The 105777-nt window shown below is 40.6% G+C and overlaps 2 protein-coding genes across 5 annotated transcripts; one reads left to right on the plus strand and one right to left on the minus strand.

The window, feature by feature from the left end:
- Positions 1-6683: 6683 nt before the first annotated feature.
- tmx4 (thioredoxin-related transmembrane protein 4) lies at positions 6684-18105 on the minus strand. The gene is made up of 8 exons (XM_061220769.1): positions 17919-18105; positions 16030-16145; positions 14337-14382; positions 13965-14093; positions 13451-13496; positions 12615-12716; positions 11164-11227; positions 6684-10330 (listed from the first exon to the last, which is right to left on the minus strand). Exons 1-8 carry the CDS (start codon positions 18089-18091, stop codon positions 10065-10067), a joined length of 942 nt encoding a protein of 313 aa, XP_061076753.1. The 5' UTR covers positions 18092-18105; the 3' UTR covers positions 6684-10064.
- Positions 18106-22875: 4770 nt separating this feature from the next.
- plcb1 (phospholipase C beta 1) lies at positions 22876-102204 on the plus strand. Of its 4 annotated transcripts, XM_061254501.1 has the most exons (33): positions 22876-23193; positions 28786-28863; positions 42964-43032; positions 51712-51852; positions 57316-57395; positions 60628-60681; positions 61022-61097; positions 63747-63847; positions 65766-65932; positions 69733-69879; positions 70707-70864; positions 71542-71624; positions 72122-72206; positions 73005-73182; positions 77079-77146; positions 78357-78453; positions 78686-78770; positions 79293-79417; positions 80821-80975; positions 81469-81633; positions 81918-82017; positions 82376-82480; positions 82694-82806; positions 83025-83166; positions 84383-84436; positions 86415-86634; positions 88830-89010; positions 90310-90386; positions 91021-91110; positions 91266-91323; positions 91725-91811; positions 93770-93797; positions 99063-99285. In XM_061254501.1, the coding sequence occupies exons 1-33, from the start codon at positions 23095-23097 to the stop codon at positions 99146-99148; spliced, it is 3552 nt and encodes a 1183-aa protein (XP_061110485.1). In that variant the 5' UTR covers positions 22876-23094; the 3' UTR covers positions 99149-99285. The 4 variants fall into 4 exon arrangements, 3 of the variants coding, with proteins under 3 accessions (XP_061110485.1, XP_061110477.1, XP_061110494.1); XM_061254493.1 differs by lacking the exon at positions 93770-93797 and having other exon boundaries at positions 99063-102204; XM_061254510.1 differs by lacking the exons at positions 93770-93797; positions 99063-99285 and having other exon boundaries at positions 91021-91103; positions 91725-91801.
- The last annotated feature ends 3573 nt before the right edge of the window (positions 102205-105777 follow it).

Here is a 105777-nt window from a genome sequence, read left to right on the forward strand (position 1 = left end):
GCCCTGGAAGGCACCTCTGTACACGTCGCATGTGCAGAAGGACTAACGGGACAACCTGGACCATCACTGGCATAAGGCCCATGAGGCAGGCACCCAGCTTCCAGCTGATCCTTATAAATAGTGGGATGGAAGCCTTGACAGACCATCCCAGTCCTCAATTTCAAACTTATGTGCCCCAGGCACAGAACACCTCATGCACAGATCGCCTGTACCATACATACCCAGTGTAACTAACCCCACTGGCACCATTAATGCATGCACAGTGCCACTGGTCATGTGTGGATTTCTAGAACCATTATCCCGACCTGCCAACCATCCACAAAAACCAGTACCACACAAACTTACCCGGTGACAAACCCCTCTGGCACTGTGGATGTGTGGATTCTTAAATATCCACAAGCCTTACCTGCCAACCATCTCTAGAACAATACACCATTTAACTATCTGATGAACTAAAGAGATATGTTTTGAGTCCACATTTACAGAGAGTGTAGGCTACCTGAAGCCTGAACATGCTCTGAGATGAATATTATTTGTAAGCACCATGTAGCTAACACCAGCAAAGGTAGGTAACACACCATGTCTGCTTATGATGTTCCTGAGAGGGCATGTATAGAGAAAAGAGCAAAGGACTGCTACTCCAAAGTGACCCTGGAATACTCAGAATGTCATGATCTGTGTTTTCTGTCTCCATAAGTACCCAGCGTTTCGCCTTTTATTTTCCACTTTGCTTTCCATAGTGCTGTTTTCTGTTCATATATTAGTTTCACCTGTTCTCACTTTCTGATTATCGTGCACACCTGATTATCGTTTCCCCTTGTTATCTGTCTATTTACACCTGTCTGTTTCATTAGTTCTTTGCCAGACTGTAATGTGCTCCAGCCATTCTCTCCATTGGTTCCATCGGCTGAGCTGCCTGTGTTTCAACCTGTTTTGTGTGCCTCTACCACCGTTTTTTGGATTCTCCTTCTGTTTGTGTTTGACCCAACTTTGTTTGGATTCCTGGTTTGTGACTTTGGATTTTTTTTTTGGTTTATCTACCTGTTTGACTGTCTATTCTTCATTGAACCTTTGCCTGTGATGACTGCAACTATGTTTTGGATTTTTTTTGCTGTGTCTGTTAGCCCCGGTTACAAACCCCTGCCTGGACTATTGATTACGAACTGTGTTACCTTCTATATCCTCGTCTGCCAGAATCTGACCTTTGCCTGTTTCACCTGCCAGTTTTTCAATAAAGACTTCTATTGGAAATAATTAGAGTTTACAACTGGTTCCTTTGTTCTGAAGCCTGACACAGAAGACACAGAAGACTTTTGTTTTCTTGCCTGAGGATAATGTGGTGGTCTATAATATCAAAAGCAGCAATTGGCTCAAGTAGGGCAGAAGTGAGATACTGCCACAATCCTGGGAGAGAAACAGTCCCATGGTGCTTCCTAAACCCTGACTGAAACTTCTCATACACCTTGTTGGCCTGTAGGATAGGAGAAAGCTGTTGAGCTACACATTTCTCAAGAATCTTTGATAGAAATGGGAGGTTTGAAATAGGTCGATAATTAGCCAGGACAACCTTATGAAACCAATAGCCTGCTCCTGGAAAAACCCTTAGTTAATATGTAAATTTTACTTGGTATTGCATATAAAACATTAACTACCTAAACCAACTGGACTGTATTGAAGGGATGGAAATCATTCACTTGGTGATTGCCCTGTGGGTGTTCAACTTGATCTGCTATCTGCTTATATCTGCTCACACTGTCTGCTTCTTGACTGCTATGACTTGACGAGGTCAAGACAGTTATAGGTACTAATTATCTCTAGACTTGTCTGTATTATCTCTACACTTGTGTTCAGTAAGATGGTATTATTGCTTTTGTTTGGCTAAGAGATCACTTAAAAAACTAACATATTACACGTTTTATGAATTGGGAAATAAACCAAACTGTTCAGCTCATGAATTAAAGAAGAAGCAATTATTTAAAAGATTATTCAAGTGATTATTTTAATAGATAACAACATAATTTACAATACAAAGGAGAGTAATCATATAATTATCATTTAATGTTTCATAGTACAATATATAGTTCTCAGTGTAGCTATTCACAAGTTTTGACTCCTACTTGCAGTTAATTAATTTTAATTAATTAAACTGTCTGGAGCAAACCAACACAACCTCAACTCCTTGTACAAAAGCAGAAGTGCTGGCGGTAGCAAATTAAATGCCTGTAAATAAAACCCAAAGGGTTTGGACTGAGCTCCATCTGATTTTATAAGGTGGAATTATTTTCTGCAGTTATAGAATAACTCCACAGTTAATGAGCCTGGTAAAGACCCCCTAGCTGTTTTAAATTTATATTTAACTATTTCCTCCAATCTATGCAGTATGTAATCATTGCATATGTAGTCTGGCTAGGGACCCCCAACACTAACTTCATTGACCCCCAGGGTGAAAATGATTAGCAAGAAGAGTGGAATTCTGCCAAATTAGATGAATCCGGTTCAAACTGATTGTATAAAGGGAAAGAATTCTGATGACAGGTGGCACGGATGGTGCAGTGGGTAGCACTGCCGCCTCACAGCAAGGAGGTCCTGGGTTTGAATCCCCGTTGGCTGGGGCCTCTCTGTGCGGAGCTTGCATGTTCTCCCCGTGTTTGCGTGGGTTTCCTCTGGGTACTCCGGTTTCCTCCCACAGTCCAAAGACATGCAGGTTAGGTTGATTGGAGAGTCCAAATTGCCCATAGGTATGAGTGTGTTAGTGAATGGTGTGTGATGGACTGGCGACCTGTCCAGGGTGTATTCTTGCCTTTCGCCCAATGTATGCTGGGATAGGCTCCAGCCCCCCCTGCGACCCTCAGGATAAGCGGGTTAGGATAATGAATGAATTCTGATGACAATATGTGCATACTTCTCTGGAGAAAAAAATAAATAAAATAAAAATAAAAAACAGAGGGTGAAAACAATAATGATAGAAACCTACATATTTTGATTCTTTGAATTTATAAAACTAGCTTGATACCAGGTAAGCAAATTTGATAACTGAGAACTTTTGAAAGTATTGAACTTTCTGGCTGTTGGTGTTGGATAGAACTGATTTCTCCAACTAGATAGCAAGTCAGATTGAACATTCATTGTACTGAGCTCAAATGATTTATTTAGAAAATAGATACCTTCAATGTCACGAGAAAGGCAAGAAAACTATGCACCGATTAAATTTTACTGTGAAAGTTGAAGCCACAGCTGTTGAGAGGTGGCAGTAAGGTAATGCTCTGTGGCTCAGCATATAAGATAAATAATTGTAAACCAAACTGTCAATGTGTATTTTAGTCTATAGTTACATATTAAGACTGTGTCTGGTATACCTTGGTAGCTTGGTCAATGTAAATGGGAATCTGTAGGAAAAAGCTTGGCATCATGTTATGGTAAATGGTTGGAATGGTTATATAGCACCTTTATCCAAAGCACTGCACAACTGATGCTTCTCATTCACCCATTCATACACACACTCACACACCAACGGCGATTGGCTGCCATGCAAGGCACCAACCAGCTCGTCGGGAGCATTTAGGGGTTAGGTCTTGCTCAGGGACGCACCCGGGCGGGCGATCGAACCGACAACCCTCTGACTGCCAGACAACTGCCCGGTATTCAATAGCTTTGTCTCTTACCAGGTTAACTAAATATGGCGGTGTTATTAACAGGCCACTAGATGGTGCCTGGAGAGCATTCGTTAAAATAAAGGTGGCGGTGTTTGTGACAGTGTTGTGCTTCTCATTCCGCAAATTAGTTGTTGTACTTTGCGTTAATCTTGGATGAGAGTATACACAGAATATAAAATAATTAACAAATAAAATTTAAAAAAAAAAAAAAATAAAAGAATAAAGTGCACCTTTTTCTTCCTATTATTCAGTTCACTTCGCTTTCTTCTCAAGCATATCGCCATCGAAGCCAGTCACAAAAGCATCCTACGCGTTTTTCCCTCGGCCTCATAAATTGCAAAAATGTAACCTGCTCATTGTTTAGCCTCTTGTCACACCCACTCCTGCACATTATGGAATTGCCCAGTTGGGCTGCTGTCGGGCGTCTTCCGTGGATTTTAATGGATTATTGCTGCTCGTCTTCCTCTGCCTCTCCACCTCAGCAAGTTTATGTAACCACTGCATGCTGCTATGCAGAGTTTTCTGTCACCCACACACTTTTGGATTTGGAATAACAACAACAGGAAAGGAGCAGTTACTTAAGACACATCTATTATAGCATCTCTCTTCTCATTCTCTATGTGGTTCGGAAGATACTCCAAGCACATTTACGCACAAATTCTAAACTGAAAGTAGTAAATCTTTGCTACCATACTTGTTGCCATCTACTTTATCTAAGATACGTACGGGATAATACCAATGAACGAGTGATGATTCAGATATACGCTTGTAGGCAGTCAAAAGTTTAGTTAGAATGCAGACTGCCTAACTCGTCATTGCTCCAGTGCGGAAACCTGCTCATACGGATCTGACACAGTGGCTAAAAACACAGTGTATCGCACTCACACATCAAATTGTAAATTCAGAACTCTGTCATCGGTTCTCAAAACCTTACCGAGGCAAATTAACAGTGATAATGCATGCATGCACGCTCATTCTATGAACAAAATATATATACAATTAATAGTACTCAAGCAGGCTTTCATTTTCAAAAATGGAAAATATACAATATTATTTTTACCCTTTGATATGTGTCTGCAGCTGCCCTCTTCAATTAAAACCACATACAGTATATCCAGTTAAGTTCAAGTTGGATACTGAGAGGGCCATTGCAAAACAATAACTTTGTGGTCAGTTAACTATTTATTCTTTTCAACATGAGGCATTCTTCTGATTCCATATGCTGCTGGTTTATGTGGCCAGAAAGCTCAATTTGGGTCTCATCTGACCATAACATCCAGTTACAATTAAAGTTCTAGTGCTGCTTAGCTAATTTAAGATGCTTATTTTTGTCGATTTCCCTCAGTAGCAGCTTTTTTCTGGCAGTGTTTCCAAAAGAACAACTGGCACGGGGGTGGCTTCTGTTGATATATTTGGAGATTGTGAACCCAGGATGCAACCCAGATATGAAATTCTGTAACTGTAGCCCTTATATTTTTCTTTGCCTCCTGAGCCATCTGCCTCTGCAAGGGGGTAATATGTACTTCTCATCTACTAGTCAAGTTTACTGTAGGTCCAGTGGTTGTTAGTTTAATTATTGACCTAATGATGGAAAGTGATATCTAGTTTTTGTTTGACAACTGGTCAGGAGTGGCCAGTGACCCTTTGTATCAATTTTATTTTGCCATTCCCCATAGTGTAAAATGACATTTGGATTTTTAATGTTACCTCATAAATGAATCCCCAGTTAAACGAGCCAATGGAGGCCACAATTCAATTCCCTAAATTTGAAATGAACTTGAAATAATACAATTCCCCCTTCTCTGACCACACAATATAGCTCATTGTTTATTGATTTTACTTCTGGACTGGAGGGCATTGTATATGTGAGTGTGATCCTGAAAAATCTAGACAGCACCAGATGGTGGCCATGCTTGTTTTCATAAAAGTATAGCACATTATTTGAGCATGCCAGTGAGCAGGGCAAGTATATGAAATTGAGACAAGTAATATAATGCATTTCATTTCTTGAATAAATATGAAAGCTTTGGTTCTTGTATGGACACGTTAGGATCTTACACATTTATAACTTTCACAGCATTGTTGCCAATAACAAATTGAATCAGAAATTATGAAATTGCCCACTCATTTTCTTCATACTTTCTTGGTTGTCGGATTTTTTTATTAGCATGAAAAAGAAGGTGTTCAGGACACATGTTCTGAAATGAAGACACAAATGCAGTGCAAGATTTCACAACACATTTCTAAATGAAAGCAACATGGGGAACATACCAACAAAACAAAAATACGGAAGTTTTAAGATGAAAACCATTTTTAGTTGCATTTAAGAGAAAATTGTGAGTTGTGATATTGGAGCACATATTCAAATACACATTTATTTTAAAATGTGGAGAAAATATACATGTACATAATAAAGACACTCCAGAGGCATAAATCTCAACTGGTTTGTGTTTAGAAAGTATGTTTACATACCTTTTGGCAAATATTTCTACATGTCTTAGGATATTCATCTTGGAACAGTAATGACACACATTTCAGAGGACTTCTATAGACATTAAGAATATCACAACGTGTCTGCACAGAAGGTAACCTGTTTTTAATATGCGAGGAAAATGGCCACTTAAAACATTAAAGAGGAAACAAGAGAACGTAACAAACTCAGATACCGTGCAAGTACTTGGAGAGTGACACAACTTATGTTGTTTTGGCTCTGTACTCCAGCACGTAGGATTTGAAATGAAATAATCCAGTGGGCTGGAGTACAGAACCAAAACTACAGAAATTGTGTCACTGTCCAAATACTTATGGACTGCTCTGTATATTCTGTATAGATTTGACAGCTTTCATAAATTCAGACGATTGTACAGATTGTAGGATAATGAAAGTATTATTTTTGTTTGCTAATAGTCTCTCATTTTGGTTATCGCTGACTATGAGGACTATTGCCTGACTTTCCCAAATTTCCCAAATCTCATCTGTATGCTACCTGGCAGATGTTTTAAGTACTGGATAAAGTAGATGACTGTTGACTTAGATTTTTTAATCTTTTATTTTCACATTTGCACATACAGGGTGGTAATATCGCACCGTACAGTACAGGACAAATTATAATTCCCCCCCATACATAAAATGAAATAAAAAGCTATGCAAAGCTGTCTTTGAAATTGTATATATTCAAGATCCTATATCCAACATAAAAATAATTATTACACGTAAACACATCAGATTATGAAAATATAAATGATAGACTTTCATAAAAAAAGTTGCTCTGTAGAGGCACTGTAGACTTTTGTTGAATGACAGTTCAAAAGAAAACATCACAGAAAATTACATATTCTGTTCCATACCTTCACTATAGTATGTATTGACATTTAAAAGAAGAAAATAAGCCAGTTCTTGGTTTCGTAAGCTACTCCACACCATCCGATTCCTGTACAAATTGCAGAAAACACTGCTGTTCACCTCCATGTCTCTACTGGTGTTATGACTGTAAAACTTGCTTATACCTGACCAACATTGTGGTCAGCAATCTGTAATGATGTACAGCTTGAAACGCTGAACAACAGTAGTGAGGTAGCTAACATTAGCTGCTTTGCTAAATATCACTCGCTATCGAAGCTAAAATGGAAGACAGATTATCCTACATGCCAATGACATGCTGCCAGCTTGGAAACCCATAACCTGGCGTTTCAACTATTATCCCTTTATTTAGCATCACACCAGATTTTTCCAAATGACTGCAACCACTTTTGGCTGCTGTCATTCAATAAAATAACAGTCAGTTGAGGAAGTATAAACCAGCCTAATTATTTTGCCAACTCGGTACTTAGTTTGTTTCAAATACAGCTGAATGTTAATTTAGAGGAGATGTTTCAAAGGCAGTTATGGAAAACACAATGGGTTGGTATATGCATCTAGCACCCAAGCATTAGCTAGAGACATTTTTTGTCATACAGTCAATATGAGGCTGCAGCATTCGATAGATAAAATCTGTTGGTACTGCCGTTTCGCTAGTGCTACATTTAGCTGGCTGGCTACCATAAATGCGTGAAATAAAATCACTACTAGGGTGCAGGCAAAGATTATACCACTGAAGGAAATATCAGAAGCTGAATTACAATATGGTCCTTGGTGGTTATATAACAGTGCGTACAGAGGTGAAGTGGGAGATACAGTAATGTACTGCAATCTTATATAATCAAGTAACTTTAAATGAAATCATTTTACAAGACTGTTTGGGGACAGCTTATTGCACTTATTGTAGCTCACGGTGTGTGCTACTGTACATTAAGTGCTTTCACATGCATAATGTAATAACATTTGTTGACTAATTTTGCCCCTGAAGTTATTTTCTCATTTCTTTCTTTGTCACTGAAATGTACACATTTGTCCACAGTGAAACCGGCTCCTTAGCAAATGTCTGTACTCAATATGTACACCTGTAAGGTAGGGAACAGCATATTTGATTTTTAGTGAAGTTACCCTTTTGAAAAATGTAGAATTTCTGATTAGATTTACAAAAAATGATAGATAAATTGATATATCAAAATGCATTTTTCTCTGTTGGCTGGTTTCATAGTGCTACATATATCATTTCTGTCTGAAAAATAGTGAATTTATTTTCTGAGTTGAATAAATAAATCAGTAAAAATCATTCCATGTATAAATATGCCCATTGATGTGCTAAAACAGTAAAAAGTACACAGAAGAATGTGATTGTCAAATCAGGTTTTTTTCAGGCTTAATACTAAAATCTGGACCAGACACATGCAGGGAACATGGAAAAATACTAAATCCAAGGTTTAACATATTTTAAACAAATTATATCTGCTAAGACAAATATTAAAGCAATTTTTACACATTTGAAACTCACAGGATATCGGGGCATTAAAATTCATGGGTTTATGAATTTCTTTCCTGTTCATTGCATATCCTAACAACCTTATCCCAGAACACCAACACAACTAAAGAAGAAATAGGACATCAATACTGATGCTATTATTTGGCAACTGTAATTCATTTATTACACATTTTCTCTCAACACCTTGTTCCCCACTCTAAGCTGAGCATTTGATTATATATTTTAGCATGGACAGATAAATACAGAGTCAGTTCATGACTCTTTAAAAAGGCTTTGGAAGCAAATACATGTAAAACTTAAAACTCCATAAGCCTATAATCAGATTATCACATATAATCAGATTGTCAATGCAAGCTGGTTAAACACGTCACCAAAGATACTGTTCAGAGCATCTTGACTGCTAACTTCTGTGTTGGCCAGTAGAGGGCATTTAAGACAAACTGACCACTTTTACTTCTGCAGTCTTTCAGCACTACCAGACTGCAAAGTGCCCCGTATTCCCTTCGCAGAAAAGACTGATTACCTCGGTCTGTATGTCTCCTGGTTTTATGGACAAGCTTTCCTTTGTTTCATATTTTTTCTGCGTTGAGACTTGAGACTGTGCTGTATGAAATTACTCAACTTTTCTCATGGAGTAGCGTTCAAAAAGCAAGCAGAGAAATGACGTGCAATCATATAAAGAATCCAAGAAAATATTTCTGCAATGTCAGAAAGAATTGTACATCCAATTCATTCTTACGCTTCTTGGAGTGTGAACGATTCAATACTGTAATGCAGCCAAATTAGGTTTTCAATACTTAGTAACACAAGAACATACATCCTGCAAAATCACCCTGCATCCTAGTTCCTGTACAATCCACACATGTATTACACTAGGTTGAGTAAATAGGAAGCAGGAGGTGTATTTCTAACCACTCTGGAATGTGTTGTGCATTTATACTGTTATTGGATGTCAGGTTGCTTTAAGCACAATATACATTGTAATATCATAACACTTATGATTCTGTAAACTCATTGTTGGAAAGATTTTTGAAAGATTTTCTGTAGTGCCAGTCATTATTCAGCAGACACTGCAGAGTTAAATAAAATGCATCTTGCTTACCAAATGTTATCAACTGTACTGGGAGAATATTAAATGAAAACTGCTTTTGCTGGAAACATCCCATGCAGTTTTAGACCAGAATTATTTGATTAAATTATTATTTTACATTAGAAAAAATTGTGGAAGAAAAACAATGCAGAATTGTTTTCCAAATGAAGGAAACAAAAATTTCTGTAACTGAAGCAGATTTTGTTACTCCCCTGAGCCAAAGCCAGCACAGTGCGCTTATAAGCGCAGGAGTGTTTTTGCAGAAACGAGAGGGAAATTACATGCACAGTACAGCAAGCAAGCCAAGGAGCGAGAGGCAAAACTTACTTTCAACAACTAAAAGGTCATGTGAAGGTCATTCCGTATGGGCGTGCGCCGTGTAGACGGCAGCCCTAGCCCGCATGCACGGGGTCGACGCTCTTCTTTCACGATTCTGGTTGGCTGTGCTAGGAAACAAGGGTTAGGTCTCTTCCTCAACTATTTTTGAACCCTGGGGCTTCCGGTGTCGAACTTCACTCTCTGCCGCCCCCTCTGGCTGCTGGCTGTCACTGTCGTTAGCTGCTCCCAATGTGGTCACGTCCTCCTCTCCTGCAGACTCCTCTCCGGAGAACTTGACCTCCATCTCCATCTCCATCTCATTCTCATTCTCGGTGTCAAACGGCCGGTTCTCCTCGGACAGGGAGGCGTTTACTTCATCTTCGGAAAATTCATCCTTCACGCACACCTCTGAGGGAAGATAAGAGACAGACAAACAGGTCAGAAAGAAATCTCACCTCAAGGTCAAGTTTTTAAGATGGAGGAAAAAACAAATCTGGTCCAGGAGCTAAAATCTCATTAAATTAAAACTACTGGTTTGAAGATCCCAGAACAGCAAATTGCACTAAGCAGAAACTGCTGGTTGGACCACAACAAAGTTATTAGTAAGACTAATGCAGATCATTGGTTTTTTTTTTTTGTTGCCCATAGGTCATGTGTGATTTCTAAAAATGTAAGGAAACAGAGACTGATAATTAAGTAGTTAAATACAGTATAAGTAGTTAAATAAATTATACTACAACAATGAAGGATTCATATTGCCCACTCCATATAACCTCATATTGCAGAGAGCAGCGTCATTCAAGATGACAACAATTGCCCCATACTGTACATAGAACCAAAGTAGTTGCCCACTGACTCTACCCACATACAATGACCTTCTCAATGACCAGATGTGAACTAAAATGAGCATCTATGGAATATTCTAGAACAATGCCCATGACGGTGGTTTCCATTTCCAACTAAGCATGAGACAGGACTTTCTTGCTGATGTATGTTGCTATACTCATCCTTAGATTTGCTGATTATGGTAGAGTCTATACACACAATGCATATATTCCATACTGACTAAATGTGGTGGCTCAATACTGTATCAAGAGAATTATATTGGCGCTTCCATTTTTACACTACCAAGGCACTACTGTACTGTAGTTAAGTATGCATTTCATTTCATTTCAACTTACCAATAACTCTACATACGAATTCATGTAACTACCATCTGGTTTTATTTAATACTTTCTTACCTGTTTTTCCAGATTTGTGCCTTGGTCTCGATGGACACAGGCAGTCAGCGATCAAAACCAGCACCTAACAGAATGAAAAGATATTCCCACATGTTTTTTTAGCACACAGAAACACTGCGGAAACATATAGCGTAACTCTACATCTGAAAACCCTTTAGAAGAGTACACTCCACCCACTTCATCCTCCTAACTAGCACAGATTCCACAAGGATTACACAACCCTGAAGTTTTATGCAACACTAAAATGGGAGCTATAAAATAAGAGTTGGTCAAACTCAGAAAAGAACATTACCAAACTGCTGAAAAAAAATCAGTGAACACTAAAATAACCACAGGGGCTTTAAATGGATGGAAACACAGGTCTCCTTATGCAAGAACCACTTCATGACTACAGTTTAGTTTTTAGGTTGGCACAGTATAATGTAAGCTTTTAATCTGTGAGCACTGCCACACATTAAACCGGTCTTATCCAACAACAAGAACGAGAGCTTTGTGTAAAAGTCAACAACTTCAACTGCATTAGATTTTCTCTCCAAAACATTTTACCTAACACAATGAGCTTACAGCATAGTCAAGTAGAGGACAGCAAAAAACTTTTTGAGGAATCCCAAAGAACAGAAAGTGCAGTCTCTGTCCTGTTCTACCTTTAAATCGACACAAAAACAACTATATATAGTCACTGAGCCCTTTATTAGGAGCACTTGTACACCTACTTATCCATGTGATTATCAAATTGCCTATCGTGTGGCAGCAGTGCAATGCATAAAACCATGCAGATATGGGTCATGAGCTTCAAATAATGTTCAACAGAATGGGGAAAAAATGTGATCAATGTGATCAAAGTGACTTTGACCGTGGAATGATTGTTGGTATCAGACAGGGCGGTTTGAGTATCTCAGAAACTGCTGATCTCCTGGGATTTTCACACACAGCAGTCTCTAGAGTTTGCAGAGAATGGTGCGGAAAACAAAAACATCCAGTGAACAGCAGTTCTGCGGGCAAAAACATTTTGTTAATGAGAGAGGTCAGTGGAGAAGGGCCAGACTGGTCAAAGCTGACAGGAAGGTGACCGTAATGAAAATAACCACACATTACACAAGTCATATGCTGAAGAGCATATCTCAACACGTCTAAGTGGATAGGCTACAGCAGCAGAAGAGTCGACCAAGAAGTCAAAAAAAAAAAAAAAAAAAAGTCTAATAAATACCTAATAAAGTGCTCACTGAATGTATACAGGATATATACATTGAATAAAATGAATAATACATTGTTTCTTCAATGAGAGATGTAATGAGCCGCATTTCTGAAGCCTTCGGACATAGAGCAGGGATAATGAAATCTGACTTTCTTTTCTCCTGTAAGTAACTGAACAATTAGTGCTACTGAATGGCCAGACTATTCATAGCAGACTCCCAGGTAAAGGGAGGGTGGAAACCCAGCAGTTCTCTTACCAGGCCCAGGATGAGTCCAGTCAGCAGTGTTGCCACGGCGAATATCAAGTACGATGCCCACACTGGGAGCCCCTGCGTTTCAGTCAGGTAACTGTGGATTTGCTGTATGCAACAGGAAATAGTTTGAATCAGACCCACCGACTGCCCCAAACAACAATACCTTTCATTGTGCAGCACAAATAGGAATGAGCAACACAAATACTATTTCAATATTGTAATAAACATTAACTAATCCTTAAATTAATATAGTATTTCACCACTCTAATGTAGTACAGTATGGTATTTGCATGGATTTGTTTGTGTATGGTATATTACTGCCATTCATGCTTTTTAAATAGATTGATTCATATTTGTTCATATTAATTAATGCAGTCATTCATGGTTTTTCAGTCATGTTCATGTTGACACCTTATTGTGAAGTGTTACCACAAAAATGATCCACAAACTGCTTTGCTTAAACTACATTATATAAGTAGTGTACCATCCGTACAAGTTTTGCAAATCCAGCTGGGATTGTGAAATTATTAATGGTTTTTCACTGGCAGTGTGGCCCGAAAATTAATTTCAGCCCAGTTCACTGAGTGCGAAGAGGGGTGTAAATGGTATTTAGCACATTCAAGAGAAGAAGCGGATTGTCTCATTATCACCGACAAAGGATAGAGCAGAAATAACACTCATTCACATACCATAACCCATACACAACCAGAATGCGTACATAACTATAATGCATGCATATCCGTAGCACATATCAATAATGCTCACATAACCATGATAAATACATACAGTAGCCTAAGCTATGCAATGCCTCTCCCCTCGACAGTAAAGCTTATGCTTACTCTGATCCACACAGACAGCTGAAAGAGTCCAGCCATTCCTGTCATTCTGTAGAGAGAGTGAGGACTGGTGAGAGACAGGTACTGTATATCCTTAGAATATTTGAGTACAGAAATGAGCAAAAACCAACATAACACAACATCTCTGTTTTTCTCTGATTCACTTATCTGTGAATAAATGTCTGGTTATAATTCAGCTTAAATATAACTGCGCAGAATACATCAAAACTCAACTCCTAATAAGTTTTAGATTTCCACATAAAAAAAGAAAATGACAGCACTACGAAGAAATGCTTTGGCTTCCTTCTGTGGTTAGAGTTTGCCTGAGGAAGGTGCTGCTGTGTGTATATTAAAGCAAACTATTCATAGTCATCGAATCAATATTCACCTTTTCCCAAAGGCCAGAGAACCGACTGTTTACTGTCAGCTGTGTGAGGTTTAAAAAAGACATGCAGGCATATACAGTAGTCTATAAATAACTGTGAATGATTAATGGTAGGGGAATAAAGCCAATTACACAATCGAGGACGGTGACTTCCATCCTGGCACAGGTTCGACCACCTCCCACTTCTTCTCTATGATGTAGTTCTGGAAGTCCTCCACCGTCCGCGATGACAAGTACCTCCGGAAATTTCCATCCTTGGCGCTGCCGGAACAGCAAGGCATACCAGGGTGACAATTGCACACAGACTTCATGAGAAGTGAAAATGCTTCCTTTGAGGCATGAGATAGGAGGCAGCGGCAGTCTATAAAATAAGTGAATAATGAATAATAAATAATGAAGTGCACCCATTGTCTAGCAATGTGTGTAGCGTGGCGATAAGCAGTTTGTGGTGTGGTTTGTGGAGCCACTATACTGCAAGACGGTCAAAGTTACTCGAAAACTTACTGGAAAATAGTAGGCAGCGTCGTGACCAGAAAGCGACCACTCAAACCTGAGGTGAGAGAGAGGAGAAAAGTAAAGTGAAGGATGAGCTGTGCAGGGTAAGATCCTCCGTGGATGGGAGCTGCCTGTTTCTCAGTGATTGGGGGTGGGCGGGGATGTGAGCACGGCTGAGGGCTTGTTTAGGTAGTGATATGTCAGCATGCGGTTCTCTCCCGTTCTGCGCTGCTTGGCAGAGGATGTGTTTAAGTACCTCTGCTGCAGTTTAGCGGGCTATTTGTGGATTCGTAAGAGGCCCTTTGAAACTTCTCGACGTACTGCGGACACACCAACTCCAACTTCGCTTTTCACTGTCATTATTCACCTCTGACTTGCACACTTTTCCTAGAATGGGGAGAGCTTAAGGGCAGGGCTAGCTGAACATCCTAAAGTTAATATTGTAGCAAGTTTTTTTTTTTTGGTCGCTAAAAAAAAATCACATTATACACCGAGAAATGCTGTATGGAAAGTCTGAAGTGGTAATTCAGCTTAGGATTCAATGCAAGAGATAATAGAAGAAGTCAGAGGGTTCATTTAAAATCAAATTATTTATTACCTTAATGCGTTTCTCGGCACACCGGCAGACGTATTTATTCATTAACAGTGCTAGAAGCATCTGCCTGCCCACTCACAGACTGCTGTTCCCCAGTCAATGTACCATCACTGATGGCATTTCATTTTTTCTACAAGAATGATCCCTAAGCTAGCTTAACACCCAGTTGGCCCTGTGTGTTCTTGCGCTCTTTTTGGTTGACAGATTTCAATTTCTTGCTCATAGTATGCTGGATCTTAGTATTCTGGAAAAGACATTGTTAAAATTGGATCCATGTTACAGATTGTTTATAGGTTAGTAACTGAAAAAAAGACCACCATGATATGAGAGCCTGAACTAAAAATAGGGCTAGTATACTGTAATGCAAGTAAAATTTCCAATAAATGTTTTCATTAAGATGAGCTGAGTTTGCCTTCACTTTTACTTGTTATGAACAATTCAGACTTCCCTATTCCCAAATTGGTTCTTCCCCTTTCCAAAACTGTGACATGGACCGAACTAAAAACAGCCACTCAGTTTTACTTATCCAGCCAACTCAGTAATCCTGCTTAGTGATATCCCTATTTCTTTCTTTCCAATGTGGACCTCATCTACTTTAGACACAGATGAGTTGTATTGCGTGAACATACAGGTCAACAGTAAAAGGAACAGGACCAGACGTGATGGGATAATTACAAGGCAAACGTACACCATGGAAATTGTAGGCTCAGTTAACTGAACCATATGCAAGCAGGTATGTTAAATATAAGCCCCAGGCTACTTTTAAATACCCAGTGTATGTTCACCTAAACTAGGAATTTACATAATGTTTTGGCACAAAACTGTGAGTTTATTGGCTATTGAAATTTAGGAACAATGTTGCACAAGAAATAAAAATTAAACTTGCTTAATCGCATTGAAAGGGTGAAGGGCATTGGTGGTCCGGTTGAATGAAGAGCCTACTGCACAGTCAAAGGTCCAGTGTTAAATCAACACTTACAGAGAACACAAGGCCCTAGGACCATATTTACTCTGTTAGTATTGAATTAACACTGGACATTTTACTGTGTGCAAGTAATCTGAGAAGATACCGTCTCCAGGACAGATTCTGGAAGGTTCTGGGAGTACCTGGTTGCTGGGTAACGTCCACCTTCCCCACAGAGAGATCTAGCTGTGCGCTGTGCCGGGAGAACGTGTCCCATTCCTCCTTTATCTGCTGGCAGGCCGGACACCAGGGGGCATAGCTGCATCCGCACAAAACACACAAATCACACACTTGAGAATAACATTGAAGGACATATAGAAAACCTTCTAAATTAATAACTTTTGAAACCAATGCACGATTCATCTGTTGATCTGTTGTAGCACAACACATCTTATGATTTATCAACAAGAGGAATGGATGAATTTTTTTTTTTAATATATAGTGTATATACCATTTGTGTACAGTACATTTCCCTGCATTTTATCTTTTGTGAAGAACCAAACACTATTGATGTTTTTAAAATGTATTATGCAAAAAAAAAGTTTAAAAAAAGTAATATGCATCACATCTCTTTCTAACTGGTATTTCTCAAAGGTGATGCATATGTATAAATATTTTATAGGGCCTTTCCTATAAAATATTCCCAAAATCAAATTTCCAGTCAATTGGCCAATAAGTACTCTTTAAAGATTCTCTAAATTATGAATCATACATTGTACTGGCCATATCTTGGTACTGTTATACTCCTAAGACTTTCTAAACTACGACAATAACAATTATGCACATTATTTTTGTACAGTAATTTTTAAAAGCATAAATACTATACTCAGTTTTCAACAGTAGCATCTTTCCTTTTTCCCCAATGTTGGATACTATGTTTTATAAACAAGTTAACAACATAATATTTTTTTCATTTAATAGAAAATCTTTATTTATTTAGTTACATGTTTTCCCGAAGAATTATCGAGTAAGCAACCAGGGAACCATTTTAGTTTTCCTATTAAGCAAGGCAGCTCAGGCTTTCTGTTCTTATCATTGTTTGTCTTTTTTTAAATGGCATGATCTTCAATACTCTGGTCAAAATGTAGTCTTGAGATATTAGTCTACATGAATATCATGACTTGGTCCAGCTGACTGGATGATCACTAACTTCACTTAAGATATGTCACAAACAAGCCACTATTTCCTGTCATAGTCAGCAGTAATGGATCTCATGATGCACTCACATGCTGGCCTACAGTATCAGAGGCAATCTGACGTGAAACCTCTCACATGAAAGAAAGCATGGTATAGCTACGTGTGTCTCAAGTCCAAATTTTCAATATTTGATTATCCCTATCCTAGATGGGTTGAATGTTGTTGTCATTATATATTATTTTGAGGTAGCACTTTTGTAACATTTGTAGTAATATTTTACAATGGGGAAAGCCTTACATATTTCATTGTATGTTCTTTTTTGTTACATTTTAAGCATATTGTGTTGTTTTTATTATCTGATACACCCCGCCCCCAGCTAGTCGACTGACAGTAACGAAACATGCACGACGATACAATACCAGAAATGAAACTGGTCCCTTCTGGCCAATCGAATAAAAATACGTATTTCAAATTAGTTTGTGCAAGCACTGGAAAAGCATCCATGAGCATGTGTTGCATAACGAACAAACAATACAAACCAATAGTAGGCTCTACGATATAGGCTACATTAAAAGATATAAAAGCGACCCAGAAAAGCGAGATATGTGTATTTTACACAAAAAAGGGGGAGAAAGACTGTAACAATATTGTGCACGGGCATCACTCTGAGACAGATTATACCATACACTTCCGGCTTTCTATTTAGAAATAGGATCATGCACGAAAACAAAACAACATTTATCTCTTAAGGCAGATAATAAACGTGAAACGCCAAGCAGCGAAACAATCTGCAACAGTCCTTAATAGATAATGAAATAATATCTGCAAGGACCAGAGGATTAGTTCCTGTATGCACCCGCCTCCTTCTGATTCAAATATTGTTTCTAATACTCACAACATTAACATCCATTCTCCTTCGAGGATCAAAGTCCAGTTGGTGTCAGCGACTGACAGTACTTTGCTTTCGACTCCCTGGTCTGCAGAAACGTTTATTATAAATATAGCCAGGAGAATACCAAAGATATGCATTTTTTCAAAAGGTCCTGCAAGACATTTTCTCCCCGCCATGTTGACAGCGCACATGATCGCCAACAACCAGGAAATAGAATCGCTTTTTATTTTAAAGGTGGAGCGACTTGATTCTGAGCCCAGAACCAAACGCACGGACCGCCTTCTCGCGTAGATCTGCTCTGTCTTCACGATTAATAATACGAGTAAAAAAAACTTATCAATATAGCTATTATTAGGCGCTATGCATTTTGCTCTGGAGATTAAATATCTGTTTTGAAAACAATATGTATTTAGTATAGTCTGAATTATCTGCTATATAATCCAGTGTTCAGCATTGAGATTGCACTGTGGCTAGTTTAAGGGTATGCTTTCCTGTTTCAAATCGTTCTCTTTAATAGTTGAAAAGGAGGACTCCCGTTGCATCATTTATTACGAATCATAGCTGACTCGTTTCGGAGCAAAGATCCCTCATCAGAGCGTTATTTTGAATACTACGATTGTGTTTAATATAATGGCCTAGGCCTACTAGCCTAGATTTAATAATACAAACAGTGGTTTAATCATAAACAGAAAATGCACATGATTACAATTGTGGATGTGAATGGGATTGATGGGACCTAACCCCCAATTGCTCACAACGAGCTTGTCGGTGCCTTGCATGGCAGCCTATCGCTGTGTGTGTGTGTGTGTGTGTGTGTGCGCGTGGGTGGGTGAGTGAGTGAGTGAGTGAGTGAGTGAGTGGATGGATGGATGAATGAATGACAGGCCTTCTTTGATAAAAGCGCTATGTAATGCATTTACCGAATAAAATGTTAACGTGAATGCAAATGAATAGTCTAGAGGTTTCGGAATTTGTTTAACTTCAAACCTAAACTCCCAAGACTCCTCGTTATCAGAGACTTGAATTCCTTAAGGGTAGACTTGGTCCTGTTTCTTCTGAATAGTAAAGATAATGATGTTTGCACTGAAAAATTTTCATTTATTTTCACAAGTTAACGTCTACATTCTTTCCTGTCCTGGGCTAAAGTCCCCTGACTAATGCATCTTGCATTACCGCATGCCTCAAAAGCATACCAAACATTATGACATTATGGCCTTGCCAATCCGGTCTACTACCCGGCCAAGTCTAATGTTATCACCCTTCTTAGCATAGCAGTGTCTACATCCCAGGTTATCACACACTGACTATTTTTCCAATATGATTTTTTTCTCTCACTATCTGGTGTCACGCTAGTTCAGTTATAAAACTTTACCTTCTACACCCTGGTGCACCATGCTGTACATTTTAGGTGATATTGAAGGTGATATTGAAGTTAGGGGGTTAAGTGTCATGCTCAGGGACACTTTGACACACCCATGGTGGGATCGAACCAGCAACCAATATCACCCATATCTTTAATAAAGGAAACATTAGCAACATATTTTAACATCTTATCCAAACGACCACTGCAGCACAGTCTCATTTCTGTCCTGGTGTTTAATTAATTAATTCAAACACATTGAAATGCATTTATGAGTCTCCTTTCAAATGTTTATGCTTTCAGCCTCCTTTGTTTCACAGGTGCTCTTTGAGCTGCTATTGAAATCCTTTCAAATGTTGCATGAATGCCAAAGATAAACTGAGAACTAAGCTGCAACCTGCAAACCCATAGTTTCAATATTGACTCATTGTGAAGTATGAAAAAAATGAAAAGCATGTCGTGCTCTCTGCCATGAAGTTCTCGGCGCTCAATACAAATGTACTTCTTTGTATGGCTTTGTAGTCTCTGAATGCAATGCGGCAGAGATCGAGTTGACATCCACCAGTTTTAAGAATGATGTATAGTCTGCACCATGTCAGATGTCTATGGTAATTGCATGCATACTGCATAATTTTACAGATGTAAAGTCATTCAAGTCAGAGGTAAAATCACCATAGACAGGTATAATTGCAAATTTAACAGGAGTAGCAAAGGGCAACGCTACACAAAGCAACAAAGTACTGTAACATTAAAGGAAATTTGTCAGTCTGATGCAGTCTCAGAGATGTCACTTCATTAAGGTAGAGCTCTGTTTAAGCTCTTTTGACAGACTTCCCTAGGGGCCTATTAGCTGTACAAATACAATATTTTAAGGTATTATTGTATGCTTAAAAAAAAACACTAAAATATCATCCACTTTTGGTGTGTCAGTTTTGTGCAAATTTGACAGTTACACTTGTCGATGATGATTTTGTCCAATTTGATACGGTTCCCTAAAATGGAAAAACTATTAATTTATTAGGTTTATAGGTCCATGCAATATGGATGCACCTCAATTAAAGCTGCCAGTCTGCACTTTAACTTTTTAATTTCAAACATCCATATGTGTTGGATTCCCAGGCCAAAACAACAGAAATTGTGTCACTGTCCAAATACCTACTGGCAGCACAATATGTCATCAGCAAATGAAACACATATTCACTTGGATTCAGAATAGATGATTGACTTGAAACCTGACCAGAAACTCTTTGGTTGTTTTGCAGTATGTCTGGGGTCATTGTCCTGCTGCAAGGTGAAGTGTTGTCCAATACGTTTTGAGGAAGTTGGCTGGATCTGAGCAGATAACATGCTTCTGTGTACTTCAGAATTAATCTTGCTGCTGCTGTCAGCAGTGAGATCATCAATAAAGATAAGTGAGCTAGTTCCTGTGGCAGCTATATGCCCTGCGATAAGAAGTTATACACTACAGTGGTCTTCCATGGTCTACCAGGATGTTTGTTATTGTTGAGCTTACCAGTGTATTCGTGCTTCTTAACAGTGTACCAAACAGTTGACAATGTTTTAGCAATTTCTCTGATCAATTTATTCTGATTTATCAGCCTCCAAATGCAAATGCCACACCTAATCAACTCTGGACTTGTTTTTATCTTTATTCTGCATAAAATAATTTTGCAAAGGCACCCAGGTGGCCAAGCAGTCAATTGTCCTATAATCTTGCTCCCCTAAAATGGGGGGACTATGTACAAGATCAACTGTAATTCCTACACAGTTTGCTCAATATGGATATACATACCCTCAAATTAAAGCAGGCAATCTGCAGTTTTTGTGAAAGTCCAAAAGTGATGGTGAGTGTGCAATCATCGAGCAGTTTATTAGGAACATTTTTACTTTATTACACTTACTTATTCATGTGATTATCTAATCAGTCAAATATGTGGTAGCAGTGCAATGCATACAATCATGTAGACGGGGACAGGAGCTTCAGTTAATGTTCCCATCAACCATCAGAATAGGGAACAAATGTGATCTAAGTGACTTTGACCGTGGAATGATTGTTGGTGGCTTGAGTATTTCAGAAACTGCTGATCTCCTGGGATTTTCACGCACACTAGTCTCTAGAGTTTGCAAAGAATGGTGCAAAAACCAAAAAAGAAATCCAGCGAGCAGCAGTTCTGCAGGCAGAAATGCCTTGTTAATGAGAGATGTCAGAGGAGAATGGTCAAAGCTGACAGGAAGATGACAGTAATGCAAATAACCACACATTACAACAGTGGTATGCAGAAGAGCATCTCTGAACACACAACACATCACTGCAAGTGGATAGGCTACAGCAGTAGAAGTAAAAAATAAGTCTAATCAAGTGCTCACTGAGTGTATATACTGTATGCATGTATGTGTGTGGGCGGCACGGATGGCGCAGTGGGTAGCACTGCCGCCTCACAGCAAGGAGGTCCTGGGTTCGAATCCCCGTCGGCCGGGGCCTCTCTGTGCGGAGTTTGCATGTTCTCCCCGTGTCTGCGTGGGTTTCCTCCGGGTACTCCGGTTTCCTCCCACAGTCCAAAGACATGCACGTTAGGCTGATTGGAGAGTCTAAATTGCCCGTAGGTATGAGTGTGTGAGTGAATGGTGTGTGTGCCCTGCGATGGACTGGCGACCTGTCCAGGGTGTATTCCTGCCTTTCGCCCAATGTATGCTGGGATAGGCTCCAGCCCCCCTGCGACCCTGTTCAGGATAAGCGGGTTCAGATAATGGATGGATGGATGGATGTATGTGTGTGTGTGTGTGTGTGTGTGCATGTGTGTGTGCCTAAGATATAAAGATATAAAGTTAATGCTTATCCTTATATAACCTATTTTTGTATTCACATGAACTTGTAGGCCTACCCACCTGCAGTACCGCTGCTGTGCACCCACACAAGAGTCACACAAGGATTTAACTCTTCGGTGCATGATTCTAGTTTTTAGGACATGAGACATAATTAGTAGTGCATGACAACTACTTAAGTTGAAACTTAAGGGCAAAACAATTTTCTCGTTGAAAGTTGAGAGAACAAGGGACATGGTATTAAGCATCACTCAAGGGAAATTGAACATTTCCCATGTGGTACTCCAGATTAAATCAAGGGGAAACGTCTGCAGGCTTTAACAGGTGCACTTATGATTTATGTAAAATGTTTTTTATTTATGAATATATATACAGCCTTATTCGCTTAGGTTATATTTCTGTGTTATTTAAAAGCATGTGGCATTTACAACTTTCACAAATGCTAACATATTGGTAAAATTATTTTAAAATGCATGTTTTCCAATACAAGGATATGTTTTAGCCTAGTCTATATCTGTTAAGTTAAGAAACATTGAAGTTGATATCTGTTAAGTTATATTAACAGATATCAACTTCAATGTTTCGGACACGTCACTCAATACAGCAGGCTAAAACCGTATTATTGATATTGTATTGCCCGATTTGGCACTTACATAAACACTAGGAGGCGCTAGTTTCTAATAAGCTGGTTGCCCATGCATGCATCGATCGCTGTGGGAAGTCAGTGCGGAGAGCCCCCTCATTCTGCTCTACTCCATTCTATCCTGTCAGCCTTCATCCACCGCTCTGTCGCGAGCCGCATCGCTGCTTTCGTTCTGTCTTTACGTCTCTGTGTCCTTCGTCGGGGAAGGATGAGGCGATTGCAAAATTGATATCAATCGACCACCACTCTGTAGGCTACTCCATCCCCAAGAGCCTCCTCTTAGGGGTTTTAAAGCAAAGAAAATATTTACTATTTTACTCTTTTTAACCCCTGTCTTGGAAATAAATGTGTAAATGGCTGGAGCACAGCCCGGAGTTCACGCACTGCAGCTCGAACCCGTCTCCGTTCCGGAGAGTCTGAAGAAAGGCAGCAGGTTCATGAGATGGGATGATGTAAGTATACGCGGACACGCGGGTTCTCCGCCGCGCGTATTTCTTCTGTTTGGGGGAAGGTTCCCGTGACAAAGACTACAACTGGTGCGGGAAATAAGTACCGCCAAGGTGGACGGATGAAATAAATAATTGTTTCAATTAGGCCTACCCGGTTATTAAAAGTCAGTTTTGCAACGAGCGGAGCCGTACGCTACATCGTTTGGTGCCTATGCACAATGACAGAAAGGAAATCTATAGGAAATTGGTATACTACCCTATAGGCTATGTCAGGGAGCCTCATAAGAAATGGTATACAATTGGGTGATGCCACATTGAATATTTACGAAGGTTAAGTCCACGTGTTGCGTTGTTTTAACGAAATTAAGTAATCTCAGACTGGCTGTAAAATCTGTTACGGGCCTACGTATAGCATCCTAATGTTAAGTAGTAGCCTATTGTCGTATATGTCCGCTTTTAAATAATGTCGACGATGCTCAGTGTACTGTAGTTATAAATTATCCGTAGACAATAATCACTTAACGTCTGACCGTTGTCAACAACATCCACTACCTGGATGTCTCATAACGTTACTGCCTTAACTTTTCATCGCATCCAACTGAAAATACCATGGAATTCATCTTGCGCGCTGCATTTGCTCCATATTCCGTTCAATACTATTTGAAAGCAGATGTGCCCGTGACCAATGACTTCGTATGTAGCCGATAATACCATTCAATGGCGACTGACAACCGGAAACCTATTTCTGAAGATCAGTGACAGCCAGATACAACTAATTGATGGTTTGTCCATTGTGCATCAAAACGTGTTTGTGGACTGCTGCAGTGTCCACAAAGAAAACAAATAATCCAGAGAAACGAGGTGCCTTGTGCGAAGCTGTGATAAGTGGTTCGATTTAACATTCAAATTCAGATATGTCTAATGATCTGGGCTGCTGGTACACATGCAGTCTTGATATATGTGTTGTAGCCTGATTAGCCTAAAACAATGTGTCGACGTAAGTGGATTGAAAAAACATCTTCCTTTCGTCCACCTGTAGGGTCTCGTGTTAGTGAGTTTTTGGCCAAGTTTGCGCCGCTGAAAAATCGCAGCGTCTGGCCGTGGCTACTAGGAAAAATAGTTTTTCACATCGACACCATCACCTCTCAGTTTACTTAGCTAGATGAATACATAGCTCTCGACCTGCATGTAGTCTCCTTTTACGGTTATGCACTCGATACCATGCACGTGCCGGGCAGACTCGCTTAGGCTATTTTTTGATACAATATTCTGGCTGTCTTGCTTTCAGTCACCGGGGTAGATAAGTTCAGCTGCTGCGAAATCTGTACCGTTTACAAGCATTAAAGCTATCAACGTTTGTCCGAAAATTAAAACAGACCTGTGAGGGTACGTGTAGTTATTTTCTAGAGATGGGACACGTCTGAAATTTATGGAAATCCTGCTTGCATATAGAATAATTGCATCTAGCCCCCAGATTAATTATCTGCACGGACAAGAGCTGGGCTGTTTCAGAACAGAACCCATTCATCTGGTACCACATAAAACCTCGGATGCAATATGACATGGAAATTAAGAGGGAAAATGATTCAGGGTTGACATGTTGGACATGCGGTTAAAAATGTTGTGTGCATGTGAATTTTGGTCAAAATGTATTAGTATTAATTGCATGCATATCGATTTGTCATACATTTGTTTAATTTTGTTACAAAGTACTATTACACTGCATATTGCTATCCTGTTGTACTCCATTTCTGTGTGATTAGAATGCACCAGAGTACTGGAGATAAAGGGAGTTCAGGGAACCAGTGCAGTGTGGTCCCAATGCAGCAGAAGCATTAAAAAGTCACATATTACATGATAAATGATCACCATGGATTGGCGATAGACTGCACAGTATAATGCACAGCTACTGTAGCCAAAAAGGGTATGAAATATGCTTTGTGGCATGTATTTATATATGCGATAATTTAGAGCACATTGCATTTCACTTTCACAGAATTTGCTGACTTGCACTAGTGCTGGTTTGTAACCATACTGCAGTGATAGTTACAAAGATGAATGACAAGACTTCACATAGAAAATAAAAGTAATGTAATTTTATGTATGAGAGGAGAAAGTAGAATCCATTTTTTTATATTGATATTGAAAATGTTGATATTGAAAATGTCGTCTTCGACAAGGGGAAAAGAGGTAAATGGGTCATGTGTGTGCACTGAGATTTCTGACTGCTTCAGCATTTGACTCTCACTTAATCAGGTTATCGGATTGTCTTGATTAGGTTTTAAGTTAAGCTTTCTGATTAGATAAGTGATATGTTGAGGGACCTAAGCCATATCCTAACAATACCGTACCACTATGCATACAACAGGAAAGCTCATTACTGGCATATGCTGTCTGCTGGCACTTCTGTATGTCACGGATTGCTTTTGTTTCCTTTGTGCATTGCTAATGTGATGTCTCCATAAAGTGTGGTTGAGTTGAGCACAGAGGTAGGTTGTGGTTGTGGTCATGTTCATCTCAGAGTGAGGGAGGCAGTTGTCCTGCAGTCATACTCAGCTTTGAGAGGGAAGCTTGGGCGATGTGGTTGAGCTTAGCTCTGAGATGGATGTAGTAATTTTGTGGTTGTGTTAAGGTAAGAGAGGGCAATGGTGGAGCTGCGGTGGTGTTCAGCTGAGAGAGGGGCACTTCTTTTGGTGCTAGTTTTCAGTTCAGAGGGGGATGTGGTTTCTTCTGGTCGTGTTCAGCACAGAGAGGGCCGCAGTGCCGTTGCGGCCATGTTCTGCCAAGAGGCGGAGTTGTGTTCAACTCAGAGAGGGTAGCAAACAGCGCTGCGGTTGCTTTCTGTTCAGTGAGGGTAGGCGGTGGCATTGCATTTGTGCTTAGCTGCGAGAGGACAACAGTTATATTACGGTCGTGTTCAGCTTTCAAGACGGAGGCGGTCACATTGCGGTCATGTCCTGCTCAAGGTGGGGAGTGGGGGGGGGGGGGGGTCGTTTTCATACTCCCGGCCATAAAACTGCTCTAAAGAGATTGCATTTAGAAATTTCCACATCCATAAACCCGTAAACCCCCTTAGAGGTTCTCATCAAAGCATGTACACCCTGCTGACTCCCTAATAATCTGTGTTTAAAATGTTGACACTTTAGAGTGTGGCCATGAATAAAAATAAAAATGCTTGTCTGTTGCTACGGCAACTGCTACACTTTAAATTCCCTGTCTTTCCAGTCCAACCCTGGGCGGCAGCGGCTATGCTAAGTCGATTCCCTGCTGCCCCTCGTTAACTCGGTGCGTGGATGCGGGCAGCTCCTCGTTAGATCTAAAATAAAACACAGTCGATAGCAGATCCATGCGGAGAGAGAGAAGGTACAGCGTTTAGTTCCGGCTGCCGGAATATCGAGATCTTCACTGGGGAGAAGCCGGCCTTCCTCCGCATCGCATCGGATAAGATGCTTTCTGTCACCCAGCGTTAAATCACCCTGTACGTGGGCAGCTCCTTAAGCGAGATTTAAATAAACCGCAATCAATATCTGATTTGCGCGCGGGGGGAATGCTTTGTTCCAGCTGCCGGTGTGTTTTTTTGGGGGGATCTACGATCCGTTGGGGTGGAATTTTTTCCCTCTGCCTAAGCCGAATCGCGCGTATGTGGAACGCTTACGCAATCTCTGAGTCAAACTTCAAATCCCCTTTTGCCCACACAAATGAAGAGGCTGAAGAAGAAATTATATTTATAAATGTACAGTATGTTTAAGAGAGGATTGTCTATTGCTCTGTGTCTATTTAATCCGGGAGGTTTTATTTGCTTCAGCCAGATAGCTGCCAGCTGACACATCTAAGTCTGCCCGGCACTGTCACACACAGCATCTCCAGATTATCCGTGTAATCGGAGTACTGGCTGGTTCGGAAGCAGGGAAGGGAAAGAGAAGCAGCAGGATCTGGGAGCTGATGCGCAGCCAGGGTCGATGTGATGTAAGACATCTCTGAGAGTAAGGTGTTCTTAGAGTAGGGCTTCCCAGACATTTTTCTGATGTGACCCCAAATGAATGTTCACAAACTTACACGACCCCAACACCCGACCTACACACATCTTGTGCCAAACAACACCCGTTAGCCACGGCTATACTGGAAATATACCACAAATATACCACAACCTCAGTGTGGCCTAAATTCACATTTCACAGAGACAAAAGTGCCATTTTATCTTCTTAAAGATTTTCAGGCTTGAATCGAGCAACCCAACATGGGGTCCCGACCTACAGTTTGGGAACCTCTGCCTGAGAGGAAACCTCCTAATTTGAAACGGCCGGTTGTTTTTGCGGGCCTGCCTTGCTCCTCCATCCGTCTCTGTCGACTCGGCCGAGAGCGAAGCGGACCATGTGATCTGCTCCCAAGCGCGAGCCACTTCTGTCTTCTCCGCGGTCCATCAACAAACAGTTGTTTTCCCTGCGCCATGCGAGGCATAGCGCCATGACTGAAGCCCTCCGTCCTTGGGCAGCCCTACTGCTAGTCCCGAGAGGCTGCTGGGCTGATTTGGCGCTAGCACATTAATAATAGTAAAGAAATAATTTGTTATTTAGCTTAGACACTTTTATCCAATGCAACTAATAGTGATTAGTCTAAGCCGGGGACAATCCCCCTTCTGGAGCAATGCAGGGTTAAGGACCTTGATCAAGGTCCCAACAGCTGTGTGGATCTCGTGGCTACACTGGGGCTTGAACCACCAACTTTCCTGGTCCGATGAAGGTACCTTAGCCACATTCCGAATACAGCAGATGCCTGCTGGTTGCATCCATGCACCAGGACCTGGTGTCTTAGCAGGATTAGCTACCCGTCGTCCTCCAGGTTTGTTTATTTCGGAGAACCTGAAGCAACGTTCTGGTGTTTCAAGCCAAAACCTCTAGGTGGAACAGATGTTGGGGCAACGACTGGTCACCGCTACGTAATTGGCCAGCTGGAAATGAATGGGTAAATACAGGCCTAGTCTGCCAAGAACATAATTTGTAGTTATGAAGACTAGCTGAAAAGGCCTATCCCAATAGTACTCTTGACGTGTACGTGCGAGGTTGTGGCGGCATGTATATTGCAGGGGGTCTGGAATGAAACAGCGCATAAAACAGTGGTGTAGTTACATAGTCCCTTTATGTAGTGATTAGTGCTCCTCCATTTTCATTCAGCAAAAGAAAGGATGCATTTGAATGCAAGGTGAGGATAAGAAATTGGACCCGGCCCTGTGTTGTACTGCGGGATGCAAATTGCGGTATTCAAAGAGAGCTGCGAAGTCCAATGCTCGGCTGGAGATAATTAGTGGTAATCACATTTGTCTTTGTCTGCTATTCAAAAATAAAAGGATAACCTTGAACTAATTAACTTTGTCCTCCTTGCGCAGGCTCATTTAGGGAAGCCATCAAGATTGTGCTGGTGGATATAATCTCTCGATCCTGAATAATGCTAAAATTCGAATTCAGTCGAGTGGTGCTATTCAGTGTGAGTGCTGAGGCTGGTGTGACTGAGTGTGTGTGTGATAGGTTCAGTGTGGCTGATTGATGAGCTTGATGTTGTTGTGCTCTAAGCCCAGCTGTTCACTGTTTTTGTTGGCAGGATTCCTCCGCAGTGACCCCTGTGAACTTACGAGTGGATCCGCAGGGATACTACCTGTACTGGACGGATCAGAATAAGGTAAGACATTGTACACAACCGCACGTCAAAAATACCTTAACACACTCAAGCATATTTCTCTGCACAAACTCTCATTATACAACACTATTACACAACACTATCACATCGGCAATACTAATAATACAATTAAACAACAATGCGTCCACACACCCACATTCCACAACACATACAGACAGCCAAACGTTTAAAAATACTTCCAACACTTCCAAACCCAGACGTGCTTAGCCGCAGTTCCGCACAGCCTCACTCAGCAACACATTCACACAGAGACATTCATTTTATCTGTGCTGACACAGCTATAATCGAGTCTGTCGGCACTGACACAGCTACAAACGCACAGTCGCTCAGTACTGACATACACCCACTCCTGATATGTCAGTAGTGACAGCATGACAGTATTTTCTGACGTGCTGGGCACCAAGCTGTCCTGGCAGAAGAGTTGAACATACTCAGGTCTTCTCACAGTGGGATCAAATCCTCCTGCTGCTACGCCTCTAAGATATTTCAATTAAGTCTTCTGGACCTCTAATAATCAGTGAAATTTTTCTCACACCCAGAGATGCTCTTATGAAAAATCACCTGTGAAATTCAAATTTTCACGTGATATTTTGTAAGGGCATGTGAATTAAACATTTTTTCACATGTGAATTAAAATATCCACATGTGAAAAGAGAATCTCACTAGACATTTTCAAAACAAAACGTGTGATGACATGAAATCGCATTAAATTCCACATTTTCATGTGTGACTTTCAAATCTGAACTACAATTTTCACATAAAACATGTGACTTGTAAAACGTGAATTTTGTAACCGATACTATTACAAAATGTTTTGTTTTTTTGTTTTTATTCACATGTATTGTTCACATCATATTGGGTTTTCACATTTGGTTTTTAAACACATCTTTCAGAAGGGTGAGGACACATTACACAGTTTTGCAGGATTAGTTTCATTTTTAGATGATTTTTAAAATTAATGATACCACTGCCCAGTAAGGAAATTAAGGATTGCCTTTGCGAATATTGATGGGGACAGGTCGATAGGTCAATGAAATACACCAGAATTACACTGCATACGTATGGGTTGAGCTAGCAGAGTCAATAACAAAATAAATGACAAAGCACATGTGTGTATCTGTGTCGGCCTGTGTAGATCTCTTTCACGCAAACAGGCCAGGGGCCCTTCCTCAGCTTCCTTAGTCAGCTGGAACAGATGAGATTTTTTTGCGACTTTTAAAAAAGCATCTTTACTTGTATGGATCAATTCAACTCTCATTTGAAATGATGACCTTGGGAATCAATCAAAGCATGTGGGGAATGTAAGTGCTGAGCAGATGTAGCCTAGAAGGATGATTAAGTGTAGAGAGATGTTTTTATGGGAAATTACCTGCATACCAGGATTTTTTTGTACCATAGTACATTATAAAAGTCCCATTGGATTTTTAATGACTACAACGAGTCAAGGAGTTTAGCCTCAAGAATTTAGCAAGCTTGAGGAGACTACAGTGTGGTATGGCTGTGGCCACTTCAGGACTGCTTACTGACAATGGGACGGGCATGCAATTATGTGTGGTATATTTTTTAGAGAAGCCATTTTAGAAGTTGTAGGTTTGAATTGCTTATGCTTGAGTCAAACACTGTCATCAGGAGGTAGTAACAAATACTTGACAATTATAAGGAAAGTCTTAATACATTGGCAGCTTAATTGAGTGACTGGAAGACAATTCTTAGCACACTGGACTATCCTGTTTCGCAAAGCACTTTTCCTGTATAGAGCTGTACTTCTGGGGTATCAATAGCTCAGGAGGTAAGTGTCTGAGTGTCCCTAAGCAGGGCACCTAACCTCCGAATCTCTCCCGATGAGCTGGTTGGTGCCTTGTATGGCCTATTACTGTTGGTGTGTGAGTGTGTGTGAATTGAATGAGAGGCATCTTTAGATAAAAGCGCTATATAAATGCAGTCCATTTATCATCTGCACTGGACAGTGAAGATGGCAAAACACCAAGAAAGTCAGCAGGTTGCTTCATCAAACCTGTTCTAAAGGACACACATAAAGTTTCCAATATGCTTTGTGCAGCAAGAGATAAGATTAGCACACTGAGCTAAAGACCAAGGTCCCCAGCCAAGGTTCTAATTACACTCCAAGGGTAATCTAAGATTCTCTATTGGACGCTCACATATTTACTCATGCCTCTGAACTGCTAAATTCTCCTATGCTATACTCCAGCTGAGTGATAGGCATCAGTCATAAGACCAAATGTCAGAAGTAAGATCTAAGTAACTTTGACCATGGAATGATGTTGGTGCTAGACAGGGTGGTTTGAGTATCTCAGAAACTGCTGATCTCCTGTGATTTTCACACACAACAGTCTGAAAAGTTGGCAGAGAATGGTGCGAAAAAGAAAAAACAACCAGTGAGCAGCAGTTCTGCGGGCAAAAATATATTGTTAATGAGAGAGGTCAGAGTGGTCAATGCTGACAGGAAATTGACAGTAACCACACATTACAACAGTGGTATGCAGAAGAGTCTCTGAACACACAATGTGTCAAACCTCTAAGTGGATAGGCCAATAAGTCTACAAACTTAGACCTATACCTAATAGTGCTCACTGAGTGTATATATATATATATGTATAAAACATATTTACACGTCTGAGACAGGCTGTGAGTATTTGGAGTGGCACAAAGGCTACTGTTTTGGTTCTGGATTTTAATTGAAACAATGATAGTGCAAGCTTTAATTGAGGGTGATCTCTGTAGGAATTGAATCCCCTTTTTTTTTTTTCATAGTCCTTACATTTCATGGGACCAAAAGTAATTGGACAATTGACTGCTCAGTTATTTATTGGCTAGTTGGGTGTCCTTGGATCACTAGTTCATGCACAAGAAAGCTAACAATAGGTCAAGACTATGACATTTGCTGGAGTCTTGCTGTTATCTTTCAATATGAGGACCAAAGAAATGTCAAAACCTGTAAAGCAGACCATCATGAGTCTTCATCATCGGAATAAATTGATCAGCGACAGCCAAAAACAAAAACATTTGGTGTGTTAAAACTGTTTGGTACATTGTTAAAAAGCAAGAACACACTGGTGAGCTCTGCAATAGCAAACAACCTGGTAGACCATGGAAGACCACTGATGTGAATGACTAAAGAATACTTTCTATTGAGAAGAATATGTCTACTGTTCTACAGATCAAGAACACTCTCTAGGACCTGCGTGGTAATACACTCTTCACCCGTGTCATTATTACCCATTGCTGCCCACACGGTCCCAATCTAGTACCGCGGGAACGGTGAGAGACGCCGATAGCAGCGGCACTCTCATTGTGTCAAGTTTTCCATGAAATGACACGGAGGTTGACTCACGTTTTAGAACAATGCCACACAGAGGCTCACAAGCACAACCACTTAATGATCTCCTAATGAATAGGTATTTAGTGTTATTTTTAACATTTAGAAAAATAATAATTGTGGGCCTGGCAGATGTTCTCACTGGTCTGATGGCCCGCCAGCCCTGTACAGTGATAGGTGAAACACAGAGGTACACTGGTCCTGTGATAGATTTAGTTTATGTACAAAAAACAGACTGCAGTTAAACTGGTTTCCCTCCTGAGTCCAGCTATTTACATTTTTTTACGTTTTGACTTAATTCTAGTATGACAAAAACAGGTTGCAGTGAAAACATTTAAAACAATATTTCATTAATTTTACTGTATTAATACATATTCTTTTAAGTGGCCCTAGTAGTGTATGTTTCAGCATAGTAGAATATATGTTTCTTGAGATTAAGACTAGAGACACATGTCCCCTATAGGGGACGAAAAGGAATTTCCCAGTCTTAGGAGGTCAACTTAAGCTGGTTTTCAGTTAGACTCGTCTTTGCTTAATGGAAGCTGCCTCTCTGTTAGGTGTACAGGCTCTTTCCACCAGAGACAGTGCACTCTGTGCTTAATTTGCCCCTGACTGCTGGCTTACCCATCTGATGTCATGCCTGTAGCTGACAGTGACAGTTTTGCTTAGAATGAAGGGATCCGGCCAAGGCAGACAGAGAATTGGGCTGATCAAATCACTGTCTCCTTCTGGCCCACCCCAATGGACTGAAGGGGAATGATGAGGCCTGAATCTGACAGCACATCAGCAGACAGGGAGCTAAAGCTAATGCTGAATTGTTTTACCTGAACAAACAGGTCTCGTTCATTTTTACCCTAAATGACTATTCAGTTTCAAGTGTGTTTGTATCATGATGACGGTGATATCTATCAGTGTGTTTGTGTCATGCTATATAATTATACCCGTGCTGACATGCATTCAGTGGACATGCATGGGCTCTCTGCGGAAATATGTGTGTATGAATTTGTGCATCTGTGTGGATATGTGTGTGTGTAGGAGTGTGTGTGATAGTTTTTGAGACAGTGTACATGTTTGTGTGGACAGGTATTTTTGTGGGTACATGAGAGTCTGTAACCTTTTACCCGGAAGCAACAAGTCCTGCGTTAGCCGTTGGTGTGAAAGGGTCAACACACATTGTCTAACCCTGGTCTGCGGCCCTGCAGTTTGAAAGGGGGGACAGGGGTTACTCTACGCAGCATGGTCAGCTGATTGACCCTCAAAATTCATGTCAAATTTCAACGTCATGTTTGTTACTGCCACAAATTTCCTAAATTGGTGCTCCAAGTCTTAGAACTGCCCTTATGCTGAAATGATGTTCCGAAATGTTTATATAAATGATGGTATTCATGTAAATTTATCAGAACCGGACTCCTAAGGAATTACCTTCATTTTTTCGCTAGCATGATTCATTTTTGTATTGCATAGATTTACACAAAAAGATAGCTCAGTTGTCACAGGTATTGTAAATTTGTAACGGTGAAAAAATACAAATAATAGGACAACAAATAGTAGGCCACATTACTTCAAATGTGACATGGTTTTTACAAAGCATTAGCAAGATAACATACTGGATTGAGCAAGTGTAATTGAAAACTACAGTGTACTATGTATGTATCTGCTAGCCAGCTGGCTTCCAAGCTGTACTTATTAACAGGAAAAAAACTGAACATATACAGAAGTAAATCTGTGGGGCTGGGTCTGTGAATGGGGAGGATCTGGTACTTACCTGTGTGGTGTGAATGGGTCAAATGGGGGTTTAACCCATGTTTAATATCCTGTGTCAACCCCAGATTTTGTGTCTGAAAGGCATATCAATGTGTGTGTGCATGAAAAAGAGAAAGACAGAGATTGTCTGTGTGTGAATGGGCATCTCTTGTGGAAGTGTGTGCGTGTGTTTGTGTGTGTGAGTGTGCGTGTGCGTATGTGTGTGCATGCGTGTGTGTGTGTGTGTGCGCATGTGCAAGTGCCAGCGCTTGTCCATGGGCCCAGCTGGCACTGCCATTGGCCATGTGTCACCTAGTTAGGGTTTTGTATGAGCTGCTGGTGATTGCATGGAGTCATCAGAGACACTCTGATTTAAACTTGAGCCTGGGAGCAAGTGCAAGAGACACTCTCTATTCTGACAATCTCTATAATGTTCAATCTCTCAGTGATACTACAAAGTGAAAGTTTTCATACAAAATTAGCCCCTTGCCTATCTAGCTATGTAAGTGTGCATGGTGACTCCACATAATGCAGTCATTCAGAATACTCCCAGTGCTGAATTATCAACCAGTCATGAACATTTGCATTGTGCCTCACACACAAATCCACTGTGGAGATCCCCTGAAAGACCACTAGGGGCGCCATGTTGGTGTTGAGGCAGGAACTGACAGAACCTAAAGGTTGGGAATGACAAGCTGTGGCCTGCCAGCTGTGTGTCATTGATTAGGGCACCTGTCTTCACCTAGAAACATATGCAATGCAAACTGTCATAGTCATTATGCCTCAATGCAAAGTTCATTGAGATAAGATTGCTGCCATCTGTCCCCTCTGACAGCAGATCCAGCTGAACTAATGTCAGATCAGAGCTAGTGAGTGATGTCCCTCACTGCAGAATGTGGGGAAGAGAGAGAGATAGAGAGAGAGTGGAGGAGAGAGATAGAGAGAGAGGGAGAGAGAGAGAGAGAGAGAGAGCTGCCAGCAAAAAGCCAACAGGCAAATGTCGCAAATATTGATGTCTTCACAAAGGAATATTTGGCATATTTTGCAAGCGGACATGTCATTTTCCATCCTGTTTTCAGACCGATATATCAAACCGACTCTCCCTTTCTGTCAGATCCTGCCTTTAGGGCATGTCTCTAATGTTTTAGTCTGAATGACCTACAGAATAGAGGAGAGTGTTGCCGCAGAACAATTAACCACACTCACCAACTGAACGGATGCTGGCAAGAAATGTGCGTGCTGTTAAAGTACCTGTTATATTAACCTCTCCAAGCAGCTGGGAGATATTCCTTCGCAGCGCTTCTGAAAGGTGAAAGCTATACCCTTGGGCACCATTTCCTAAAGTGGAGTCATTCATGCCAAATCAATATGAAAAAAACAAAAATGTCAAAACTGAAGGTGATTTTTATCACAACATCTTGGGGAAAAGGGAACTAGTACATTTTCAGATTGGGGCAACAGTTTTTAGAGGATTAATACTTACAGCTAGCTCGCCAGGAACAAGTTATTTTTGAAAAGGTAAAATGTTAAAGTCGCTGGGTGTCTCTTGCTAGCTATCTAATGCAACTTCTATGTCTGTTTGGGTTGCTAAATCTTACATAGTTGGCATGATATATGCTAACATAGATCATAAGCATGTGGGAATACTTGTGGCCATTTTTTATGCTGATTACAGCTGGGGGAACAGTGCATTATCAGCTCATTTTGAGATTTCATTTTGCTTGTTCATACAAGGCAGTCGCACAACCTTTGATGGCAAACACCAAAACAGCCACTAAGCAGGGTTAAGAGTAATTTTGAATAAACAAGTCTTTCATATCTGTGGAATTATTGTTGCATAAGCTATGGAATGATGTATCCAATACAAATTGAACAAATGCGTGTCACAGCATGGGGGGAAAGCAATGAGAACAACTGAAAGGAAGAATTCAGACTTAATTGGGGTGCACATTTTTCTTGAACGCTTTACACCGGGTTTAGTAGAGGGCTGGGGAATAGGCAGGGGTAATGATGAACATATCAGTGCAGGCAAACAGAGAGTCATCCGGTCCTTCTTCCTTAATCACCCGGGACGTTTCACCCTGCAGTAAACGGGAGCGTCAACATTCTCTAATACAGCAAGTAATAAGATTGCTCTGGCTGCATCTCTGCACAGAGGGCTTAAGCACACAACACTATTCCACTGGAGAGTAGGATATTGAATATTAGTTATAATGATTGGATACCTGGAAAAAGGTATTGTGGGGTGCAGGTACTGTTATTTAATATGCGCAGGCAGGGACAACAGCAAGACCAACCATTGCACTGTCGTTTAAAGTGATTTACTATGTACAGCCAAGGATAATGGCAAGGGTAGCCTTGCTGTTTGGTCTAATTTAATAGAGTGGGAAGGCTGCATAAAATGTTAGCTTTGTGAAAGTATAACATCACTTGTCAGGTTCATAACTATGATACTATGATATGAACTGAGGACTAAGTGGACATTCTGAAATGGTGGGATCAGTCTGCCACATTTATGGATTTTTCTTGAGAGAAAACAATAGGGAACTACTTTTTTCGATCCTGTTCGCATGCTGCTGAAATTGTAGGCTGTCTATCTGTTTATCTATCTATCTATCTATCTATCTATCTATCTATCTATCTATCTATCGACACTCAGTGAGCACTTTATCAGGTAGACCTGTACACTAGCTTGTTAATGCAAAACAGCCAATCATGTGGCAGCAACTAAATGCATAAACTCATGCAGACATGGTCAAGAGGTTCAGCTGTTGTTCTGACCAAATGTCAGAATGGGGAAGAAATGACACGTGCAATGATTGTTGGTGCCAGACATGGTATTTTGAGTATCTCAGAAACTGCTGATCTCATGGGATTTTCATGCACAACAGTCTCTAGATTATGCATCTCTGAACACACAACACGTCAAACCTCTAAGCGGATAGGCTACAGGAACTGAAGACCAAATAAGTAAAAAAATGAAATACCTAATAAAGTGCTCAATGAGTGTATCTATTTACCTATCTATCTATCTATCTATCTATCTATCTATCTATCTATCTATCTATCTATCTATCTATCTATCTATCTGTCTGTCTGTCTGTCTGTCTGTCTGTCTATTTGTGTATCTATCTGTCGAGCTGTCTCTCTGCCAGTCTCTTTCACTGTTTGTTGTCATAACTGTAGAATGTCACATCAGGCCACCAGTCTATTCATGAATGCAGTGATGAAATAACGTGGGGGGCGGAGCTTTAATGCACAGTACACCGGGGTGCTGTTCATGGACTGACAGCTTGGCAGGAGGGCCTGACTCTCCTCTTTAGTCTCAGACGCACAGACTGCAGCGTCAGTGGGGCGAATGCGCACTTGCACAGGAAAAGTAATAGCTCCTGACAGCAAGGTAATTTGTCATCCTCCTACATGACTCCATTAATGCAGAGGGGATGCAGAGAAGGCTAGGAGGCCTTGCCTAACTGAGCTAATCTAATTTGGTGGGCTTGGCTTTGCTAAGTGACACCGTAAGTTGTGGAGATAAATTGCACTTATTGAGTGATAGGCTTTTCTCACTCGATTAGAGACTTTTCTGACAGCTGGTTACCCATGGAATCACAGGATAGACTGCAAGTCAGCGGAAAGACTTTGTCTTTGTCGTTGATTTGACCACAGAAATCTTTGGCAATCTATTATATTGTATGCTCTCTGAAATAAAGTCACGGTGGGATCAGATCTCCCAAATGTACCCTGAAAGTATCTACAGTAAGCATTGGTACTTTTTGTACCTTTATTTCAGAGAGTGTATGCATGCAAACAAACCGAACATTAATCCATCTTGCTTGCCATATTGAAACAAAAGTTAACGCAATTAATTTAGAATTAGATTGCTTCTTTGTTTTGATTACTAACCGCATTAACCTTTTTTTATTATTGTGGTCTGGGCAGCACCCATCGTCGGGCTATTGGGCTCTAGCCCTCCCGAACTAGTCTCAGAAAGTGACGTCATTGTGCGATGCTATTTTTCCATATAATACACACAGCCTATTTCACAAATAGTCTGTAAAACAGAGCGTCACATTACCGGTTTACTTCTGGCAGGCGAATGGTACCGTCTACCACTTATGTTTGACAAGATATTGATGCACTTGTATTGTCTTTAGTTTCACAGAGTATTGATAACACATTGGGAAATGAGCACAGAGCGGAGATAGCCCAACCATTGCTGTTACTAGGCAGTGGACCTCCGCATAACTTTCATTAGTTGATGTCGACTAGCCACCGGTCAATTTATTGTGATCATGGCCATGGTAACGGTGCACATGTGGAACTTGCAAAAGTGGTATTCGTTATCCAAAGAGTTTGGAAGAGGATTTCCCAGTTTCCAAAAGCATCAAACAACGAAAAGTGCGGGCTGTAGGCTAGCTAAAAAACTCATTTACAAACGAACGCCTCGAAGGATATGAAAGTAAGCTAACCTGAATCTATCTTGCTTAGCATAATCAAAGCAAGTATGTAGGTTGTAAGGTTCCATTGAGATACGTATCCCAGGTAAACTTGAGATTCCACTACACAACAAACACATTGTGGAGATATTTGGTTTAGCTAAGTGATAGCAGCGCTATTTTACCTGAGGTGACTGACGTTTGAGCTACGATCGGTAAGCTTTATTGTTTATTTATTATTTCAATGCCAAGTCAGAATGACATTAGGTATGCAGCCTTCAAAAGCAGATACCTTTCGGTCTCCTCTCTGGAATCAACCCATCTTTCCAAAAATGACTAAATATTTCCTTCTGTAGCTCCATGGGGTAGTTCACATGTTTTCATAGAGTTAATATGTGTTTAATTATGAGGTGCTATGAGGTACAGGGGGCTCCAGAATTATTGCCACCCTTGATAAATATGCACAAAAAATACTGTAAACTAAAAAATAATATTGTTATTGAAATAAACTTTATGTTCCAAAGTGTAAATTGCTGTGACTGGTACGGGTGGCGACAATTTTGATACCTATGGACACATGAAAATAAATGTATTGAAGTAAAAGTATATAGTATATGTTTGAGCATAACATATATATTATTACCGGTGTTGTTTGCTGAATACAGCCTTTTTTCTTCATTTTTTCAAGGGTCCCAATAATTCTGGCTCTGTATATGAGTCCACATTGAGTTAAGCAGACCAGGAAAAGGCTGGTTTTTTCGGGGGGAGATTGACAGCTCATTGTCTTCTACTATTTGCAATGGAACTCTCTCAGAAAGTTCTGATTCTCTTTAGCAGCTTCGTTCACAACCTGGTACATCTTTTCACAAATCAGTCAAATTTTCCTCAGCACCTGGCCCATCTCTCTAGGAACAGAGCTTCCCTCTAAGAGTTTTGTCAGTCCCTTTTTGCACATAAGTTACATAAGTGAACCAATTGCAATCAATTACAATCTATTCAGCCAACCCAACTGAATCATATTGCAAGTGACAGAGCCACAGAAATGAGCTTAGTCAGAGATAAATGTCAGAGGCTTTTAAAGGAAACTTCCAGAAAAGCAGAAAAAAAAAACCTTTTTAAATGAGGCTCTGCCGTGGCGTCACAAGAAGAAGCAAACGCAGCGGTAAAAGCAGCAGGCTCGGGATCACAGCACATTCCAGCTTGGTTGCAAGTTGCTTTTATGAGGAGATCATTCCCCTTATAACCCAGTTATTGTTTCCTGAATGTTCTCTCAAAGTCAGGGTCACAGAGTCAAGGCACATTTTTCTATTTAAATTCTATTTAACATTAATAACATGTTCTGGGATTAAGACTAATGACACCACAACTGTATGTGTGTATGCATGTGCTTGTGTCTTTGTGTCTTTGTGTGTGTGTGTCTGTGTCTGAATGCAAAATGATAAATTGGAACTACTGCAGGAGGAGTTTACAACAAAACAGTAAACAGTTCATCTATGTATACTTATGTTTATTGAATATGAAGTCCTTTTGGTTAATAGAGGAATAATTCTGACACCTGATATTTAAATGTGTCTGTGTTGATTACTATCCCTAACCAAAGAGCTGAGACCCAAGGCTAACACGTATGCATGGGAATAATTAATTAATAATTCTAGCTGCGCCTATGAAGTCCACAAAGTACCTCATTAAGTCTTTAATGAGTGATGGTGTCTGTGTCTAAGCATTTAAACTGCGGCAGAATTAAGTAATTCCTCCTTCATGTTAAAGGTGCTGATCACAGCCACTGATTTAGGTCAGACCTAGGTCAAATACATAATTGTTTTGACTGCAAAGACTTTTCTGCCCTTTACTGAGCTTGTCTGGTGCATTGGAACTTCGTTCCAACTTCCATGGTCAGAATTAGGTTGGTGAATGACTGTGCCTCCATGGTCAGAATTAGGTTGGTGAATGACTGTGCCTCCATGGTCAGAATTAGGTTGGTCAGTGACTGTGCCTCCATGGTCAGAATTAGGTTGGTCAGTGACTGCAACTTCCATGGTCAGAATTAGGTTGGTCAGTTACTCTATCTCCTTGGTCAGAATTAGGGTGGTCAGTGGCTGCACCTTCCATGGTCAGAATTAGGTTGGTCAGTAACTCTATCTCCATGGTCAGAATTAGGTTGGTCAGTGACTGCACCTTCCATGGTCAGAATTAGGTTGGTCAGTGACTGCCTTCCATGTTCTTGCTTACAGTGTGATAGGTTCAATACCATTGGTTATATACACATAACAGCAGGCTGCTTGAATTGTAATGTCTGATTAGTAAAGCTAAGTGATTGCTAACTGCAGTACTATAGGGAGTGTCTGAAGTTTAGACAGATGAATATGATTGTGACTGTGCATGTAAATGGACTGCATTTATATATCACTTTTATCCAAAGTTCTTTACAATGCTTCATGGTCCAAGGTACATACAGCCAAATGTAGATGACATTAAACTTTGAGGCCAGAACATGGACATGTGTGCAGTTATGCAAAAGTATGACCTTAAAAATGAAAACAAAATGATGAGCATAAACGGTTGGAAATTGGAGAGCAAAATGATGTTTCATTTAATTGTGTTTGTTTATTATACTCCTACTATTCTATTCTATGACATTAGCCAGATCATTACATTGCCAGTAAAACATCTCCCAACTATTAACTGCCAATGTTTTAGGCAACAGTTCAAGACCCTCTCATTCTTGTTAAAGCTATCCTGGATCCTGATACAGTACAGGGGATTGGGTGCTTGTAAGTAGGTAGCTGAGAATTAAACAAATATGACCTGCATGTATAAGCAGTAGTCATTATTATTTGAAGGACAATCAGTTTCTGCAGGTCTACACAACAGAGTACAACAGATTTTCATATGTGGTAGATGTTATGGTAGATATGAGGTCTAGGCAGTGTAGTCCAATGGTTAGGGAACTGGGTTTGTAACTAGAGTTTTTGGTTTGAGGTTTAGTTGGGCGAGTGCTGTTGTAGTCTTAAACAAACAACTTAAGCTGCATTGCTTCATTAATGTCCAGTTTGTTTTTATTGGACTGTATGTGAAAGAATATGAGCTGTTAATTTGCTCTGGATAAGAGTGTCTGCAAAATGGCTAAAATGTGGCTGTTATGGGGTGTTTGTGGAGATGTGATAATTGACGTTTGCTGGGTTGTAAGTGGCCTTTGCAGATTGTTGTAATTCCTTCTTGGTAAAGTTTTTTTGTGGCCCTGAGAAGCACTGAGATGAGTCATCAGACGTTGTGCGTCCATGGCACCCGGTCTGTCTCCTCCAATCAGTTTCTCTTTTGGCACGTCATAAGGACAGCGCTCCCTTGTTGCTACGGACCCCTGTGCCATAGCAACCAAATGCATGTTTTTATATTGGGCTTGAATCAAATTGGAATTGGCTTTTTATCTTGCAATATCTGCCACCACTACCCAAGCAGAGAGCATGCACACCGCATGCACAGAACGCACACGCACACGCACACACACACACACACACACACACACAAGACATGCATGCACAAGCACACAGACAGGCACACACACAGATGCATGTGCAGTTTGCCTATTACCGTAGAACATTGGATCAGGAAGACCAGAACAACACTGTATCCAGCACCATGGGTACAGAACACCAGAGTGAAAAATGCATCCTAACTGCATTGTTTATTTGTGTAGTGTTTTTGTTGGTTGATCTGCATATCCAAGGTAACATAATTCTGTACTGAAATAACATCTATTTTTAGAAATTTCAGAAAGATGGAGTTGACAGGGCAGTCAATTTATCGCTATTATGTTATTGTGCCAGAGCAACCAATTTATCGCTGTCACTTTATTACTATCATGTTTAAAGGCATACTATGTAGGATCTTTTAGCTGTGGTGCTGTGTTTACAATCAAAGAAGTCTCCTCCTCCTTCTTCAACCCCACCCACTCACCTCCGTTTTTATATTTCAAAATCGTTTAACCGTTTTTATTTTTATACCTCCATTTGTCAATAGCTGTTGCCAGTGAGGAAAACCAATTCCAAGGTTGAATGTTTTTGTCGTTTTGCTTCCCTGTAATTCTGCTTGTTCTCCTCCGCCATTGCTGTAGCTAGCTAGGTACATATACGCTCCACTGGAATTTGAAACACCCCACATCATTTTGTGAATTATAGTGCCAGTTGTTTAAGCGTTATGGAAGGAGGCATAAGCATGACGCAAAGCGGAGGGGTACCATAACGTGCCATAACGATTTTATACAATGGTTACCACATTTATCTTTCAACATTTCACAAAAGAATGACAAGGCAAACTTTAAATGAATGTATTTTTAATGGAATTATGTTTTATGGTAAATGTATTCTTCCGCTGAACAGTCGTTTATTGGTTGCTAAGCAATGGTATTGCTAATGTTAGCTAGCAATAATGTATTCCCACTGCACTAATGTTAGCTTACAATTCATTTGTCATTTTAAAGTGCACCCACCTGCAGTATGGCATTTTGGTGGTGATGGGTAAGTCTCCTGTCTGAATGCTGGCATCTCATAATCACATCTTTTGTTGCAGGAAACCGAGTTTTTGGACATCACTTACATTAAGGATGCAAGAACCGGAAAGTGCACCAAAACACCAAAGGTAAGTGAGGCTCTGTCCTGATCTCTGCTCTCGTCCTCTGTATAGAGGTTTTTGTGCTGTGAGGTGGCTTTGTGTGTATCAAGCAATTTGAAGGAGCAATGACTGAAATTAGAGAGGACAAGCTTCATTAGGGGAATATCAAGATTTGTTAATTACTATTGAAGGAGCCCGCTAGTACTGATAGCTAGCTTTCTAGCCATGCAGGTAGACTACACACATTATAGATTGTCATTGAGAAGTAGTATACATTTTTTTTTTAAAGTAAATAGCTTTCTGTATGTCCTCTGAGTTTGTGGTTAGAAAGCAAACCCTGTAAAATTGTTGCTTAGTGTGTGAGCATCCGGGATTTCGCGGATTTAAAAGGCCCCAACTCCACAGGAGGCACAGTCCGGAGGGAAGCCAATTCTCAAGCCCCATAAATCCCCTGTGAATCCTCTATCTGCTACCCTCTCTTCTTTCCCTGTCTGAATACAGTGAAAAATACAAAATGAAGGTGGACCGTCTGTTGTCCTTCAAAAAAGGGATAACTCCCTTGAGGCTTTACAATGTCACTGTTGGAAAAAAACACACAAGAAATATGTTCACATTCTTGGAATTTTTGAACAAGTAATTAAAATAGAATCATTTTAATACCATCATTTTTGGATTTTAGTGGTTGGTGCAGTTGTTCTTGATGCTGGGATAAGAGCCAAATGACTCCTAATCCAATAGCCTTTTCTACCAGTTTGCCATGCTGGTGTGAATCTGGAGAGTTTCTGGTCCAATTTATTTGTACCTTTTTGCCTTCCAATGTTGGAGGAAGAGTAGGTAGACTTGAGTGTTTGAGCCGTGAAAGTACATTGTGTGCTTCAAATCTGTGCTGATGCCTTTGACTGCAAAACTGTCGTCAAAATCTCCAATGAAATAGTCCATACAAAAATGTAGTAGGGAATAATGAACTGGACTGCTTACACAACAGAATGGCACAGTAGGTTTTTTTCTGAAAATGTGCAGTGCATAGCAAGCTCAGGTCACAGGTTTTTACATTGCTTTATATTGCCTTAACCTTGACATTACATTTTCAGACATGATATTGGATCTACAGTGATGTTCACAGCTAAAGGAAAAGTGCATTTAGTGTAGATGTGAAGAGGATTTTGCTATGTTGCATTATGGGAGAACATAGTTTTAATAAGGACAGGATACTGAGGTAGAAACCTATGAGCGCTGCTGATTCTCATGGAAGCGAATGAAAACAAATGTTGCCATGGAAACAGGCCTGTTGATGAAACGGCTGATTTCCTGTCTGCCTCTTGATCCCCCACTTTGGATTGTAATTAATTAAGCGCTTGACCGAACCCTTATCTGTCCTGCCCACCCATAACAATTGATCTAATATGCCTTAACAAAGGCACGCCTCTGGAAAAATGCCTTTGAATCTTATCTTGGAATGCATAGACTTAAGAAGCAGTCATGTGAGATTCTTTCACTTTCTACCCGCCAGTAAGCTGTGTGTGTCTGTCCATGCTTGGGTGTGTTTGTATTTTTGTCTGTGCATGTGTTCGGTGTTCATGTATGTTTATGTGTGCCTGTGGGGGTGTGTGCATGCGTGCGTGCATGTATTGGTGTGTGGGTGTGTGCGTGCATGTGTGGATGTGTGTGTGTGTGAGTGCGCTCATGCATGTGTGTGTGTGTGTGTGTGTGTGTGTGTGCGTGTATGAGCATGTGTGTCTGTCTGTGTATGCATCCGTGTGTGTGTATATGTGTGTGTTTGTGCGGGTGGGCACGTGCATGTGTGTGTTCTTACAGTCAGCCTCTGCACTGCCTTTAGAATCCATTAGGAGTCAGTCCCTTCAGTTTTGCAGCATTACTCCTGTATCAGACAGTAGTCCAGGGATTAAAGGCTTCCAATAATTTGCAATAGGTCCAAAGCATTAATTTTCACTATATTGAATAACAGCCACCAGATATCTGCTCTGCTTGCAGGATATAAGTTATTGCGTCCCCAAAAGACTGTACATTAATCCCAGCAAATCTTCAAGTTTCGAATCAGCAAATTGAAGGTCCGTCGACAAGCTCAAACTGGCAACAGGATCACATTCAGAATTTTGTCCACGTTGCTCTTAAAAATCGAAATCAAATCAAGAAGCGAAATCATCTTTTCAGTGATCTCAGACCATATATCCGCAAGGCCTCCTTGGGCATTGTCAGGTCCTTGGGCATTGTCGGTGAGAAGTACTACTTACAGGTCTGAAGTCAGTGCATTCGAGGTCATTAAGCGGGGAGGGAGTTCAGTGGATATACATACAGGTCCAGGGCACGGATTTCATACTGAAATAGATGCTTATACAGCTTAATCCCTCCACTAAAAGGTTTTATTTAGTTTTTTTTATTTTTATTAATTTTTTTCTTCCCAGCAGAATATTAATGATTAACATTTGCTATTTTTATCCAAAACCTTAAATTGACTCTGAATTCTAATTGTTAACATGGGTATTGGTTGATTTTTTGGTGCCAAAGCAACTTCCTGCCTCTGGCTATGATGGATATTGTTAGGAGTTCTGAAGCTGCAGCAAACTGTTGTAATGGATTACTGCCTCCGGCACTGTTCAGTAACACTGCCACTAGGGGGGCCTGCTGTTAATTACACAAGAGGATGGGAAACAGGAAAGGACGAAAAGAATACAACAATCTTGGTTTCTGAGCAATTGAATTAGTTTATAATCAAATACTTTTTCATTTTGAGCCTAAAGCATTACCCAAATAGTTTATTATAATGATACAGCCATCTTTGTCAAGGGCATGAATAATTTTGGTGGCCACTGGAGGAGAAACTATCTCTAATATTTTTACTGAATGTCACCGGTCTTGAGTCAGCGGGACACAACTCAAGCCATCCTTCAGTGACTACAGTGATGTTTGTATTATCCGGGGTGACATCCATAATGAATGTTTCATAAATAAAACATGCCATTTTAAATTGCGCTGAAATTCTTGTGGCGTGTAAAATAACTCAGATGCTCTGCAAAACCGTTTCCAACAAAGTGCGCGTAGCCCTTGCGCCTGCCCCAGATTCTCCGAGCCAGTGACTCAGCCGAACCAAATGAGTCACCCGCGCTGGTGAAATCGCTCCCAACGCCAGCGTGGACATCCTGCAGACACACAGCGATGCACACCTCCTTCATTTAGGGCCTTCTACTGGAGTGTGCCTCGCATGACTGACTGCACCTTGTGAATGTGCTGGGCGGAACTGACACACACCCAGAGACATTCTGACTGACCGACGTCAGTATAGTTGCGCTGTTTCAAAATGGCCTTGTTCACGGGTTATTATTTTATTCTTGATTCTTGTGAATAATAGAGGCTGCTAGCATAAAAGCTCTATGCAGTAGTTTAGGGCCATAATCACCCAATTCAGTTAAAAAAAATGTTTTTGTCTTTTTTTTTTTAAAGGCATTTTGATTGTGTAGTATTCACAGTATGTGAATTATTTTTTTCCCATCCTATCGCTCTTACACCTGTTCCCCGGTCTGCAATCGCTGACAAATCTTGCACACGTATACTTGCATTTATGAAATCTAAGAACATTACCATCACACACCACTGATGAACATAATTAAGCTTTTTGTCTGCCTGGTCATTATGTCATGCATTTTCAGAACCGGAGTTCAGTCTGCTGAAATGTATTGTTATTAAAACCAAAATGTGTACTAAACGACTGTTTCTACCTTTTCTTTTTACTGTTTTGTGCATTTGGGAGAGGCTAGCCACGTTGCCCGGCACGTTCCACATGGAGACCTCACCAGCGGACCGTCTGCCGCCCGCCTACTGAAAGTTGTAACACCGCATCACCTCCCGGACGGCTGCTTGTCATGTAGCTGGCTATAAATAGCGGGGCCGTTCTGCCTTAAACATTCAGTTCCATAAGGGGACGGCAAGGCAGATCAGGTTTGACAGGGCTGACAGTTGTCTGAGATGTTACTGGTGACAGTCAAAGTTTGAGTGAAAAGGTTGTCAGGTTTTTCCATGTTTTAACTGTGATTTGTGTTTAGTTGTGAAGTCGGGCTGCTCTCAGTAATATGTCGGCAAGGATTGGCAGCAGGGACAATATGCCTGAGATGGCTCGCCTGAGCCTAAGTGTGTCTGACACTTGAGAACATGTGCCCTCTTACTTTCAAAAACGATTCCCCATCATCGTCTTGAATGCCAAAGAAGACACTGGTTGTACTTTCAAAGTAGAAAGTGGCAGAAGCTGGCAATAGTGAATTGAAAAACAGGCTCCGGAAAGCAATGGCAGAAACAGACTAATATAAGTGAATGGAAAGCTGCAGTTATATAAAATGACCTTTAAATGTTAATTTACATCTTTCAAAATCTTGCAGATACTCACAGTAACATAACATTTACTATAAAAGATCAATAAAACCTTACATCACCTTGCAAATACACTCTGAAAATAGATGATGACTTATCTCCATGGCATGGTCAGGTTCTAAAAACTAAATGGATTGTACACTCCATATTTCTCTCTATCCTCCCTGCAGTTGAAATGTTACAATTTCATCCAGCCTTTGAATATGCATGAAGAGACATGGCTATAGAAAGTGCTGACGGTGTGGGTTTCATGTCTTTTGGCACTCCTCCTAAATTGTATATATAACACTAGGAACTCCTATTAATAACCAGAAGTCCTAACCAAAGCGTTGCTCATAACACATGTGACTTCTTTCATTTCCGACACATCCCCAGTGAACTCTAGTGTCTACATCCCCGAGAACGTGGTTTGGAAAACTGCATAGTTGATTCTCATATCCAAGTGAATAATTCACTGTTGCCGACTGGATTTTGGGGCATCAAATTGTGAACACTTGCCTGGTGGAAACAGCTTCCCCTGTTTGAATGAGCTGTTCTCCCCTCCCGGGTTTGCAAATATGAAGCCAGAGATCATTGGAAAAGATTTCCCAGCATCCTCCAGGAGCTTGAGGCTGACATGACTCTTAAATATTCATGCACAAGCTGTGGCCAGGCTAGCCAGTGTTCTTCCTCTAACACGGCTGTTCAAAGTGAGATAAACCCTTTCATTAAGGGCGCTGTGTTTGCATTGTATCATTCATCTCTTCAAGGATTTCTTGTGACTTTTTAAAATTAGACATAATAAGAATTCCGAGACAAGACAAGATGAGCATTTCAATAGCTGTATTATATCTAAAGTACTAATTAAATAAATTCTATGATATTAATTATATTTTCTTCAGTTGAGATTTAAAATGATTTTATTTTACCCTGAGAGGGGCAGTTCTCATACTTCCCAGATATTCCTATTGGTCTTTTGGAGACCTATTTCTTGGCTAAGAAACATGGCAACCTACATTGTATCCAATCAGTGATATGATTGTTTGACGGGCTGCAAATCGGAAGTAAACTTGAAGTGAATAGCCACACAGAACAGACAAGCAATGTTAGACCTCCAGCTCTGCTAATGAAGTACTTTACACAAATGTGTGTGATATTTTATGGAAATGTGTGTGATGTTTTATGATTTCTTATGGAAATGTGTGACATTTTATGTTATTTTACAGTAGAAACAAATATGAGTCTTCTGAAAGAACACAAAAAATATGTCCTTGCACATCAGACACGTAACAGGTTCAAGTACTCAACATTGTGTTATAAAACCAGGAAATGGTTTATGGTGGTGGTTCATCCTGCAGATAAGACTTTAGGAGTGTAGATGCACCGTATGGTCTGGGTACATCCAAGACTGTGGTCTTGGCAACCACGATTGGCCAGTAAGGTATGGTCTTAACTGATGGATCATGTAGTGACCCCCTCTGCAGTCTGCTTGCACCAGCAGCACATTAAGGTACACCTCAACCCTAATGAATGCACAGCTCAGCTGGCGGATTGTGGAATTAAAACAAGTGGCTATTTCTATTTTATCTATTTTCGTAACACTCAGCGGTGGTGTTAGACTCATTATATTAACACAAGCGCTGTAATACATCAACACTGGGTCGAGAGCATCACCTCCCGGTCCCTGTGAGAATATGGATATTTTAGAGTGACATTGTGCACGGGGACTCTTCCGCATACTTGGCGGCTTTTAGTAGACCTCGTTCAATCTGATTGGCTCTCCGCGACGTTATTGGACAGTTATTTCTGACTGCCACGTCCCAGAAAGGCTGAAGGAACATTTTACGGCGCGGATTCATCCTTGGGGAAGGGTTGCGGGGTATATATGCATTCCTGATTGAAGAGGGCTCGCTCTGTCTGACTGTGCTCGACACCTGTCGGCTAAAGGGAAGCAGCAGGTGACTCACACCTGTTAAGGAGCACTGGAGCCCCCACAGGTAAATCCGAGGGAGCGCAGATGCTCCGGAGGGAGGGACAGCGAGAGAGAGAGAATGTGTGTAAGGAGACTAGAGCGTGTGTGTGTGTGTGTGTGTAATGGGACTAGAGAGTGTGTGTGTCTAAAGAGACTAGAGCATGTGTGTGGATAGAGGTCACACATAAGAGGACAGGGAGAGCATGAGTGTAGACTGTGATTTTGTGTATTTGTGTGTAGACAGTAACTGTGTGTTTGGGGACAGTGAGACAGTGTGTGAGTGTGTGTGCTTGTTGTGGGGGAGGGATAAGAGTATGCATGTGTGTTTGTGCAGGCATGCGTGCGTGTTTGTGTGTGTGTGTGTGTGTGTGTGTGTGTGTATTGGGAGTAGATGAGAGTGCTTGTTTGTGTGTAGAGAGTGTGATCCTGTGCATGTGAACAGTGGGAGAGAGTGTGTTTGTTTGTGTGTGTGTATGTGTGCGTGTGTGTGTGTCTGTGTGTGTGCGCGGGCAGCAGTGTGCGTCTCCTTTGCTGGGTAAATGAGGTGATAAACGTTCAGGTGTTTGAGTTTCTGTGTGTTGCGGCCACGCTGTGCCCTGGGGGAGATTCCCTGCGGGGATGACACGGCTCCACATCAACCCGTTCTCCCGTCGCTGAGGCAACGTGGCCCTCGGGGGCCCTCCCTCCCCCGCTCAGACATGAGTCTAATTACATCCCGCCCCCCCTCAGAGCCTTACCTGGCCCTGATTCAACTGGAGCACGGAGCTGGAGCTTTGAGTACAGGGCCTCAGCACACCAGCTACTCAGAGTATAGGGGCAGGGTGCATAAGCCGTAGTAAAGGTGTATATGGGTGAGGTCTGGGGGGTGTATGTTGGAGAGTGTTGCCAGGTAAAGGCGTATGTGTCAGGTTTGCGGACGAACCAAGAGCAGGTTCAGGGATAAGTGAAAATGGCAGGCTTTAATCAAGACAGGCAGGTAAGGCAGGCAGTGGCAAATAGCAGGCAATGGGTATAACATAGGTGATCTGTTACGTAATCAATGAGGCAGGCAAAAGTCCAAAACCGGGAAGGCAGTCCAAACAAGTACGGAAAACGCAGTCCAAGAATCCAAACACAGGCAACGTCTGATAACAGGTGGTCCGGGGCAAAACAGAGGGCAGATCCAAAAACAGAACACAGGGTAAACAAAAGGAGTAGAGCCACAGAACAGGCAGGTCGAATGGTAATCCAAAAAGAAACAGAACAGAAACCAAATGGGTAAACGGACAGGGAAACAGTGACTAGAACAACAGATACAAGCAAGGAGCCAGAACTAAAACAAACAAATTAGCACAGAGAACTGATACAGACAGGCTTATAAACCATACTAACGAACGGACAACGAGAAACAGGTGAGACGATAGACTGGAAGGAAATCCATATTAGGTGTGGAGGGTGGCGACACGTAATGAGGAGAGAGGGAAAACAAGGACCGGAGTGAGAGCACAGAGAACACATAAGTGTACTGGGTGTATATGAACAAACATGTGGGCGTAAGTGCCTGTTTTCCTGTACATACATTTGAGTGTGGGAGCAAGAAATGAGTAGTCTGTGAGTAGGGAGTGAGTACCGGGTGTGCATGTGTGCTGTTCAGAGCAGTCTGTAAGCAGGACCAGTAAATACTCTTCCTCCTGTGATACATGCGGTTAATAGTAGAGAGTGACCTGGTACATTCTGAGCAGGAGCAGTTAGTGACTAGTGTAGTTTTTCTCTTGTGGTTAGACACATTGAGTCAGTCTGTAGAGTAGCAGGAAGTAGCCTCTCCCTGTGGTGTGCAAAATTATTAGTGAGTGAGTAGTCTGTCCCCTGTGTGTAATCTAGGGTTATCTGACCTGATTCTGGTCTTTTTATCGAACATCAGGAAATGTATCACATTCTAAATGACTTTGGCCCAGTTATCATAAGGAAGCCAGCTATCATTCTGTCCTAAAGAGTGTAAGACTTCAGGAAGCACTCAGAACTGACAGATTTTAATAAAACCATTTCAATTTAAGAAGGATTCCCCCGTAAGACCTTGGTTCACTTTTCAAAACATCCCTGACAGAGAATGAAAATACTATTACAGATAGTGGGAAAAAAACAGGATTACTTTTGCAAAATACAGGGAAAGCAGTTCTATCGTCTTTAGCAGTGAGGCTCAAAGTGTTTATTTCAGATAAGGTTTCTGCTGACTATAAATTTGGTAAATGTTATAGGTTGAAGCCTTGGCACAGCATATGAGGTACAATAAAGAAAAATGGCTTTGCTTATTAGATCAGTTTCTGCTTGTCAGCATAGCGGTGCACTGCATTCGGTGGCCATGGTTTTCTAGATGTTTCTTTCCTCCATTTCCCCAGGAAGCCAAGCTGCGTGAGCTGCTGGACGTGGGGAATCTGGTTGGGAGGATAGAGAACCGGTTGCTGACCGTGGTGAGCGGTCCAGACATGGTCAATATCACCTACTTGAACTTCATGGCCTTCCAGGAGGAAGTGGCAAAGGTAGGTAGTGTTTCCTTTTTACTGGGGCTATCTGTTGTGTAGTGGCTAAGGCCCTGGAAGCTTGGTGGTTCATGTCCAGGTTTAGTCATAATAACATCAGTACAGCTGTTGGGCCTTGAGCTAGGCCCTTAACTCCTCATTGCTCCCTGGGTGGTGGCTGCCTTAAGTAACCACGATGGGTCAAATACAGAGGACAAATTACCTCACAGAGTTCTATAAAGTATATCTTCTTCAGTTGGGCAAAAAGACCTACAGCTTAGTCAGTAGCATACAAAAACACACCTGCTTCAGCAATATTTATCTCATTTGAGACAAATGCTATTGAAATGCACCTCCAACCGAACCACAACCAAACAGTACTTTATTGACCCTGTGGGATATTGTTGTTACTTCGGGGCAGTGCGCAGGCACCGAGTAGCACCTGTGGACCAAATCCAGTTCTGAGGCAAGAGCCTTGGTCAAGGAGAATGATAGGAATGTACCTAACCTGACATGCATGCATTTTGGTGTTGGACAAAGCCGGAGTACCCAGAGTACACGGAACTGACCCACTTGGGGAGAAGGTGCAAACTCCACGCAGAGAGGATCCGTCCGGATCCGTAGAGAGAACGCAGAATTTCCTTCTAACCAATGTAACACCGTGTCGCAGCAACAAGGTGTAACATATCAGCGTGCACTATTGTCAAACCCAAGGCATGCTGTCAGCCGTACTTCTACTGCTCTGCAGAAGCCTTGCAAAGATTGCCCCCTCTGTTGATAATAAGGTATACTGTGCCACAGCGCTGGAGGTGATCAGAGTGTATGGGGTAACCGGACGAGACATGTCCATTCAGAGGAAAGACAGCAGCTTAGTGAGCTTACCACAGTTTATTTTACTCTTTGAGGAGCGCGAGTGCATGAAACTGCGAGAAGACCAAAAAATAACAAGCCCTACAATAGTGACATGACGTGTCGACACGGACGTTGTCGAGCGTTGAAATCACTGCCGCTGCCAAATCAAATGATGACAGAAGCTGCACCTGAAGCTTTGTCATGTCACAGTGACGCCTGTTGTTTTGGGTGGCGTCTCGTACCAATACTTGCCCTACCGATACCTGTTCATGGGTCAGCTTGGACAGATCTGGGATCAGAGCTCACTCACATGTGAACCTTTATTTGGGTGTAGTCTGGATTCCTGTGTATTTGGGCACAACCTGATTTCAGAGCAGTTCCTTCCTTCTCCATTCACAACTTCCAAAATGTTTCCAAAAGGTTCAATTTCATCTGTGGGGAGAGACTATTTTTAATGATAGAAGGTTCACGCAAGACGTCGTTTGTATGGGATCATTTCCCACAAGACCCCCCTCCACGATTTGTGCTGGCACCTGTCCTATTCAAATAACACTTCTTCAATGCTTCACCACTTGCGGTCAACGCATCCCAATATTACAGCAGCACCATTCAATTCTGCTGTAACTCAAGCAGCACCATTTAAGCTCCCCACATGCATTATTGCATAGAGTTATTTATTTATTAAATGTATTCCCTGCAAAAAGAAAAGTCGCAATTATTTCAGTCAGTATTTACATTGTATTTAAATTCATATTTCTATTATATTTTTTCCTCATTAAAACTAAAATATTGCGGTGAGAGTCTGGTTAATTTAAATATTTGCCAATGGGGTAAGAAAATCACTTGTCAAGTTAATGGTAACTTTAAACAAGCTTAAAAAATTTTTACTCATTGCAAAACTAAAACTCTTAAGACTTTTAAACTCTTTTCAGTGTTAAATCAAGGTAGTAGACCTTGAAATTATACTATAATTATACTCATATTAAGACTTATAATAATAGCAATGTGAATAAAAATATACCTACCAATCTGTGTGCTATCTTCTGCTGTAGCCTATCCACTACAGTTATTATGTGTTGTGTTATTGTGTATTAATGTGTGGTTATTTGTATTACTGTCACCTTCCTGTCAGCTTTGCCAGTTAATGCTGTTAATTGCTAATTAACAAGGCATTCATTTAAGGCATTTTTTAACCATTTTTTGCAAACTCAGGCATGAAAATCCCAGGAAATCAAGAAATCAAGTTTCTGAGATACCCAAACCACCCTGTCTGCCACAACAATCATTCCACGGTCAAAGATCACATTTTTTCCCCATTCTGATGGTTGATGTGAACATTAACTGAAGCTCCTGACCTACATCTACATGATTGTATGCATTGCACTGCTGCCACACAATTGGCTGATTAGACAATCACATGAATAAGTAGGTGTAAAAGTTAAAATGTTCCTAATAAAGTGCTTAGTGAGTATATATTTCCTTTCCACTATGATGTGGGGGAAAGCTGAATGATACTATGTTAATATGGCCCAATAAATACAGACATTTTCTCAAATAATTGGAATTTATTATTGCAACAGGAAATAGATGAGGTTCTTACGCATTGCATTTTGCTCATAGAACAGACAACATATTTTCATTTCACTATAAAACTGATTATCATCACTTTAATACCGATCATCTCATCATCATTATGATGCCGTTTAATTTGTACAACACTTTAATAATATTCTCAGAGAGTGCTTTGAAAATACATGGCAATAGGTTTAATATTCAAAAACTGTATTTTACAGTCAAGAGTCGAGCGGCAGCGTTTCACTGATTTCAATTTGTCGCCACTGTGAAGAGTAATAGGCATATTTACTGACCAGATGTTGTCACTAGAGAGGCGTGGTGTCAAATGCTTCATGACACCGATACTTCTACCAACACAATCGCTTCAACTGCATCATTGCTTCGGAAAACTTCTGCCCTTTAACACACCAAAAGCACAGCTCCAGTTCATATTAGTTAGGTTTTCAAAACTAGGTCTTTCTCCCCAAGCCCAAGAGCCAAGCCTTTATATAGGCCCTTAACGAGGCAATGGGCAGCAGCTGTGTGATCGCCAATGAGCCTCAGCTGCCTCACCGTGAGAGGGGCTGGCACTGTCCACGGTCTGCAGGCCTCCAGGGTAGCTCACTGGCAAACTTCATCGTAGCAAACACAGAAGCAGCCCCCACTCTCCTACCGCATCCTTCCTGGCATCACGGTGCTTATTGGAAAGTGCATAATTTGAGCGAATCCAGTCACTCCAGCGGAATGCTTATGCTCAAAATGCTTCTGTTAAATCACGTATAACAGTGGTTTCCAAACCGTGTTTCTGGAGAGCTACTGTCGTGTAGGTTTTCGCTCCAACCCTAACAAAGCACACCTCATTTAACAACCAGAGCTCTCGTTTGAGTTGCTAATCAGTAGAATGTGTGCATGAAAATTTTCAACCCTCATTTAGCACACCTGATTCTACTGATTAGCTGCTCAATGTTAGGTTTGGAGTGTTAGGGTTGGAGTGAAAATGTACAGGGTGGTATATCTCCAGGACGAGGGCTGGGATCATCTGGTGTGTGACGTCTACCTCCCATACAAATCTCTCTTGTCTCTGCGCGACAAGATGTGATTGTAAATGTCGATGTTGTTGTTTGGCGTACATTGTGCAAACTGTGCATAATATATTTCATCTGTCTGTGTGCAGCGTACCAGGAGGTTGCTCCTGACACACTCAGTGGATTTTTTTGTTTGAAATTCTGTCTGTATTTCCTTCCTCTCCATGTGTTAGGGAAATATATTGGTAGGTCATTATTAACCACTATTTCTATGATAGGTTGGGCTAACCCAGTGTGTATGGGATGCCACAAAGATATCGGTTGAAATGCAAGTTTAAGTGCCTGTGGGTCCCATGATTTAGAGGAAATATTAATCCTTGGTTAACATTTAATTGAGTTATAAAAACAAGAAGAAAAGGGCCCTAAAGAGCATTAAACTATATTAACTGAACAATAGCAAACTAAACATCACAGGCTGTGAAAACAAAGAAGTTATACCTAATCAGGTGTAAGGGCTATGTAATGGTACTAGAAAGGGTTGAGATGGAGGAGTTGAAGTGCAGTCTGAAGAGGTGGGAAAATGGCCGCCCTCTCTTCTGTTCTGACTGCTACGGTCGGCTCATTCCTCCACAGACGGGCCAGAACAAGCAGTAGACGCGACTGAGAAGAGCAGGCTCAAGGGGGAGAGGGGGTGGGGAACCAGACGTGCGGAACAGAGGGGTCTCGCTGGTGTGTGCGGTCTGATGATCTTCTGAAGGTCCCTTTGGTAGCGTGGTCGGCTAGCAACAAAGCTTTAATTTTGATGCATAGAAACCAGTGGGGGGAAGTGTTTTGGGAGATTATTGGCCAGGCAATCCGGAGCGTTCTGGATGAACTGCCATGGCCTGATGGCAGAAGTAGGGAGGCCAGTGAAGAGATGGGAAAGAAAGAGTCATTGGTATACAAACAATATGACATACTATGAATATTGATGAGAGGACAAAGGTTATTTGTGGAGGAGGGAGAAGAGGAGGGGGCCAAGGACAGTCTGGGTGGACGCCTTTAGAGAGGCTATGATGTGTTGATACCAAAACCTGCTTCATTGGTGCACAAAAACACCTAAACCTGCTTCAGTAACACACCAAACACTTAAAATATTCACAGTAACTCACAAACTCTGATTCACTAACAAAAAATGAACCAAAACACTGCACTTCCTTCAGCATGAAAACACTTACACAATCTTCAGTCGCATCACAAACCAAATGTGAAACCTTTAAATGATAGCAAAAGAGTTTTGACCGCATTTTCTGCCACGTGTCAGTCTTGCTTGCATCAGCATTGAAAGTTCATTCTCATCAATGTGCCAAAAAAAAAATCAACAAACAGATTTGCACTCTCAGAAGTTGTGGATTGCTCTGTTGCTGCTACACTGTTTGCGTGGTGACAGGAAATCTGGAATGTGTCAGTTAATCACTCCATTCAGCACAGTTCTATTTGCAGAAGACGACTACTTTCAAATTGATATTCTGAGCTGCAAAGGAGTGTTGACAGCTTATCACCTGTTTGACGCATCCTGTTATTGTGCCGTTGTAATGCTTTGCCAGGAATTGCCTTTCTTAATTCTGTCATTTTGTTCATCAGAGAAGATGCACTAAATTCACCTGTCACACGGTGACAAAGGATAACCAGCTGCTGATAGATTAGACTACTCTGAGTGTACGTATGTAGATATTTGGGGCAGTTACAGTAAACTGTGTCTATATGTACACTCAGAAATAACATCACAGTGGATGTACATTTTTGTTCTTCAACTATCAAATTTCCTGAATGTACCCTGAAAGTACTGGAATGTCCTCTCTGGGTACGTTTTCCAAGTAGAAAAAGGTACAAATCAATTCTATTGCTGACTTGGGGTACAATTTTATGTTCCTATAGCGTACTACCACAATGAAAACCATTTGTGCCTTTTTAAGCACTTTTCATTCCTTTATTTCTGAGAGTGTATATTTGTGGAGCATTGCTGTGAAATTGTGGTCTATTGTGTTTTTTCCTCTCTCTTGTATGTATCCAGGAGTGGGCAGAGTCTCTGTTCAGCCTGGCCTCTAACCTGCTGGCACATAACATGTCCAGAGAGTCTAGCCTGCAGAAAGCGTACGTACCCCTCAATATCTGCCTCACATGACAACAGCAACAGAAATGTACCTCGCCTAACAACAGACCTGGGGCAAATACTTAATTGTTTTGGATTCACATACTTTTCTGCGCTCGATTAATCTGAGCGCAATTGAGCCAACCAAGAGGACCAGAAGGCAGGGCTTGCAAGTTTTGAGAGTATTTACCAGCTCAGTAAAGCATAAAAAAGTATTTGAATCCATAACAGTTACATAATTTGACCCAGGTCTGCCTGACAACAGTTTTAAAAAAAGAATCTACTTCACATCGATTAACTGTACGTCACCTGACAGCGTTAACGTGAACTCACCTTGTTCCGAACATAACACAGGGAAGAGGCTGCTTCCACCTGAAGTTAACATCTGTTCAATGGTCATTTTTTGGTTTATGGCTTATTGACTATCTCAGACACTAAACACTTTGATTGATGAGAATTGGACCAATATTTATACAGAAAACAACAAATAACTGCACAACGTCTCTGTGTTCGGAAGACCGCGTTAGCTCACGATGGTCCGAGCACCTATTCACTCTGTTATGCAGGCTAAGCTGTATAAGCCTGCCCCGGTTCATAGCCTCTCGTTAGCAGCAGCTTCCCCACCACAATGCTACAGTGGAGCACTATTACCATGTCACTGTATGCTGAAATGGATGTGACTTGTACCAAGTTTTTATGACAACGGAAGGAATTATACTTTACACATACACAAAAACCAGCTGATCTGGAAATAATTTTGAGTTATTCGTCATGAAAGTTGCACTGAATGGTGAGCTAACTTGGTGTTCGGAACACCATCTGAGTTTACACCTCAGATGACAGTGTCATATCAGAAAACCTAACACATGAGAACCCTGTACCTCTTCTGGCAAAGCTACAATGGAGAATCTGCCTTGCCTAACAATACTGAAACTCACCAACCATTACATTACATTACATTACATGGCATTTAACAGACGCTCTTATCCAGAGCGACATACAACAAAGTGCAGATCAAACACCAACATTGTAACTGTCCTACCAGCAGTTATAACAGTAGATATGCCTAAACTGACAACCTTTCGTTCACTTTAATAGTGTTGAACAAGGCAACTCACGTAGAAATATAAAACTCAACTCACCTAGAAATATAAAACTTTTTTAGTACTCTAATACTTTAACCATACTTTGACGCAATAGTTCTCTCGTGGAAGAATCCTTATGTATTTAAACTCTGAATGAGCAGAAGAGAAACTAGTTGAAGTTAACATTACTCACATTGGACAATCTAATTCAAGAACACCTAATCACAAAATATTACAGCTTGCACATAATTAGATGTTAGGTTAAAGAAGGTGCGAAGAAATTGTTTTCACATTGATGAAATGCTGGACCTTTTGTGGCATTGAGATCCTTGCCTTATTTTCTCTGCTGTGCTCCTTTTACCAACCTCAATGTTCAGAACCTTGTCATTCATTTCATTTTTTAAACAAGCCAGCTGAAACCCAAAAAAGAGCAATCACAGCCAAATAATTTTGCGCAGAAGCACCCTTTTTCCCAGTCTAGTGTGATGAACAGGCCAGGGTGTTAGATTCAAGCCAGAACGTCACAGACTCCTCTTCCAGAACGCTGGTTCTCAATGTTCTCCAGCTCATTTCTTAAGAACGGTTTGTCTCTCCCAGGAGGAAGGAAGACCTCTCAGCTGTTACTATGGCCACAAACTCTGTTTAAATTACCGACGATGATAATAACAGTGGAAAAGAAAAAGTTAATATGGTGTCTCTGACTAAAAATAAAACCCTTGGTAACCAACTAGTGGTAACCAACCCTGTTCCTGGAGATGTACCAAAACTGTAGGTTTTTACTCTAACCTTAACAAAGCCCACCTCATTCAACAGCTACAGAACTTGTTGCGTTGCTCATTAGTAGAGGCAGGTGTGTGAATTTGAGTTGAAATGAAAGCCTACAGGATGGTAGATCTCCAGGAACAGGGTTGGTTATCACTGACTAATGTCTGTATTGTAATAATAATGAAAAAATACCTATGCTATCAGTAACTTTGGCTTTAGTGTGAGTTTAATCCTGATTTGCCAAAGTTGTAAACAAGGGAAATATTTGTTACTTTTTTGTTAAATAAGACAAAAATATTGCTGATAAGACAGTTTGACTAATTTCAAGATATGTCAATGGGGTAAGAATATTTCAGTTGTCAAGGAAACCGTAACTTAAAACAAGCTAATATTTTCGACTTTTAAGGTTAAGACAGTCATTTTTTGCAGTGAAGGAAGATGTTGCCCAGAAATAACCTCCCTACTTCTGGAATTTTCCATTTAAACTCCACTTACTTTCATTTGTATTGCAGCAGCACAAGGCTTTCATCCAAAAACAAAGAAAAAAAAACAAACAGAATTTCAATCCCCCAAATGAATTGTGTGGCAGAAGCATTCAGTCAGTCATACTGCAAAACATTTAAATCAGCAGTAATGTGTAGCTTCTGTTCCAGTATTATACACCCTGTGTTACCGCGCAGAGAACAATGTGCACCTACCACCTCTACAGACACTGTGTGTAAGGTGGGTTCTGTGTTGCTATGACAACACTGTGTCCAACCAGGCATCTGTAAGTAGCCCAGTAGATATAGTAACTGGCAAATTTTTTGAATGTTTTTCTTCTCTTAATTAGTCTGAGAAATTGGATTGTATTTTTCATTAAAAACTGTTTCTCGGGCTCGCTCAGGATACCAAAATGAAATGCGTTTGGTATAGGCAGTCAATGGCTACCCCGATGAGGACAACCATTCATTTTATTGGTCCGTTGGGGATTCTGAGAACCAGGGAGGGAAAAGTGCTTTTTGTATAGATGCAATCAATATGGTAATGCTATGAGACACCGCTAGAGCAAAGCTGTTTATTAGCAAAATTATTACATGTACCATAAACAAGCATTGCTGCATTAAATCTGGCAGATCTTGTTTGCGTATCTTCCAGATCATTAAAATGCTCACCTGCAGAGCTCTGATGTGTTTTATTCGACATCAAATAAAAATAGACGTTTTTCTCCGTTTTTAGCCGGTTAACCGACTTCCTGCCCAATTTGCTCATATCAAAGTCACAAAATACCAGAGATTTTAATGAGCTTGGGATGGGTTATGTGCTCTCTCTCTCTCTCTCTCTCTCTCTCTCCCTCTCCTTCACCCTCTCTCAAATACAATTGAGCTTTTTTTCTGTCTAACAGGTACACAAGACTTACACTACAGCTGAACCCGGAGGGAAGGATTCCCGTCAAGAAGTAAGCAGAATTTTAAGGCTTCTCTGCCCCGCATCCCACTTAAGCAGGTTCATATAGCACTGACATATTATAGTAATAAATGTCATGAAAACATGAAACTTCCTGCTGAAGTGCATTGGCCTCTATTCAGTCTTAACTTTCCCTATTAAATAAGAGCTTTACTTTTATCTTCAAGCACTGCCAAATCTGTGTTTTTGCAGAAAGGAATCGAGCTCTCTCATTTATTGTGAGTCACAGTTAAAGAGAAATGTTTATTGAGTCCGTGCCAGAGTCTGTTTTTGTAATTGCTTGGCTCTGAGATGTGTGTTGTTGTCTGAAGCGGTTTCCTCCCTCTTCACAGCATCTTGAGGATGTTTTCTGCTGACAGAAAGCGCGTGGAGACAGCGCTGGAGAGCTGTAGCCTCCCATCTGGACGGGTGAGGCTATTTTGGCTAAACGTGTCGTTTAAGTTTCAGCCAACTCGCTTTTTTCCTCAGAATATCGTGTAACTTTCCATTCCAGCAGGTGAACTCCTCCTCGACACAGCCTGCTTTTGTTTTCCTATCAGCAACAGTCAAGCTAAATATAGCGGCACTCGTGATAAAAAACAAAAACAAATTTGGCTCAATTTTGGCTTGAATTCATCCTATCTGTAGAAGCCATGTTGATTGACATAGATTGATTGTCTTGCCTTTAGGGTTCAATGAGTAGTGACCCCTGGAGGTGGTAATGGGAATGGCAGCTTTATGTTGCCTTGCAAGTGTAGCAGTGTAAAAATGTTTGGATATCTTATTTTGCTATGTTTAGGCAGGACAAATTAAGCAGTTAATCTACTTTGGTGATGTCTGTGTAAATGTAAACGTTGCAAAATGAACAGCGAATACAACATTTTACTTGTTATTTTACGAAAGCTGTTAGATGGCATCTAAATAAAGTTCAAAACTCCATCTGGAAAATCCATGTCCTGAGTTGGTAAACAATAAAAAATATGATCGTCTCTGTCCTGACATTTTATGTGACCTAATAATGTGCATTATTACTACATGTTACTATGGTGTGTAAAGTTATTTAACCGCTTATGATCAATAACTGGTATACCATCTGGAAGTAACTTGGCAAGATGCAGTAACTATAAACCCGCCATTTTTAGTCCCTACTGACACTCAACAATATTGCAAAATCACTGTGATTCCCTGTTTACGCTGGCAAAGCAGAAAAAACATTTTTGACCAGCTGCCGATAGTGTACTGCAATCATAAATTGGCCCCTGCTACATAGTTTTTCATTAAAATAGTCAGTATCTGCTGTATATTTGTGGTCATTATGTTTTTATTTTAACTATACTGTACGTACTATAACACTGTTAGGCAGTTTTGTTTATTATTATTCTTATTAGTTATCTCTTATAGTTCTGTGTCTCTGCTATGTAGCTTTGGTCTTTTAATGCGTTAGTCTCTGATACTTAGTTTTTGCCTTTTTTTGTTAGGGTCCTGTGTCTCTGCATGTCACCCTGTAGAGAGGTGTAATTATGTGTCTTACTGTTCTAACAATATATTTATGTGGGAGGAACAAGCTACCGTTTTTGTGTGGATTAATTGCCGGTGTATCTCAAACTCGGGCGTGACAGTAACTGCGGCATCCAAAAAACAATCCCACCACACTGTTTTTCTTCCCCCAACTGTTTTTAGCCTCAGGCACACTCACATTGTGTAAGGCATACTCTCAATAATGTTGATTAAATGGCCAATAAGATATGTGAATGAAGGGTGCTCATAAACCATTTGTTTCTTGTACATTTCATTGTAAATGGTCTGCATTTATATTATGTACCTGTACAATTGATGCTTCTCATTCTCCCATTCACACACACACACTCACAGCAATTGGCTGCCATGCAAGGCATCAACCAGCTCATCAGGTGAAATTGGGGGTTGGGTGTCCTGCTCAGGGACACTTGGAGACACCCAAAGCGGGATCAAACCGGCAACCCTCCGACTGCCGGACAACCGCACTTACCTCCTGAACCAATGCTGCTAAGGGAGCGATATCTGTTGACCAGGTAGTCCCTGTGATATAACAGACTATTTTTCCCATGATTCCAGAGCGGAATACTAGAAGTGTTATGAATTCAAGGTTAAATTCAATTGAACTTTCTTATGCAGTGTAGCCATTGCAGTTTTTCATCATATTTTCATTTCAATTGTGATTGAAGTCATCTAAAGTCGCTATGCTAAAATTGCTATTGCGAATGTGCCTTCATTAGCTCCCGGCGATACAAATGGGCTTTAAAACCGAACAGAAGCATTTAGAGGGGCTTGAAATCACCCAAGAAAATATAATGGAGAAAAAGCGTACAGTTCCAATCATAAGATTTTCATCGCGCCATGCTTGTACGATCTGTAAGGAATTGCAGTCAATTAGTATGCTTAATGGACCGAAAAGTCAGACGAGCAACCCCAGACAGCAGGTAATTAGCGGAGGTTTGCAGGGATTTTGTTGTACAATGTGCAATTAAAAATAAGTGTTGGTAATCCCACTGCGACCTGTCCTGCTGAAAGCCTGAGTCAGAAATTGGTCGCGTGTCTTTCATTAGCGCTGAACTTAGCAGTGCAAAGCATGCCCCCCTTCCCACAGCACACATAGATACACACAAATGCAAAACAAAAAAGCTTGTACAAAAGGCTCATTAGGAATGCTGTCCCCAAAAACTAGCCCCTAAACATTGAATGTTTTGGGGCGACATCAGCTCAGGATGTATGAGCGGTTGTCTGGCGGTCAGAGGGCTGCCGGATTGGTCCCCGCCTTGGGTGTGTCGAAGTGTCCCTGAGCAAGACGCCTAACCCCCAATTGTTCCCGACGTGCTGATTGCTACCTTGCTTGGCAACCTATCGCCGTTGGTGTGTGAGTGTGTGTGTGAATGGGGGACTGAGAGGCATCAATTGTACAGCGCTTTGGATAAATTTACCATACCATTTAAACCTTTATGCGCTTGAACTGTAAACCCCTACATCGACTGTAACCGTTTACTCCCGAATCCTCAACCCAGAATCCTAACCTGCACAACCCACTCTTTCCTCTTCTGGCAGAATGACTCTATCCCTTTGGAGAACTTCACCCCAGATGTCTACAAAGACTTCCTCAGTAACATCTGCCCACGACCAGAAATTGACCAGATCTTCTCAGAAAAGTGAGCGGTGCCCTTCTTCTCAGGCAGAGCAAAAACACATTGCAGCAAATGCCGGCAGTAAACATTGATTTGCAATGGGGAGCACTGCCTTGAGTTAACGCTACGGTTGTAATGCGGGCTAGGTGAATGGAGCGTGTGTAGATTGTGGGAAACCGTTTAGCATCCCATCCAGCAGATGTGCCAAACGCATTAGCGCTGTCATTAGCAGGTAATCAGTCAGAGTGCAAGGATTAGCGTGACGCTTCGCGCGCAGTGCAAACACGGCTCTATCGAGCTCAGAGCTGCTATGTGTTTGTGTTACCTTTGCGATGTCAGGGAGCAAATCGATGTTAATTACTGTAGAATGATTCAATTGTTGAAGGCTTTTTTATAAGGTGAGGCAGGGTGAGATGACATGTAGAAACAAGGCCAAAAATCTATTCTCTTTCATTAATATGTGAGAATAAATGTTTATATCCCATGTGCATACTGCTGTACCATTCAGTAAGCCTGGCCACAATAGTGATTCTTTTAATGTAGTGATTTTTTAATGTAGTGATTCTTTTAATGTAGTGATTTTTTAATGTAGTGATTTTTTCATGTAGTGATTATTTTCATGCAGCGATTCTTTTAATGTAGTGATTATTTTAATGCAGTGATTCTTTTAATGTAGTGATTCTTTTAATGTAGTGATTCTTTTAGTACAGTGATTCTTTTAAAGCAGTGATTCTTTTAATTTAGTGGTTCTTGTATGCAGTGATTATTTTAATGCAGTGATTATTTTAATGTAGTGGTTCTTTTAATGCAGTTATTATTTTAATGCACTGATTATTTTAATGTAGTGATTCTTTTTAACATTGTGATACTTTTTCATGTAGTGATTCTTTTAACGTAATGACTGTAGCAAATCCTTAGGCCACTTTATCTGCTGAACATTAGGCATTTCATCTTGATTATCATTGGGCCGCCTACGCCCCTGGCTGCAACATGTACGATATATTATGCATGATATTTTAATGTGATCATTTTAATAACGTGGACGCATTCAATTAGCTTCCATTTGTCTAAATGACTTAAGTAATGTGGGGGTGGCAACGTGGGTGCTTTGCCCATTAGTAAAAAAATACTGCCCTTACGAGCAGACACTGTCTGACAGGGGTAGTAATAAGAGTCCCCCATCAGCACAGACTATCACATTCAGTTGTAATTACAATCACGTACAATAGTACCACGGATGGGGGTGATGATCATTTAATATCAGTTTCATATTTTACACTATAACAATATGCCTTCTTCTGCTGCCCTCTCCATTGCTTCTGGTGCCCTCGTCTTGACCTCTACTGCCTCCATTGCGCTCTTCTGTGTCTCTAGCTCTGTAGTAATGAGCTGTTCTGTGACTCTAGTCTTAATGCCCCTCTTCTGTGTCTCTAGTTCTAAAACCCTTTTTTGTATCTCTAGTTCTAATGCCCCTCTGATGTGTCTCTAGTTCTAATGCCCCTCTGATGTGTCTCTAGTTCTAATGCCCCTCTGATGTGTCTCTAGTTCTAATGCCCCTTTTTTGTGTCTCTAGTTCTAATGCCCCTTTTTGTGTCTCTAGTTCTAATGCCCCTCTTCTGTCTCTAGTTCTAATGCCCTTTTTTGTGTCTCTAGTTCTCATGTTCTTTTCTGTGTCTCTAGTTCTAGTGTCCTGTTCTTTGTCTCTAGTTCTAATGCCCTGTTCTATGTCTAGTTCTAATGCCCTGTTCTTTGTCTCTAGTTCTAATGCGCTGTTCTGTGTCTCTAGTTCTAATGCCCTGTTCTGTGTGTGTAGTTCTAATGCCCTGTTCTGTGTCTCTACTTCTAATGCCCCTCTTCTGTGCCTCTCGTTGTCTTACCCTCTTCTGTGCTGATACCTCTGATGACCTCCTCCGTCTCTGCCTCTTCTCTCTGCTCTTTGCAGCGGTGCCAATAAGGGGCGTTACCTCAGCGTGGAGCAGATGACCGACTTCATCAACAACAAGCAGCGGGACCCCCGACTGAACGAGATCCTGTACCCACCACTAAAGCCGGATCAAACCCAGCTGCTCATTGACAAATATGAGCCCGACAGCAATGTGGCTCAGAGAGGTGTGTGTGTGTCTGTGGATGTATGTGCCTGTGTGTTTGTGTGCACATGTTTGTGTGTGTGTGTGTCTGTGGATGTATGTGCCTGTGTGTTTGTGTGCACATGTTTGTGTGTGTGTGTCTGTGGATGTATGTATCTTATCCAGAGCGACGTACAGTTGATTAGACTAAGCAGGAGACAATCCTCCCCTGGAGCAATGCAGGGTTAAGGGCCTTGCTCAAGGGCCCAACGGCTGTGCGGATCTTATTGTGGCTACACCGGGATTAGAACCACCGACCTTGCGTGTCCCAGTCAGTCAACCACTACGCTACAGGCCGCCCTACCTTGTGTGTGTGTGTGTGTGTGTGTGTGTGTGTGTGTGTGTGTGTGTGTATGTGTCTGTATGTGTCTGTGTCTGTGGATGTATGTGTGTGCTTGTGTTTGTGTGTGTGTGTGTGTCTGTGGATGTATGTGTCTGTGTCTGTGGATGTATGTGTGTGTGTGCTTGTGTTTGTGTGTGTGTGTGTCTGTGGATGTATGTGTCTGTGGATGTATGTGTGTGTGTGTGTGTTTGTGTGCACATGTTTGTGTGTGTGTGTGTGTGTGTGTGTCTGTGGATGTATGTGTGTGTGTGTGTGTGTGTTTGTGTTTGTGTGTGTGCACATGTTTGTGTGTGCTTGTGTGTGTGTGTGTGTGTGTGTGGACCAGCATTGTCCAGAGCCTGTGGGAGCTCTGGTTGGTCACCCCTCAGCACTGAGTTCAGGGAAAGACACTGAGTTTAAATGTAGCAGTACCTCTGTGGTCTGGTTTTCAATCCTGACCCTGCCAGTGCCAACTTTGGCCAGCAGCCACACAGGAGAGCACATAATTGGCTGTAGTATCATCCAGAAAGTTAAATGGTGAATCGCTTTTATCCAAAGCACTTTACAATGAATGCCTCTCATTCACCCATCCACACACACACACATACACACACACTCACACACTAACGGTGATGCCATGCAAGGCACCAACTAGCTTGTCAAGAGCAATTGGGGGTTAGGTGTCTTGCTCAAGTACACTTTGACATACCCAGGGCAAGGGATGGAATAGAACTGACAACTCTGACTACCGGAGGACCGCTCTTACCTCCTGAGCTAATGTTGCCACGGGAGAGGTTTCAGTTGACCAGGTAGCCCCTGTAAAGAGTGACTACTCTGTTCTATCAGAGAGCTGTTCCTGAATCATAGCCCTCCAATGCAATGTCTGTGCAGCTGGACTGACGGACCATAGAATAAAAATAAACAGCGGCTGACAGAAACTGGTCTGGAAGAGACTGCATGTCCCAGAATTCCCTGCATCAGCGGGATAGACAAAGGAGAACGGAGCCCTGAGAGACGGCAACAAATGTAATCGGACATTTCAATTTAGCTGAGAAAAAGGAAAGAAACAGAAAGTTAGGTCGTAGGTAAAAAAAAATTAAAATAATAAATCCGCTGGATTAGTCAAATTTGATATTCTCAAGGGAGACTGAAAAAAAGATTGTTTTGAGTCATTATCAACGAAGCGTTGATGAGGAAGGCTGGTGTGACTAACAGTAAATGAGTTTTTATCAGGCGGCCGTAACAATTTGTGTCAGCATTGTGAAACAAACGATTGCTTTTATTTGTTTTCAGCAGCTGGTAATGATAATAGAGCTGATTGATTGGCCATCATAATTACAGTGAGCCTAAGGACAGCACAGACAGAAAACAGCTTGAACACGCTGCTTCTCTGTAGGCACTGAAGTGGGGTCGGCGCACTTTTACTAACACCCACTGCCTTCTCGCATACCCAAGCCCTCATCAAATTAGTGAAACATCATATTTGCCTGTCTGCAGTATTTGGGTTTAAACGTGAAAAGGGATGCCATCTGCCCAACTGGGTACTTTCACATCAGTCCCTATAGCTCCGCAGGCTTGTGTTGGTACTGCATTTGACGAATTTAGGTGATGAACCTTGTTGGCTTGTAAGTTTTCTGAAATCTTTCTCCTCCCAAAAAGTCTTCGGTAGTGACTTCTATGTTTTCTTCTGTACTGTACTATACGCTCGCTTAGCACTTTATTAGGTAGAACTCTACACCAGCTTGTTAATGCAAATATTTAATCAGCCAATCATGTGGCAGCAAATAAATGCATAAAAGCATGCAGACATGGTCAAGAAGTTCAGTTGTTTTTCAGACCAAATCTCAGAATGCGAAACAAATGTGATCTAAGTGACTTTGACCATGGAATGATTTTTCGTGCCAGATAGGGTTGTTTGAATATCTCAGAAACTGAACAACAGTTGGTAGAGTTTGCAGAGAATGGTGCGAAATGCAAAAAACATCCAGGGAGAAGCTGTTTTGCGGGCAAAAATGCCTTGTTAATGAGAGAGGTCAGAGAATGCCCAGGCTGTTCAAAGCTGACAGGAAGGTGACAGTAATTCAAATAACCACACTTTATAACAGTGGTATGCAGAAGACCATCTCTGAAGACACAAAACGTGAAACCTCTTAAGTGGATAGGTTACAGCAGCAGAAGACCAATAAGTTGAAAAAATAAGTCACTAATAAAGTGCTCACTGAGTGTATTTCTGCTTACTTTGAAAATACAAATTTCAGGACAGTGTCCAATGGTCTACCAATCCCATTAGTCAGTGAAACATGTTAAACACCTCCAGGTTTAACATCAGTGTCTTACATGGTATTCAAACCTAAAATCTTCAAAACTTCCAAGCCCAACCCCAACGCCACACCGTTTCCAGGGAGTCAGTATTGTAGGATGCTACTCCATTGTGTAATGAAGGCCTTTGGTAATTAAATGGGGAATTCCTTAGAGGACAGGAGCACATTAATTAGTATAAACTGGTTTAGGGAATTGGTCTCAGGGGGGTTGTTGCTGAGCGCCTGGGTTTGTGGCGCTTTCGTTCCGGTACTTTCACTGCTTGGTGACACCAGCTGTCTGTCATCCCTGCTGAAATAAACAGCTCAAGCAATGTTTGGAAACAGCTGGTAGCTGGTTGACCTGTTCAGACCAGTTCCCTGCTGAACATGGTTTAGTTGGTTGACCAGTTCAGACCAGCTCCCAGCTTGACATGATTTACCTGCTTGGCCAGTTCACTCCAGCTACCAGCTTGACATGGTTTGACCAGCTCAAGATTTTGAAATAGTTGGTAGCTTTTTGATAAGCTACCAGCACAGACAAGCTACCAGCATGAGCTGGTTGACCAGCTCATACCCAGCTAGACCAGCTTTATGACCAGGTTGACCAGCTCAATTCTCAAGATGGTCAAGCTGGAATAGCTGGATTATACTGCAGGGATGCCAGTTCTTCCATTCAAGAACAGGCAGATGAGGGTTCTACCTTCCTCAAAAAGGAGGGGGAAGTTGTGTAGTCATCCATATGTGTATGAATCAAGGACGTCAACCTAAATTCCCAGGGGGCTACAGTGGTTTGTAGTTCCCTTTCCATCAGTTGCCAATTAAGGCCTTGCGAGCAAGGTTTATGGATTCTTTAGCCAATCAATGGCTTGAATAAACCACTGGTGCTGAAAACACATCGAAAACCAACAGACACTGCAGCTCTCCAGAGATGGAATTTGACACCCATGGTATAAGTTGTCTTTTAATGTTGAAATATGTCATGTTTCCTTGGGATTGGACTGTATATGTCAGCCAATTAAATCAGAACTAAATATCAGTATCTGTTATTACTTTGTGTTTGGTAACTTGGAAAATAGATTTTTGCCATACTTTTTTGTTAGGAGTTTTCTCTGGAAGGGTTTCCCCGGTATGTTACTGGTTATTTTACTGTTTATTTTACAGGCCAGATTTCTGTGGAGGGGTTTTCCCTGTATCTCATTGGTGAGGAGAATGTAGTTATCCCTCCTGAGAAACTGGATCAGAGTGAAGACATGACCTTTCCCCTCTCCCAGTACTTCATCAACTCCTCCCACAACACCTACCTCACAGGTAAGTCACATGACACACCAGTGTGTGTCTAGGGAGGGGAGAGCTTGTAATGTGCAGAAAACAAACTCTGAATGGGAAGTGCCCCAGCTAGCTAGCGCTTTGGAATGAAAACTAAACAGGAAGTGGGGGTGCAAAGTGACCACTGTACAGGAAATGTGACCCTTTGAAGAGTATGTTTTTGTGGATTTATTTTCTTCTAAATTCAATGTTCAATGATCAAGAGCTCCGTTGTTTACAGTTACTAGTAGTGATTGTTATATCCGCATCATCCGTTCAGTTACCATGAAGACATGCTGAAACGGAAGTTAGAGTGGCACTAGCTTCCACAATATGACATAGACACAAGAGAAACGGATCTTTCTGATAATTTTTGAAGGGTGAGGAGTCTATTTGACTGATGTCAAATGAGGAGGGGGACATTAGGATGTACGTCACCGTGTGAAAAGGATATTCATTGGAGGCGAACAGAAAATTGACACACATTTCATCGACATACTGATACACGATGACCTAAGATCTCTTTTTCCTGGAAGTGGATGGGAAAAAAAGGTAGGTACGGTGAACAAAAATGGCTGCTGACGGGGAAAACAAAAGTTGACAATTATTTGGCTGTTATAATACACGTTAATCAATGTAATATTTGTTCTTGCCTTTTAGGTAAGCAACAAATCAGCTAGCTGGCTTTGATTAAACTAAGTCGCTGGTGGTGAACTAAATGGAATGTTCATTTAAAATCATTCGACAGTAACCGTTTCCTGCAAACATAGTTCGCCGTGAACGTTCACTCTTGAACGCACGTCTGGACTAACGCGGCTTGTCTCTTGCAGCGGGCCAGCTGGCTGGGAACTCGTCAGTGGAGATGTACCGGCAAGTTCTGCTGTCAGGCTGCCGCTGCGTGGAGCTGGACTGCTGGAAAGGCCGAACTGCCGAGGAAGAGCCCGTCATCACGCACGGCTTCACCATGACCTCTGAGATCTCCTTCAAGGTAGGCCACTGCACTGGCTGGAGCAGCGGATGAGTCTCCCGGATGAGACGTTAAACCGAGGTAATGACTCACTGGTCCTTAAAGATCCCGTGACGCTCTTCGCAAAAGAGAGAGAATGCTGCTCCCTGACGTCCTGGCTAAATTCCCAATCTGGCTCTCTCAACCTCACACCTAATCATCCTCTGATTTAATTGGCTAAAAAATTGTTCTCTCCCTCTCCACCTCAGCTGATGTGTGGTGAGCGTTCTGGCACAAAATGGCTGCCATGCATCACCCTGGTGGGTGCTACGCATTGGTGGCGGTTGAGGAGAGCTTCCCCCTCATTGATGTAAAATCGCTGTGAGTGTGAGAAAAGCACTATATAAATGCAAGCAATACTAAAATGGCAATAAGTAATAATGACGTTTGATTGCAACTTTCCTCTTATGTGAATACATACTGTGCTGTATGGCTTGAGTTGGGCAAGAGAGTACTTTGCTATGAAGCTTGTATCAAATTACTGTATTAGAGAGCTTGTATTAAAGCAGAATTCTGAGCAGTGCATTATGAAGATTGAATCAGAGCACGTTTCAGAGTGCTGTATTATGAAGGTTGTGTCTCTGCACGACTCCCGAGTACAGTATCATGAGACTTGCATCAGGGCAGGGTCAACACTGACTTTCTTGTCTGTTTTACAGGAAGTCATTGAGGCCATTGCTGAATGTGCTTTCAAAACGTCACCCTACCCCGTAATTCTGTCCTTCGAAAACCACGTGGACTCGTGAGTTAACCCCCCCCCCCCCCCCCCCCCGCAGACACTCCTGTTCTTCTGTCCTTGCGCTGTCATGGTAACAAGAAAACAGAAAGAGCGTACGGGATTATATAATGCATAATTAGTTTTCCTCCATAATTCTCTTCCCTTTATAGAAGACGCTCACTGTAGCTGTCCACGCACTGTGGCTCTCTGTCCTCATTGCTTTGTGCAACGACTGACAGTAATGTTGTTTCTCCCATACACACTACAGAGGCACAAACACATCAGGACGGCCTCATTGTGAAAATGATTGCTCCGTTCCTCACCCTCAATAAAGAAGCACTCAACTTGAAATGACTCTGGAATTGCAGTCTATTATCATTTTTAATACAGCTTTAATTATTTATCAGTTTTAATAATGCAACACAGTGCGAGCCTTTGACAGCCTGTATATAATTATGCATTGTTGACGGTTTGTTTGCTTAGTACTTTTTTCCTCTTCTTCTTTTTGTCTCGTATCGCAGTCCAAAGCAACAAGCGAAGATGGCAGAATACTGCCAATCGATCTTTGGTGATGCGCTGTTGATTGAACCCCTGGAAAAGTACCCTGTGAGTAACTACTGCGCCAGGAATGTGAAATCTGGAGAAATACTCGGCGAGTTAATATTGTGAAAATAATGTGAGATTCACCTTTCGACTGACATTCACGACCACTGCACAGGTTGACACACACATAATTCTTTGCCAAAGTAATATGCTATCCCAGCTAACATGGACCATTGTCGCAATCACTGTCATGTCGTAACACTAGCAAAACCTTCCAGTGGCATTGTGAGACCATTTTGTGTTAGGTGGTATATTTGTTCACGTTTATGGAAAAGTGGAATGTTCCATGCATTCAAATGTTCATTTGTGGCTTTTCCACATAATTATCCTTTTTGCCGTTTTTATTATTACATTCAAATATTCAGAACTGGAGTTGGTAATGGCCAAAATGTTGCACACTGAAATGGTCATGTTTAGTATTTTAAGAGTTAGACATAATTATAAGAAAAATACATGTATTAGTATCACTAAATAAGCAATTATTGAATGCAGAGAGCAATTACTGCCAGAATGTGGAAACAGTTTTGGAAAATACATTTGTAACGGTGCCAATACAACCCCAACCATCTGTTTCTGAATCGAGTCTTGACTGTGGAATTGAGTTTTGAGTGTCAAATAAGGATTGGTTACTGGAATCGAGAAGTAACGACTGGAATAGACAATGGCTGAGTATGTCATAGAGTGTTAAGTGAGGAATAAGAGAGAGCTGAATCTGGAATGCAGAATAGTGACTATTGACTGTGAAATGTTGCGGAATGGTGAAAAGTGAAAGGTGAGTTTGGTGCCCCCTGGTGTTTGCAGCTGGAATCAGGTGTGCCACTGCCCAGCCCCCAGGAGCTGATGGGTAAGATCCTCATTAAAAACAAGAAGAAATCCCACAAGCCCTCTGACGACAGTGCCAAGAAGAAGCTGGCAGAGCAGACCTCCAGCACCACCAGCGATTCCTCCACTCCTTTTGAGCCTTCATCACCTGGCGCAGGTACGGTGGCCCAGGAGGCTCATTCATTAAAACATTTTGGAATTTATCCTGAGTGTGAGCGTAAAATGTTCCTATGAACGATTTACAGAATGCCCATACATAGGAATGAATGTTTCCTAAATCCTACGGACAATACATTTATAAATCACAAATCATCCTAATGTTGTGAATAAGCGTATCACCTCTCAAATCACTGCCCTCAAATAATCTTAAATGCTTTTTCTGGCATTTTCTGCTATATACTCCGCACATAATCATTCCTGTGATATCTAGCTTTTTTACAGCTTTCTTTTATTTTTGTTTTCATACTTACGGCAATGTTAATATTATACATTTCAGTGTTGCACAGCTTAATATGTATTGCAATTATTTGATTTTAATAGAGAATCATCTTGAATTGCTCATTCTCAGTATGCAGGTACCTAATAATACAATAGCATTTCTGTTTGTCAATCATTATGAAGTGAATGTGTTTGCAAATGGGAGTTTTAACACAATGGCGGTATTGTTGTTTTATTATATTATTATTATTAGGATGTCAAGTTCTTCATACCCTAGTTAATGGTCTACAACATTGTGTCGCACAATACTTATTGCAAAAATAAGTGTGTATATGGTCTAACAGCCGTTTCATCTCCATATGTGAGGTTTGATGAAATGTTCTCAGCTCTGGAAAAAAGACTGTTGAGTCTGTCATGCAGCTGAATAGTAATAAGGAAAAGTTGGTACACATACTCTGGAGTTTGCGTATGCATAAGAATGCTTTGACGTCAGCTTCAGTTTTTATAAATCTAATTATGTGTCCATTTGCACATAAGATCTCACTGAGCACTTTATTAGGATCATTTTTTTATTACACCTACTTATTAATGCAATTATCTAATCAGCAAATTGTGTGCAATGCAATGCATATGATCATATAGATACAGGGCAGGAGCTTCACTCAACCATCAGAATGGGGAAAAAATGTGATCTAAGTGACTTTAACCTTGGAATGATTGTTGGTGGTTTGAGTATCTCAGAAACTGCTGATCTCTTGGAATTTTCACATACACTAGTCTCTAGACTTTGCAAAGAATGGTGCAAAAAAAAAAAAAAAAATCCATTGAGCGGCAGTTCTGCAGACAGAAACGCCATGTTAATGAGAGACGTCAGAGGAAAATGGCCAGCTGATGGTCAAAGCTGACAGGAAGGTGACAGTAACACAAATAACCACACATTACAACAGTGGTATTATGCAGAAGAGCATCTCTGAACACACATCATAACTGTAAGTGGATAGGCTACAGCAGTAGAAGTCTAAAAAATAAGTCTAATAAATACCTAATAAAGTGTTCAGTGAGTGTATATTGAATTTAGAATGAAATCTATGCGTACAAATGCCTTATAAATGATAGCTTTCAGGCTGTGTGCCTTGTTACAGAGAACATATAAGCCAGTGTGGTCCAAAATTGAGGTAACTGTCATGGTCAATAAAATTGATTCTTAATATAAAATGTAATTGGACATTTTAGATGGTTTGCGATGGCTATTACTGTGTGAGGCTACTACACTGAAAGTGCTCCCACAGTGCTCATTTAACGGAAGATTCTTTGTCCTGTAGTTGTGACTTTATAGTTTAACATGGCGATTATTAATTTCCAGTTGGTGAAATCACTAGGGCGCAATGGATGCTTCTTCACTGTGCTGTCATATATATAGGATACACAGTATGTTGGACAACGTTTACATTGTTTAGCCACTATGCTCTGGGAACCAGAGCCCAGTATGCATTATTTATTGTTGTATCTTATTAAAAACAATATTTTTCAGCAAGGGAGTGCCATGATAATCTTTAATTGAGAGGGATAGATTGCTAGGTCTTTATTGCTCAAAAGAGTTGTTTTGTTAATTATTCTGTAAGATAAATTTTTTACACTCACCAACAAAGTGTTTTTGTAATTATTCAGTAGACAATTTTTCTGATGCCCTGTAGAGCCGTTTTCTTAATGTTTTATTAAGCTACTTTCTGATGGTAAACTACTTCGTAAAGCTTTATGAAATTGTTTAAATTATGCATTTTATTCCGACTCATAAAAATTCATAAAAGTCCTCAAGTTTAGAATAATACACCAAAGGATTTGTAAGTTCTTCAAAATGGCAATGTTTCGACCGAGGTACTTGTAAGTGCAAAAAAGGAAAAAAGAAAGTGCACCGTTGATGTGTTTTGGCAAACTTCAAAGCATTCATGTCCATGTTTTATATGAAAGACTCCCTTGGAGCACTTTTGTTGGTGCTAACTTATCCAAAAGGGCAGTTTTATGAGTGTTTCACATTCGTAAAGGGACTTTCCCCATGAGAGACGCAAGCAAGTCTGAGTTGCCTGAGTTACAGATTTCCCTCTCTTTGAGAAACATCACTGTTCATCTTACTCCATATCTCACTGCTTACTGTATTTTACCACTACTAATATAACAGTTAATCTAACATCACTGTTCATCTTACTGCTATTCTTTTCACTGCCTTTATTACTCATGCTCATCTCACTGCTCATCTCTCTTAATTTCTCTGTTCGTCTTGCTGCTGCTCATCCCCCTGCTCATCTCATCGCACTGTTCATCTCACTGTTCATCTTATCACTGCTCACTGGTTATCTTACCTCATTTTACCTTGGCTCTTCTCAATGTCTCAGTTTCTATACCTCTGAGGGGTGCATAGTCTGACTCACGTTTTGTTCAATATCATCTGGAAATAGGACGGTGCTGAATTGTGAGCAGTGATGACTCATAGCCTGTGAGTGGGATCTCCTAATATGAGGAGTCACCATGAGTCACACATACTCCACAATACGACTAGCCTCTAACAGACTTCAGTAGCTGCTCATTTCAAAACGATCCATTCGTTTGATATCTTTTAATTATTGCAACAAGTTTGAGACAACCAATTTGGTACTGTTTTTTTTGTACTTTCTTTTTATTTTTTTATTTTTTTTGGTGTTGAACAAAAACGAACAATTGCTCGAATTGATTGACATTAGTTATTGCATGGTACTAATGTATATAGTCATGTTGTCTTAAAGGATAATAGGGAGTAAACCCAGGTATTTAATAAATGATAACTATAGATAAAAAATTATTATAATAATAATTACTGTTGGGGCATTGTAAATTATAGGCACCATTATAAATGCAAAAATGTGGGCACCCCTGGTCAAAAAGCCTTTTACTATTACTATATCTAAGTGAACAGAAGTGAAGTGACCTCTAAATGGTACAATGTTAAACGTGACACATTTCTTATAAATTTAAAGCAAGATTAAAGGCCCTGTGCAAAGGTTTGGGAACCCTGTCAGTTAGTACTCCTCCTTGGGCAACCATAACAGCTTGTAAACGCTTCCTGTAGCCAGCTAATTGTTCCCCATTCTTCCTGGCAGAACACCTCAAGCACAGAAATATTCTTTGGCTGCTTTGCACATTTGAGATCTCTACACAGATTTTTAATAATATTCATGTCTGGGGACTGTGTTGGCCACTCCAACACCTTAATCCGTCTTTCCTGGAGGTACTTTATGGTTGATTTTGAGGAATGCTTCTCTTGCTGGAATACCCAACCTCTCTTCAACTTCAATGTCTGGATTGACCTTTGAACATTAGCCTCTAGAATTTCTTCATATTTCGTGGAATCCATTAGACCTGCACAATATTTCCTGTGCCCCCAGCTGCCACACAACCTCAAAGCATAATGAATCCACCTCCATGCTTAACAATGGGCAAGGTGTTCTGTGCAATGGCCTCACCCTTTTTTCTCCAAACATACTTTTTTTGGTGGTGGCCAAAGAGTTCAATTTTGTTTTTGTCAGTTCAAAGCACATTGTTCCAAAAGGCATTCAGGCATTTTAACTAACCTTTGACCTGCAGGGGAAGTGGAAGCAGAGAGCGATGAAGATGACGAGGAAGACGACGACTGCAAGAAGACCTCAGATGAGGTCAGTTGACGTGGAAAACTGATTCATTAAATGACAGCCTGTCACCCATAGCACTCACACATTATCTTGTGTCGATAGCAGCGTTCCTTATCAGGTTACAAACTCAAAGCCAGTGTCATTTATGCGATATTGTTCAATAATTCAAAAGTCCATATTGTGTTATCTTTCTGCCCATGGCAATATTAAAACTGTGCGGCTGAGTTTGTAGCAGTCCCATCCTCTAATGTACATCTGTAGAACTGATAAACCATGATGAGCAGTTTATTGACAGAGGTCTTGGTTTCAAAATGCATGGAGTCTCAATGGGGGTGGTGGGGGGTGTTAATCCTCATATTTATGTTTGAATTGACACAAAATTATTGTAATAGAAAATTTTTGACACTTTTTGTGTCACCTTCTTATTGTCTCCCAAATTATTAGCCTTTTATCCATATCCAAATATCGAAACATCTAATTTTAGAGCCTGAGTTAAGTGAAAGTTTTACACCCACAAAAATCTGAGATGAAAATAAAAATGTATTACTTTCTTACATTGTATACAGCTACAGTGGGTAAAGCTAACCCCACACAAGACCATTGCATGCAAATGTTTGTACAGGACTTTTAAAAACATAGCATAGTGTTTATTTCATGTTTACTGTTTAATCCTACCAAATTAGGAAGTTAGAAAAATCATACAGCATCAAGATTTTAAAAGGGTCTCTTGGTTTTTAAGAGACGTGAAACGCTCAATGCAGCCAAATATACCCCAAACATATTATATGAATATGAAGGTTAAAGCACTCATTCCTTGGTCCAAAAATGTAATCCAGATCAACCCTCAAGGTATCACTGTTGGCGTTCCAATGTAGGTACAAATGACCAATATTGAATGAAGGATTCATTCGAAAAAGCTTGTCAGAGGTCAATATTATATTGCAGTTAAAGTGGAGTTTCAGCAAATTGAAACATGGATGAATCACTGAAATCAAGAAAAACGTTTAGATATAGTGCTACAATCTACCTGGTTATGTGCACACTAATGGATTTAACATGTTCTACAACATGCAGCTTAATAACAGCTTACATCATAATTATTTATATTTAGCAGAAATTTCAATTGGCACATTGATATTGTCGGTATATAATTGTGTTGTGCTGCACATTTGGTGTATATGTGGTGTGCTGCAGATGTGCTGTAGGAGAGAAATTTTGTGTGTCTGTTGTTCAGGGGTCGTCAGAGCGGGAAGCATGTGCCACAGAAGAGATGTCCACCCTGGTCAATTATGTTCAGCCAGTCAAGTTCCACACCTTCGAGGCCTCCAAAAGTGAGCTACGCATTAGCGCATACATTACATTGCATTACGTTACATTTATTTGGCTTTCATCCAGAGCGATGTACAAATAGTTCTTACCTAACGTCATTGCAACAACTGCAGAACGTAGGTCAGTGAAGATAGGATACACGCAGACAACTGCATGTGCACAAACATGCTCGCTGGTTTAAAAAAAACAACTAAAACTTTAAGTTTGGACGTAAATACCTTTTCGCTTTTTCAGAAATAAACCGCAGCTATCAGATGTCATCCTACGTGGAGACCAAGGCACTGGAGCTTCTCACAAAGTCACCTGTGGAGTTTGTGGAGAATCCTTTTATGAGCTCTGCTGCTTCTTCCTGTTGCTGTAATGAGTTCCTCAGTTCCTGAAAAGGTTCCTGTGGTGGAAAAAGGGGATAAAGATCCTTAAGTCGGCATCTTTGCTCCCATCCTATCTCTGCCCCCAAGCACCACTCACTGCTGTATTAATGGATTCTTATGGTTTTATGTTGTTCTATGGATGTAATCTGTATGAAAACAGGATTTGTGTTTTGGTACATGGCTAGCCTATTTAACTTGGATTAATGTTGTAGCGATTTTAGATTTTTACTTGTTGGCCTGGGAACATTGTTAGCTAGGTTTGGCACTATTGCTCATATAAATCAGGCTGAGTGCTCTTCTGTTCTTTTACATTGTTAGAATCTTTGGATAAGTGGGTGTAATAAATGACTGTAATATAAAAACCAGCAGACCGGTAAAGGAGTGTATCTTGGTTCAGCTGCAGTAGTACTTGTGGGGGGAAAAGTGGGATTTTCTGCGTCTGGTTCTCGTCCTTAACGGCTTTCATCCAGGTACAACAGGCTGCAGCTCAGTCGAATTTATCCCAAAGGCACTAGGGTGGACTCCTCCAACTACATGCCCCAAGTCTTCTGGAACGCTGGGTGTCAGCTAGTGGCTCTGAACTTCCAAACTATCGGTGAGATGCGACACTGACTAAATTTACCCAACACTATCGGAAATAAAGGTACTAAAAAGTGCCTGAAAATGTACAAATCCTGGGGTCGTGGGGCAGTACCGTAAACAGTAGGTACATAAAATTCTACCCCTAGCCAGCAATACATATCTAATTAATTTGTACCTTTTTTTGCTCGGAAGACTTACTCATTGGTACCCAAAGAGAACATTACTATATATTCAGGGTACATTTGGGAAATTTGATCCTTGAACAGGGTCTGCTGTGCTATTTCTTCAAAATAACTCCATGTTTGCCTCCCGTGTGGCTAATTTGACCTGGGCCTTGAGTTTTTATTGCTGGACGGGAGTCTAGCCAATGCCATTAGACAGCTATGGCCGTGAATGTGCATCAGTCACACACAGGAGTTTTATTTATTGGAATGCGTTCTGAGGGCAGCATTAGATGTGATTGGTTCTATCAGGCAGCCAGTCAAGAAAAGGGGGGGGAGGGGTTGTTTGGCTAGACATGAGTCATTGCTGAAATTAAAACTAATGAACAAATATTATAACCAAGAGAAAGATTACCTTCCCCCAAACCTCCTGGTCTTAATTGAAAAATATCAAGCATCTTGTTGTGTTATAGCATTCTTTTTTTTTTCAAGTGGGAAATAACAAGACGTGTCTAGGGACCATCGTAGCGAACACTCTTGTAGGAGAGAATATCATGCTAACCACTACATCTCTGGAGTGCAAAGCCCGCTGCTTAGGTATATGAGGCATGTCAAAAACTGTTTCCACCTCCTCCTTTTTTTTTGATTAGGTGCCTGATAGAACCAATGACATCTAACGCTGCCCTCAGAACGCATTCCAATAAATAAAATGCATATGTACACAGCACACAAAGATCTTGGGGTTACTGTTACATCAGCGCCCCCTAGCGGCTAATGAGGGACCTGCCGGTTAGCAACGGTTGCTAGAGAGATGTACACTCGTCCTGCGATAAGTGCTAGAGCTTCTTTGTTAACCGTAAGTATTGTATAACTGATTCTCGGCAAGTTCATCAGAGCTAAAGTGTTCTGTGTGTATGCGTGGGCGGAAAAGTGGTTACACAAGAGCACAGTATACACTGCAAAAAAGCCCGTCATAAGTATTTTAGTCTTGTTATGAGGCTTAAAATCTTATTTTCTCCTCTGAAGTAGAACATTTTAGCTTCTTTTAAGTTACGGTTTGCTTGAGTGAAATTCTAAAAGTACATTTTCATGCCCCATTGGCCAATCTTGACAACAACATTCAACATGTTCAATTGCAACATTTTTGTCTTTTTTAGCACAAAAGTAATAGACATAAGATTTAAGTACATTTCTAAATATGAATAGTGAAATGTTGAAATGTGGTATATATTTCTTCTCTCTCCTCTGCACTCAGACCTGTCTATGCAGTTAAACCTGGGCATGTACGAGTACAACGGGAAAAGCGGATATCGGCTCAAACCTGAATTCATGCGCCGGCCAGACAAGAACTTTGACCCCTTCACCGAGAGCACAGTGGATGGGATTGTAGCCAATACACTGTCAGTCAAGGTTGGTCTGTTCCCCCCTCCATCACTAAGTGGGTAGGCAATGCAAGGGATTTGTCTTATTTTTCAGCCTCATAATGGCTTCCTTGACTCTGGGCCTCATGTTTACAAATGCCTATAGCAGACTCTAAAGGCAGTCAAATGTCTATATTCAAGATTAGATACTGAAAGCTTTTTTATACCTGCACTAAGGAAGCAATTGAATACACCTGACGATTCAGAAGCAGCTGAATTGCCAACCGTCCAATTACTTTTGGTCCCCTAAAACAGGGTGGACTATGTATAGACACGGACGTGCTTCATCAATGCATAACCCGATACAGATGTAAATACCTTCAAATTAAAGCACTTTAAAGTCACGTTTATGGTTTCATTTCAAAGTTTAATTTCATTGTGCTGGACTACCAAGCCAAAATAAATTGTACCAACTGTCCAAATACATATGGACTGCTCTATATTATCCGGACAGCTTCTGATTTAATACTGTGTGCATGTAGATCATATCTGGGCAGTTCCTGACAGATAAGAAAGTTGGCACACATGTGGAAGTTGAAATGTTTGGGTTGCCGGTGGACACCAGACGGAAGGCATTCAAAACAAAAACCTCACAGGGAAATGCCATCAACCCAGTGTGGGACGAAGAGCCAATTGTCTTCAAGAAGGCAAGTACTGTGCCTTTTAGTCAGTACCTGTCCATTGCTATGAAATATTAATATGGCCTGTAGATAATCGTGCTATGTATTTGTGTAATGTGTCTGTGAAAGTGTGTGTGTGTATGTGTCAGTAACCAATCTGTATATGAGTTTGTGTTTGTGAGAGAAAATGTATACTGTGCTGTATGTGAGCCTGTGTGCATCTGTGTCTGTGTGTGTAGTACTTTGTAAGCAGGGTGTATGTGTCTGTATGTGTGTCTATGTGAGTACGTGATCACCTCTGATTTTTGCAGGTTGTTCTGCCCACGTTGGCCTCTCTGAGAATGGCTGTATTTGAGGAAGGGGGGAAGTTCATTGGGCATCGAATCATCCCAGTGTCTGCCATTCGTCCAGGTGAGAGAACCTTCCAGAACATTCTCTAAGACCAGAGGTCTGTTCCACAAAGCAGCATTACTGTGTTAGCTGGATAACTGCACAAAGTAAAACCCAGAGCAGATATTTTTTACTTCATCCATCTTCCAGATTTGGCCAGGGTTTTACTCAGTGCAGTGTGCAGTTATCAAGCTAACTCAGGAATCCTGCTTTGTAGAACAGGTCAAAGGATTTTCTGGAAGAGTCTATGGCTTGACTTTGTAAAAGATCATTTACAGCAAGAATTGTGTATGGTTAGTCCAGTTTAGTCTTTCAGGCCTGACCATTCTCTCACAGTCGTAAATACTTATAAATGCTTATTGGTTTACCACTGTTCTAGGTTATCATTACATTGGCCTCCGGAATGAGAAGAACCAGTCACTTACACTACCAGCTGTATTTGTTTATATTGAGGTCAAGGACTATGTGCCAGATACCTTTGCAGGTAAATTCTACATTTTTAATGTTGTTTCATAGATACATATGAATACTCCCTGTTATTCATAATCTGCTTGACAATAGTGTATTAATGGATTATGTTTGCTATCTCTTGCCATTTCTCATTAATATCCGTGGTCTTCCTGTGTCCACTCTACACCACTGCTATTGGATGAAATGCCATTGTAACATATTGTGCGTTTTCTTTCTCTGCGGTTAGATGTGATCGAGGCTCTGTCCAACCCAATCAGATATGTCAACCTGATGGAGCAGAGAGCCAATCAGCTGGCGGCGCTGACTCTGGAAGAAGGAGAAGAAGTCATTAGTAAAGAGGTGGGTTCCTTGAGGAGAATACATTACTTTGACATTTTTTCAATAGGATGCATTAGGGAAGTAAGCTGGCTGAGTATGTTTTGCTTATCCTTGTAAGTGGAAGGACAGATACTTCACTAACTGGATAGGTACATAGCTATCAGCCTAGATTGCTGTTGGCACTGTTTAGTGAATAGATGTTTAGCATCAGTGTTACGAATCTAGTGTTTGGATTTCAGGTGGAGCCTGGGGCAGATTTACCGTCTGAACCCACAAGTGACCCCAAACCTGCCCCTTCAGAGAACGGGGTGAGCCACACCCCCTGTATCACCAGTCACCCCAAACCACAGTCTCAGGTGACTCACCAGCCCCAGCCAACAGGTACACCTCCGCCACTAACTCTTCCCATCAAACCCCTCTGTCTGTCCTAGGCCTTTACCCCCACATCTCTGTGAGAGAACTCCATTTATGTCAATCAAAAATGTCTAATAAATAATAATGAATAATTCCTTGTATTTATATAGCGCTCTTCTTACCACTCAAAGCACTTTACAGTGATGAGTGGGAAACATCACCAATGTATAGCACCCACCTGGGTGATGATGGTAACCATTTTGCACCTCAATGCTCACCACACGTAAGCTGAGGTGGAGCGGGAATTATAACTCCAACTTTATGTCAATCAGAAATGTTTAGCTCCAAACTCCTGTCAGTCAGAGGCCTATAACTCCACCCCATCTCCAATAGAGAACTGTTACTCCAATTCCATTTATGTCAATCAGAAATGTCTAGCTCTACACCAACTCCTGTCAGTCAGAGGCCTGTAACTGCACCCCATCTCCTTTAGAGAACTGTCACTCCAACTCCATTTATGTCAATCAGAAATGTCGAGCTCCACCCCAAACACCTGTCAGCCAGAGGCCTATAACTCCACCCACTTGTCTCCTTTAGAGAACTGTAACTCCAACTCCATTTATGTCAACCAGAAATGTTTAGCTCCACCCTAAACTCCTGTCAGTCAGAGGCCTATGACTCCACCCCATCTCCATTAGAGAACTGTAACTCCAACTCCATTTATGTCAACCAGAAATATCGAGCTCCACCCCAAACACCTGCCTGTCGGGGATCTCTAATTCCACCTTCCAGTTCCTTGCTGTGCGGCTGCAGCTGTTTACTCTCCGAGGGATCAATAGCAGCCAGCTGCGAAAGCGATAAATAAAACGATGTGACATTTGCTTTTCATTTACCCTCAGACAAATAAAAATAAAGCCTTTAAATGAATGCGCCGTCAATAGTTTATTCCGTAGGACATTTGGAGGTGGTGAATGCGGAGCGGAGGCATTGTAACTGAATGGTTTTTGTTTCATATTGTTTGCGTTATAAAATAGCGCTTTGTTAAAGTGGAACTGCGCTGCGCTTCTCATTTTTCAGTGATTTGTACCTTTATTCAGTGACATTTGTCAGAAATGGAGTGCCTTCACTCTGTGTGAGGTGTGAAAAAAAGCGCTTATTTCCTATTCAGGTTGAAAATATGGATTTAAAGTTGAAATTGATCTTGAAGCCATTACTGAAGACATGTGTGTCTGTGTGTTTTCAGGATCAGTGAAGCCAGCTGTCAAAACAGAGGACATCGTGCATAGCGTTCTCACGGGTCAGTGAACTGATGTGTAAATGTTCCAGTGTGTGTGATCTTATTTGAGCAAATGTCACAGGCTATATGGGGAATTCAGCCGCAGTGCGAAAATGGACTAGTTTGAATATTGAAAAAATTAAACAGTCAGATGTGAACAGAAAGAAATATGTTGGCTGCTGGGTGGCGTGTTAAGACGCCGCACTCTAGTGCAAGGGCTCCCAAATATGTGGGGTCGCCTGATATGACCTGAAAATTTGAGGGGGGGGGGGGGGGCGAAGTAAAAAAAATAAATATTAATAATCTGTAAAATATGTGAAATGCAGGCTATTATATGTTGAACATCACAGTAATCCAATTATAATACAGTAATGAGGTCACCAATATACTCACAGCTAAATATGGTCGTTAGGCACGAGGTATATGGGTAGGTGGGGTGTTGGGAACTCATACATTTGTGAACATTCCTTTGGGGCCACATCCGGAACGTTTTGAGAACCCTGACTGTAGTGTGTGGATGAGCCCCACAGCTCCCCACAGATCGAACCCAGACTGCGGCCTGTCACTCCATAGGACAACGCACAGTTGACAATTGGATCATCCAGGGTATGGCAGGGTGGAGTCAACTAGGGGTCCACGTTTCATCACTCTTTAATGCCCCCTGCTGGTTGTTAGGTGCCTGTGGAATGCTTGCCAAAGCTACATATGAAAGGTCTTCCTCCAACTACATGCTGAATGTTTTTCCACCAGTTTGCGTCCTGTTGTTTTTCTCTTACCCCCACTTGAAGGCCCAGTCATATTTTGTAGACCCTTTCCCATCCCTGCAAGGTCTTCCATTAGTTCAGGTGAGCGCAGACTGCTTCTCCAAAGCATGGGCTACCAGCCAGCAGTTCCTATCTCTCCACGGTTCTGTGGCTGAACTGCACAGTCCTTGTGTAGGAGGAACATGTTCCATGTGGAGCTGGAGCAGACTGTGGGTACCCCTTCTGGGCGTACGGAGGAGTTTTCTTGGACGATGATGTTGGAGAAACCTCCTTCCTGAGGGCATTTATGCCCACCCTCAGGCCTCGAAGCCACAGTTGCGGTTGTATCACTGCACCAGGGGCTAGCGCTTTAGTTTGGCTTTGTGAACAGTGTAATTTCAGGTTCAATTCAATTTCAATTCAAATCAATTTTATTTGTATAGCGCATTTTTCTGAAGACTGCCGTAAAGACTTTTTACAGAGTAGTAGACGGGCAAACACTAGGTCTGAACCCAAAAATAGCAAGCACATGAGGTAAAGAACTCAAACTGGTGAGAAAACCTCCCCAATGGGAAGCAATCTCAGGAGGAACCCGGCTATAGAGGGGAAGCCAATCCTCCACTGGCTGACAAGGTGTAATGGTGGATATAACATAACATTATATAATGGCAAGAACAGGCCATTCAGCCCAGCAATGCTAGCCTTTTCCTACCACTAAAGTGTAGAGGTGCACCAATACTATCTTAGCGGCAATACAGCCCTGAAGTACTCGTACTCACCACAAACAACACTTTAATGACATGCACATTATTTTTTACAGTTGATAGATGCATAAAAATAATAGTTATTGACATATGATTTATTTTCCAACACGTGTAAAGAAGTGCTTTATTAATGATTCAATGGAATCAAACAAAGTCTTTTTTTTAATAAAAAAATCTATTTCCCCCAAAAAACTGGTCCCATGATTATTCTCACCTCTGGGTTAATATTTGGCAAATATGACAGCCATGGGTATTTATCTATAATTTGTGATAAGGTTAGAGAACACTTCTCGTATACACTCCATTTTGAAATCCATTATAATAATTCAAATGGGTTGGACGGGGTACAGTGAGCAGGTACTACATGCAGTCTATTAGCTGGAAAAGTAGGAAGTCCATATGAGGGGAATAACAGTAAACAGTTTACAGAGGCATGGTGATGCATCTGTAGCTCCAGGGAGTGCCCGGGTTCATTTGTCCTTGTCTTCTCAGAGGTGGAAGCTCTCTCGGTTGAGGAGCTGAAGAGGCAGAAGGCGTTTGTGAGGGAGCAGAGGCGGCAGTACAAAGAGATGAAAGAGCTCACTAAGAAACAGCACAAAAAGACCACGGACACCATTAAAGAACACACGGCCAGGTACAATGACTTCAACAGCGACTACCAGCGCAGGAGAGCCACGCTGCAGAAGACCGCCAAAAGAGACGGTAAGAAAAGGTAGGTTTCGTCTCAGTCTCCTCTTTTCAGACCCTGGCCATCATTCGCTTCCGCCTCCCTTCTTTCCTTCTGCTCTACTGTCTTTAGTCTCCAGTCATTATCCACTCTCGCCTTTCAGAACCCAGCTATTACTCACTGTTAGTTCTTTTTAGGACTATTACTCACACCCCTCTCTTTTTAGAACTTGCTTTTTAGAACTTGAGCATTATGTAGTTTCTGCTTCTTTTCAGAATTCAGGCATTATTTAATCTCTGCTCTTTTTAGAAGGCGGGCTTATTTAGCCCTTTATGGTGTAAGATCACTAGGATGTGGTTTGAATGTCCTCAGGGTAACTTAATTCTAAGGCTGAGGTAACAATCATGACAAGTAATAGATCAGAGAAACACGTACACGTACTTTCTCCCTTCAAAGTAAAGTCAGAAATAAATGTGTTTTTGAAGTATATAAAACTAGCTATAATGTCTACAGATTATGTTACATCGCAACCCAGAATCAAGCTGGGCAAGATGCAATGAGGTGAAATTGGCTAGATGGTACTGGTCTGGCAGCCTGCGCTCCCTTATCTTTCTAGCTAGCTGGTGAAATAAAGATGAACTCATTTCCTTGCCTCCGACATGTCACTGCGTTACTTCATGTCACCGTGCCCAAATCTTTCTTAAACGAGATGTATTTGCTACAGAAAGCAATTATTACATTTAGCAACATGCTAGTTTTCGTAGTGTGTCTATGGGGTTCTTCTATAATATCCATTATTATTAAGAAGAGGAGGGAGCAGTGGACAGCCACGGTACATTGCCTGGGGAGCAGTGTGGGGTTAAGGGCCTTGGCTGCTCAAGGGCCCAACAGCTGTGCAGGTTTTACCACTTTCGGGTCCCAGTCATGTACCTTAGCCACTATGCTACAGGCTGCCCACATTAGCATAGAGCTAATCGCTAGTTAAGTTAAATATTTCTGTGTTTGATTCCTGAGAGGAAAAGCTGGCTGTGTTTTCCTTGAAGTTGTTGCCTATGATCATCAGTTAGCTGTCTGCCTTGTTATTTCAGCTGCAGTTAATGAGGGCGGATCAAGTGCATTAATTGGGCAATGTTCCGATTGGGACAGTGAGCTCTCAAGTTTCGAGCCATTATTGTAGAACACTCGCTCTTCTTTCTCCATTGTTTTCAATGGGAGCAGATTAATGTTTCCCCCTGAAATAGGGCGTGGCATTCGCTTCAGTAACTGCTCTTTTGCAAGTGATGGAGATCTAGAACACTAACTTTTGAAAAAAACATTCCCAAAAACTATGGTTAATGAAATGGTTAATCTCTGCTCCGTTTAGATTTCCGGACTTATTTAATCACTGCTTTGAGAACCAAGGCTCTTTTTAGAACCCAGGCATTATAAACTGTTTTTCTCCTCTCTTGCCCTCAGTCCACTCTGTCCTCTGTTCTTTAGCAAATTAACCTAATTTTACCTCAGAATGAGTCAGACATTCTAAATGTCAATTAGCATTTCTACTTGCAATTTTGTGAAAATGCATTCTTTGGTTTCTAATTGTCCCCAGTCCTCAGTCACACAGCTGACTCTCTCACCCAAAGCCACTTAGACATTGGAGTCAAAATTTCCACAAGGACATGACATGCAGGTCATGAGCAGGTGTGCTTGGTCCAGTAATGGTGTGATTAGTGTCTTTCAGTTAGGTCAAATAATGTGGCATATTCGAACCAATTCAAGGCATTCTTTGTATTCAGCAAACCAATTCCATTATTCAGAGCGTCTGGTGTGCATCAGACCTGGGTCAAATACGAATGACTAATACTAATACAAATTTAGATTTATTCTCGTTGTGTCTGCCTGTAACCAAGTGGCTAAGATGCTTGACTGGGTTATGGAAGGTTGGTGGTTCAAGCCCCAATGCAGTAACCCCGCATTGCTCAAGGGGGGATTGGCCCCTGCTTAGTCTAATCAACTGTCACTTCGGATAAAAAGTGTCAGCTAAATAACTATAATCAGTACTTTTCTACATTTTACTGCCCTTGCCTGGTATAATGGAACCTATGAAATACTCACAAAAAGTGCAAACCCCACCTTCTGGTCCTCTTGGTTGGGTCAATTAGTATTTGAATCCGAAACAATTGCGTATTCGACCCAGGTCTAGTGTACGTGTAGGATAGAGATAGTGTTTGGGGTGCGGTAACGGTTCACCTGCGTTGCAGGAGTGGGTCGTCCAGTGTGGAGTCGGGCCCCTCGCCCAGCGAGCAGGAGCTGGCCGTTCTGGACCAGGAGAGCGGGGAGAAGCTGGCCGAGCTGAAGGGGCAGCAGCAGCAGCAGCTTCTGGACCTGCGGCAGGAGCAGTACCACAGCGAGAAACTCCACAAACGAGAGCACATCAAACAGGTAGACCTCCCGGTCCGAGGCACGTCAAACAGGTAGACCTCCCGGTCCGAGGCACGTCACGCAGGTAGACCTCCCGGTCCGAGGCACGTCACACAGGTAGGATTCACCTAGGATAATTCAGATAAATGGTTGGCATTCATATAGCGCCTTTATCCAAAGCGCTGTACAATTGATGCTTCTCATTCACCCTTTCATACACACACTCACACACCAACGGTGATTGGCTGCCATGCAAGATACCGACCAGTTTTGGGGGTTAGGGTCTTGCTCAGGGACACTTCTCTGACACTGCTCTGACTGCCAGACGACTGCTCTTACTGCCTGAGCCATGTCGCCCCCAACAGTAATCAGATAGATCGATGTACAGTAATTTTTCTGTTTATGTGTAATAACATTTTAATAATAACAAACCGGTGCCAACCAGCGGCAGATGAGTTCCCCCTCTGAGTCAGGTTCTGCAAAAGGTTTCTTCCTGTTATCAGCTAGGGAGTTTTTACACTGTTGTCGTAAGTGTACTGTTGGGGGCCGGTTCTCTGTAAAGCTGCTTTGTGACAAAGCCCCTTTGTTAAAAGCGCTCTACAAATAAAAATTGATTGATGATTGATTGATAGATAGATCATTGCATTCACATAGTGCTTTTATAGACTCATAGGACTTTACAGTGATGAGAGGGAAACTCGCCTCAACCACGGACGATGTGTAGCACCCACCTGAGTGATGCAAGGCTGCCATGTTGTGCTAGAATGCTCACCACACCTCAGATGATGTAAAGAGGGAGATAACTATGTTTTGCCAATTCATTTTGGGAATTATTAAGTGGGAAGTTGAAAGAGCCAGGCTGGGATTTTAGCCAGGACACCAGGGAAGTTCTGCGTGCAGTACAGTACACACAGTCAGGTAAAGTGCGTGTAGGTAGGCATTATTCACCTTAGACGGGGGTGCACACCACTGGTCCTCAAGAGCCAGTCTGCATACTGGTTTTTGCTCCAACCAATTGCCTTGCTTTTAAATCCTGACAGCTCTGTAAATTGCCCTGGTTCAAGCCTGTGCTTGAGCACTGTAGAATCATTAGGATACACTTGTAGTCAGCAGCTGTAGTCGTTACACATGTCAGATAAGATATGATTGAGTCAGTTAAATAATTAAGACTAGAAGTTGGCACAAAGTCTTGAAACAGATCGGCCCTTGTTGTCCCCTGACCTAAGAGAACACGTCATTCAAGTTGACCTGACTAAGGAACACAAGAAAGAGAAGCAGTCAGATCACACCCAGATTTCATGCTCATCTTGTGTTTTCCAGCTCATGGAGAAGCTGACTGTGGTGGCTGAAGAAAGCCAGTGCAACCAGCTGAAGAAATTAAAAGACATTTGTGACAAGTATGTTATCTGAAGTAATTACATACACTCAGTGATCACTTTATTAGGTGTTTATTGGACCTATTTTTTGGGACTTATTCGTCTTCGGCTGCTGTAGTCCATCCACTTCAAGGTTCGATGTGTGGTGTGTTCAGAGAGGCTCTTCTGCATACCACTGTTGTAATGCATGGTTATTTGAGTTACTGTCACCTTCCTGCCAGTTTGAACCAGTCTGGCCTTTCTCCTCTGACCTCTCTCATTAGCAAGGTGTTTGTGCCCACAGAACTGCTGCTGTTTTTTGCACCTTTTTCTTTAAACTGTAGACTGTTGTGTGAGATATTAAAGCCACCCCATCTGGCACCAACAATCATTCCACAGTCAAGTAACTTAGACATTTCTCACCCCCACCCCTATTCTGATGTTTGGTTTCAACAACAACTGAATCTCTTGACCACGTCTGCATGCTTTTATGCAACGAGTTGCTGCCATATGATTGGCTGATTATATATTTGCATTAACAAGCTGTACAGGTCTGATCTAACTGCTTATTAAAGTGGTCACTGATTGTATGCGTATACAAGATTAAAAGCACATTCTTGAAATATTGACTTTGAAAGATATTGTCACAAATGCAGTTTTAAAAATTTTATTACAGGGAGAAGAAAGAACTGAAAAAGAAAATGGACAAGAAAAGACAGGAGATGATGACTGAGGCCAAATCAAAGGAGAAACATCTGAGTGAGGAGTGAGTGAGTGTGTGTTTGCGTGTGTGAGAGAGATAGAGACAGAGAGAGAAAGGGCAACAGAGAAAGAGAAAGGAAGTGAGAGAATGTGCTGGCATTGCTCCTCTATATGGTTGATGTGTACACTCACATTGTAAGCATCTGTACCTCTTTCCAGAGAGAAGCTAGAGATCAACCGGTCCTATGTGAATGAAGTTGTGCAATGCATCAAACGGGTGAGGCTTCAGTGGATTACCTGTTTCCAACACTAGGTGGAGCCAGATGCCGCATATGGAATCCACACGCAGACAACATTTTCAGTCAGCACATGCACACAGATACCGACAGTTCCCTCTGATTGGTCAGACATATTTTACCATTGGGAATACATAACTGCAAGTTATTTGAGCAATTTTACTTCTATATTTTTAGCGTATAATTAATTCATTTTGAAGTTATTGTTTTATGAATGTTCAAATGTATTTCAGTAATTCAATTTTTGTCATAATGATGTGTGATTATTGACATAAATGATATTTTATTAATTGTATACATTTAAAAAACATTTTATCCTTATTATTATACACTAAGTGTAAACATGAATACAATTTAATCTCTTTGCTTTTTTGACCTTCAGTTAGAGGAGGCTCAGGCCAAGAGAGAAGAGAAGCTTCTGGAAAAACACAAAGATGTTCTTCAGCAAATCATGGAGGAAAAGCCAAAGGTAAACCCAGTGCATGGGAGCTAGCTGTTGCCTTTCCTCCTCATTTTGGAACGTATCTTAACACTTTCCACTTTGCCTCCCATAGCGGGCAATTTCCACCTAATTTGTACTTGTCCTATAAAAGCTTCAATAACTCAAAAAATATTTACTGCATGTGGTTGAAGACGTAAATTAAAGAAGAAGCTTGTACCATTCAGAAGTTTGAGACAGAACAAATGTATGTCAGAGCATGTACATACAATGTTCACAAAATAATAGGCCCTGGTCCTTATCTTTGTTGTACGGGTAGCAATTGAAATTGTACTTCCCTCTAGGGTCTTTCAGCTCACTTATCCCTGGTTATGGGTATGCACTTCGTTGTACATCGCTCTGGATAAGAGCGTCTGCCAAATGCCAATAATGTAATGTAATGTAACAAAAGATACACTAAAATGAAAATGAACCTTTTTTTTTTTACAAAAGGCTTAAGTTTGGTTTAGCACTGAATATCTCAAATTCAAGGACCAACCCAGAACTGCTTCATATTTATGCACAAACTTCATATCAACTTGTGTACAAAATATGCTAAAGATCAGCATATAAGATTCAAATTCCACATGAGTTTTCCCAGAATTTCCCAGATGCACCCCAAATCTCTCAAAATACAAAACATCTGCATATCTTTTTGTACATGCACATGAATGATCAGAAAGGCTTATTTTTCTATTAAAACAGATTTTATGATAAAGCAATGCAAAGGATGTATGTAAAGAATGTAAATGTAAAAGAAATTAAGGTTTACGTCTGTTTTATTCACATATATGAGAGTATATTTTTATAAAGCATGCCCAAAGTGTCCAAGAAGATCTCCATAATGTATTTATTAAAAAAATAGGTTAACCAGAGCCCCTGTACAATTAGAGGTTTATCTATAGCAAATTCAAATCCTGTAATTACGACATCTGTATATTGAAATCTGAACAAATTCTGTATACTGACATCTATACGCAGCAACATTCCTAAAGTGTCCGTCACCTCAATATGACACATTATATCTTGTTGGAAAGGATTGGAAACCCTGTACATTACTTCGCTCCTAAAATGATCTAGCAATACATTTACGCAACAATAAGTAGTAGTTCAAGACGGCATTCGCTTAGGTATAGTCCCGGAAAAAATATTGTTTCCTCGAAAAACCTTCAATGTTAGTCAGAAAACAGTCGTAGCTTCATTACCAGGTAGGATATTTGGTTTTGAATAATTTGCAAAACAAAATATATCTGCCAAATCAGAAATATTTTGGCTGCACGTGGAATAAAAGTGACCTAAGAATAAAAAAACCAATGTGTTTATTCATGCTACTTCTGAATTGTATATTTTTGATCTAATATTGAAACATCATTGTTTGATGTAGAGAAATAGTATCAAGGATTGTTAGAATATGCCTTTTATTGTCTTTGCTGAAGTGAGGGTTATAAACCGTGAGTGTGGTGTGGGGGAGGATATCATTTTATCGCCCTGCTTTACAAATAAGAGGCTGATAAGCATCTAAATGGTTCTCGCTAGCAGAGATTGTTTTTAATAATCTGACCACACCGTTTTGCTGCTTTATTATGTCACATCTTTTTGTATGATATAAATATGCATCGACGACTCAACCACAAGGGGGCAAAGTGGATAGGGTTAACTTTTTAAGATATCTTTAATTTGTTTTGGTGGGTGGGTTTTGTGGGTTTTGTTTAACACTTTAACATTTTCTGATGCATGGTAGTTGATTTGTGAAACAGACATATAGTCCTTATACACTGTCAATTATTTTTTGTTTTAACTAATACAGAATCTTTATGATATTACTGTAAAATTATTAGTCTTGTGGGAATGCAGAATAGGAACTGAAACATCAGCATGTATTATTATTATTATTATTATTATTATTATTATTATTATTACTATTATTATTATGATTATTATTATTGTAGGAGGGCAACTCATCTGATGATGATGAAGGTAAGCTTTACTGCATCTGAACTTCAGTTAATCATCCCATTAGTATTAAGCACAGTTATGCTAAAAGCTCTGCTTTTGAGATATTTTATGTTCTGGACTGGTTATGGTTATGCCTCCTCTGCCAGCCTGTCTGTGCCCACCCTTCCCCCACCCCTCCCAACCCCCCACAGAGACCCTGCCCAGAACATGTAAGGGGGTTGAGAGTGACTGCATTCTCCTTGTGCTGATGACTCTGCTGTTTGGAATCGGGGCTGGCATCTGTGTGAAGCCTAGGTTCACTCCAATTACAATGCGCTCTGTCCTTAACTCTGAGTCACATTATTATGAACCATCATTTTTATATAGGGTAGTAATTTTGCTTAATGGTTGGCAATAAGAAGGTCACAGGTTTTGATACTACTGCTAATAATAATAACTTTACTTATATAGCACTTTTCCCAAAAGCAATGCATCAAGCTTAATATATTAACTGAACAGTGCTACAATTACATGGTTCACATGAGATGGATGTAAATATCCGCAAATTAAAGCTGACAGTCTCTACTTTTAACTTTCTTTGTTTTTAAATTCAGTGTGGAGTAAAGAGCCCAAAAGTATAAACGTATCATTGTCCAAATACCTATGGCCTGCACTGTGTGGTATGGAAGAGTATATCCTGAATGGATGAATAGTTCATAATTTCTAATCATTCACTGCAATGGCTTAACTCATGGTTTCATTTAGTAGCAGCTGACCTAATGATTTTAAGAATTTCAGAAGAGTTTAGGACAAAGCACTTTGTGGTAAGATTGAACGCTGCTATGTTCATTGTGGGATATGTTTGCTGGGAAGAGATATAAAAATCCCCACCCCCCCCCCTTGCTGTGAGAATGACCTCACCACATCCCCAACAGTCAGAATTCTCAGTTACCGTCTGCTTCTAGAAAACCCTTCCTAACTATGACACACTCCATCTGTACTTACAGTATTTGTCTGTTCAAGACACCATAATGAGCTACTATCAGCACTAGTAATGAACCATTATGATGTGCTGTTGGAATAGTGGTGTTTTGGTCCAGAAAGCATGTTAATGTTCTCTGAAATTGGAATGTGGATTCAGTGGGTTGGTGTCAGCCTGCTATGGGAGCATGTGGTTTCTGCATAAGTGCATTTATAACCCAAAACCCCCAACACCCCCAACACCCCTACCCGCCTACCCTTACCTGTCTGCTTGGGGTGTGTTTCTTATTTCATAGTTATTTCTGTATTTATTATTATACCACGTTGTTAGTGTCTCAAGGTTATTTTTACACTTCAGTAAAAAAATATTTTTTAATGTGTAGCATAAAATGTCATTTTATATTCTGTACGTATTAAAGACTTTCACTGTCATGGATGTCACTTAGGAAATCGGTCTTCTTGCCATTAGTTACTCACAGCATTTTTATTGGTTAATACCAATAAAAGTCGACTCATTGTGGTTCAGCCTAGTACCATACTAACAATGGGCAGGTATCTGGAGCTGGCACTTGCTGAATTAAAGGAGCAGAAATAACATAAAAATCTTAAAACCACCAGGCTCTTGGGAACCTCTGCCCATCCCATAATTTACATAAATGGCACTTTGAACATTTGGAAAGCTGAAAAATATACCTTTCTGTTTTAAGCAAGTTTTGTTCTCTCCTGAGTTATTTTCAACTATGTAAATATTTTTGAACGTAAATACACATAGATTTGCTTTGCAAATACAATTCAAATTCAATGCCCCCACCTCCCTAATAATATTTCTCTAGAGCATCTGTTACATGTACAATTTCTAACCACTAGAGGTCCCAGTACACAGACTATTTTTTAGTTCTAAAATTGTACAGTTACTGTACCCTGGCTTTTTTCCACACAATTTCCATGGCAGTAGGAATTTAACACCTTTAATGCCTCTCTCCATTTGAAGATTGATACCCTGAGACAGGTGTATATCGAGAGCAGACATCTCAGGTTTGGTAAAAGGATGTGCTGGACTGTATTTGCTTAACAGAAGCCCTTATACAGAGTGACCTACTTCACATGCATTCTCACATCATACGCCTTTATACAGCAGGATGTTTACCCAAGCGGATCGGGTTAAGTACCTCTCTGAAAGGCACATTACACAAAGTAGTTAGGACTGGCCATCAAGAACCACGTGTCAGCAAGGTCAGTAAAGAGTTCCTCCCTGCCTTCAGGGGAGTTCCTGCCATCAGCAGCAGGGATAGGAGGATGCTCCGGGGTCTGTGCTGTGTCTCTGACAGATAAAGGGGGAGTAGGTCACATGACTGACTTCCCCAACCACCATCCCCCTTTTCTCTGTTCATTCAAATTCGATTCCTTTTAAATTAATGAAATTAAAGGAAGTGCTGGTAACAGCATACATTTACACCATAAGAACATAACTGCATACAGTATCTAGAGATACACTGACTGAGCACTTCATTAGGAACACCGGTACACCTACTTATTCATGCAATTATCTAATCAGCCAATCGTGTGGCAGCAGTACAATGCATAAAATCATGCAGATACGGTTCAGAAGCTTCAGTTAATGTTCACATCAACCATCAAAGTGGGGAAAAAATGTGACTTTGACCATGGAATGATTGTTGGTGCCAGATAAGGTGGTTTCAGTATATAAAAAATGGCTGATCTCCTGGGATTTTCATGTACAACAATCTGCAGAGTTTGCAGAAAATAACAAAAAACTTCCAGTGAGCTGCAGTTCTGTAGGCAAAAACACCTTGTTAATGAGAGAGGTCAGAGGAGAAGGGCCAGCTTCAAAGCTGACAGGAAGGTGACAGTAATGCAAATAACCACGCATTACAACAGTGGTATGCAGAAGAGAATCTCTGAACACACAATGCGTCAAACCTCTGAGTAGGCTACAGAAGCAGAAGATCAAAAAGTCTAAAAAATAAGTCTAATGAATAGCTAATAATGTGCTCACTGAGTGATGCATTAATTTGGTAAAATATATAGATATACTGTAACAATGACTTTCCTGACTCATTGGGCTTTCCTGCTGAGGAGCAATAAGCTGGCAGAAGGTCATATATAAAATCCAAAATTTTGTTGGTGAATATTGCACTCATTTAGGCATTTTAATTAACCAAAATGCATTGCAGTGTTTCTCAGATGATCCTGACCTTCACCTTGTTTTTGCATTGTTTTTTCTTTACATCCGGATACTGTACGATTGAGACAACAAAGATGAATTAAATTAATTAGTGTTATCCAAAAATTGTATTCATTATTCCACCATTTTTTTGTCCGCTTACTCCTCCCATAGTTTTTGAACTATCGACACTAAGCCAACTGGAAAATGTCCAGCTTTGTCCCAAATAGTGTACTTGTTTAGAGCGTTTTGATATTCCCATTAAATTCTGAGATATTGAAGGTTTTCCATGGAAAAAAGTCCCGTAGGAATGAATGGCGGAATGTTCAGTTTCTAGAGTGGTGACAGTTGGAATAAAAAAAAAATTGTCACGTTTTTTAAACTGCCATTAGTCGCTCAATTTAGGGACTACATACAGATATCATGCATTGAAATGTTCAGCGTTTCATACTGATTCTCAGTGGTATTTCTCTTTTTGTTTGAGAACATTTCACATTTTCACACTCTAGCCTCAATCTACTAGTTCAGCTAATCCACTATTCATATGCAAATGTACTGTGTGCTCCTGGAAGACTGTGGTGTTAGGTACATCTGTACATCAGCTTGTAGATGCAAATATTTAGTTCATATACTCTGTGACCACTTTATTAGGTACACCTGTACAAATATTTAAACACCATAGTATTAGCAGTAGTGGCAATAGTCCACCGATTTGCCACAATCACACTCCACATTTTCTGTAGGGAATGCACATCTCTTGTTTAAAGTTCATTCTTTGTTTGTGCACTCACAAACATTATGCAAAAGAGTCTCTCTTTTTCTCACACATACACACAAGTTGAATTCAGGAACTCCCATATGAAAAAATGCATACTGTGTCACACACAAGCATGTAACACCATGTTTAAGTTTTCAGTTCTCCCTGTACATCTCATTACAGCTGCAGAACTCCTGATAGTGTCATATAAAAATAAATTGGGTGCTGCCTTAAAGTTGTCACTAAAATTTTAAGTCCAAATGATAGATGTCGTCCACAGGAATCTTGACTTTGAATCCTAATTTCACACCTTTTAATCTGAAATGGTTTATTATAAAGCTTTTATTCTGACAGTGGGTTGGAAGTCACGATGAGACCGTCACAAGAACATAATTCTTTCCTGCAGCTCTGCTTTAATTATCAGGCTCCCCTGACATATATTCTGGTAGTTAAACAGCAAAATTAGCACTGAAACAATAATTTAATCAGAATTATACTGTCATAATTGTAACGATGGTTGGAATCAGTGATGTGAAAGTAAGGGGCTGGAGGAACAGGCCTGAGGTGTGTCATGGCTGGAAAGATGGAATAGGGTGGGGCTGTCTATAGCCTGTTAGCTATGTTACTTGACTGCAGCCCAGAAGGTTGGTGGTTCAAACCCAGAGGTAACCAAATCTGTCCAGCTGTGGGCCCTTGAGCAAGGTCCTTAACCCCACATTACTCCAGGGGTATTGGCCCTGCTTAGTCAAATCAACTGTAAGTCACTTTGGATAAAAGCATAAGCTAAATAACTGTCATGTAAGCACTCAAGTACAAACAGATTTAGTATTCACCTCTCTTAAGGTTTGATACCACTTGGTGTGTGTTCCCTTTGGACAGCCAGAGACTTTTAATGGTTTGGTATTTGCTATTTAAACAAGGATCACTGAGTCCTTATGTTCAAAATCATGGTTGGTCAACGCGCTCAATGCTATTACACAGTGAGAAGTTGTTCAAAATTACAATAAAAACTATTAGACTTTTGTTTCTGGAGAACTCCAAAGCTGCAATTACAGAACCTATACATTTGTGTAGTGTTAAATATCTCTGTGAGGGATCAGTTTATCTGTGAGGGTTCAGTCTTGCTGTGAGCTAATCTCTTCATCGTTATGCCTCTGGGAGTGAATCTTGCAGTATTTGTGAGGGATGAGTCTCTCAGAAGATGTTCTTTGGAGATGCACATTTGCCCCGCATTTCCTGATCTTGTAACCTATTTTAATTCACGAAGGTTGCAGGTCCCATTTCCCTTCAGTGAAAATTGCCAGCCCCTTTTCCCTGTCTCTGGAAAGGATCCCTTGGGAAGGGGCAGAGGACCAATGACTGACCGCTCTGGTTCTGTCCACAGCTGCAGACGGAGCTGGACCAGGAATATCAAGACAAGCTGGGTCGGTTGCCGGTGGAGATCCAGGAGTTTGTGCAGGAGGCCACTAGGGGAAAGGCCAGTGAGGAGGAAGAGCTCAGCGGCCCCTCTCCCAGTGAGACACTCCAAAAGCCCAACCACAGGGCCAACCAATTGGAGAATGATATCGAAAAGCCCAACCACAAGGTCAGCCAGTCAGAGAACGACACAGACGAAGACACTGCAGAGAAAGCGGTGGACCCACCGCACTAGACCGCCCTACTGCACCTTGGGCTAGTTTCTGTTTATGTAACGGATATTGTTTAATTAACATTTTACAATTTGTTTTTCTTATTATTCAGGCTACTTGCAGTTTTGCGGGAGCAGGGGTCTTTACTTATTAACCACGGATCACAGGAAATTACTTGAATTATTTGACGGAGAGAGAACTGTTTACTTTTCACATTTCCATAATGATTGAGTAGTAACCAGTGTGGTAGCAGTGTGGTCAATTCCATATTATTATTATCTTTTACTGTATTGGGGTCATAATCAGATTGTTTGGGATTATGTGCCATACATGGTAAAACACTACATATACTTAAATACTTTTCATATTATCATTTTTCTTTCTGAGAAAAATCTGCTTCTACCATAGCCTAGTTTGATAAATGGGTGTTTATGAACAACAGGCTAGGTGTGATCGTCTTGGCTAAGCCAGGCTTTTTGCTTATGTGTGTGTATGTACGCATGCACACACATGCATGTGTGTGTGTGTGTATGTGTGTGTTTCTCAAGTGAAAGGCTAAGTCCATTGGAGTACTGCAGATTCACACCTGCCCCTCTGAAACACATTGCTCATACGACACTGTATATTTGCACTGAACCCACACGGATGTCCTCTTTGGACTGGAGCCCTGCTCTGTTGGCATCTTACATTTTGAATTCTCTTTAAAGGTATATATTTACAGTATATGCGTACGGCTGCTGCTGACGATGCTCCTTTTTATTTTCTCTGTGTGTATTCAAAATCTTCATTAACATTTACATTTTTTAACAATATTATACTGTATGGTTTATTCTATATGATCCAAACAGTTTGAAATCCTCGGTGTTTGCTCCGGATTTAGTGGTTTCTGACTGTGAGATGTGCATGGGTAAATACTGTGTGCGTTAGTACGTGGATATGTGTACAGGTGAACTGTTGTATCTGTGACACTGTAGTGTGGAATGAACTATCTTTTGATTTTAAGCAGAACACAGTTCATATACAGCTGAATTAATCAACTGAAATCACGAAACTGCAGTATGTATGTCTTGAGCAAGTTGCATTGCAGAAAAACAACATTGTATATATATAAATAATAACTTATTTCTCGAAATAGTAACAGTGACGGTAAACCTAAAATGTACAGTCATATTTTACTCCTCTTTTCTCCGGCTTTATACACTTCAAAAAAACGTAAACTGTAATGGGTTATTTATTAATTAATTTATTGAATTATTTATTTATTTATTAGTTCTTGTTTGTTTTGAATAATGAAATGCAATGGCATGGCTGTCAGCTGCCAGTGGTACAGCTCTTGGGATTGTAAATTGGTACCAAAAATGACTTTGCATAAACCTCACATAATTAGTAGAAACAGTCAAGCAGAATATTCCTCTTCGATAGAGTTAAAAGGGAAAGCGAACGTATTCACTGAGAGCCCCCGTACGCGCACATTTGTTTTTATAGTGATCGAAGAGCAGCTTCAGTTAGATTAACAGTAGCATTACAAAAATGTGATTATGAAAATGCAAGGCCATTACATACTATTAAAATAAAATGAGATAATGTCATTAACCTGCCCAGCCACCTCCAAACTTTTCCCCTCTCATTTGGCAGCACTTGCGGTCTAATATTCTATTGTATGTATCTGGGAATGCTGTCCTCCAAAAGGCAAAGTGTACAGATTAATGTAGAATGCTGCACTGTTCAGAAGAAAACTGTGTAGAAAATCATTGGTATTTAACAGATTCCATTGTGTTGCACATTTAAATGTATTGAACATTATTTCTCACAGACTTAATCAGTTAAGATTCAAAAACGGAATATAGTCCATCTACAACTATATAAATGCGGTTGTTCACTTAACATAACTATGAGCTAAACTTTTGGTTTTGGTATTTGAAGTGACACATCAGTGGTAGTTTTGTCTAACTGACCTTTTTATGCATGCAAAAGTTTCAATTCATGTGCCCTTTTTCTTTAACAAACATAGAAAATACATTAAATGTACAATAAAGTACAATTTTGAATAACTCCCAGTAACACGATAAGTAAATGTTCACGTACAATAAATTCTACAACATAATATTAATCCAGTATAAATGATTTAGAGGGGTTTTTATATACATTTTTAAGAAATTGCTGACATTGTTTTTTGTTGTTTTGACCATTTTATTCTATTTTTATTTAGGCATTTTTATCATTTCTTTTAAAATTACTTGAATGAGGTTTAAACAAATTTTGTGAAAATCTGTTATTTAAATGTTCTTATTGACGTGACAGTTCTGTGCCTTTAAGATCTTGCCATGTTAGATGTCGAATGTAAAAAAATTCATTTTTGAGTGAACTGTCAATGTTTGGAGCCATCCGTTTTAATGGACTGTGTGCATTATTAATGTTTACACTAAACTTCTGCTTGGCATTTACCTTTGTTTAGGTTTTATTTATCAAATGCCATTTTTATGTCTTCTTTTGGACAAGTGTTTATAGTTTATTTATAAATACAGTATATTAGGTTGGATATGTACATGTTTATTTCAAGTTGTCATTGTCATATATTTCTATTGTTTTTTACTTTTCTGAATATACAGCATTAACGTTTTAGTGGCCCCTGTATTGTGATTGGGTTTTGAAATGAATATGGATCTTGTAAAATACATTTAGATGTAAGTGGATATTGTGAGACTGTGACTGGTCTTAACTGCTTATGATGTAATAGCTCTCTAAGTGATTTGACCTAAAATACATTGACAGAAACATTTTGTAAAAGGAATAAAAAGTATTCTATGCAATTTTGTGGCATGATAACTTCCATGTTTGATTTAATGTGCTTTCATCATTATTCCAAAGGAAATAATAATAAAAAACGAAATTGAAACATTCCTGTACATATTTGCTTATATTCTTAATATAATATTAACTTTGAAATAAAATTGAAAAAAGCTGCCTTTTTGAGTCGACAACAGAAATATATACTCACTGACTACATTATTGGGTAGACCTGTGCACCACACCAGCTCGTTAATGCAAATATCTAACCAGCCAATCATGTGGCAGAAACTCGATGGTGAATTTGGAATTATTGTTGGTGCCAGACTGGTTTTGGGTATTTCTACCGATCTCTTGGGATTTTCACATACAAGAATCTCTGGACAGAGAATTATGCAAAAAAACATACATCCAGGGAGCGGATGGTAATGAGTGAGGTGAGACGAGAATGGCCAGACTGGTCAAAGCTGACGGGGAGGTGACAGTATCTCGAATAACCACACATCTCTGAACACAAAACATGTTTCCAAAGTGAATAGGCTACAGCTGCAGAAGACCAATAAGTCTAATAAATAATTAATAAATACCTATTAAAGTGGTCACTGAGTGTACATTCGTAGTCAGGAACTGTAAATAATATGTAGCTTCAAGAATTTTGGAAGAATTTATTCCCTTTCAGAGATCACGTTACTGTAACATGATCTCATACCCTATATTTTCAGACACCACATATCATTTTGCATCCAATACATGAATCTTACTGCATTCATCTTATTTACTTAGTCTGTTTCTGTTGTTGAATAAAATAATTTCCTGAGTTTCCAAACAAGACAACATCTCTAAATGTTGTCAATATTTTGCATGTTCTTATCTCTCATGCAGTGAAGCACTAGTAGGATATTAATAACATGGGGTTGAGGAAATGCAAACACAGCAAGACTAATGTATTTTATTACTTTCTGGAGACATTTAAATAGCAAGCCATGTAGGTTATAACCATTGTAACTGGAAGGTCACAACACCTGGCATGTGATTGGACACACAGACAACCAATTTGTGGCATTTACCAGTCCCTAGCAACCCAGCATTTTTTCTATGCCAACAGTGTTTTGTTGATTATAGAGAATCTTGGACTGTAAGAAGGACTGTAAGTATGGCATGAACATACATAAAATAACAGCTGAACTGCCATTTTTCTGTGTGACTGTCTGTTACATGCCCTAGCCATGGTCAAATGTTTGCATGACTGCAGAGTCATGATAAGCTTCCCCCTCTTAACCACACTGTCACAAAATAGGAACTTTCAATTGTTTATTTTAGAGGACAAAAGACAGTTTTACTCAACACAGTCGTCCTAACATTTATACCACTTGATGTTACTAAATACCTTTGAAATTAGCCCGCAAGGGTTTTTACAGATGGGGGATGGAGAGAATTTACATTTGAAGTAATAATTAACCTCAATCTGCTGTTGCTACACAATCTAGCTCTCTGAAGGAGAGGTCACTGTCAAACTTGTCCCTTGTAGTCATATCATATCCACCTTAAGGTTTTTTTTAATTCATTCCTTTTTTCAGGGTGCAATACAAACACTGTGGTAACAGGATATACCTTTTGAAAGTGTTGAAACTCATGGTTCTATCGGTATAACCTATTTTAAGATGCCATTGCTTTAGCAACAACAGTTCCTTATTTTGTAAATTGTGGGTGGTAAAACAAACATGGGGGGACCTCACCTTCTCTGCATTTTGGAAATCCCCATACTCCAAGAGATAAAGTAATGTCAGTGTCTTTTTCATCACAGGGGTCCAGCAGACCAAATGCATAATAATCTAAAAATGTGCTAACTCAGAGAAACATCAATAGAATGCCCATTGTTTACTTAGAATTTCTCTGGAGGAATTATCATTGTCTGTTTTGCCATTGTGTACTTCTGAAAAAGTACTTCAATTAGTACTGTACTTCTATTATCTATATTTTGTGTAGGCTCTCTCCAACAGAATGAAACCAAGTACGAGCATCGCTGACCAGTACTGCTAATGCAGTTGCAGAGAAAATGCATTGCCCCCATCCATGTTTAAGAAAATTCTGTATAGCTTCAACTCATCAAAGAACGTCATCGAAGTGACGGCTAAAAAGCGTTTTAGCGAATGACATTATGTTTCCAACAGTGAATCGCTTGCATAAAAAAACACAGCAGTTTTTCGACTTCATAATGAAACTGTAGCATTTTCAATATGCGCACTTTCAGCAAAAACCATTCTTGAGATTTCATGTCATAAAATTATGTGAGTGAATATTTCTGAGGAAGACAGTGAAAGCACCCTTGACAACACAATAGAGGGCATTTTCGATGAGTATCTAAATACATTCTTAAAATATTTTTAGTATGCTTAAGGAGTCAACCTGCTTTTGAATAATAAATAGCATGTGAAATTCTGGAATGTGTTTTACTTGTTGATGAAGGTTGGGTATTTGACAAAAACTTCAATCAATGGACCTCAATGAATATATTTGTATACAAGAGGGTATTATTGTGATTATTGTACTTTTTTATGATCTTCTTGACCTCTTTCTGTCTGAGGATAGCTACAAGGAGAGGGTGGTTGGAACAGAAAGGTCGGTGGAGGGTGACAGACGGGGGAAATGCAAACACTTTTTTTCAGGTTAGTTTTGTTAGCAAAATGCAGTATTTTATACCTCATTAGAGCCTTAATATAATTTATTTCCCATGTATCCTTTTGGAGTCTCCAAATGTCATTTTTGGAAAACTGCCTAGACATTATTGTCATCAAATTTCAAAGGGGATTTGTCTGGTGTTTTTACTGTGCTTCCATTCAGTTTCTAAGCGCACAAGGCACCGCCACAATAATCTTCTAAAATAAATCTACCACTTCCACTGTCTTTGAGCTTCTGTAACTTTGTTTTCGTAATGTTTAGAGTAATTCTGACTCTTGGAAAACAAACCCTAAAGGGTTACCTTTCAGAAGAGACCAGGATTATGCATGTATCAAAAGGATTCAATGGGTATGTCATTTTCAAGTTTGTGTCAAGAAAAGGTGTGATACTTAAGGGGTTAATAATACCTTTATTTGGTAAATGTGTATGGTTGGACTGGCTTTAACATAAAATCTGTCTTTTGTATTGCTTTAAAGTGAACACATACAAAGAAGATAAACATCACAGTTGACAAAAAACACAGGAAAAAAAGGAAAAAGAAAAGGGGGTTGAGTGGGGGATGGGAAGGGGGTGTAAATAATGTTTGTGTATGCATTTGTGTGCATGCATGTCTGTATGTGGTGTTTGGTGCCCTGTATGCAGTACTGATTATATGAGAATGTGTGTAGGAAGGGGACACAGAGGGTCATAAGGGGCAGTCAAATGTTTAGAAATGATTGTAAATTGTCTTTTAATGTTGCAGTGACTTTTTCCTACATAAAATCTGTCTACAGTCATAATTTAAAAAATGATGTACACAAATACAGACTGCAATGCCACGTTTGGCATTGTTTAGCTAAATCAGCTGCCAATGGATGGGATCTCGTCAAGATCACACATTCTGAAATATTACACCTTATCTAAGATCAATTTGACTTGTTATTGACAATAATCACATTTTGTAAGGCCATCTGTTTGAAATAAACAAGACTAAATGAATATATTTGACTCATACTACATAGATAG

This window comes from Conger conger, chromosome 1 (assembly GCF_963514075.1).
Source record: "Conger conger chromosome 1, fConCon1.1, whole genome shotgun sequence".
Taxonomy (NCBI): Eukaryota; Metazoa; Chordata; class Actinopteri; order Anguilliformes; family Congridae; genus Conger; species Conger conger.

Bases quoted from the DNA above. Each gene is read 5' to 3' on its own strand.
- tmx4 (XM_061220769.1), bottom strand. From the start codon at position 18,091: ATGGCGGGGAGAAAATGTCTTGCAGGACCTTTTGAAAAAATGCATATC. The intron at 14,094-14,336 runs GTAAGTTTTCGA...CTGTTCCGGCAG, and splicing joins ACGCTGCCTACTATTTTCCA to CGCCAAGGATGGAAATTTCC. The intron at 13,497-13,964 runs GTAATTGGCTTT...CTCTCTCTACAG, and splicing joins AAGTCACCGTCCTCGATTGT to AATGACAGGAATGGCTGGAC.
- plcb1 (XM_061254493.1), top strand. From the start codon at position 23,095: ATGGCTGGAGCACAGCCCGGAGTTCACGCACTGCAGCTCGAACCCGTC. The intron at 77,147-78,356 runs GTCAGTTGACGT...TCTGTTGTTCAG, and splicing joins GCAAGAAGACCTCAGATGAG to GGGTCGTCAGAGCGGGAAGC. The intron at 82,807-83,024 runs GTGGGTTCCTTG...TTTGGATTTCAG, and splicing joins AAGAAGTCATTAGTAAAGAG to GTGGAGCCTGGGGCAGATTT.